Source organism: Ranitomeya variabilis, chromosome 2 (genome assembly GCF_051348905.1).
Source record: "Ranitomeya variabilis isolate aRanVar5 chromosome 2, aRanVar5.hap1, whole genome shotgun sequence".
In the NCBI taxonomy this organism is placed as follows: Eukaryota; Metazoa; Chordata; class Amphibia; order Anura; family Dendrobatidae; genus Ranitomeya; species Ranitomeya variabilis.
Window position 1 is genome coordinate 357,336,047 of NC_135233.1, and position 128,889 is coordinate 357,464,935.

At 44.5% G+C, this 128,889-nt stretch overlaps 2 protein-coding genes across 2 annotated transcripts; both read right to left on the reverse strand.

The window, feature by feature from the left end:
* Nucleotides 1-13,781: 13,781 nt before the first annotated feature.
* LOC143805895 (cytochrome P450 2A4-like) lies at nt 13,782-71,379 on the reverse strand. The gene is made up of 9 exons (XM_077285645.1): nt 71,068-71,379; nt 60,102-60,264; nt 58,625-58,774; nt 51,920-52,080; nt 36,388-36,564; nt 36,092-36,233; nt 18,461-18,648; nt 14,557-14,698; nt 13,782-14,439 (listed from the first exon to the last, which is right to left on the reverse strand). The coding sequence occupies exons 1-9, from the start codon at nt 71,245-71,247 to the stop codon at nt 14,258-14,260; spliced, it is 1,485 nt and encodes a 494-aa protein (XP_077141760.1). The 5' UTR covers nt 71,248-71,379; the 3' UTR covers nt 13,782-14,257.
* Nucleotides 71,380-96,312: 24,933 nt separating this feature from the next.
* Nucleotides 96,313-127,175, reverse strand: LOC143805896 (cytochrome P450 2G1-like). Its single transcript, XM_077285646.1, has 9 exons — nt 126,567-127,175; nt 117,177-117,339; nt 116,656-116,805; nt 114,476-114,636; nt 112,360-112,536; nt 104,555-104,696; nt 103,624-103,811; nt 97,437-97,578; nt 96,313-97,318 (listed from the first exon to the last, which is right to left on the reverse strand). Exons 1-9 carry the CDS (start codon nt 126,744-126,746, stop codon nt 97,137-97,139), a joined length of 1,485 nt encoding a protein of 494 aa, XP_077141761.1. The 5' UTR covers nt 126,747-127,175; the 3' UTR covers nt 96,313-97,136.
* Between the last annotated feature and the right edge of the window lie 1,714 nt (nt 127,176-128,889).

Genomic DNA, 128,889 nt, shown 5'->3' on the forward strand with positions numbered 1-128,889 from the left:
GGTTACATGTAACGTTTTTTACACCCGACGGTCCGCCACAACACGGTGCAACCTTCGCACGACGGTTGCGACGTGTGGCAAAGCGTCGCAATGCGACGCTAATGCAAGTCAATGGTGAAAAAACGCATCCTGCAAGCACTTTTGCAGGATGCGTTTTTTCAACCAAACGACGCATAGCGACGTGCAGTGCACGACGCTAGTGTGAAAGAGGCCTAACTGTGTGTCAGGACTCTGAACATTTTTTATTACCTTTTTGTGCATTACTGCCCTTTTCCAAGATGGCGTCTTTGGTCTCATGTGCACTGTGTCTTCCTGCTATAAAACTCCACCCCAGCCTTCAGTCTGTGCTAGAGTATTCTGCCTTTCATCCAGCTCCTGACCTCTGGTAACTCCCTGGCTATATACATGCTCCTGTGAACCTGTGGGGTTATCCTGCTACTCTGCTCTGAGTTCCTGCTGCATACACCAGTTCCAGTAATCCTCCTTCATCTGCTGCTCGTGTTTGCTTCCATCTGCATTTGCTGGACATGTAAGCTGTTGCTGCTCTCCAAGAACCTGAGACTATTACCCAGACCTCCCTGGTTGAGCTAAGATATTATTTGAACTGCCTTATAAGCATATCTATCTGTGTTTTGGACTAAGCAAGGACTTATTCGTGTCAAGTATCCTCAAGAATAATTGTGCTTCATAGACTTTCTGCATGATTGCATTTTCCTCTGAAGTTTCCTATAGACTGCTGAGATGCATTTGATATTTGCACCAAGTGTTGTGGACTTGAGTTTCTATCTGCACCTGTTTGATTCACCATGTGATAATATAGACTTTACCACTTACAAAACTGTGTTCTGTAGTTGTCTTATTCCACGCAAAGAGTCTCCTGAGTTATCCCCTATAATTATTACACTGTGCTGTGATCACCTATATGTTCTGTAGGGCTGGTATTTACCACTAACCATATGGGGGTAATATCCATGTTGGTCTTTGTATAGAGATTATCTTCAGTAACAGCGTGGTCATCTGCTGAGGTTCTCCTCCACTATTAGGGCGCATCACCCAGCTGTAATCAAGATACCTTGTTAAGGGCCCACTCAGAAGCTTCAGCCCCCCTGAACCAAAACCCTAGCTACGTCTCTGGTGCTGAGGGTGAAGCAAAAGGTATGCTGCAGGGGGCCAGGGCATGGGTAACCAGTTAACCTCAGCCACTACTACGGCTCTGCCCGGCCTCTTACACAGTGTCATACAAATTGTGCTCCACTGAGAACCGCTGATCTGTGATGGCCTTGGTACTGACCACCACTGTACAGGGTAGGATAATCCACTAGATAACTGTAGGGAATTAAAGGGAGGTCTGCACGGCAATGTAAAATGATGTTGACCAGCTCTCTTATGCTTCATCAGTGTAAGAAATAGTGCCAGGGCAAGTTCAAATCTCAAAATGATTTCGTGTGAAACCGCAGGTTTCAGGAAACTCGACTCAAACTCGTTCCTCCACAAATCATTCTACTCCTTAGGAGGCAATAGAGATGGCATCTTTATATTTATACTCATCTCTATATGCCTTGTCTGAGAAAATTAAAAGAGTTTTTATCTTCTAGGATATTGATAACCTATCCTTAAACTAGGTCATCATGATCAGATCAGTGGGGGTCCGACACAGGTCATATACACAGGTGAGTTGTTACTAGCTCTGGCAGTGACAAGATGTAAATAGCGCATTGAACCCACCAATATGATATTGAAAATAAAGCTGTTTTTTAACCTAATCACTGTTTTGGAGTGAAAGGTTATTGTGTGCCAATATTCTAACCCAGAGGATGATGATCCCAAGAGCTAATTGACCCCCAGGTTGCCTGCAATTAATAGATCTATTGCAAAAGCAGAAACTACGGGAGCAAAAACTAGACATCAAAAGGGAAGTAGAGGATTAGAAGATGTGTGTAAGAAGTGACAATGTGTAAAAGGGAAATTCCAACTATGTATTATTGCTTTTGTATAACTTTTGTATAAGCTTGTGTATTTAGGCCAAACGTTCAACACTTGTCAAATACTATCTATCTATAGAAACAATGGTAGTTATAGGAATATAATACATTATGCGAGATTGGCAACAAATCACTATATTCGATTGTATACTTACTGCCTGAAAATAAAATTACTCAATGGATTTATGTATTTGTCTGCATTTGTCAACAACAGTCATGGTAATATTCATCTACACTCATATTCGTCAGTTGACTTTCGGGGGTAAGTTTATTTTTGACCATTATTGACATGTTCATTGGTTGACTTTTTACTGGTATAATCGTTGGTTTACCTCTGTGATTGTGTTTGAGTTGACTATCATGGGAGTATTCATAGGTTTATTGCCATAGACATGTTCTTTAGTTGAATATCGTAGGGATCTTAACCATGAATAAATAAAGTACTGTCGGAAGAATGACCATGATTTGGAAAGCGTTAGAAATGCTCCAAGCTAAAATAATTTCTATTTTTCTATTTGTCATTTTGTATTAGTTTAGGGGTAAGGGCATCATGATGCATCAGTTACTCCAGAAGCAGGATAGAGATTTAATTAGCTCTACCATTACCTATTTCTTGATCCAACCCTGTCTATAGAGATTAGATTAATATTAACATAATTTTGACAATAAAATACTTAGACAACATGACTTGTGCCGTCTTCTCACCACTCAGCAAGTTCTATTAAAATCAAAGAGGAAAGAACCTGATTATTTTTGGTTTTGTGTTTTGCATTGCAAATTTGAGACATAATCTACATCCTGCATGTTGATGTTTAAGCACACTCTTTAAGGTTAAGATTCATGGCACAAAAAAAACGAAAAGAAATCACAAAGATCTATACAAGCCAACATTGCACACTAAAGGACGATCCACATTAAATAATTATCCAACTTACCACCACATTCCAAGTCAAAGTTACTTTACTAATCAATGCACAGTCAATTCCAAATCTCCCTTGTGGATGACTTTTCCGCAATTCGCACCATAAGGTTAGCTATGGAATGCTCCACATGGAAATTAACCTGAGATTCAATGGCATTCTATGGTTTCATCATCAATGTTGACATAATAAAATTTAGATTTACCTGAATCACTGTTCTCTTGGAAGAAAATTGTCTATAGAGTAGCACTGCAAATATTCCATTATCGCAAATAAGTTAAAAATATGAATGTAAAACACAATCAGCATGATGGAATATTGGACTTCTCCATGATCAAACTGTTGCTCCCACAGAAAATAAGCTACTTTCCAATCGGTATTCAAACAAACATACATGCAGAGTCAAATTGAGTGTGCATGTTTGCACATTCTGAATGTCAGGAAAAAGTGACCAATATCTCGTAAATGCTTTAGCCTGGGCTTCCCAAATACCATCGCAAGAAGGAAACCTTATTTGGTTGTCACGTAAGGAAGTGAACAAGAGAGAGGAAAAGTACAGTTGAAGTTGATGTCTAGTGGGAACCTATATTCCTAGAGGAGGAGATTAAAAATGACACCAGCTCAGGTGACACCTGTGTCACACTGACTAATTATAAAAGGCCAGGCCGGAAGGAAGGAGTTGGTGCCAGAACTTGGACCAGGGAGGCCGTGTGGCTGCAGAGTGTGGCTTACAGCCACAATCCCTACAGATGGGTCAGAGAGCGGTCAGATGTCGGAGAAGGCCTGAGCTGAGTAAAAGATCCATGAGCAGTGCCAGAAGCAGCACCAGTAGAAGATCTGTGTGTAGCGCCAGTAAAAGATCCATGAGCAGCACCGGTTAAATACAGTGACCAGACCAAGACCAGCCGCACGAGATGATCCGATAGTATCAGAGGACTGGTCCTGTGGGCTGTTACTTCCAACACAGACATGTGGTACAGGGTGTGGGTTGTAGCTGTGCTTCAGGGAACGATATGCACACTGTATACTAAGAGACTACTAAGGGGACGGGTCTAGTGCTGAGATGCACGTAAATTTGAGAAAAACACATTAACAGCAAAAATGGGCAAACCCGAACATTAAAGTTTGGGGTCCATACCAAACACCTACTGTTCATGCACATGAGAGCATGGCAAATATTGGGTGTTTGGGCTATGAATGGGGTCCGAGTTCTGGTTTCGGTAGTGTTTTGAAACCCAAATCGAGCTTTTTTTAACTGTTCGACTGGACCCGAACATCCAGGGGTTCGCCCATCACTAATTAGTGATAGTTTATCTGCTAGATAACAAGAACAGTGTATGTAATAGAACGTTGCATGATATTGTACTGTATTTAGTCGCATGCTGTGTCATAATATATGGTATTGACCCTGTTACTGTAATTCACCACATAGTGCTTACTTGTTTTATATATGCTTATAGATGTTAGGAGTCGAGTTCCCGCCGCTGCACAGGGTGAATCTCAAACCATGTCCGCTGCGGTCACCCATTCTCCTCCAGCTACAGTGGAGCATGCTCAGCAGAGACATTGGTCCCAGCATCTGGCTCAGCCTGATACTGTGCGCTTGGTTACTGCTGCCTTTCCAGGCTCTGCCTTTGTAGCCAGTACTGATCAGCAGCGAGCAGGCGTTTCAGGGACTAAGTCCTGCTTTTTCCATACTGAGCATGCCCACAGGACGACCTCCCATTGGAGGTTGGGGGTCACATGCTGAGGTCCTGTAGCAGCTCCTATTGGACCATTAGGAAGGTCCTTGAGAGCTACAGCTATAAAAGGTTTGCATGGCTGCACAGCCATGCGCTAGTATAAACTTGATAACGTGTGTGTGTAGATGAATGTCTGTTGATGGATGAAAGCTCCTTCTTAATCATTCCCATTCCTTGTGTTGATGACTGCTCGCGAATAGTGGAAGCTACCTAGCACCTGACAGTGCTACCTGCACACTTAGCACACGTTTCTGAGTCTATTCGCAGTGCCCGCCTGTACAGCACCATGCGCAATCAGTGCACTTTCCTGACAGCCTGTCAGTGTAGGGTGGGAATTCCCGCTTGGACTCAGCATCTGACTCAGGGCATCCTCAAGCGCAAGCTCAAAAGCCACCGAGGGTCAGAGCGAGTCCAATCACCAGTTTAGTGGGGGTGATTTATAGGGCTCCCACTAGTAACTTTCAGCTGCACCCTGTGACTTCTAACAGGGTGCAGTGTATTTATGGCGACTCTGTGAAGCAACAGAGTTTGTTTCCATTCACACTGGGTGAGGTGTAACCCACGTGTGAGGAAGCATCCATCCGCCATTACTGAGCTGCAGGTGTCATCTCTGCACGGTGGACCCCGGACTGCGAACGCACCTCATGTTCTATAATATTATTATTATTATTGGGAGCGTTCCGCCAGTCCTTACAATAGATACATTTTCCTTTTGTGTTAGTGAAATAGTGTTGGTTAAGTACCACTGTCTCCTCATTGTCTGCGCTGTTGCATCAAAACACCCTGTTTACAGTCATAAAATGTCAGTCACTTGCTCATAAAATATTTAGAAGTTATGGTTGACCACTCATACTTCTGCATCAACTTAAACGGGTTGTCCATCTTATTTTTTCTGTTTTTACTCTGACTTTTTCCTGTACTTAAAAATAACAAAGCCAGCAGTACTCAACCCTTCTTCCCATTGCTAGCTACGATCTATGCCGATATGGTGACAGCGGTGACGTCATATCAAAAACATGATTCCTACAGCCAAACACTGAGCTCAGCGACCTTGTGCCTTCTACATCAGCATCATCCCTCTGACCAATGATTGTTTGCAGCTGTCACATGTTGTCGAAGGGACGTTATCAAAGACAGGGTGATGGAGAAAATACTTTTCACCAAAGAGTTCAGTGTAAAGGCACTCCTAGAAGTGAATAGAGCGAAGTTGCAGTAATACACATGACCGGTGAACAGGTTGTGGCAGAGACATGGTTTTTTTTATTTTGGACAACTCATTAAACAAGAAATTTTTTTGTGACCGATCCTTACAAAAACTTACTCATCCTGGTTTTGCCAGTGTTGATTTTTAATTCTGCAAAATTCATGTCCTTCACATAAAATCCTTACTTAATGGACCTTTGTCTTTTTCAACCTTTGTCAATATGTAATGTAGAAATATCACTGTGTGAACACATACTGTACTATAAATAGTACACATTTTTCACGTTGTAGCAAAGTCTAGTCTCTAGCTATAAATTACCTGTCCAGATTGTGGGTTGGGTGGAATTATGGTTAGAGCCAAAGGATCTCCAGCTTCAGTCCTCCCATTGCACTGGGGCCTAAACTATGCAGGAGGGTACGAGATAATCCATTGTGTTTTGCAGAAAAGGGGCAAGAGATTCCTGTGTGTTCTGTGCAGGCAAGAATTTAGAGCAACTTACGAGTTGCAAGTGAAGAAAGCGAGGCAGTAACTTCACAAAATTAGGTCACACACTTTAAATACCATATTGTACGTAATAAAAATCGACAAGAGCAGCCATTAGACATAAGGAACTAATATTGTGCACTGTAATAAATTAAGATTCACATAATGATCCTCAGTGGATTCCACAGAGTGTTACACTATTAAGGCATTAGGAACAAGGTGCTGTTTGAGATCGCGGCACCACCTGTTGTGCTCAAAATGCATAGTAATTGTATATAAAGCTGCACATACATGAGACAACCTTTGGCTGAGTTCTCATTTAGCAAACATCAATGTCTTCTGAGTCGACTCCTCCATACACATGAGCACTTAGTTCTGACCGCCATTCATTTTTTGTTTTACTTGGGTAGAGAAGAGAAAGCCGTTGACAGAGGTGTCAGCTGTGAAAACCTAGAACATAATTTTCTAATTTTCTACTCCTTCAGCAGATTTGGTTTCCAGTCCAATACCATCAACTGTATATTCTGATGACACCCAATTATACACATTCACTGAGCGAAGAAAGGATTGGCACTCACCATCCCATCAAATGTCCTATGTTAGGATTCACATGCAAACAGAGGCAGGAGAGCTTTTGGTGGAGACGCACTGGTCCCGTAGAAGCGCAAACCGGCGTGAAACAGCCATTGTCCAGTGCGTCTCCACCAGAAGCTCTCCTGTCTCTGTTTGAATGTGAACCCTAATAAAGGACATTTGATGGGATGATGGGTGCCAATCCTTTCTTCGCTCAGTGGATTTGGAAATGTACTTACTTCTTCGTGTGATGTGGCACCTGTGTCTCTTGAGTTGGTACTGTGTTAAAATCCTGGAATATTGCAGCTGCGCCGGTCACCTGAGTTCTCACCCAGCAATTATACACATTGTCTCCTGACATCACCCCAAACTTAGTACTAAATACCAGGGATTTTCTGTCCTTTGTCTCTAACATTATACCTGAATTTGAATCTCTCCAAAACTGAACTTCTTGTGTTTCCCCCCTCTACCAACTTACGTATACCCTATATAGCAGTTCACTGAGGTTCATCCATAACTCTCAAGCAACACACCCGCTGTCTTGGGGTGATTTTTGGCACAAAACTTTCCTTTATTCTCTATATACAATCACTCAATCTGTCATGTTATCTGCACCTTAGAAATGTCTCCAGAATCTGACCTTTTCTCACATTTGAAACTGCAATATCTCTTACTGTCACTCTTATTTATTCTTGACTGGACTACTGCAATGTTCTACTGATCAGTCAAGGACTTATTTCCAACTGCTACACCGATGCCTCTACTCAGTGCCAGTCATTGAACTGGTTACACCTCAGCTACAGAGTTCAATAGAAACTTATCTCTTTCATCCACAAAGCTCTCCACAGTTCTGCACCACCATATATCTCCTCCCTCATCTCTGTCCATCACCCTACACATACTTTCCATTCTGTAGCTGATCTAAGACTAAAGGTACCTTCACACTAAGCGACGCTGCAGCGATACAGACAACGATGCCGATCGCTGCAGCGTCGCTGTTTGGTCGCTGGAGAGCTGTCACACAGACAGCTCTCCAGCGACCAACGATGCCGAGGTCCCCGGGTAACCAGGGTAAACATCGGGTTGCTAAGCGCAGGGCCGCGCTTAGTAACCCGATGTTTACCCTGGTTACCAGTGTAAAATGTAAAAAAACAAACAGTACATACTCACCTTCGCGTCCCCCGGCGTCCGCTTCCTGCACTGACTGAGTGCCGGCCCTAACAGCAGAGCGGTGACATCACCGCTGTGCTGTGCTTTCACTTTACGGCCGGCGCTCAGTCAGTGCAGGAAGCGGACGGCGGGGGACGCGAAGGTGAGTATGTACTGTTTGTTTTTTTACATTTTACACTGGTAACCAGGGTAAACATCGGGTTACTAAGCGCGGCCCTGCGCTTAGTAACCCGATATTTACCCTGGTTCCCATTGTAAAACATCGCTGGTATCGTTGCTTTTGCTGTCAAACACAACGATACACGGCGATCTGACGACCAAATAAAGTTCTGAACTTTAATCAACGACCAGCGATATCACAGCAGGATCCTGATCGCTGCTGCCTGTCAAACTCAACGATATCGCTAGCCAGGACGCTGCAACGTCACGGATCGCTAGCGATATCGTTTAGTGTGAAGGTACCTTAACTTCCTCCATAACTCAAACCTCCCATTTCTGTCTGCAAGACTTCTCTCGTGCTGCACCAGTATTTTGGAATGCACTACCCCAGAAAATCCGATTAATAACTAGCCCCCACATTTTTAAGAATTCTCTAAAAACACATCTCTTTAGACAGGCCTAACACCTCACATCAGTAATCTAATTCTACCCTGTTCCGCTTTTGTAAATTTTCTTTAGAATCAGTCCTTCTTATTCATCTGTCTCCAAATCTTCCATGCACCCAATAGCACTTGGTGACTGTACTTAGACAGATACTGGTTGGTGACTGAATCATTATTATAATGATTGCTGGACCATATATGACAAGCATTTTTTACCTATTGTGTTCCTGCAGCGCCCCAGAGTCCTGGTCGTTGCAGTACTGTGGCTCCGCCACTATGGGGAGCTATGGTGCGTCTGATGGCACTGAAGGAGTTCATCGGATCAGGTATCACAGACACCAATACATTTCACAGCTGGGCCTCCGGGGGGAGCTAAGGGTGCTATTCATTAGGCCACTCCCCACCATAGTGGGTAAACTGGGGGTCAGGCAGGAAGTTAGATCAGAAAGCTGACTGGGTTGGAACCAGGCAACACCTTGTGGCAGAGGGTGTTGTAGGGGAAGATACAGTAGGGTCTCTGTCAGGGGTGGGATCCTGACAGAGGCTTGGCAACGAGAACGAACGTAATGGGACCGTGCCTGCTCCGGGTAGCGGCGGTGCCCAAGAAAGGATTAGAAGAGAGATAGATTGTGCTGAGTGAGAAACGAGATCACGCAAAGGAGAAATACCAGTAGGAGTCGTGCTATAAGACCGAAGCAACATCCTACTGAGGCGCACTACCGGTGGCCGGAACGCCGAGGGAGTAGAATAACATTCAGCTTCAAGCAATACTCCAAACAGCGGCAGGACAGTCAGTCTAAGGCGGGCTGTCTAACACATATCACCTATGCAGTCTTGGGGGGCAACTTGTGGAGAGGGGCGACTCTAGGGTCCCGGAAGAGCTCCGAGCCTACCCGTCAAACGGGTGCCGTCCCAACCAGAACACCAGGGAGGGACGGAGGATTAGCAGATCATCTAATCGAGTTGTGAGGGAACTTAAGAAACAGACACAACAGTTGTGGGGGACTTTCCGTAAGCACAGCAGGGAAGGACCACAACACATAGCGCTAGTAGGAAGGCACCGATTTCCACCTGTGAAGAGAGCTCTGGAGGTGCCATTGGACCGGCCGGACTTGCGCAGCCTGGTGAACCGTGTTCCAGACTGAGGACCCAGAGATCTTCAGTAAAGAGGTAAAGAGACTGCAACTTGGTGTCCCGGTTATTTACTGCACCGCACCACCACAGCATCACCACCATCATCCAGACCTGTTATTCACTGAGCGCCCCACGGCAGGGTCACGGACCGGGGCCAAGCCGCCGTGACAACCCCAGAGCAGAGACTCAGAGGCCCGGTACCGGGTACCCCTCGGCCCTGCGGCGGTGGGGGCGCTACAACTTGGCGTCACGAACAGGATCTACTTAAGCCTGAAGAATCAGGTCATGTGTGCCTTGGAACTGTGATTTACTGTACTTTATTGAGAGACTGTGTTGCGCCATTTACCGCCAAAAATCCGCCGCCATTATAGCGCTGAGGAGAGCGCAGGAGGAGAGGAGGGGCGTGAAGTGGGCGTAGGCAAGCTGGAGAGCGCGAACAGCAATGGCCGCCCAGTCTAAATATTTCTGTGTCCTGAGGACGTGTCTGTCAACAGCTGAGGTCCGCCTCCTGATCCTATTTGGAGGGTGGAGACCATGGAGACGGGGCCGCCCACGAAAGAGACCGCGGGAAGAAGACATTGGAGAGGAGATAAAGATGGTGACGCCGGAAGCACCGCACGGGAATGGTCGAACTCGGAGAGAGGCTGGACAGCCCGAGGTGGCCCAGTGTACGCCGTCACTGCGAGAGCTGACCCTTACAGAGCCAACGATGGGCCGACCTCCCCGGCCGCCGTCGGAAGAGTGTATGGCCGCGGCCGAAGCCCGGCGGATCGCTGCCCGCCTGGAGGCCGATGCCTGCGTGATCGCTCGGCTGGGCCAGCCCACGGAGGTCTGCTTGTCTCCAGTGTCCCCTGCTCCTCCCAACCCGGTCGCGGCTGAAAGTGCGCTGCAGATACAGGGCCTGAAGCTCATGCCTGAGGCCGAACACCTGCGGCGCTTGATGGCTGCATGGCGAGCCCGACCACAACCGGCAACCCAGGTTGATCTAACCACCGTTGCGGAGCCCCCCTTGTCCCACTGGGGTGTAGTGGTCTCCTTCAACCCTCAATATGGACGCGGGGTTATACAGGAGATTGGAGAGCCGCTACAAGTCCATGTGGACCGGGAGGAGGTGGAGCCCTGCGAGGGAAGATTCCCTCGCGACCTGGAGCCAGGTGACGCGGTAACTTATACCAGATGGAGGAGAGCCACGGGAGAGGCTGGCTGGATGGCGCGGGGCGTCCAGCGGTGCGTCGCACTACAAGCCACTGCCGGAGCACCGGAGGATAAATCTCCTACTGAAAAAGCCGCTGAATTTGGCCCTGAAGAACAGCGGAGCACCGGGACTCACCATGTACCTTGGGGGCGTGGCGGAGCTTCGGTGAAAAGAACATCCCGGCGAGGGATCCTGTCGTTGTTGGGGCGGGACCCGATCCTTGAACCAGCCGGACGACCCGTTGGTCTGGTGAGGCCCGGGAGGAAACCACCTTCTTCCCCGAGGAACGAGTAAGCATAATGCTTTAAATATGTACATAGTTCTTAACTGTTTGTTTCCTGATTTTTGCTGCTGAACCCGTCCAGGGTTAACTCTTAAGGGGATCCTTCTGTGGACCTGGGATCCCTATTGTTTTGCTTTTGTTTGATTTTTCCAAAGTTTTTGCACAAGTTTCTAGTTGAAAAGAACTGCTGAAATGATGAACAGTGCATAATCCGAACTTCTTGTACATAGTTTGCACCTTATTAAAGGCGCTCCCTACTGGTTTTACTTAAAGAAGGACTCTTTGTGAAGATACCACACTGGAACCTTTGCTGAGTATGGACTGGTAGCTTGAGAAGGCGTGCTACCTCATAGAGACTTGGTCCCCTCTTAAAGGGGATGTTCATTTGTTGCACTTAAACCGTGATATTGCTTTAAGACTGGAAGCAATAATGTCTTGACCAAAGAAAGTGATGATAATGTTTACGTGAGAAAGTTATATGTATTTAATTAGTTAATTGTGAAGAAATACTGATGATGTTCTCTGAGAAGAAAAAGGTGAAAGATAGAAAAAGGATGCAGTGGGCCCGTAGGGATAGACGTAGTGTCCAGCATGCATGATAGAAAGAAAGATAATGAGAAGGCTTAATGTTCAATAGAAAATGTTTTGATAATGTTGATAGATAGTTAGGATAGAAGGTAAACCCTGAGTCCTCATAGGAGTCATGTAGAGATGGCTCAGTGCTCTTAAACTGAAAGTAATGTTATGTTCTATACTGTGTATAGTAGTTGAAAAGGCAGTAGGCCCTGGCTGAACGGGGCGGTCCTGTAACTGAAAGGAGAGGCAGTAGGTCTGGTGCCGATAGGACAGGCGGTCCTGCAGATTTAAAGAAGGAGAATGAAAAAGTTAAATTACCTTATAATGTGATTATAGGAAGGTCTTTAGTGGATTCAGAGTGTATGTCCTTAAAGGCAATGTTAAATTATTGTTCAACAATTTTGCACTTAGTAGAATACCCGGTTGGGTAACAGGAGTTATTTATAGCCTGTAATTTATAATGTTAACCATGTTTGTAACGTTCAAGTGTTCTTACCTCCCATAAAGGGAAGCCTGTTCAAGTATACTTATTGTTATTGCACTCAACAAAACTGTATGTCTTTTTGCTAACTTGTATTGTTGTTTTCTTCCCAGTCCCGGAGTACTGTGTTTAACCAGGGGGGAGTGCAGCGCCCCAGAGTCCTGGTCATTGCACTACTGTGGCTCCGCCACTATGGGGAGCTATGGTGCGTCTGATGGCACTGAAGGAGTTCATCGGATCAGGTATCACAGACACCAATACATTTCACAGCTGGGCCTCCGGGGGGAGCTAAGGGTGCTATTCATTAGGCCACTCCCCACCATAGTGGGTAAACTGGGGGTCAGGCAGGAAGTTAGATCAGAAAGCTGACTGGGTTGGAACCAGGCAACACCTTGTGGCAGAGGGTGTTGTAGGGGAAGATACAGTAGGGTCTCTGTCAGGGGTGGGATCCTGACAGAGGCTTGGCAACGAGAACGAACGTAACGGGACCGTGCCCCGGGTAGCGGCGGTGCCCAAGAAAGGATTAGAAGAGAGATAGATTGTGCTGAGTGAGAAACGAGATCACGCAAAGGAGAAATACCAGTAGGAGTCGTGCTGTAAGACCGAAGCAACATCCTACTGAGGCGCACTACCGGTGGCCGGAACGCCGAGGGAGTAGAATAACATTCAGCTTCAAGCAATACTCCAAACAGCGGCAGGACAGTCAGTCTAAGGCAGGCTGTCTAACACATATCACCTATGCAGTCTTGGGGGGCAACTTGTGGAGAGGGGCGACTCTAGGGTCCCGGAAGAGCTCCGAGCCTACCCGTCAAACGGGTGCCGTCCCAACCAGAACACCAGGGAGGGACGGAGGATTAGCAGAACATCATCTAATCGAGTTGTGAGGGAACTTAAGAAACAGACACAACAGTTGTGGGGGACTTTCCGTAAGCACAGCAGGGAAGGACCACAACACATAGCGCTAGTAGGAAGGCACCGATTTCCACCTGTGAAGAGAGCTCTGGAGGTGCCATTGGACCGGCCGGACTTGCGCAGCCTGGTGAACCGTGTTCCGGACTGAGGACCCAGAGATCTTCAGTAAAGAGGTAAAGAGACTGCAACTTGGTGTCCTCGTTATTTACTGCACCGCACCACCACAGCATCACCACCATCATCCACACCTGTTATTCACTGAGCGCCCCACGGCAGGGTCACGGACCGGGGCCAAGCCGCCATGACAACCCCAGAGCAGAGACTCAGAGGCCCGGTACCGGGTACCCCTCGGCCCTGCGGCGGTGGGGGCGCTACATTCCCCCTTTTCCTTATAGATTGTAAGCTTGTGACTGTCGAACTATCTGTTACACGGTCATGTATTTATTGTCTGTTTGTGTTCCTGCTTAATTGTAAAGTGCTACAGAATATGTTGGCGACATGTAAATAAAATCATTATCAATATTATGCATTGTTATTTAATGTTGTGTTATATTAGATTCAGGAGGCAAATAAAAAGTATATTGAAATATATTTTTTATTTTAGTATTGACTTCCACTACAGATGGTGACACCCAGACACGATCTTGGTCTTTCTGCTGAGGCCTGACATTGTGTTGATTTGTGTGATGACAACATTTGATAATAAAAAGTATTGATAGCACTGATCCCTTCTTTTTGATTGAAGTCTTTGAAGGGTAGAGTTGATAAGAAGTGCTGGCAGAACATGCCGCTATTTTCCTTTCCCAGCTGTGTGTTAGATGCATGAAGAATATTTCTGAAATGGAACTCATTGTGAGTTAATTTCTTTCTGTGAAAACTGGGTGAACATGGTGATTACCCTTTTCTTCTTGTAAATTCTGAGTAGATCACCAATTCTTATTTTCTGCAATGTATAAAAATGAAGGTTTTGGATCAAGCTATCAAGCTAGAGAAGATCTCCTCAACGAGGAACTGTGTACATCTCATATGATCGGGGTCTTGAGCCATTGGTCTTGGGTTCAGGAGTGATTTCCAAGTCTTTTCTATCCACTGTGGGCTTTAATGTAAATTTTTGCAATGTAGTAGTTAAGAACAGGAAGAGCTCCATACGAGCCAGGCCTTCTCCCACACAAGCGCGTTTTCCTAAGGAGACACGATTGTACAAATTGCACTATCACTATACATGATACTAGACTTAGACTCTATGAAAATTTACATACTTAGTTTTCATGTATGAAGTGTAATTTAATGTTATTTTACCTGTGGAAAATGGTAAGAATGCATCACGTTTCTTAAAGGCACCGTTTTCATCCAAAAAATGCCCTGGGTCAAACTTATCTGGGTTCTCAAATTGTTTGGGGTCTTTTAGGACAGAGGTCAGCATTGTAAGCAGCAAAGTTCCCTGAAAATAAATGTGCAAAAGATGTAGACTATTAAAGCCAAAAAGGAAAATAATAAAAGTCAGTTTTAGGAAGTTTTGTGTTTCAGGGCGAAAAAAATATGTAAATTACCTCTCCAGAGAGGAAGAGGACTTAAACTATAAGTCTCCTCACCTTGGCATGTCAGGTATGTCAAGGAGAAATGGTACCCCTTAGACGCCAGTCCAAGGCCTCTCATATAGCCAAATCAGATCTCAAGTTTTGCACTGAAGAGGGGCAACACCCTGAAACATGTGTCTGGAAATTGTGATTTTGGTTTGTCTTTTATTCTAAGTCATGTGCAAGTCTTGTTAAAGGGTAAATATTGACTTTAAAGAGTATCTGTCAGCAGGTTTTTGCTATGCAAGCTGAAGACAGCATGCTGTCAGATTTCAGCACTGCCTCTCTTTATCAATTTCAGTTTTTCTTGCTTACAATGATTGTTTTAGCACTTTTAGTGCTTATCATCCTGGTCTGACATGCCCACTTCTGTGACAGTCACCTCAATGTCTATGGACTATATACATGGAGAGCCTGGTGTGGGCAGATGAAGCTTTCTCAGCCCTGCTTCATACTTAATCTATAAAAACTGTTGGAGGAAAATAGGGCAATAGGGTTTTATCTGAGATTAATCAGTCAATGCAAGGTAAAAGCACTCACCAGACGTAGCTTAAGACAAGCATTGGAGAGATTCGCTGCTGCAGGTCCACGAGGGACCGGCCATTAAGAATACAAAGTAGGAGAACGTGGTCAAATTGTGCGCTGCTGAATCATGTAGACCAAAGATATTATTAAAAGTGTTCTTTATTCAACGCATTTCTGAGTTTCAAAGAACTCCTTCATCAGGAAATACCACATAAGAACCTTATGTGGTATTTCTTGATGAATGAGTTCTTTAAAACTCAGAAACGCGTTGAATAAAGACCACTTTTATTAATACCTTTGCCCTACATGATTCAGCAGCACAGAATTTGACCACTTTCTCCTACTTTGTATTCTCATACTAAATCTAAACATTCTTTTTAGATCTACAATGCAAAGTCGCAATAAGGCCTTACTTAAATATTACAGAGAAAACAAAGGGGTAGGGGGTGCTCACCTTAATGGGTTGTGTGAGACAACACCTAGAAATGCATAAATCACAGCTGCGGCAGCATCCAAAATAAATATATACAATGTGCCAAGGACTTCCATCGCTCATGGCACATTGTATAAAAACTCTGTGTGAGAACATCTGCACCCAGTAATCTAAGTGGTACATCATTGTATTCAGCTTCCTTTTTTCCTACATCATCATTTCCTTTGCTCTCAGATGAGATAGCAAAAGCCTGCTGACGGATTCCCTTTAAGACTGATACTTCTAAGGCCGGCCTCACACTAGCGAGTTTTACGGACGTAAGAGCTCAGAAATTACGTCCGTAAAACTCTCAAAATAAACGGCACAATTATTCTCAATGGGGCTGCTCCTATTAGCCGTATATTACGGTTCAGTATTATACGGCTTTCTACGGCCGTACAAAATCGCAGCATGCTGCGTTGGTCAGCGCATTGTGCAAAAAAAATCGCCAATGAAAGTCTATGGGGGCGCGAAAAATACGGATTCCACACGGACCAGCAGTGTGACTTGCGAGAAATACGCAGCGGTGTTAGTGAAAAGTCGGTAATTCAATTGCCGGCTTTTCATTTCTCCTTCACAAACCCGACAGGATATGAGACATGGTTTACATACAGTAAACCATCTCATATCCCCCCTGGTGAACCGTCTTGTCCCACGAAGTAATCCATCTGAAGGGGTTAACTAATATTACAGGCACGAGCTGCGATAAACCACTCGCTCGTGCCTGTAATCCCCGGGTGCTGAAAGGAAAGCAGGATCTGTACTTACATTGAGTCGCGGTGAGGCGCCCTCTGGTGGATGTTCTCATGAACTGCAGCCTGGGAACTTTTTCCCACGCTCCAGGTCATATGAGGACATCCACCAGGGGGCGCATCACCGCGACTGAAGGAAATGTAGGTCAATGACCTACATTTCATTCATTCGCCGGGGAATTACAAGCACTGCTGCATTTAGCAGGGCTCCTGCCTGTAATATTAGTTAACCCCTTCAGATGGATTACTTCGTGGGACGAGACGGTTCACCAGAAGGTATGTATCTTGTGCGTTTATTATTTTTCCAAGCGAGGGTGTTCCTGATGGATTGAGAGAACAATAAATTATTACAACAACCGCTGTGTTTATTTCATTAAACTACTTTTAAATCATGTGTGTGTGTGTTTTTTAACCCTTTCCAACAATTGGATTAATAATGGATAGGTGTCATAATTGACGCCTCTCCATTATTAATCTGGCTTAATGTCACCTTCCAATAGCAAGGTGGCATTAACCCTTCATTACCCCATATCCCACCGCTACAGGGAGTGGGAAGAGAGTGGCCAAGTGCCAGAATAGGCGCATCTTCCAGATGTGCCTTTTCTGGGGTGGCTGGGGGCAGATGTTTTTAGCCACGGGGGGGCCAATAACCATGGACCCTCTCCTGGCTATTAATATCTGCCCTCAGTCACTGGCTTTACCATTCTGGCGGAGAAAATTGCGCGGGAGCCCACGCCAATTTTTTCCGCCATTTAACCCTTTATTTCAGCAGCTACAGCGCTGAAATTTTGCACATACACACTACTAACATTAGTAGTGTGGAATATGCAAAAAAAAAGGGGATATGAGATGGTTTACTGTATGTAAACCATGTCTCATATCCTGTCGGGTTTGTGCAGGAGAAATGAAAAGCCGGCAATTGAATTACCGGTTGTTCACAGATATCGCGCTGAATGAAATCTAAATACAGAATATATATATATATATATGTGTCTCAATGATAGATATATATATATATATATATATATATATATATATATATATATATATATATATATATATATATATATATATATATCTATCCATCATTGAGACACATATATATATATATATATATATATATATATATATATATATATATATATATATATATATATATATATATACATACTGTATATATGTTTTCCCGAACATTTGAGCACACAAAAATACCTTAGATGTCAGTTTTGCAAGCCTGCGCGAAAATCTCGCAGTACGGATGCCATACGGATTACATACGGAGGATGCCATGCGCAAAATACGCTGACACACCCTGACTACGGATCAATATTTTGGGAACATTTCTCCGTATTACGGCCGTAGTACGGACGTATAATACGTGGCGTATTGTCTTACGCCAAGTGTGAGGCCGGCCTAATAGGTAGCGCTAGAGTTCAATTCCTTTTCCTCTCTGAAGAGACAATATGCATATTTAATTTCCCAAATCACTGTTGCATGGCCTAAAAGTCTCCTTACCCTGGCATGTCAAGCATGTCACTCTCCACAAGAAGAAACATTACCCCTTAAGCTTCAGGGAGAAAAAAAAACCAAGAACTTACAAATTGAATGACGCCAGTAATCCATCGAGCCAGTGAAGAAAATTTTTACAGATGAACAATGAAGAATCACCTTATAAAAATGCCCAATGGGAAACCAATAAAGCAAAATGGTGGACTGAGACACCAGTAAGGTGCTGGATTGTAGTTCTTTATGACGATCCTTCATTGCTCATCTGTACAGGTTGACATACTGTACAAGACAAAACCCATAAAAAATGTAATCAGAGAGAAGCGAGACATAACAATAATCCAATCCATATGTTATGAAGTTCAGAATACCTTTGGAATATTGTAGCCCCTGAATATTGTGTCTTTGCTTGCGGCATGAGCCAGACCTGAAGGAATAATATCCGCAAATCTTTGGATTTCATGGATCACGGCTTCTGTATAAGGCATTTTACTCCTGTCTTCCATTGACGGACAACGATCTTTGCCTATCATACTATCAATCTCCTTATGTATCCTGTCTGAAGTACGCAAAAGAAAATTTCATAGAGAATGTGACTAAATAAGGACTAGCTTCATTCTGGGATAGATTTAAGTTCAGTGCCTCCCAATAAAGACTATACAGCTCTGGCAAAAATTAAGACCACCACATCAAAACCCTGTCATGCGCAGCCCAATCTCCAGACCTGAACCCCATTGAAAACTTCTGGAATGTAATCAAGAGGATAATGGATAGTCACAAGCCATCAAACAAGAAGAACTGCTTACATTTGTGTGTCAGAAGCAGTGCGAAAGACTGGTGGAAAGCATGCCAAGACGCATGAAAGCTGTGATTAAAAATCATGGTTATTCCACAAAATATTGATTTCTGAACTATTCCTGAGTTAAAACATTAGTATTGTTGTTTCTAAATAATTATGAATTTGTTTTCTTTGCATTACTTGAGGTCTGAAAGCACTGTTTTTTTTTTCTTTAATTTTGACCATTTCTCCTTTTCAGGAAAAAAAAAAATACAAAATTTATTGCTTGGAAATTCGGAGATATGTTGTCAGACGTTTATAGAATAAACTACAGGTCCTTCTCAAAAAATTAGCATATAGTGTTAAATTTCATTATTTACCATAATGTAATGATTACAATTAAACTTTCATATATTATAGATTCATTATCCACCAACTGAAATTTGTCAGGTCTTTTATTGTTTTAATACTGATGATTTTGGCATACAACTCCTGATAACCCAAAAAACCTGTCTCAATAAATTAGCATATCAAGAAAAGGTTCTCTAAATGACCTATTACCCTAATCTTCTGAATCAACTAATTAACTCTAAACACATGCAAAAGATAACTGAGGCTTTTAAAAACTCCCTGCCTGGTTCATTACTCAAAACCCCCATCATGGGTAAAGGCCCCGTCTCACATAGCGAGATCGCTAGCGAGATCGCTGCTGAGTCACAAGTTTTGTGACGCAACAGCGACCTCCATAGCGATCTCGCTATGTGTGACACGTACCAGCGATCAGGCCCCTGCTGCGAGATCGCTGGTCGTGTCGGAATGGCCTGGACCTTTTTTTGGTCGTTGAGGCCCCGCTGACATCGCTGAATCGGTGTGTGTGACACCGATCCAGCGATGTCTTCACTGGTAACCAGGGTAAACATCGGGTTACTAAGCGCAGGGCCGCGCTTAGTAACCCGATGTTTACCCTGGTTACCAGCGTAAATGTAAAAAAAAACAAACAGTACATACTCGCCTTCTGATGTCCGTCAGGTCCCTCGCCGTCTGCTTCCTGCTCTCACTGACTCCCGGCCGTACAGTGAGAAGTGAGAGCACAGCAGTGACGTCACCGCTGCGCTCTGCTCTCGCTGTACGGCGGCTCAGTCAGAGAGCAGGAAGCAGACGGCAAGGGACCTGGACACCGAAAGGCGAGTATGTACTGTTTGTTTTTTTTGGTAACCAGGGTAAACATCGGGTTACTAAGCGCGGCCCTGCGCTTAGTAACCCGATGTTTACCCTGGTTACCGGGTGCTGCAGGGGGACTTCGGCATCGTTGAAGACAGTTTCAACGATGCCGAAGTCGTTCCCCTGATCGTTGGTCGCTGGGGAGAGCTGTCTGTGTGACAGCTCCCCAGCGACCACACAGCGACTTACCAACGATCACGGCCAGGTCATATCGCTGGTCGTGATCGTTGGTAAATCGCTATGTGAGACGGGGCCTTAAGACTAGCGACCTGACAGATGTCAAGAAGGCCATCATTGACACCCTCAAGCAAGAGGGTAAGACCCAGAAAGAAATTTCTCAACAAATAGGCTGTTCCCAGAGTGCTGTATCAAGGCACCTCAATGGTAAGTCTGTTGGAAGGAAACAATGTGGCAGAAAACGCTGTACAACGAGAAGAGGTGACCGGACCCTGAGGAAAATTGTGGAGAAGGACCGATTCCAGACCTTGGGGAACCTGAGGAAGCAGTGGACTGAGTCTGGTGTGGAAACATCCAGAGCCACCGTGCACAGGCGTGTGCAGGAAATGGGCTACAGGTGCCGCATTCCCCAGGTAAAGCCACTTTTGAACCATAAACAGCGGCAGAAGCGCCTGACCTGGGCTACAGAGAAGCAGCACTGGACTGTTGCTAAGTGGTCCCAAGTACTTTTTTCTGATGAAAGCAAATTTTGCATGTCATTCGGAAATCAAGGTGCCAGAGTCTGGAGGAAGACTGGGGAGAAGGAAATGCCAAAATGCCTGAAGTCCAGTGTCAAGTACCCACAGTCAGTGATGGTGTGGGGTGCCATGTCAGCTGCTGGTGTTGGTCCACTGTGTTTCATCAAGGGCAGGGTCAATGCAGCTAGCTATCAGGAGATTTTGGAGCACTTCATGCTTCCATCGGCTGAAATGCTTTATGGAGATGAAGATTTCATTTTTCAGCATGACCTGGCACCTGCTCACAGTGCCAAAACCACTGGTAAATGGTTTACTGACCATGGTATTACTGTGCTCAATTGGCCTGCCAACTCTCCTGACCTGAACCCCATAGAGAATCTGTGGGATATTGTGAAGAGAAAGTTGAGAGACGCAAGACCCAACACTCTGGATGAGCTTAAGGCCGCTATTGAAGCATCCTGGGCCTCCATAACATCTCAGCAGTGTCACAGGCTGATTGCCTCCATGCCACGCCGCATTGAAGCAGTCATTTCTGCCAAAGGATTCCCGACTAAGTATTGAGTGCATAACTGAACATTATTATTTGATGGTTTTTTTGTTTGTTATTAAAAAACACTTATTTGATTGGACGGGTGAAATATGCTAATTTATTGAGACAGGTTTTTTGGGTTATCAGGAGTTGTATGCCAAAATCATCAGTATTAAAACAATAAAAGACCTGACAAATTTCAGTTGGTGGATAATGAATCTATAATATATGAAAGTTTAATTGTAATCATTACATTATGGTAAATAATGAAATTTAACACTATATGCTAATTTTTTGAGAAGGACCTGTAGATGGTGGCCCGATTCTAACGCATCAGGTATTCTAGAATATGCATGTCCATGTAGTATATTGCACAGACCACGTAGTATATTGCCCAACCACATAGTATATTGCCCAGCCACGTAGTATATTGCCCAGCCACGTAGTATATTGCCCAGCCACGTAGTATATTGCCCAGCCACATAGTATATTGCCCAGCCACATAGTATATTGCCCAGCCACATAGTATATTGCCCAGCCACATAGTATATTGCCCAGCCACATAGTATATTGCCCAGCCACATAGTATATTGCCCAGCCACATAGTATATTGCCCAGCCACATAGTATATTGCCCAGCCACATAGTATATTGCCCAGCCACATAGTATATTGCCCAGCCACATAGTATATTGCCCAGCCACATAGTATATTGCCCAGCCACATAGTATATTGCCCAGCCACATAGTATATTGCCCAGCCACATAGTATATTGCCCAGCCACATAGTATATTGCCCAGCCACATAGTATATTGCCCAGCCACATAGTATATTGCCCAGCCACATAGTATATTGCCCAGCCACATAGTATATTGCCCAGCCACATAGTATATTGCCCAGCCACATAGTATATTGCCCAGTCACGTAGTATACTGCCCAGTCACGTAGTATACTGCCCAGTCATGTAGTATACAGCACAGAGCCACGTAGTATACAGCACAGACACGTCGAATACTGCCCAGTCACATAGTATATTGGCCAGTCCCGTGGTATATTGTCCAGGCATGTAGTATATTGCCCAGCCACATAGTATATAGCCCAGCCACATAGTATATTGCACAGCCCGCATAGTATATTGCACAGCTTGTGCACGCAGTGTATAGCACAGGCCACGTAGTGTATAACACAAGCCACGCAGTGTATAACACAGGCCACGCTGTATATTGCACAGCCCGCGCAGTATATTGCACAGCCCGCGTAGCATATTGCACAGCCCGCGTAGTATATTGCACAGCCCGCGTAGTACATTGCACAGCCCGCGTAGTACATTGCACAGCCCGCGTAGTACATTGCACAGCCACATTGGCGCGTGATTTAAATAATGCTTTGCTGATTGGTCGCTGCCGGCGTGCCATGACCAATCAGAAACAGGCGCAGTCCGGCCTGAAGCATAGTTCTAATCCCGCGCCTATTCGCGGCCGGACTATGCCTGTAGCTGATCAGCGAAAGGCACAGTCCAGCCGTGAAATGACGTGGGATTTAAATCCCGCTTCGTTGATTTGTCGCACCCAGCTGGCTGTATTCAGCAAAGCGGGATTTAAATCTCACGCCAATGTCACTGATTGGTCGCGCGCGCCGGCTGGGCGTGACCAATCAGTGAAGCGGGATTCAAATCCCGCACCAATGTCGCTGATTTGTTGCGCTGGCGGGGCGCGAGCAATCAGCGAAGCGGGATTTAAATCCTGCGCACCGGCTGGGCACGACCAATCAGCGAAGCGGGATTTAAATCCCGCGCCAATGTCGCTTATTCGCTGCGCCGGCTGGGCGCGAGCAATCAGCGAAGCGGGATTTTAATCCCGCGCCAATCTTGCTGATTGGTCGTGCTGTGCATTGAGGTCTCGCGAGATGATGACGTAGTGATCTCGTGAGACCGCAATGCATGGACCGGTCACTGGAGCGTCGCGAGGAGCAGGAAAGGCCTGGGCTGCCTCCGGAAGGTGAGTATATAATGATTTTTTATTTTTTTTATTACTTTTAACATTAGATCTTTTTACTATTGATGCCGCATAGGCACCATCAATAGTAAAAAGTTGGCCACACAGGGTTAATAGCAGCTTTAACGGAGTGCGCTACAACGCGGCATAACGCGGTGTAACGCAGCCATTAACCCTGTGTGAGTGCTGACTGGAGAAGAGCATGGAGCGGGCACTGACTGCGGAGATGAAGGAGCGGCCATGTTGGCGCCGGACTGTGCCCGTCTCTGATTGGTCGTGGCTAGTGTTGAGAGATACCTCCAGATTTCGGAAAGTATCGGTATCGGAAAGTATCGGCCGATACCGTCAAAGTATCGGATCTAATCCGATACCGATACCCGATCCCAATGTAAGTCAATGGGACGAAAATATCGGAATTAAAATAAACCCTTTCTTTCCTTGTAGGTTAATTCTACATGAAGGAAAACAACTAAGAATAATGTAGGATGTATTGGGGGACGTGGCGGAGACATTAAAGGCACAGAGGTTTAGCCCAATCAAATAGAATAGCAGGATTTTTATTTTTTTTTATGACGTTCGGCGTTAGAAAGATTTTGACTATGTTAATTTTTTTTTTATTTTGTCAGATATTGATGTTTCACTACTTCCACGCCCTTCACCTTCTTTTTTACTTCTCCCACACTTTCTTCTTCATTATCCTCATCATCAGCTTCTTTGACATCAACTAACCTTATTCATCTTCTTCTTCATCTTCTACCTATTTTTTTTGTTACATTGTTCATATTCTTTTTATTTAACTATTATCTTCTTCATATTCTACTTCATCATATTCTTATTTGTGACAGGCATTCCCGTAGTTGTTATCTATAAAAGTTTGAAGATTACACCTTCCGTTCTGCCTGTCACAAAAGAGTTACATTTGTCCGCGTTCAGTTTGGCCTGCAGCATCAGGCTTTATCCAGGGGCACCACGAGGAGGAACGGACTTCACCCCCATACACTGCTTAGTCTTCTTCTGCTTATAATTTAGATAATATCTTTTGCTCTGATATTTAGTGTTATGCTTAATGTTCTTCTGCTCTTTGTTCTGCAGCCTCTTGTTCTTCTGCTTCTCGGTCTTCCAGGTCATCGTCGTCTCCAGGGTCGTCGTCTCCGGGGTCGTCGTCATCGGGGTGGTCTTCAGGGTCATCGTCTCCAGGGTCGTTGTCATCACGGTGGTTGTCGTCTCTGGTGTCGTCGTCATCTTAGGGGTGGTCTTCTGGGTCATCGTGTTTAGTCTCTTGAACTTGGAAATGTAGCAGAAGGTACAAGAAGGCTGAGAAAATGCCGAGAAACAGCTGATGGAACTGGAACTCGGATGGCTACCCGAAGGTCCAAGAGCCAATGGAACTACCGAGGACCAGCTGTCGTTACTGGAACCCGGTTACTAAGCAGGAGGTACCCGTGCCTGAAAGCACTACCAAGGACCACCTGACGTTGGTGGAACTCGGATACCCAGAGGGAGGCACCTAAGCCAAAGGCTCTGCCCGGAACCAGCTGACGGTGCTGGAACCAGGATGGGGAGCAGAAGGCACAAGAGCAAAAGACACTGCCGAGAACCAGCTGACGGTACTGGAACCCGGATGGGTAGCCGAAGGTCCAAGAGCCAATGGAACTACCGAGGACCAGCTGACGTTACTGGAACCCGGTTACTAAGCAGGAGGTACCCGTGCCCGAAAGCACTACCAAGGACCACCTGACGTTGGTGGAACTCGGATACCCAGAGGGAGGCACCTAAGCCAAAGGCTCTGCCCGGAACCAGCTGACGGTGCTGGAACCAGGATGGGGACCTATTCAAGCTTGTCTTCCTAGAGCCCCAACTAGCAGTGTTGGAGCAAAGGGTCAGCAGGAGGAGGAGAGGGAGCAGAGTGTAGGCCGAAGCCTGCACTGGCGGCAGCTTTGGGTGTGTTGTGTCTGCGTGGCAGTTGCAGGACACGTTGCCGGCTGCACAGCAGGGGAACAGCTGGCGGTGCTGAACCCCACTGACACATTGGCTGGTGTTTTTCTCTGTGCAGCTAGCACATCTGGACCCCAACTGGCGGTGTTAGAGCCCAGGGTCAGCAGGAGGAGGAGAGAGAGCGGAGTGTAGGCCGAAGCCTAATTGAACCAATTTCAAAGGTAACCTTAAACCCCCCCTCAGGTGTTCCAAACTAGAAGAGCCACAGCTTATGCAGCAGTAGTGCTGCACAAGTCAAAGGTTGCGCTTTTAATTTTTCTCCTTGCACACGCTGAATGAAACACGTATAACATTTAGCCCTTTATACAGTCAAACTGTGTTGGAGGCGCAAGTTCCCTTCGTAATGAGACGCAGCACAGATGTCAAGAATCCCACCTTGGTACTGGGTGCAGCCTCCTGAGCGTTGTTATTTGCTGTACAGGAGTCTGCGCTGTCGTGTTATCCCTTGGCCTAGCGCTGTTAGCGCTGCCCATCTTCTGACATCATTTAATGTCGGCCGGTGCGGTTCGTGATGACCATGAATCCCAGCCCCGCAGTGTCTTAACATTGTTAAAACACTGCGGGGCTGGGATTCATGGCCTGGCACAGTACATATGTTCGCCTCTCACACTCGGGTCCTTACACCCGCTTCAGACTGTGCGGCGTCAGCTGATCCCTTATCGCATGCCACGGCCATGAAGCCGCACAGTCTGAAGAAGGCGGAAGGAGATGAGGGACAGGCAAACTTATGCACTACTCATGCCCATCAATCACACCCTCGCAGTCCAAATAAATAAGACACCGAGGGGCGTTGTGTCGGGCAGGGCGGCCGCAGAGGCGCAGCCAGCCAAACAATGATGTCAGAAGAAGGGCTGTGCTACCAAGGGGGTCGTTGCGTGTCATTACAAAGGAAAGTCACACCTCAGGGACGTTTTAATGGTCTCAGGGGACACATTGTAGACGTGTTCTGTTCCACGGGTGCAAGGAGAATAAGTTTCTGAGCCACCTTGCACACATGCAGCATTACTGCTGTACAAGGTGGCTGTAAAACATACAAACACCTGGGGGTGGGGCGACAGGATCCCTTCAATTTCAGTTCTTGTGTCTGCATGGCTTTTGCAGGACACGATGCCGGCTACACAGCAGGGGAACAGCTGGCGGTGCTGAACCCCACTGACACATTGGCTGGTGTTTTTCTCTGTGCAGCTAGCAGTACCGGGCACCAACTGGCGGTGATAGAGCCCAGGGTCAGCAGGAGGAGGAGAGGGAGCAGAGTGTAGGCCGAAGCCTGCTCTGGCGGCAGCTTTGTGTCTGCGTGGCTGTTGCAGGACACGTTGCCGGCTACACAGCAGGGGAACAGCTGGCGGTGCTGAACCCCACTGACACATTGGTGAGGTGTTTTTCTCTGTGCAGCCAGCACTTTCGGACAGCAACTAGCGGTGTTGGAGCCCGGGCTCTGCAGGTGGAGCAGAGTGTAGGCCGCAGCCTGCACTGGAGCAAGTTGAAAGGGAACCTTTAACCCCCCCCCCCAGGCGTTTGTAGCTGAAAGAACCATCTTGTACAGCACTAATGCTGGAAAAGGTAAACTTAGCTCTTTTAATTATTGTCCTTGCACATGCTGAACCTAACACTTTTGAAATGTGTCCCCTCACACGGTTAAACCGTCCGGTCGGTGGAACTTTCCTTTGTCATGTGACGCAGCACAGCCGTCATTCTTACCCCCTTGGCGCCGTGCGCCTCCTCCTCAGCGTTGTTTGAATCTGTCCCGGAGTCTGCGCTGTTATGTTATCCCTTGGCCAGGCACACTTAGCGCTGCCCGTCTTCTGACATCATTTGGTGTCAGGATGGCTGCGCCTGTGCGGCCGCGCTGGACGAGATCCCGCCTCGCTGTGTCATCTAATGTAATCACTCTGCGGACCTGTGATCCATGGGCATGAGCAGTGCATATTCTTGCCTCTCACTCCACTCCCTACGGCTTCTTCAGACTGTGCAGCGTCACGGCCGTGGCATGCTATTAGGGATCAGCTGACAGCGCACAGTCTGAAGAAGGCGTAGGGAGATGAGTGAGAGGCGGAGGTTCAGATATGCACTGCTAATGTCCATGGATCACAGGTCCGCAGTGGGATTAAATCAGAAGACACTACGAGGCGGGATCTCGTCCAGCGCGGCCGCACAGGCGCAGCCATCCTGACACCAAATGATGTCAGAAGACGGGCAGCGCTAAGTGTGCCTGGCCAAGGGATAACATAACAGCGCAGACTCCTGGACAGATTCAAACAACGCTGAGGAGAAGGCGCACGGCGCCAAGGGGGTAGGAATGACGGCTGTGCTGCGTCACATGACAAAGGAAAGTTCCACCGACCGGACGGTTTAACCGTATACACAGCAGGGGAACAGCAGGCATTACTGAACCCCAATAACAGAGGAGGGACTGTTGGGACTGTGCGGACACCACTTCTGGACGGCAACTAGCGGTGTTGGAGCCCAGGGAGAGGAGGAGGAGGAGGTGGAGGAGATAGGAGGGATTGCAACACACACAGCTGGGGAACAGCTGACGTTACTGAACCCCAATAACAGAGGAGGGACTGTTGGGACTGTGCGGACAGCACTACCAGGCAACAACTAGCGGTGTTGGAGCCCAGGGACAGGAGGAGGAGGAGGTGGAGGAGGAGATAGGAGGGATTGCCACACACACAGCTGGGGAACAGCTGACGTTACTGAACCCCAATAACAGAGGAGGGACTGTTGGGACTGTGCGTACAGCACTACCAGGCAACAACTAGCGGTGTTGGAGCCCAGGGAGAGGAGGAGGAGGAGGAGGAGGAGGTGGAGGAGATAGGAGGGATTGCCACACACACAGCTGGGGAACAGCTGACATTACTGAACCCCAATAACCGAGGAGGGACTGTTGGGACTGTGCGGACAGCACTTCTGGACGGCAACTAGCGGTGTTGGAGCCCAGGGACAGTAGGAGGAGGAGGTGGAGGAGATAGGAGGGATTGCCACACACACAGCTGGGGAACAGCTGACGTTACTGAACCCCAATAACAGCGGAGAGACTGTTGGGACTGTGCGGACAGCACCTCTGGACGGCAACCAGCGGTGTTGGAGCCCAGGGACAGGAGGAGGAGGAGGTGGAGGAGATAGAAGGGATTGCCACACACACAGCTGGGGAACAGCTGACGTTACTGAACCCCAATAACAGAGGAGGGACTGTTGGGACTGTGCGTACAGCACTACCAGGCAACAACTAGCGGTGTTGGAGCCCAGGGAGAGGAGGAGGAGGAGGAGGTGGAGGAGATAGGAGGGATTGCCACACACACAGCTGGGGAACAGCTGACGTTACTGAACCCCAATAACCGAGGAGGGGCTGTTGGGACTGCGGACAGCACTTCTGGACGGCATCTAGCGGTGTTGGAGCCCAGGGACAGGAGGAGGAGGAGGTGGAGGAGATAGGAGGGATTGCCACACACACAGCTGGGGAACAGCTGACGTTACTGAACCCCAATAACAGCGGAGAGACTGTTGGGACTGTGCGGACAGCACTTCTGGATGGCAACTAGCGGTGTTGGAGCCCAGGGACAGGAGGAGGAGGAGGTGGAGGAGATAGGAGGGATTGCCACACACACAGCTGGGGAACAGCTGACGTTACTGAACCCCAATAACAGAGGAGGGACTGTTGGGACTGTGCGGACAGCACTACCAGGCAACAACTAGCGGTGTTGGAGCCCAGGGAGAGGAGGAGGAGGAGGAGGAGGAGGAGGAGGAGGTGGAGGAGATAGGAGGGATTGCCACACACACAGCTGGGGAACAGCTGACGTTACTGAACCCCAATAACAGAGGAGGGACTGTTGGGACTGTGCGTACAGCACTACCAGGCAACAACTAGCGGTGTTGGAGCCCAGGGAGAGGAGGAGGAGGAGGAGGTGGAGGAGATAGAAGGGATTGCCACACACACAGCTGGGGAACAGCTGACGTTACTGAACCCCAATAACCGAGGAGGGACTGTTGGGACTGTGCGTACAGCACTACCAGGCAACAACTAGCGGTGTTGGAGCCCAGGGAGAGGAGGAGGAGGAGGAGGTGGAGGAGATAGGAGGGATTGCCACACACACAGCTGGGGAACAGCTGATGTTACTGAACCCCAATAACCGAGGAGGGACTGTTGGGACTGTGCGGACAGCACTTCTGGACAGCAACTAGCGGTGTTGGAGCCCAGGGACAGGAGGAGGAGGAGGTGGAGGAGATAGGAGGGATTGCCACACACACAGCTGGGGAACAGCTGACGTTACTGAACCCCAATAACAGCGGAGAGACTGTTGGGACTGTGCGGACAGCACTTCTGGATGGCAACTAGCGGTGTTGGAGCCCAGGGAGGAGGAGGAGGAGGAGGAGGAGGAGGAGGAGGAGGAGGAGGAGGAGGAGGAGGAGGAGGAGGAGATAGGAGGGATTGCCACACACACAGCTGGGGAACAGCTGACGTTACTGAACCCCAATAACAGAGGAGGGACTGTTGGGACTGTGCGTACAGCACTACCAGGCAACAACTAGCGGTTTTGGAGCCCAGGGAGAGGAGGAGGAGGTGGAGGAGATAGGAGGGATTGCCACACACACAGCTGGGGAACAGCTGATGTTACTGAACCCCAATAACAGAGGAGGGACTGTTGGGACTGTGCGTACAGCACTATCAGGCAACAACTAACGGTGTTGGAGCCCAGGGACAGGAGGAGAAGCAGAGGAACACAATGTAGGCCGAAGCCTGATTGGAGAAAGTCGAAAGGGAACCTTTAACCCCCCCCCCCCAAGGCGTTTGTAGCTGAAAGAGCCAGCTTGTGCAGCACAAAAGATGCAAAAGGAAAAGGTGGCTCTTTTCATGATGCTCCTTGCAAACACAGAACTTAACACTTATAAAATGTGTCCCCTGAAACCGTGAGACCGTCCCGGAGGTGGGACTTTCCTTCGTAATATGACGCAGCACAGCCGTCATTCTTACCCCCCCGGCACCGTGCCACGGCTCCTCAGCGTTGTTTGATTCCGTCCCGGAGCCTGCGCACACTTAGCGCTGCCCGTCTTCTGACATCATTTGGTGTCAGGCTGGCTGCGCCTGTGCGGCCGCGCTGGCCGAGAGCCCGCCTCGCAGTGTCGTCTAATGTAATCCCACCGCGGGCCTGGGATCCGTGGCCATGCGCAGTGCATATCCTCACCTCTCACTCCCCTCCCTACGGCTTCTTAAGACTGTGCGGTGTCACGGCCGTGGCATGCTATTAGGGACCAGCTGACACCGCACAGTCTGAAGAAGCCGTAGGGAGATGAGTGAGAGGTGGAGGTTCAGATATGAACTGCACATGTCCATGGATCTCAGGCCCCCAGTGGGATTAAATCAGAAGACACTGCGAGGCGGGCTCTCGGCCAGCGCGGCCGCACAGGCGCAGCCATCCTGACACCAAATGATGTCAGAAGACGGGCAGCGCTAAGTGTGCCTGGCCAAGGGATAACATAACAGCGCAGGCTCCGGGACGGAATCAAACAACGCTGAGGAGCCGGGGCACGGCGCCAAGGGGGTAGGAATGACGGCTGTGCTGCGTCATATTACGAAGGAAAGTCCCACCTCCGGGACGGTTTTACGGTATCAGTGGACACATTTTATAAGTGTTAAGTTCTGCGTGTGCAAGGAGCTAAACAAAAATATGCTGCACAAGGTGGCTCTTTCAGTAACAAACGCCTTGGGGGGGGGGGGGACAGGTTCCCTTACATTTCAGTTGTTGTGTCAGCGTGGCGGTCGCAGGACACATTGCCGGCTACACAGCTGGGGATCAGCTGACGTTACTGAAACCCAATAACACTGGGTCGTATGTTTTGACTGTGCAGACGGCACTTCTGAGCCTCAACTGGCGGTGTTGGAGCCCAGGAATTACAGTTCAGGTGGTAGAAAGATGAACACAACAGGAGACCTGGATAACATAGACAGTGACCTAATTATTTAATCAGGAAGAGGAGTGGCAAATTCCTGCGAGATCCAGGCCTTGTTCATTTTCAGGAAAGTAAGCCGGTCAACGTTATCGGAGGATAGTCGCATGCGACGGTCAGTTAGTACACCACCTGCAGCACTAAAGACACGTTCCGATAATACACTAGCCGCAGGGCAAGCCAGCACCTCCAATGCATACTGGCTTAGCTCTGGCCATGTATCCAGCTTTGAGACCCAAAACTTGAAAGGGAAAGAGCCGTCTGGGAGTACAGCAAGAGGGCAAGACATGTAGTCTGTCACCATCTGACGGAACCGTTGCCTCCTGCTGACTGGAGCCGTCTGTGATGGTGTAGACTTTTGTGGCGGGCACAGAAAACTGTGCCACAGTTGGGCCATACTGGTCTTGCCTTGGGCAGAGGCACTGCTTCTGCTCCCTCTTTGTGCAGAGCCTCCACCACTGCCTGGACGCACTGAGCTGCTTTGTAATGCACTAGCAGCACTTCTCTCAGTTGGAATGGAGAAGATGATGGAATTCACCAGTGTGTCTTGGTACTCCCGCATTTTTCGCTCCCAGTTCAACGGTGTGATGAGGCTTTCTACGTTGTCCCGGTAGCGAGGATCGAGGAGGGTGAACACCCAATAATCAGACATGTTGAGAATGTGGGCGATGCGGCGGTCGTTTCTCAGGCACTGCAGCATGTAATCCACCATGTGCTGCAGACTGCCAACTGCCCAAGAAACGCTGTCCCCTGCTGGAGGCGTGATCTCTGCCCGCTCGTCATCACCCCACCCTCGCTGTACACACTGAGTACTGGACAATTGTGTAACTCCCTCCTCTGGACGGATGTCTTCCTCCTCCATTGACTCCTCCTCATCCTCCTCACAAACTGTCCCCTGCCTACGCGTTTGTGAGGAACCACGTGGCGCTGACTGTCCAGAAGATGATGGAAATGGTGAATCCTCATCCTCCACCTCTTCCACAACATCATCCCTTAGCGCTTGCAGTGATTTTTCAAGCAGGCAGATAAGGGGGACAGTCATGCTGACTAGTGCATCATCTGCACTCGCCATCCGTGTGGAATAATCGAAGGGACGCAAAACCTGGCAGACGTCCTTCATAGTGGCCCACTCTGTGGTTGTGAAGTCTGAACGGCGCGGAGTGCGACTTCTTTGCGCCTGATGCAGCTGGTACTCCATTACAGCTTGCTGCTGCTCACACAACCGCTCCAACATATGTAACGTGGAATTCCACCTGGTAGGTAGGTCACATATGATGCGATGTTCCGGCAGGTGGTGTCGGCGCTGCAGAGCCGCAATGCGCGCTTTTGCCGTGCTGGAACGCCGCAAGTGAGCACACTCTAGGCGGACCTTGTGCAGCAGTGCATCAAGATCCGGATAGTCCCTCAAAAAACTCTGCATGACCAAATTGAGCATATGTGCCAGACATGGGATGTGAGTGAGGTTGCCGAGGCCCAGAGCTGCCACCAGATATCGGCCATTATCACACACTACCATGCCTGGCTGGAGATTCGCTGGCACAAACCACACATCGCTCTCCTGCTTGATGGCATTCCAGAGCTCCTGCGCTGTGTGGCTTCGATTCCCCAAAGAAATTAATTTCAAGACGGCCTGTTGATGTTTGGCCACGGCTGTGCTCATGTCGGTCGTAACAGGTAAACGTTCATCACGGGTCCATGTGGAGGTGGACTGTGACGGCTCCTGCAGCGATGATTCTGAGGAACTGGTGTAAGAGGAGGAGTCAATGCGTACAGAATGGATTCCTGCAATCCTTGGAGTGGGCAGGACACGTCCTGCGCCACTCGCACGATCTGTACCCGGCTCAACGTCATTAACCCAATGGGCAGTGAGGGAAAGGTATCGCCCCTGTCCATGTTGACTGGTCCACGCATCGGTGGTGAGGTGGACCTTGCTACTGATGGCATTCAGTAGCGCGTGTTTTATGTGTCCCTCCACATGCTTGTGCAGGGCAGGGACGGCTTGCCTGCTGAAGTAAAAGCAGCTGGGCACATTGTACTGTGGGACTGCCAATGACATCAAGTCACGGAAGCTGTCAGTCTCCACCAGCCTGAATGACAGCATTTCCAGTGACAGAAGTTTGGCAATGCCTGCAGTCAGAGCCTGTGCTCGTGGGTGGTTTGACGAGAAAGGCCGCCTTTTCTCCCATGCCTGTACTACCGATGGCTGTAGACTGGGCTGGGAGTGTGTGGATGACTGGGAAAGTGGTGCTGCGGGTGGAATTACAGCGGGTCTCTGGACAACAGGGCCAGAGGTTCTTCCACGGCGATCCTGGGAGGAAGCCGAACCAGCTGCGTGTGAGCTGGAGGAAGAGGCAACACGAGCTGAAGTGGTGGTAGCTGCCGCTGTTGGTTGGCCTAGCTCTTCAGTGTGTTTTTCTAACTCCGCCGCGTGCCTGGTGCGCACATGTTTCCACATGTTGGAGGTATTGAGGTTGCGGACATTTTGACCTCTTTTGACTTTGTGATGACACACCTTGCATTTGACATAGCAAATGTCATCTGCAACTGTGTCAAAAAAGGACCAGGCACTGCAAGTCTTGGGAGCGCCCTTTTTGGCTTTTGGAAGAGACATGCTCCTAACGGGTGCCAAAGCGGAGGCTGCAGGATCCGCAGTCTTCCCCCTCCCTCTCCCTCTTTGGGCCGTACGGGGAATCTCTTCCTCAGAGCTGCTCCCACCACCTTCCTGTCCCTCACGCCAAGATGGGTCAAGGACCTCATCATCTACACTACCCTCTGCCCCCAACTGCTCCTCCTGGGTAGTCTCAGCAGCAGAGCACGCACCAGTAAGTGGCACCTGAGTGTCATCATCAGCTGATGTGGCCTGCGATGTGGTGACCAGAGCCACTGGCCCACCCGCTTCTTCAGAGGAAGAGAGAAAAAGCTGTTGGGCATCACTGCACCCTGCCTCTTCTTCCATTTCTCCAATGCTGCTTGGCTGGCCCCCTGTTTCCAAGCCAAGAGATTCAGAGAACAGAAGTAGAGACGGCTCCTGTCCTGGGCTCTCTGTCTGCCTGGGCAATTTGGCAGGTGGTGAAGAGACAGATGGCTGCTCTCCAGTGCTCTGTGTCTGAGAGGATGTGGCACTAATTGAAGTTGATGCATTAGCTGCCATCCATCCGACAACGGCTTCAATTTGTTCTTCACGCAGCAGCGGTGTACGGCGCTCTGCGACAAAGCTGCGCATGAATGACTGTTCCCTGGTGAAAGTGAGTGCTGATGAGTCACCGGTGCCCGCAGCAAGCACAGAATCCCCACGTCCCCTCCCTGCTCTGCGCCCACGCCCACGTGCCTTACTCACTGCCTTCTTCATCTTGGTTGACTGATAAAGATAAGCAGAAAAGTACTAACGGCTTTGTGTGCTTATTCCTGAACAACTCCTAACAGGTATAAGAAACACTAATTTTCTAAAGTGTGGACTAGACTTTAATATGAGCTAATGTGGCCTACACAAATGTAAAGTGGTGTCACTGGTGTGTTTGGTGAACTTTATTATTTATTTATTTTTTTGGGGCTGAACTGACAACAGAGAGAGCTGCAGTCACACGGAGACCGTGCAGACAGCCGTAAACGGCGCTGCAAGGCCCAAAAACTCTCCTCTACGTTATCCTATGTAGTGTTTTTCCACAAGTTAGCTGGAGACGGGTGGAAAGACACTAATAGGAATTTTTTGAAAAAATGTGCAGCAGCCTGCACTACTTAAAACAAAAGGAAAATTGATTTTGCGGTATGACGCAGTGAAGAACCCTGAGCTGGAGACAACCAGGCTATGGCTGCTCACAGACTACAGGGCGAGCTGCAGTCACACGGAGACCGTGCAGACAGCCGTAAACGGCGCTGCAAGGCCCAAAAACCCTCCTCTACATTATCCTATGTAGTGTTTTTCCACAAATTAGCTGGAGACGGGTGGAAAGACACTAATAGAATTTTTTTGAAAAAAATTAGCAGCAGACTACACTACTTGGAAAAAAAAAAAAAAAAGAACAGTATGAGGCAATGAACCACCCTCCCTGAACTGAATACAACCAGAGAGTGGACTGCACTCACACACACACACACACACACACACACACACAGACCTTGCAGATCGCTGTGAAAACAGCGCTACAAGGCAAAAGCAAGGTGATTAGTAGGTGAACACAGCGGTTGCTAAATTAGCCTTGGAAAAGCACAAAGTAGCAAATCGCTATCTCTAAACTGGCCCTCAGTCAGCAAACAGCGTCCTGTCACTAACTGAATTCACAGCAGAGTGAGCGCAAAATGGCGCCAGCGACTTTTAAACTGCATCATGACATCATTTCAGCAGCCAATCACAGCCTTGCCAGTAGTTTCAGGCCCTCCATGCTGAACAGGATGTGCCCACACTTGGAATCAGTCTCATTGGCTGATTTCGTACAAAGTTGTGCAGTTTGAATCCTGGGAACTTCCGATTCCGGTATCCGATACGCGGCAAGTATCGGATCTCTGTATCGGAATTCCGATACTGCTAAGTATCGGCCGATACCCGATACTTGCGGTATCGGAATGCTCAACACTAGTCGTGGCTGTTTTTCCACGACCAATCAGCGAGTTGGATTTCCGTGACAGAGGCCACCACGACCAATGAATATCCGTGACAGACAGAAAGACAGAAAGATGGAAGTACCCCTTAGACAATTATATAGTAGATGAACAATTTACATTTTACTCAAAAATATACATATAGAGAGAAAAATCAGGCAAACTGAACATTTTGCAGTGGTCCCTTATTTTTTGCCAGAGCTGTATATGGCTTGTCACATATTTTGACCATATGGTGATATTATATTACCTTGTATTTCTGGATATTTCATCAGAATGAGAAAACCATATCTGAGTGTCACCGTTGTCGTTTCTGTTCCAGCAATGAACAAGTCTGAAATTGTTCCCTGTAGGTTCTTCTCATGAAATTCTGAGTTTGGATTCTTTTTCTCCTAAAAAGATACTTTACCGGTGAAAATTTTGAATACAGTGAAAAACTTTGACCATCAGAAGAAGCAACAAGGGTCAAGCATAGATCGAAGGCAAAAACAGAGGATGCTACTCAACTTTCAAAAAAAGTTTAACTACTAGTATAAATTGATCTACCTCTTTCATCCTCATAAGGAAGCAATCTATTAGATCCCGAGGACAATTCTCATCCAATGTGTCCTGGTGAGCTTTCATCTCCTTAGTTATAAACTCTTTTAGCTTTTCAAAACTTCGGAAGATTTTCTGGTGAGGTCCTGGAGCATGGGTCATCATGTTTGGGAAAAGGTTAAGAAACTAAATTAAAAATAACATTATAAGATTAAAATGTGTATAAAATATTTACTGATTACATTTTAAAATGTGCAAAAAATGTTTTCGAAAGGGTCAATTTTTTGAAAGATCCAGCATCAAATTGTATTTGTATTGTAACTGTATGTGTTAAACGTTCTGCCATGTCTGGTTTATTCTGAAAGCAGATGCCCTTTGACTTTTTTTATTTTTGTCTTTCTATTTTTCTTGATTACAACTAAAAACTCTTTTCCTGAGACATCCTACTTGCTCAATCTAAGGGCTCGGATACACGACCGATTAAATCGGACAAGTCCGTGGTTTTTACGGATAACACTCATATCCATGTTACTCTATCGTGATGTACACACGTTTGATTTTTATATGAGTATCGATCAAAATCGGCAATGCAAGTCAACAGGTCTCCACCTCTGAGAAAAACAAATCCAACTTTGACTAATCTCTGATCAGAGTCTGGTGAACATTATTGGACACTTTTTCTCTGATGTAGAGAAATCGGTCTTGGGACCTTAGCCACCGTAGTTGGCTCCATCAACTCCACTAATAAATGACAGGATTCTCTGCAGGACCTCCTTCTAAAAAGTAACTATGTTGTAAGCAAACAACTTGAAGATTTAGGTGAATCATCAGGAAAAGAGTGTAGATTTAAAAATAAGCCACAAGGTGATGAAACCTAAGTGGTGGTGAAACCTGGAAAAAAAATGAGAAGCAAACCTTATTATTTCATCTTTCTTTATTCCACACTACGAATGTCACTGATCTTGGAAGTAGGGTCTTCTAATATCCAGACTCTAGATAGTTAGATAATATATTATCTAACTATAAATAATTAATTATCTAACTAGATCATATATTATCTACCGTAACTATCCAGAGCCTGAACATTGGGAGACCCTACTTCCACGATCCACGAAGAAGGAAATAAAAACCTGGGCTTCTCATTTTATTTCCAGTTTTCACCACTTACTTTTCGCCACCTTGTGATTTTTTTTATATATTTATATTAGGGCTTATTCAGACGTTCATGGATTTTGGTTCAATCTTAGACAGCAATACACATACTGGCAGTGACTCTTCTGACCAATGTGTGACAGACTCATAGAAATATATGAAGCGGTCATGCTCAAGTCAGGAGAGCTGCGGCCAGTCTGTGTATTAGCAGTAGGGTTGAGCGACTTTCATTTTTTTAAGATCGAGTAGGGTTTTGGGAAACCCGATTTTGTCCAGAGTCGAGTCGAGTGCAGTCGGCCGATTATCGCTAAAAGTCGGGGATCGACCGAAACACGAAACCCAATGCAAGTCAATGGGGAAGCATAGTCGGCAGTGAGTGGAGGCCAGGAAAACACCTACAGTGCCCATTTTAATGCCAAAAACATCCATTCTTGTTTCTGAAGCTTGCCAATCTTAATTAACTGTATAATAATAGTTGGGCATAGGGAATTGGGGGAAAGTTGTGGGGGGAGTAGGGCTGGCTCAAGTTTTTCGTGGGCCCAGGAAATGCGGACTACGTCACGGCGGTGTTGCAGGGAAAGGTAAGTATTTAAAAGTTGCAAGTGCTGTGATCCTGAGCAAGCAGGGGGGGCCCACTCGTTCGCATTGCCACTGGCACAGGGCCCCTCAAAGTACGGCGGTGTGTTTGCATGGCGGGGGCGCCTCCCACCAGCAGCGACACTTTTGCGTACTCTGAGGGGCCCTGTGCCAGTGACGTCGCCAACGAGTATGCCCCCCCACCTGATGAAGGAACCTGCACTTTCATCTGCACCTTCCTCTTTGTCCCTGTGTAAGGTGGTATAACATGCGGGAAGGGGAACCTTACTTTCAGCAGGGACAGATTCTGGCTGTGTAGAGTACAAGGGGAATGTAGTGGTCTAGGTCAATGTACCAGCAGACTCATTTAGCAGTGGCTGGGCAATGGGCAGGATGAGGAGGAAACAGATATAGGGCCAAAGAATAAAGTAGGCTACATGCAGTTCAAAATTGGTAACAGGACTAAACAGGCGGCATTGCTTTGTTCAGTGGAGTAGCAAACCCAAGAGCAGCAGACACTGTTTCAAGGGCCTAACCACACTAGTAGGCCAAATGCAGTTTAATATCTGATAGTATAGGGCGAAAGCCAGAATGTGGAAGCTCAGCTTTGTTCAGTTGAGGACAACACCAGGGAGGGGCAGACACCTTTAGTAGGCCGGAAAAGCCTATTGCATTTTTTAAAATGGTAATTTGGAGCAGAAGGTTGAAGCTCAGCTTTATTTACTTGAGGGCAACACCAGGGAGGGGCAGAAGCCGTTAGTAGGCCCTAACCACCATTTTTTTTTTTTAAACCACATAATGAGAGCCGGAAGGTTGAAGCTCAGCTTTATTTAGTTGAGGACAACACCAGGGAGGGGCACACAGACAGACACCTTTAGTAGGCCTGAAAAGCCTATTGCATTTTTCAAAATGGTAATTTGGAGCAGAAGGTTGAAGCTCAGCTTTATTTAGTTGAGGGCAACACCAGGGAGGGGCAGAAGCCGTTAGTAGGCCCTAACCACCATTTTTTTTTTAAAACCACATAATGAGAGCCGGAAGGTTGAAGCTCAGCTTTGTTCAGTTGAGGACAACACCAGGGAGGGGCAGACACCTTTAGTAGGCCGGAAAAGCCTATTGCATTTTTTAAAATGGTAATTTGGAGCAGAAGGTTGAAGCTCAGCTTTATTTAGTTGAGGGCAACACCAGGGAGGGGCAGAAGCCGTTAGTAGGCCCTAACCACCATTTTTTTTTTTTAAACCACATAATGAGAGCCGGAAGGTTGAAGCTCAGCTTTATTTAGTTGAGGACAACACCAGGGAGGGGCACACAGACAGACACCTTTAGTAGGCCTGAAAAGCCTATTGCATTTTTTAAAATGGTAATTTGGAGCAGAAGGTTGAAGCTCAGCTTTATTTAGTTGAGGGCAACACCAGGGAGGGGCAGAAGCCGTTAGTAGGCCCTAACCACCATTTTTTTTTTTAAAACCACATAATGAGAGCCGGAAGGTTGAAGCTCAGCTTTATTTAGTTGAGGACAACACCAGGGAGGGGCACACAGACAGACACCTTTAGTAGGCCTGAAAAGCCTATTGCATTTTTTAAAATGGTAATTTGGAGCAGAAGGTTGAAGCTCAGCTTTATTTACTTGAGGGCAACACCAGGGAGGGGCAGAAGCCGTTAGTAGGCCCTAACCACCATTTTTTTTTTTTAAACCACATAATGAGAGCCGGAAGGTTGAAGCTCAGCTTTATTTAGTTGAGGACAACACCAGGGAGGGGCACACAGACAGACACCTTTAGTAGGCCTGAAAAGCCTATTGCATTTTTCAAAATGGTAATTTGGAGCAGAAGGTTGAAGCTCAGCTTTATTTAGTTGAGGGCAACACCAGGGAGGGGCAGAAGCCGTTAGTAGGCCCTAACCACCATTTTTTTTTTAAAACCACATAATGAGAGCCGGAAGGTTGAAGCTCAGCTTTATTTAGTTGAGGACAACACCAGGGAGGGGCAGAAGCCGTTAGTAGGCCCTAACCACCATTTTTTTTTTTAAAACCACATAATGAGAGCCGGAAGGTTGAAGCTCAGCTTTATTTAGTTGAGGACAACACCAGGGAGGGGCACACAGACAGACACCTTTAGTAGGCCTGAAAAGCCTATTGCATTTTTCAAAATGGTAATTTGGAGCAGAAGGTTGAAGCTCAGCTTTATTTAGTTGAGGGCAACACCAGGGAGGGGCAGAAGCCGTTAGTAGGCCCTAACCACCATTTTTTTTTTAAAACCACATAATGAGAGCCGGAAGGTTGAAGCTCAGCTTTATTTAGTTGAGGACAACACCAGGGAGGGGCAGAAGCCGTTAGTAGGCCCTAACCACCATTTTTTTTTTAAAACCACATAATGAGAGCCGGAAGGTTGAAGCTCAGCTTTATTTAGTTGAGGACAACACCAGGGAGGGGCAGAAGCCGTTAGTAGGCCCTAACCACCATTTTTTTTTTTAAAACCACATAATGAGAGCCGGAAGGTTGAAGCTCAGCTTTATTTAGTTGAGGACAACACCAGGGAGGGGCACACAGACAGACACCTTTTGTAGGCCTGAAAAGCCTATTGCATTTTTCAAAATGGTAATTTGGAGCAGAAGGTTGAAGCTCAGCTTTATTTAGTTGAGGGCAACACCAGGGAGGGGCAGAAGCCGTTAGTAGGCCCTAACCACCATTTTTTTTTTAAAACCACATAATGAGAGCCGGAAGGTTGAAGCTCAGCTTTATTTAGTTGAGGACAACACCAGGGAGGGGCAGAAGCCGTTAGTAGGCCCTAACCACCATTTTTTTTTTTAAAACCACATAATGAGAGCCGGAAGGTTGAAGCTCAGCTTTATTTAGTTGAGGACAACACCAGGGAGGGGCAGAAGCCGTTAGTAGGCCCTAACCACCATTTTTTTTTTTAAAACCACATAATGAGAGCCGGAAGGTTGAAGCTCAGCTTTATTTAGTTGAGGACAACACCAGGGAGGGGCACACAGACAGACACCTTTAGTAGGCCTGAAAAGCCTATTGCATTTTTCAAAATGGTAATTTGGAGCAGAAGGTTGAAGCTCAGCTTTATTTAGTTGAGGGCAACACCAGGGAGGGGCAGAAGCCGTTAGTAGGCCCTAACCACCATTTTTTTTTTAAAACCACATAATGAGAGCCGGAAGGTTGAAGCTCAGCTTTATTTAGTTGAGGACAACACCAGGGAGGGGCAGAAGCCGTTAGTAGGCCCTAACCACCATTTTTTTTTTAAAACCACATAATGAGAGCCGGAAGGTTGAAGCTCAGCTTTATTTAGTTGAGGACAACACCAGGGAGGGGCAGAAGCCGTTAGTAGGCCCTAACCACCATTTTTTTTTTTAAAACCACATAATGAGAGCCGGAAGGTTGAAGCTCAGCTTTATTTAGTTGAGGACAACACCAGGGAGGGGCACACAGACAGACACCTTTTGTAGGCCTGAAAAGCCTATTGCATTTTTCAAAATGGTAATTTGGAGCAGAAGGTTGAAGCTCAGCTTTATTTAGTTGAGGGCAACACCAGGGAGGGGCAGAAGCCGTTAGTAGGCCCTAACCAAAGTTGAAGGCCAAATGCAGTTTAATTTCTGATACTATAGGCCGAAAGCCAGAAGGTGGAAGTTCCGATTTAGACAGTGGAGGACAATTTGAATTAGGGACTGCAGACAGACTTAGTAGGCTGTCCCCTGTGGACCATGCATCCACCACATTAACCCATTGCGCCGTAATGGACACGTAATCTTCCGTGGCCATGCCTACAGGTCCATGCGTCTGTTGTCAGGTGCACCTTTGTACTCACAGATTGCCAGAGTGCATGGACAATGCGGTCTTCTACATGCTGGTGGAGGGTTGGGATGGCTTTTCTCGCAAAAGAAGTGTCGACTGGTTAGCTTGTAGCGTGGTACAGCGTAGTCCATCATGGCCTTATTAATAGTAAATAAAATATATAACTAGGCTCTATGAACTTTTAAATAGGTTCCAGGGGTACACGGGCAGCATTGGTGTGGTCAGTGGAGGAGTATTGCAAGTAGGGGCTGCAGACAGGCTATCAAAGGCCTAAAATAACAAACAGTAGGCAGTCATGGCAGTTTTACATCGGTTACATGGATACACAGGCAGGCACTCCAGGCAGCATTGTGGTCAGTGGAGGAGTATTGCAAGTAGGGGCCGCAGACAGGCTATCAAAGGCCTAAAATAACAAACAATAGGCTCATGGCAGTTTTACAGCGGTTACATGGATACACGGGCAGGCAGCTTGGTGGTCAGTGGAGGAGTATTTAAAGTAGGGACCGCAGACAGGCTTCAAAGGCCTAACATAAGAAAATGGGCTGGCTGTAGGCACTTTATAATTGGTTCCAGGGGTACACGGGCAGCAGTGGTCTGGTCAGTGGAGGAGTATTTAAAGTAGGGACCGCAGACAGGCTATCAAAGGCCTAACATAACAAACAATAGGCTCATGGCAGTTTCACAGCGGTTACATGGATACACGGGCAGGCAGCTTGGTGGTCAGTGGAGGAGTATTGCAAGTAGGGGCTGCAGACAGGCTATCAAAGGCCTAAAATAACAAACAGTAGGCAGTCATGGCAGTTTTACATCGGTTACATGGATACACAGGCAGGCACTCCAGGCAGCATTGTGGTCAGTGGAGGAGTATTGCAAGTAGGGGCCGCAGACAGGCTATCAAAGGCCTAAAATAACAAACAATAGGCTCATGGCAGTTTTACAGCGGTTACATGGATACACGGGCAGGCAGCTTGGTGGTCAGTGGAGGAGTATTTAAAGTAGGGACCGCAGACAGGCTTCAAAGGCCTAACATAAGAAAATGGGCTGGCTGTAGGCACTTTATAATTGGTTCCAGGGGTACACGGGCAGCAGTGGTCTGGTCAGTGGAGGAGTATTTAAAGTAGGGACCGCAGACAGGCTATCAAAGGCCTAACATAACAAACAATAGGCTCATGGCAGTTTCACAGCGGTTACATGGATACACGGGCAGGCAGCTTGGTGGTCAGTGGAGGAGTATTGCAAGTAGGGGCCGCAGACAGGCTATCAAAGGCCTAAAATAACAAACAATAGGCTCATGGCAGTTTTACAGCGGTTACATGGATACACAGGCAGCTTGGTGGTGAGTGGAGGAGTAGTGCAAGGAGTGTCTGTCCCAGTACTCCCAAAATATAAATAGATGTTAATGTCTCGCAAAACAACCAAAACAAAAAAAAAAGGTGGCATACTTAGGTACAGGGGTGGGCTCATCTACTGAGTTTCTGACATAGTAATTTGGCAGTAACTATTTAATGGTGCCAATATAGGACACAGACACAGACTACTTTAAGTTGCATCATAGATGTCTACAAATTTGTATTGTCAGTGCCAGACATTGAATGATGTCAGCGAATAGACTAAAGATTGGTGGAGCTGTGCGACATAATTTTGCACGTGGTAGAGCACATTTTGAGCTGGGGTAGGGGGGAACTCTCTTGAGGCCGGCGGGACCGCCCCAGGGCCCCTCATGTTACAACGGTGTGTCTGACGTTGGGTGCGCACCACCACCGCCAGAGACACTACATTGTACTATGAGGGACCCAGTAGCAATGCCGTCAACCAAAAGCGAGCACACCCACCTCTTCAGACAAACAGCAGTCTCACGGGTGCTTGCGCCAAGTCGCGATACCACGGCCCCGTGTGGGGAGTTTTGCCATTTAGGGAGGTGTAAACATGTCGTATGCTGTACAATCAGCTGCAGCAAATTAGACATTAGAAAAGTAATTCACAGGCAAGAGCTTTTCATAGGAAAGCTAGGTGTCGGCCGGGCAAGGTGGGGCAAAAGATTTCGAAATCCAGTTGTGGTTCATTTTAATGAATGTTAGATCGTCAACATTTTGGGTAGCCAGACGAGTCCTTTTTTCGGTTAATATTGAACCTGCAGCACTGAATACTCTTTCTGATAGGACACTTGCTGCCGGGCAAGCAAGCTCCTGCAATGCATATTCTGCCAATTCTGGCCAGGTGTCTAATTTGGAGGCCCAGTAATCAAATGGGAATGACGGTTGAGGGAGAACATCGATAAGGGATGAAAAATAGTTAGTAACCATACTGGACAAATGTTGTCTCCTGTCACTTTCAATTGATGCAGCAGTACCTGTCCTGTCTGCGGTCATAGCAAAATCACTCCACAACCTGGTCAGAAAACCCCTCTGTCCAATGCCACTTCTGATGTGTGCACCCCTAACACTCCTAGTCTGCTGCCCCCTGGAGCTCGTGTGAGAACGATCACGTGCGCTGTGTGCTGGGAATGCCTGAAGCAAACGGTCAACAAGAGTTGATTGTTTGGTTGCTAATATTAGTTCCAAGTTCTCATGTGGCATAATATTTTGCAATTTGCCTTTATAGCGTGGATCAAGGAGGCAGGCCAACCAGTAATCGTCATCGTTCATCATTTTCGTAATGCGTGTGTCCCTTTTTAGGATACGTAAGGCATAATCCGCCATGTGGGCCAAAGTTCCAGTTGTCAAATCTCCGGTTGTGATTGGTTGAGGGGCAGTTGCAGGCAAATCTACGTCACTTGTGTCCCTCAAAAAACCAGAACCCGGCCGTGACACGCAACCAAATTCCTGTGCCCCCGGGAAAGGTTCGGCATTAAAAATATACTCATCCCCATCATCCTCCTCGTCCTCCACCTCCTCTTCGCCCGCTACCTCGTCCTGTACACTGCCCTGACCAGACAATGGCTGACTGTCATCAAGGCTTTCCTCTTCCTCTGGTGCAGACGCCTGCTCCTTTATGTGCGTCAAACTTTGCATCAGCAGACGCATTAGGGGGATGCTCATGCTTATTACGGCGTTGTCTGCACTAACCAGCCGTGTGCATTCCTCAAAGCACTGAAGGACTTGACACATGTCTTGTATCTTAGACCACTGCACACCTGACAACTCCATGTCTGCCATCCTACTGCCTGCCCGTGTATCCTCCCACAAATAAATAACAGCACGCCTCTGTTCGCACAGTCTCTGAAGCATGTGCAGTGTTGAGTTCCACCTTGTTGCAACGTCTATGATTAGGCGATGCTGGGGAAGGTTCAAAGACCGCTGATAGGTCTGCATACGGCTGGCGTGTACAGGCGAACGTCGGATATGTGAGCAAAGTGCACGCACTTTGAGGAGCAGGTCGGAGAACCCAGGATAAGTTTTCAATAAGCACTGCACCACCAGGTTTAAGGTGTGAGCCAGGCAAGGAATGTGTTTCAGTTGGGAAAGGGAGATGGCAGCCATGAAATTCCTTCCGTTATCACTCACTACCTTGCCTGCCTCAAGATCTACTGTGCCCAGCCACGACTGCGTTTCTTGTTGCAAGAACTCGGACAGAACTTCCGCGGTGTGTCTATTGTCGCCCAAGCACTTCATAGCCAATACAGCCTGCTGACGCTTGGCAGTAGCTGGCCCATAATGGGACAACTGGTGTGCAACAGTGTCATCTGCCGATGGAGTGGTTGGCAGACTGCGTTCTGTGGAAGAGCTGTAGCTTCTGCAGGAGGACGAGGAGGAGGAGGAGGAGGGGGTGCGAACGCCTACAGCCAACTGTTTCCTAGACCGTGGGCTAGGCACAACTGTCCCTAAATTGATGTCGCCTGTGGACCCTGCATCCACCACATTCACCCAGTGTGCCGTGATGGACACATAACGTCCCTGGCCATGCCTACTGGTCCATGCATCTGTAGTCAGGTGCACCTTTGTACTCACAGATTGCCTGAGTGCATGGACGATGCGCTGTTTAACATGCTGGTGCAGGGCTGGGATGGCTTTTCTGGAAAAAAAGTGTCGACTGGGTAGCTCGTATCGTGGTTCAGCGTACTCCATCAGGGCTTTGAAAGCTTCGCTTTCAACTAACCGGTAGGGCATCATCTCTAACGAGATTAGTCTAGCTATGTGGGCGTTAAAACCCTGTGTACGCGGATGCGAGGATAAGTACTTCCTTTTTCTAACCAGAGTCTCATGTAGGGTGAGCTGGACTGGAGAGCTGGAGATCGTGGAACTTTCGGGTGTGCCGGTGTACATGGCAGACTGAGAGACGGTTGGAGACGGTATTGTTTCCGCCGGTGCCCTAGATGCAATATTTCCTCCTACAAAACTGGTGATTCCCTGACCCTGACTGCTTTTGGCTGGCAAAGAAACCTGCACAGATACTGCCTGTGGTGCGGAAAATGGTGGCCTTACAGTGACGGAAGGGATGTTGCGTTGCTGACTAGCTTCATTGGCCGAGGGTGCTACAACCTTGAGGGACGTTTGGTAGTTAGTCCAGGCTTGAAAATGCATGGTGGTTAAGTGTCTATGCATGCAACTAGTATTTAGACTTTTCAGATTCTGACCTCTGCTTAAGCTAGTTGAACATTTTTGACAGATGACTTTGCGCTGATCAGTTGGATGTTGTTTAAAAAAATGCCAGACTGCACTCTTCCTAGACTCGGATCCCTTTTCAGGGATTGCAGACTGAGCTTTAACCGGATGGCAACGCTGTGCTCCAACAGGTTTTGGCTTTGACACGCGTTTTGGGCCAGATACGGGCCCGGCAGATGTAACCTGTTGCGATGTTGATGCCTGCTGCGGCCCCTCCTCCACCTCCGCTTCTGAACTACTGCCGCCTGCACCCTGTTCCCCCAATGGCTGCCAATCGGGGTCAATAACTGGGTCATCTATTACCTCCTCTTCGAGCTCGTGTGCAACTTCGTCTGTGTCACTGTGTCGGTCGGTGGTATAGCGTTCGTGGCGGGGCAACATAGTCTCATCAGGGTCTGATTGTGGATCTGTACCCTGAGAGGGCAATGTGGTGGTCTGAGTCAAAGGAGCAGCATAGTACTCTGGCTGTGGCTGTGCATCAGTGCACTCCATGTCAGAATATACTTGTAATGGGCATGGCCTGTTAAATGTTTCACTTTCTAAGCCAGGGACGGTATGTGTAAAGAGCTCCATGGAGTGACCCGTTGTGTCGCCTGCTGCATCCTTCTCTCTTGTTGTAGTTTTTGCTGAGGAGGACAAGGAAGCGACTTGTCCCTGACCGTGAACATCCACAAGCGACGCGCTGCTTTTACATTTACCAGTTTCGGAAGAGGAGGCAAAAGAGCTAGAGGCTGAGTCTGCAATGTAAGCCAAAACTTGCTGTTGCTGCTCCGCCTTTAAAAGCGGTTTTCCTACTCCCAGAAAAGAGAGCGTTCGAGGCCTTGTGTAGCCTGACGACGAAACTGGCTCCACAGCTCCAGACTTAGGTGGAATATTTTTATCCCCACGACCACCTGATGCTCCTCTACCACTACCATCATTACCAGCTGACAATGAACGCCCACGACGACCTCTTGCACCAGACTTCCTCATTGTTTTAAAATCTTAACCAAAGTAACTTTATTTGTTGCTGTCAAACAACTTACACGGTGAGCTATAACTTCAGTATGATTTCAATATCCCTTAACAGGTTGGTGAGACCACAAGGAAAATCAGGCACAATGTTACACACTCTGTTTTCTGTGGCACAAAATCACAGAGATGACACACACGCAGGACTGTCACTCAAGCACTAATGTCAATATTAATCTCCCACCTAATTTATTTTTTTTTTTTTCTCAGGGAGACTTTAGAAACCAAATAATATTAAAAAAAAAAAAAAAAAAGGCTTTCTATGGCCCACAATTAGAGAGAGAGAGGTGGCACACCCAGGAGTCAAGACTGGCACACAAGCTGAGAGGGCAATATTACTCTCCCACTGTTTTTTTATGTATTTTTTGTTTTTTCAGGGAGACTTTAGAAACCCAATAATATTTTAAAAAAAAAATAAATAGGCTTTCTATGGCCCACTGAATGAGAGGGAGAGAGGTGGCACACCCAGGAGTCAAGACTGGCACACAAGCTGAAAGGGCAATATTACTCTCCCACTGTTTTTTTATGTATTTTTTGTTTTTTCAGGGAGACTTTAGAAACCCAATAATATTTTTTAAAAAAAATAAATAGGCTTTCTATGGCCCGCTGAATGAGAGGGAGAGAGGTGGCACACCCAGGAGTCAAGACTGGCACACAAGCTGAAAGGGCAATATTATTCTCCCACTGTTTTTTTAGGTTTTTTTTTTTTTTTCAGGGAGAATTAGAAACCAAATAATATTAAAAAAAAAAAATAAATAGGCTTTCTATGGCCCACTGAATGAGAGGGAGAGAGGTGGCACACCCAGGAGTCAAGACTGGCACACAAGCTGAAAGGGCAATATTACTCTCCCACTGTTTTTTTATGTATTTTTTGTTTTTTCAGGGAGACTTTAGAAACCCAATAATATTTAAAAAAAAAAATAAATAGGCTTTCTATGGCCCACTGAATGAGAGGGAGAGAGGTGGCACACCCAGGAGTCAAGACTGGCACACAAGCTGAAAGGGCAATATTACTCTCCCACTGTTTTTTTAGGTTTTTTTTTTTTTTTCAGGGAGACTTTAGAAACCAAATAATATAAAAAAAAAAAAAAAAAATAGGCTTGCTATAGCCCACTGAATGAGAGATAGCACACACAGCAGTGGCACACAAGCCCTGACTGAGGCCAATATTTTTCTCCCACTGATTGATGTAGTGTTTTTGTGTTGAGGTAGAATTTAGAACACAAATCACGGAAAAAATAAATAGGCTTTCTATGGCCCACTGAATGAAAGGGAGAGAGGTGGCACACCCAGGAGTCAAGACTGGCACACAAGCTGAAAGGGCAATATTACTCTCCCACTGTTTTTTTATGTATTTTTTGTTTTTTCAGGGAGACTTTAGAAACCCAATAATATTTAAAAAAAAAAATAAATAGGCTTTCTATGGCCCACTGAATGAGAGGGAGAGAGGTGGCACACCCAGGAGTCAAGACTGGCACACAAGCTGAAAGGGCAATATTACTCTCCCACTGTTTTTTTAGGTTTTTTTTTTTTTTTCAGGGAGACTTTAGAAACCAAATAATATAAAAAAAAAAAAAAAAAAATAGGCTTGCTATAGCCCACTGAATGAGAGATAGCACACACAGCAGTGGCACACAAGCCCTGACTGAGGCCAATATTTTTCTCCCACTGATTGATGTAGTGTTTTTGTGTTGAGGTAGAATTTAGAACACAAATCACGGAAAAAATAAATAGGCTTTCTATGGCCCACTGAATGAAAGGGAGAGAGGTGGCACACCCAGGAGTCAAGACTGGCACACAAGCTGAAAGGGCAATATTACTCTCCCACTGTTTTTTTATGTATTTTTTGTTTTTTCAGGGAGACTTTAGAAACCCAATAATATTTAAAAAAAAAAATAAATAGGCTTTCTATGGCCCACTGAATGAGAGGGAGAGAGGTGGCACACCCAGGAGTCAAGACTGGCACACAAGCTGAAAGGGCAATATTACTCTCCCACTGTTTTTTTAGGTTTTTTTTTTTTTTTTCAGGGAGACTTTAGAAACCCAATAATATTTAAAAAAAAAAATAAATAGGCTTTCTATGGCCCACTGAATGAGAGGGAGAGAGGTGGCACACCCAGGAGTCAAGACTGGCACACAAGCTGAAAGGGCAATATTACTCTCCCACTGTTTTTTTAGGTTTTTTTTTTTTTTTCAGGGAGACTTTAGAAACCCAATAATATTTAAAAAAAAAAATAAATAGGCTTTCTATGGCCCACTGAATGAAAGGGAGAGAGGTGGCACACCCAGGAGTCAAGACTGGCACACAAGCTGAAAGGGCAATATTACTCTCCCACTGTTTTTTTATGTATTTTTTGTTTTTTCAGGGAGACTTTAGAAACCCAATAATATTTTTAAAAAAAAATAAATAGGCTTTCTATGGCCCGCTGAATGAGAGGGAGAGAGGTGGCACACCCAGGAGTCAAGACTGGCACACAAGCTGAAAGGGCAATATTATTCTCCCACTGTTTTTTTAGGTTTTTTTTTTTTTTTCAGGGAGAATTAGAAACCAAATAATATTAAAAAAAAAAAATAAATAGGCTTTCTATGGCCCACTGAATGAGAGGGAGAGAGGTGGCACACCCAGGAGTCAAGACTGGCACACAAGCTGAAAGGGCAATATTACTCTCCCACTGTTTTTTTAGGTTTTTTTTTTTTTTTCAGGGAGACTTTAGAAACCAAATAATATTAAAAAAAAAAAAAAAAAAAAAAAAAATAGGCTTGCTATAGCCCACTGAATGAGAGATAGCACACACAGCAGTGGCACACAAGCCCTGACTGAGGCCAATATTTTTCTCCCACTGATTGATGTAGTGTTTTTGTGTTGAGGTAGAATTTAGAACACAAATCACGGAAAAAATAAATAGGCTTTCTATGGCCCACTGAATGAAAGGGAGAGAGGTGGCACACCCAGGAGTCAAGACTGGCACACAAGCTGAAAGGGCAATATTACTCTCCCACTGTTTTTTTATGTATTTTTTGTTTTTTCAGGGAGACTTTAGAAACCCAATAATATTTTTTAAAAAAAATAAATAGGCTTTCTATGGCCCACTGAATGAGAGGGAGAGAGGTGGCACACCCAGGAGTCAAGACTGGCACACAAGCTGAAAGGGCAATATTACTCTCCCACTGTTTTTTTAGGTTTTTTTTTTTTTTCAGGGAGACTTTAGAAACCAAATAATATTAAAAAAAAAAAAAAAAAAATAGGCTTGCTATAGCCCACTGAATGAGAGATAGCACACACAGCAGTGGCACACAAGCCCTGACTGAGGCCAATATTTTTCTCCCACTGATTGATGTAGTGTTTTTGTGTTGAGGTAGATTTTAGAACACAAATCACGGAAAAAATAAATAGGCTTTCTATGGCCCACTCAGTGAGAGATGGCACACACAGGGATGGCACTGTAGCAGAAATGCCAATCTTAATCTCCCACAAAAAAAAAAAAAAAAAAAAAAAAAAACTGTCCTACAATTACTATCTCCCTGCAGTAATGTAAGCCAGGTATGGCAGGCAGCAATAGGAGTGGACTGATGCACAAATTAAATAAAAAGTGTGGACAAACAAAAAAGATAGCTGTGCAGAAAGGAAGGAACAAGAGGATATGTGCTTTGAAAAAAGCAGTTGGTTTCCACAGTGGCGTACACACAGCAATACAGCTATCACGGAGCCTTCTAGGGCAGCCCAATGAGCTACAGCGCTGAGGGGAAAAAAAAAAAAAAATAGCTTCCACAGTCCCTGCACACCGAAGGTGGTGTTGGACAGTGGAAATCGCTGCAGCACAAGCGGTTTGGTGGTTAGTGGACCCTGCCTAACGCTCTCCCTGCTTCTGACGAAGCGGCAGCAACCTCTCCCTAAGCTCAGATCAGCAGCAGTAAGATGGCGGTCGGCGGGAACGCCCCTTTATAGCCCCTGTGACGCCGCAGACAGCAAGCCAATCACTGCAATGCCCTTCTCTAAGATGGTGGGGACCAGGATCTATGTCATCACGCTGCCCACACTCTGCGTTCACCTTCATTGGCTGAGAAATGGCGCTTTTCGCGTCATTGAAACGCGACTTTGGCGCGAAAGTCGCGTACCGCATGGCCGACAAGCACAGGGGTCGGATCGGGTTTCATGAGACGCCGACTTAGCCAAAAGTCGGCGACTTTTGAAAATGATCGACCCGTTTCGCTCAACCCTAATTAGCAGTACGTGCTCAAACCGACTGGCATGAACACCTGAATGAGCCCTTACACTAAAATAAAAAAAACAACATTTTTTTTTTAGAAATAAGGCAAAACTATTAATGTAAGTAATCACAAAATATTAGTCCTGAATTTTGATAGTTTTTTTTATACCCTTCAAATATTCTTCCATCACTCACCAGCCCCAAAAAACTGGTGAACGCCTTGGTAAATTCTCGAATATGTGACAGCAGCGACATGAACTTTTCATCTTCATAGTCAAATCTCTCACCAAATACGACGGAGCAAATGACATTGGAAATGGCAAGATGCAGTAGATCCGTTGGATCAACTGGAGTGTCTATAAAAAATTACATAAAAATATTTAATTATTGTACATATATTGAATATTAACAGCTTTATTTTCTTATTCAAATGAATGGAAAACAATTGATTGGCTTCCAACTAATTGCACAATGTAGTGTTGTAGTGTGCTGGGCTCTAACATTACAACATAGATGTCCAAATCCCCAGCACCCCATGCGCAGACAATGTCACTGATGGTGTGCACTGCCTTTGAATAGATACCAGAAAATTCAAAGTTCTTTAGACTTTTTGCTCATATGAGTATGAGTTGTAATACCAGACAAAAGCCTGTGGATTGGTTTGGTGTTTCTTGAAAAATTGTAAACATTTTTATTTTGATCCAGAACCTCCTCCTTTTGTTAGGCGCCATTATTGATTGTGATTACGATGGGGAACCTCAGTTTCATATACTTTTCTACTTCTATGAAGCGGTCCAGAATATCTGATAATCAGAATCTATCAGATCCCTTTTATGCAGGGTTAAAAAAAAAAATAATAACTTTTACTGTCTATTATTTTCTTTTTTGGGGAGGGTGGTTTTGGAGCAATTTTTCTTTTCTTGAAGCAATTGTTCAAGTGATTTTTGCCCCTAAAGTGCTTTTTCTACAGCCTCTTCATGTGACATGGCCTAGTTTTGAGAAGATTCTTCCAGGATCTTCTTCAAATTAGTGAAATTCACGGTATATTTCTCAAGGACTGAAGTGTAAAAAAGCAAAAACAAAAAGCTAAAAATAAAACCCTCATATAGGCACCAATAGTATTAATATTAGAATGAGTAAGGATTTTTTTTTCAATGGGATTTTGGGAAAAATTTTTGTTGCTATTCTTGGAGCAGATCCTCACCACGTAAAGCCTCAAAAACTAGGTCTGCACATAGCCTAAGGGTATGTTCACACTGAGTATTTTTAGAAAATAAATTATCCAAAAACCACCGTGCTCAAAAAGTTCAGAGTGTTGAGTTGAAGAGTTTCTCTTCTGAAAACAAAGCTACAAGCAAACTCAATGTGAACACATCCTAAGAAAAGATCTGTCAAAGCACAAGCTTCATATATTCATTACTGTATCTCGTGTTGCAATGTAAGAATAGTTAAAAAATATATTTTTTATCCATTAACAAAAATGCAAAGTGAATGAACAAAAGAGAAATCTAAACAAAATATTTGGTGTGACCGCACTTTACCACGATGGCATCAATTCTTCTAAGTACTTGTACACAGTTTTTAGGAATATGGTGTTTGTTCCAAACATCTTGGATATCTACCCGATAATGTTTTGAAGACAAAGTGCAATCACCTTTTGTTCATTAATAAAAATAAATGAATCATATTTTTATTTTTTAAAGCATCCAGATTTAGTGTCCAAGAGCTCATGAGTCCAAGTATATTCAGTCTCCGCACCCTCATCCTGACTGACGGCTCCAGATTACACGGCAGCGTGGAGCATGATTACTGGGGACCTGGAATTCTAGAATATAATCCCAGGTTGTTTTGTCATTTTAACTTTGCTTATTTGAATTACTGGTTGTGCTACAAAAACCTGTCTTAGGCTGGGATCACACATACACGAGATACGGTCGAGTCTCGCAGGTGAAAACCATCCTCTGGCGCCCGCACTTGGGAGCGGAGCGTGCAGCTCCATGTATTGCTGTGCGGCTGCATGCTCCGCTCCGGAGTGCCGGCGCCAGAGGAGGATTTTCACCTGTGAGACTCGGCCGTATCTCGCGTATGTGTGATCCCGGCCTCATTTGTGTAATTTGCACAGGAAGATGCTTATCAAGGCTCTGTAAAGGATCAATACTGACTTGTAGGAATGTTGCTTCAAACAGGTGGTGCTATAAAGTTTAAGGGTATGTGCACACGTAGATGGGACCTTTGCAGATTTTTCCGCACCTGTGTTGAGAAATCTGCAGGTAAAAAGCACTGCTTTTTACCTGCGGATTTACCGCGGATTTTATGCGGTTTTTGTGTGGAGTAAACCGCTGCGGAATCCGCACAAAGAATAGCATGGGCACAGCGGATTTTGTTTTCCATAGGTTTACATGGTACTGTAAACTCATGGAAAACAGCTGCCAATCCGCTGCGGATCCACAGCAAAACCCGCAACGTATGCACATACCCTAAGTCCTCTTTCTCTCTGAAGTGGTTATTTGCATATCAAGGCTCATTAATCAGAAACGTCTTTCTTTAAAATTGCCTTTGTTTCCTCCAGTCACCAATGGAAACAACCAATCAGCTCAGTTTTCATTTTCACCAGAGCAGTGTAAGAAATTAATGAGCCAACAGAGGGGTATTCCTTATGGAAGGCAAAACACAGGATTCATGGCTGATACCAAAAATACAACCAATCGCGTATTCGGAAACACCTGACACCCATTGATGTAGCAGACATCCAGGAGAGGATTATGAGAAGCCCAAGGAAATGAGCCCAGAAATAATCCTAACAGGCACATGTCAGCAGAGGTGACCTGAAAAAATGGCCAAAAGAAAACTGTCCACAGGAAAAAAGTCCACAAGAAAAAGCCCACAGCTATAAATGTTTATTGGAAATTTGCCCACATGGACAAAATAAGAACTTTTATCACCGCCCTCCTCCCGTCCCATTGCCTTTGTACATTGTGAGCCCAGCTCTACCGATATAACGCTATTATCACCTACCCGACGACCTGTAATATATGTTATCGCTCCAGAGCCTGTATATAGTGTGACCCCAGCTGTACAGGCATGTGCCCAATTTTCTGTGCATGAATACAGCCTTAGCCCTCTTTAACTTCTTCATGCTGTGGCCAATTTCCATTTATCCGCTTCTATTTTTTCCTCTCCTTCTTCCTAAAGCCATAACTCTTTTATTTTGTTGTCCACATAGCCGTATGAGGGCTTGTTTTTGCAGGATGAGTTGTACTTTTCTAAGACATCATTTTACCATATAGTGTACCGGAATATGGGAAAAAACTTCCAAGTGCCATGAAATTGTGAAAAAAAATGCAATTTTTTTTTTTTTTGGGGGGGGAATAGTTTTATGGTGTACAGTTTGTGGTAAAAATGTCCATACAATAATATTCTCCTCATCAATACAATTATGGCAATACCCAACATGTCCAGTTTTTTGATAAAAAAAATATCTGAAGTTTTCCCCTAAATAGGTTTTGGTTTAGGCCACTATTTTCCAAGGCCCATAACATTTTTTATTTTTTGTCCGATGGAGCTGTATGATAGCTTATTTTTTGTGGGATGAAACAACGTTGTTAGGCCGGGGACACACACAACGTATAAAAAAACGGTCCGTTTTTCACGGACGAGAATTGCACAAATGTTTCCAAAACAGTGATCCGTGTGCAGTGCGAGGATGAGATTTCCTTGCATCAAATGATCCTTTTGACATCCGTGTGACATCCGTATGCCGAGATTTTCTCGCAGGCTTGCAAAACCGACATCTAATGGATTTATGTGCTCAAATGTTCTTAAAATAAATATATATATATATATATATATATATATATATATATATATATATATATATATATATATATATATATATATATATATATATATATATATTTTGTCATTGAGACACATATATATATATTCTGTATTTATATTTAATTCAGCGCGATATATGTGAATAGTCGGTAATTCAATTGCCGGCTTTTCATTTCTCCTTCACAAACCCGACAGGATATGAGACATGGTTTACATACAGTAACCCTACATCTCCTCCCTGGTCTCAGTCTACCACCCTACCTGTGCCCTCCGCTCCGCTAATGACCTCAGGTTAGCATCCTCAATAATCAGAACCTCCCATTCCCGTCTCCAAGACTTTACATGTGCTGCGCCGATTCTTTGGAATGCACTACCTAGGTTAATACGATTAATCCCGAATCCCCACAGTTTTAAGCGTGCCCTAAAAACGCATTTGTTCAGACTGGCCTACCGCCTCAATGCATTAACCTAACTATCCCTGTGTGGCCTATTTAAAAATAGAAAAAAAACAAAACACATAATCAGGTTCCTCGCATCGTGTTCTCATACACTTTATGCAGTTAATAGCCTCTGTGTCTGTACTGCTACATACTTAAGCAGTTAACTGGTTCATGCAGCTTTACATGAACACCCGAGCCTTACACTATGGCTGGTCCAAATAACTAAAGCAATTGTTACCATCCACCTCTCGTGTCTCCCCTTTTCCTCATAGGTTGTAAGCTTGCGAGCAGGGCCCTCATTCCTCCTGGTATCTATTTTGAACTGTGATTTCTGTTATGCTGTAATGTCTATTGTCTGTACAAGTCCCCTCTATAAGTTGTAAAGCGCTGCGGAATATGCTGGCGCTATATAAATAAAAATTATTATTATTATTATTATTATTATTATCCCCTTTTTTTTGGCATATTCCACACTACTAATGTTAGTAGTGTGTATGTGCAAAATGTGGGCGCTGTAGCATGTAAAATAAAGGGTTAACTGGCGGAAAAAATTGGCGTGGGCTCCCGTGCAATTTTCTCCGCCAGAGTGGTAAAGCCAGTGACTGAGGGCAGATATTAATAGCCTAGAGAGGGTCCATGGTTATTGCCCCCCCCTGGCTACAAACATCTGCCCCCAGCCACCCCAGAAAAGGCACATCTGGAAGATGCGCCTATTCTGGCACTTGGCCACTCTCTTCCCACTCCCGTGTAGCGGTGGGATATGGGGTAATGAAGGGTTAATGTCACCTTACTATTGTAAGGTGACATTAAGCCAGATTAATAATGGAGAGGCGTCAATTATGACACCTATCCATTATTAATCCAATTGTATGAAAGGGTTAAAAAACACACACACACACACACACACACACATTATTAAAAATTATTTTAATGAAATAAACACACAGGTTGTTTTAGTATTTTTTTGCTCTCTCAATCCACCTGAAGACCCTCGCTTGGCAAAATAATAAACCAACAATATACATACCTTCTGATGAACTGTCAGGTCCCACGAAGTAAATCCATCTGAAGGGGTTAAATCATTTTACAGGCAGGAGCTGCGCTAAAGCAGTCGCTCGTGCCTGTAAACCCCGGGTGCTGAAAGGAAAGCTGGGTGATCTGTACTTACATTGAGTGGCGGCGAGGCGCCCTCTGGTGGATGGTTTACTGTATGTAAACCATGTCTCATATCCTGTCGGGTTTGGGAAGGAGAAATGAAAAGCCGGCAATTGAATTGCCGGCTTTTCTCTAACACTGCTGCGTATTTCTCGCAATGCACACGCATGGTCCGTGTGTTATCCGATTTTTTCTCGCACCCATAGACTTGCATTGGCGAATCTCAGCTGAGATACGCTGACAATCGCAGCATGCTGCGATTTCACTCGGATCCTGAATACGGTGGAGAAAAAAAAAAATAAAAATCGGATGATGGGAGCTGCACCATAGATTAACATTGGGCCGAGTGCTATGCGATTTTTTATCGCATAGCACTCGTCCGTATTACAGTCTAGTGTGACCCCGGCCTTATTAGTACTATTTTGGGGTAGATGTTTTGATCACTTGTTACAATTTTTTTGTGGAATTGCAGCAACCAAAACTTTTGTAATTTTGGCATTCTTGAATTCTGTTTACAGTGTTAACCGATCGGGTTAATTGTTTTTATATTCTGATAGATGAGACTTTTCTGAACTCAGCGATACCACATACGAGTATGTGTATTTTTTTCTAACCTTTAATTTCAATGGGGGTAAAGGGGAGTGATTTGAACTTTTATGTTTTTTTTTTTTTTTTAAACATTTTTCTTTTACTTTTAACTGTTATTGTTAGCCCCCTTAGGGGACTTGAAGATAAGATAGTCTGATCATTTGTGTAATATACTGCTTGCAACAGATTTTCTGCATATAGCAAAAATCGCAGTTTCCTTTGAAACCTGGCCACAGTCAGAGTTTCAAAGGAGCTCCATAATGACAAGAATGGGGGGGTCATCAGCTAACCATTGGCTGTCATGACAACCCATTAGCGACCCATGATAACATGGAGGATGGGCGGAAAAAGTGATACACGCGCATGTCGGCTGTTAAATGCTGCTATCAGAGATTGACAATGGCATTTATGAAGTTAATCATGGGGGGAGCGCTGCTTCACCCATGATTGTTACCGGCAGATCCTGGCTGTAATACAAAGCCATCACCTGACGGGTATGCGGAGAGCTCCCTGCAGGAGCCCGCTCCATACACCCGCTTCTGACATGCACAGTACATGTACGGCTGATGTCATTAAGAGGTTAAAAAACTTGTTATTTTGTCTATGTGGGCAATTTTCTGTATGGGCAATTTTCCTTGTGAGCAGTTTTCCATGTGTGCAACTTTCCTGTGGGTATTCACGGGTTTGGAAATTTTTACTTTGGCCATTTTTCAGCAGAACTATTGCAAAACTACTCCAATCAGCATTCCCCAACATTACTTGTGGCCGAATGTTAAAATGTTCTATATGGCATTGTTCTCCAAACTTTTGCTTTCCAGGTTTTGAAAAACTACAATTCCAAGTATAATATTTTCCTTCATAATTTCTAATCATCACTGACCTTTCATTTTCAGAAACCTCTCAGTAAGACATCGGGCCTCTTCTTGGATTCTCTCTTCAATGCTCCTTTTTCCCATTCCAAAATTTCTCAAAGTCATAAGAGCAAAACGACGAAGAGTCTTCCATCGTTCTCCATTGCTCATGACGACCCCTAAAAAGGTGAATTTTAGTAAATATTAATATTATATTCATATAAACCATTATAGTCAGCCATTAAAATGATAATGCCATTGGTATTATTGATGATGTCCCAGTAAAAATTAAAGATATTAACAGCCTATATGTAATAACCAAGGCATATTTTGAAGCTTTTACACACATATGTTCTATATAACATGAGAGTTTGTGGCAGATATACTTTCTGGGCCTGCTGCTGCTAATGCTACAATTTCAACCCTTATAGCTTGTGATCAATACTTGTGGACACTGGAAGTCTTCTACGATAGCCACACAAAACAGAATATGTGAGTGGAACTTTATCATGTACCCGGTACCCCGGTAGCTAATAGTTGGGTCAATGTCATCTAAATACACTCCATATACCTAAGAGTCTGTTGTAATGGCTGATTTGGGCTCTTTTTGATTAACCTTGTTTGCGAATTTTATTCAAACCATTGCAATGAATTTGTGGACTTCTCTTTGCCAAATATACGACTTGCCGTATTGGAAATATTTTTACTCCATTTGGATAAAAAAAGAAGATCTTCTTACAGCAGCTTACCTGCTGGAGAACAAATGAATCACCAACAGAAATTCAGCAGGCAGGATTCTTCTCTTGCTTGACATCATGTGTCAGGGGAGAGTTGGGGGGACATCATACTTATCGAAATGTCATTATACCCATCTGATATCAATGAGATTGGCTATCTTTAGTCTAATGTGTATTGGGCCTTATGTCTGGCATGTTGATAATGCGATCATGTGCACAAACGATCTGTCAGATGAATGGTCAGCTAGATTCCAGATGACCAAAAACTTATATTAATGGCCAGCTAAAGTCTTAAGTTTAGCAATCCCCATATAGACTTGAGAACAGATTCCCTAGAAATAAATATCTACTTTATTAAAGTAATTATAATCAGAAAGGAATTCTACTCTATATGCCAAATGGACTCCATAGAGGTGGGAGCTCTCGTCTGGAACCCTTCTCTATGCCAGAATGAAGAATTTCTTCTTAAGAAGCTGGTGGGGCATGTGACCATTGCTCCTGGATATCAGATCAATACTTACATACTTTTTCTTTTACCTAAATATTAACATGCTAACCACTTGCGGAAGGAAGATGGAACATATGCCAGATGAAGAGAGTTTTCGATTGACAGTAAGAGCTTCATAAGTATAGACATTTCAGGAGTATTTAGCCAGTAGCCTTTGTTAAGATTAGGGTTGGGAAATCTAGCTACAACTATATAATGGTACGAAAAATAATAAAGGCTTAATATAAACTTACCATTTATGTTATACAGTAGATGTCTTACCATAATCCTTAAAAAACAGTCGTGTTAATTCGACTTCTCCTCTGTCACTGAACACATCACTGTGGTCAATCAACGCTTCCTTTACAGCATCATAGCCAATTAGTACTACGAACCTTTGGCTGGCAAAGTAGATGGTATACACGGATCCATACGTCTCACTCAGCTACATTAGGATATAAAAAAATACCATGTAGTATGGAATCATATTTAAGATATATATAAGATGTATATGGATGCTTATTAAGGAGAATTAGTCTATGTCTGATGAAGAGACCTGTGTAGTCTCGAAAGCTTGCAATTTGTTACCATCTTTTCAGTTAGCCATTAAAAAGTATCAACCACTGAAGACTCAATTCTAAATATTTTTCTATTAAGGAGAATTTTTCTATCATATGAAAAGGGAAGTTAAAATCATGAGCTCAACAAAAGGTAGATAGAATACACAGCTGAGTACCGAGACATTGGAGAGCAAAAGGTATATATTTCAGAAGTAAAATCAATGGGCCTCAATTCATCAAGAATGGCATTTTTGCACGCAAAGTCTTGAGGGACTGTTCGTTAGAATAATATTCACCAAATTCATAAAGAGTTGTGCTCCTCTTAATGAATTTGGTTCATCTTTCAACTGCTTTGCACAACAGCCAAAATGTCTAGTCCAGTCAAGGACTAGAGTATAATTCTGTTGTGATTTAAAAACTATTTTACAACCTAAATTATGATGAATTTGTTAGGGGCACTTGGTCATGCCACATTTTGCCCAACTTCCTATCACTTTTCTAAAAATTTGCAGAGCTGGCCAAGAATAAGAAAAAAATGTCAAGTCACAACATTTTTGAACAAATTTGTGTTGGGCAAAAAGAGTCAACATTTCAAGCAGCTTTACATGAAAACTGGCAAAAACAACTTGACAAATCAGGCCAATGACTTAACTTTTTTGTATGCAGTGTTCTTCTGTATGTTGACTTGCTAATACCAATAAACTAACTTACTATAGATTTAAGATGTTAGACCCCCTCCAACATCAAATCATAGAATTTTAAGTAAAAATCCCTGATGCCTAATGGCCTATAGTAAAAAAAAATCCGTGGCAGTCAGTGGCCTATGAACGGGAAATTGAGTTAGCAGCAGTTAACAGGCTACGACAGGGAAAATCAATTTTTCAGGTGCCCACACTGGGGGAAATCAGCAACAGTCAGGGACTTCACTAACGTAAGTTAGTGACAGTCTGAAAGATCTAAAACAGAAGGTACAGAAATTAAAACTGTAAGCTAATTGCTCAGACAATTTTATAACATAGTGATTATAACAAGTGGGGTGGAAACTTTGGAGTATAAGCTCTAGAATAGACTAACTATTCTTGTTCAAAACAGTATTGAGTCACTAAAACACTTATTTTAGTATGAAAAGGTTATTATGGACTAATCTATTAGATATTTTAAAAAAATGTCAGTCTATGCCTAGACTGATGTAGATAGGCCAAGGATTGGGTTGCAAAAACCTTGTTTCCATGGAGTAAATGGATGACAGAAAATGAAGCCTAAAGTTTACACATTGAATAAATACCTCAGTCTGTGAGTGTACTCACACATGAGGCATGCACTTCTGTGCACTGTTTGGGGGTCTATTGAACGATCAGGGTGGTCTTAGTATTTAGACCCTATTTGATCTGGTTAATCAAAGTGCTTGCCAAGAACGAAAAAATGCTGTGAAAGTTTGGTTACTCTTTAAATGTTTATTTCTATCTTGATTGACTTGTTCCATACTAGTGTAAAAGTCAATGTTATTGGCAGTCCGTCAAGCCATGTAAATCAGGGATGTGCTGCTGGCAACATGATGCTGTATGAGGACAGAAGGATCATTCAGTTCACATTAGTCCTCACCGGTTGTTTAAACGGACCAACAAACAAGTGCTGAACGGCTTTTATATAAAGCTCATAACGGGAGAAGCCCGTATGAATGCACTTCTACTAAATCATTTATGCATTCTAAAGCCCCTTCTGGTGAACTGTTTTCTGTACCCGTTTGTAAGGGATCATGTGTGTAAGTATAATGATGGTAGTAATTTACTCATGCGTCACCATACCAGCATCACGTCACCGTATCTGTAACCTGTTATCTCATTGTGATGAGTGGAGACCACTTTCTCAATGTAAGTTAATGAGACTCAGAATCAAGGTGTATAGTTTCATTCTGAGTCTTATAGACTTGTTCTGAGAAATTTAAAAAAGTGACCTAAGCTCCACACAGCAACCATTGTGGGATTCTTTTGGTCACAAAACCATTTATGTGATGCCAGATCGCAGCTGAAAACAGCTGAAGATGATGACCGGTGATTGGTGAACATACTACTACCATAATTATACGTACACACATGATCCCTAACAAACAAGCAAAAATATTAATTGGAGTGAAGCTTTAAGATGTTTTGGACTGTGACCGACCTTTATCTTGGAGCAGATGTAGACACTTCCACAGAAACTGCATTGGTTACACTGAGAAGCTTTTTCTATTGTCCAATATAAAGAGATAGGAGATATCAACAATATAACAAACTATTGGAAACTAGCTATAATTTTTTTGAGCTTTCATCAAAAATGTCTTCATTTTCCATGTATCATAGTTTCCCGTTTTAATACTCTTTGGCAAAACTAATAGAATACAATTTGAAGAGCAAATAAAAGAATTGGTCTATCAGGTTGTGGAGATGAGAATAGCCTGGAAAGTTGCCAGTTGGCAGGCTCGGACTGGCCCACCGGGAAAATCGGTAGATCCCCCGGTGGGCCCCTGACTGACAGTGTCTGGCTTCTCAGCATGGCTGCATGCATGATTTAAGCCATGCCCATCCCCGCTCAACAGAAGAGGAGAGAAAAAGCTGAGCCCATGTATTGCCGTGTATAATGTAGGGTGGGAATCAGAGGCTCAGATACAGCATAGGAGTGTGCGGGTTGGATCTCTTCCCTCTCTGGAGTTTCTGGCTAGGATGTAGGGGGGAGGCTCAGCACAGCCATTCCCCATCTGTTCCTAGAGCTTCACAGCATTAAGCCCCACCCACCAGCGCGGACTGGGTTGGGCTGATGGAGCATGCGTGCAATAACTGCTCCTGAAGAAAGTGCTAATGGAAGTGAATGATGGCCTCTCTGCGGCACTGCTGTCAGCCAAGCTCTAAGCTCTGTCGTCGGCACTGTCAGGAGGGGGAGAGGAGGCTCAGGAGGAACACAGGCCTGGAGTGAGTACTGGAGCTTCCTGTTTATGTCACTATTCTGACTCTCTCCTGTCCTCCATCCCAACAAAAGCTGCTTTTTCCTGTTTGCCCCACACAGCTGTGCTCTCCCTGCCCCATCTACCCTGGCTTGTAGTTGATGATATCACAATACCTTCCTCCACTGCTATTCTGTGATGATGACTAGGGGTCCCATCTTCTTCATGGCGCTTGCTGCCAGAGATCCATCTTACTTCTGTGTGTAGAAGGGTATGTTTCCACCCTCAATATTGGCAGCACTTTTGTATGCACGGTGATTCCGCATGTGTTCATTGAACCGTGTGGAATCACCGCATCTCCACAAGATAAATAGACATGCTGCGGTCTGGAAGGACGCGCCGCATGTCCGTTTACGCAGGGAAGCCGGAGGCGTCCCTGCATGCATAGTGGAGATGGGATTTCATAAAATCCCATCCACTATGCTGTAACATCCGGAGGCTTCGGATGTACGCAGCCTCCAACCAGCAGCGTTTCCTGACCATGGAAACATACCCTAAGGTGTACAAATCGCAAATATACAATATAAAACTAAGTACAGTGTGTATGTCTGCAATGCATTTATGTGAATAAGTGAATGTGAATACTTGTGACATTTCTAGTGATAGTCAGACATTAAAAAGCATACATGGTTTATTTAAAAGTGCCACAAAAAATGTACCTTTAAAAAAAAAAATATCTGGCATTTTTATATGCAGAATGAATAATTAATATATCTATAATGTTATGTATAGCAAAAATATAATCGTAAAAAAAAAAAAATTGCCACCTCCCATGCCCCAAGAAGTTAATAAAAGTAGATTATTAAAAGGGTCGTCCCATTTCAAAAATTACTCCATAAGCTCAGGGGTATAAAAAAAAAAAAGAAAAAAAAACAACCCACAGACAACTGAGGCTATGTGCACACGCTGTGGATTTTGCTGCGGATATGCAGCTGTTTTCCATGAGTTTACAGTACCATGTAAACCTATGGAAAAAACAAAATCAGCAGTGCACATGCTGCGAAAAAAAAAAACACGCAGAAATGCAGCGGGTTACATTCCGCAGCATGTCACTTCTTTGTGCGGATTCCGCAGCGGTTTACACCTGCTCCTCAATAGGAATCCGCAGGTGTAAAACCGCAGGTGAAATCTGCACAAAAACCGCAGAAAATCCGCACACCATTCCGCATGTACACATAGCCTAAATATCAGGGTATGTGCACACGCTGCGGAAAGGTGTGCGGATTTTTCCGCACTGATTTTGGTAAATCCGCAGGTAAACTGCACTGCGGAATTAGAGTGGATTTTCTGCGGTTTTTGTGTGGATTCCACCTGCGGTTTTACACCTGCGGATTCCTATTGAGGAGCAGGTGTAAAATGCTGCAGAATCCACACAAGGAATTGACATGCTGCGGAAAATAAACAGCTGCATTTCCGCTCGTTTTTTTCCGCATGTGCACTGCGGATTTTGTTTTCTATTAGGTTTACATGGTACTGTAAACTCATGGAAAACTGCTGCAGATCCGCAGCAAAATTCGCAGCATGTGCACATACCTTTACTCTTAGCTCTGTTGATTGGCTGCACCTCTGAAATTGTCTGCAGCGCTGCAGACAATCACTGAACCCAGTGTCTGATGTACCCGTTACAATCCACTGAGTTCGGAGATAGATTACAGCACGGTAGACATTTTGTCTCTGCTGCAGCCAATCAGCAGAGGAAAGAGGCCCTACTGGATCCCTATAGAGTGACTAAGATTATGTACATACAGTGTCTTTTTCAGGAGTAGTTTGCTTGGAAAACGGAGGAAAAAAACCCAAAAAAACTAAATGATCTGCAATGTAAAAGTGACTTGTACATAAGTTCACTCATTTTTAGCTTCTCCTAACCGCTTTAGGTTTTCAAAGATGTAAAATGGTCGAAAGAAGTCAGCAACAAGCAAAGACGCTTCAGGAAAAACATCTCTGTTGTGTTCCTGAAAACTCTTCCTATACCAAAAACAATGTGGGCAGGCTGGCTTCTAAAAGACTGCGCACACCCTAGGAGCTCAGTTTTTGTTTTGTGTCCCTGAACCTACAGAGTAGTAATCTTTTATACAGGACAACCCATTTAAATGATATGCATCTTCTGTTGACGGCATTGTCAAAATCAAGCCCTTATATAAACTTAAAAATAAAAAAGATTGGTCTCTGGGAAACTAAAAAAAAAATACTGAACCTTGACGGCCTAAAAGTGAACAGGTGTAGCTAGGATCACATCAGTATGCAGGGTTTTTTTAAATAATAGTAGAAAAATTAAGCCAAGGCCACGTTCACACGTTCAGTATTTTACCTCAGCATTTGTAAGCCAAAATCGTGAAAGGATCAATCAGAGGAGAAGTATAATAGAAACACGTCACCACTTCTGTGTTTATCAGTCACTGCTGGTTTCGGCTGCCAAATGCTGATGTAAAATACTGACAAAACACTGAACGTGTGAACGTGGCCTTAAAGAAATGGATCTGTCACATAACAGACAAAAATGGCGACAGACAGAACCAATAAAATACAGTACTCAGGTCTTTGTTGTTTCTTTTACAGTGTCCATCTTTTTAGAGGACAAAATGTGCTTGTTGGACCTGTTTTTGTATTGAATATAAATGAAACTTACTACTGAGCCTCCTAATAAATACTACAACATAAGGCCGGCGTCACACTGACGAGTTTTACGGACGTATGAGCGCAAAAAATACACTGTAAAATACGCATAACACACGGCCCAATGATTCCCTATGTCCCAGCTCCTATCAGCCGTATTTTACTGATCCGTATTGTACAGTCTTCTACGGCTGTACAAAATTGCAGCATGCTGCGTTTGTCACCGTACTGCGCACAAAAAAACAAAAAAACAAAAAAAAAAAAAAAAAAAAAAAAAAATCGCCAATGAAAGTCTATGGGGGCGAGAAAAAATACAGATTACACACGGACCAGCAGTGTGACCTGCGAGAAATACGCACCGGTGTTAGAGAGAAAAGCCGGTAATTCAATTGCCGGCTTTTCATTTCTCCTTCCCAAACCCGACAGGATATGAGACATGGTTTACATACAGTAAACCATCTCATATCCCTTTTTTTTTGCATATTCCACACTATTAATGTTAGCAGTGTGTATGTGCAAAATTGTGGCGCTGTAGCTAAAATAAAGGGTTAAATGCGGAAAAAAATTGGCGTGGGCTCCCGCGCAATTTTCTCCACCAGAGTGGTAAAGCCAGTGACTGAGGGCAGATATTAATAGCCTAGAGAGGGTCCATGGTTATTGGCCCCCCTGGCTACAAACATCTGCTCCCAGCCACCCCAGAAAAGGCACATCTGGAAGATGCACCTATTCTGGCACTTGGCCTCTCTCTTCCCACTCCCGTGTAGCGGTGGGATATGGGGTAATGAAGGGTTAATGTCACCTTGCTATTGTAAGGTGACATTAAGACAGATTAATAATGGAGAGGCGTCAATTCTGACACCTATCCATTATTAATCCAATAGTATGAAATGGTTAATAAAACACACACACATTATTACAAAGTCCTTTAATGAAATAAAGACACAGGTTGTAATATTTTATTAGTCTCTTAATCCAGCTGAAGACCCTCATTCTGTGAAAAAGTAAAAATAACAAATCAACAATATCTCATACCTTCCGATGATCAGTCACATCCCACGAAGTAAATCCATCTGAAGGGGTTAAATCATTTTACAGCCAGGAGCTGTGCTAAAGCACTCGCTCCTGCCTGTAAAGCCCCGGGTACTGAATGGAAAGCAGGGTGATCTGTAGTTACCTTGAGTTGCGGTGATGCGCCCTCTGCTGGATGTCCTCATGAACTGGAGCCTTGGAAAAGTTCCCACGCTCGAGTTCATATGAGGACATCCAGCAGAGGGAGCATCACCGCGACTCAAGGTAACTACAGATCAAACTGCTTTCCATTCAGTACCCGGGGTTTTACAGGCAGGAGCGAGTGCTTTAGCACAGCTCCTGGCTGTAAAATGATTTAACCCCTTCAGATGGATTTACATCGTGGGACATAACTACGGAAGGTATGGAATATTGTTGTTTGTTTTTTTAACTTTGTTTCAGGACGATGGTCTTCAGGTGGATTAAGAGTCTAATAAAATATTACAACAACATGTGTCTTTATTTCATTAAAATAGTTGAAAATAATGTGTGTGTGTTTTATTAACCATTTCGTACTATTGGATTAATAATGGATAGGTGTCATAAATGATGCCTCTCCATTATTAATCTGGCTTAATGTCACCTTACAATTGCAAGGTGACATTAACCCTTCATTACCCCATATCCCACCGCTACACGGGAGTGGGAAGAGAGTGGCCAAGTGCTAGAATAGGCGCATCTTCCAGATGTGCCTTTTCTGGGGTGGCTGGGGGGCAGATGTTTGTAGCCAGGGGGGGCCAATAACCATGGACCCTCTCTAGGCTATTAATATCTGCCCTCAGTCACTGGCTTTACCACTCTGGCGGAGAAAATTGCGCGGGAGCCCACGCCAATTTTTCTGCCATTTAACCCTTTATTTTACAAGCTACAGTGCCCAAATTTTGCACATACACACTACTAACATTAGTAGTGTGAAATATGCAAAAAAAAAAAAAAAAAAAGGGATAGGAGATGGTTTACTGTATGTAAACCATGTCTCATATCATGTCGGGTTTGGGAAGGAGAAATGAAAAGCCGGCAATTGAATTACCGGCTTTTCACATATATCGCGCTGAATTAAATATAAATACAGAATATATATATATATATATATATATATATATATATATATATATATATATATATATATATATATATATACTGTATATATGTTTTAACGAACATTTGAGCACATGAATCCATTAGATGTCGGTTTTGCAAGCCTGCGAGAAAATATCGCAGTACGGATGCCATATGGATTACATACGGAGGATGCCATGAGCAAAATACGCTGACACACCCTGCCTACGGATGACATACGGATCACTATTTTGGGGACTTTTCTGCATATTACGCCGTAAAAAACGGACCATATTTACATACGCTGAGTGTGAGGCTGGCCTAAGTGTTCAGTCACGTTCACACGTTCAGTATTTAGTCATTATTTTACCTCAGTATTTATAAGCCAAAATCAGGAGTGGAACAATCAGAGGGAAAGTGTTCTAGAAACACGTCACCACTTTTGTATTTAATCAACCACTCCTGGTTTTGTCTTACAAATTCTGAGGTGAAAAACTCGCCAAATACTGAATGTGTAAACGTGGCCTTCTTGTGTATGGAGGAGTCAGGAGACATGACTGCTGGCTGAACCATTGTTTGTCCAACATATAAATAAAGTGTATGGGGGACATTACAGCCAATATGTCATGAGTCCATATGCCAGCATTTAGAGCAATGGGCTAAACATTTTCTTGCTTGAGAGTAACTTTCGAACATAAATGCTGCAATTTTTGAAAATTGGTTTTTTTGTTGTGCACAAAAATTTGCTATATTTACACTCTAGCAAGACAAATTTGGGTTCATGAAAACTCATGTCCAATGTGCATTTAAAGATGCCATAGAATTGTGCAGTTTTTGGTGTGTCCTTTCCATATAGGCTCAGTATAGTAAAATTTAGTACCATTCAGAGCTGTCACCAGCTGGGGAACCACATAGAAGTACTATAACTTCATAGGTTGGGGAACACTGATTTAAATCACAGAAAAAACCCTATATTAAAAACTTACTACTTTATTAATCATTATTCTAAAACCTGGTGCACACAAAGCCATCACCAAAGGAAAAAAACAATCATAAAAATGTTATAGAAAAGGCCTTAGGAGGTGCCTGACCCTATGGTCTAATACTCACTGGCATCCTACCCAACAGCGGAGATTGGCACCTTACAACCTATGCCGTGGCGCCCCCATTCACCGTCGGCTGTCCCTTCTAATCTTAGAGACCGTATGGGACAGTGGGTATGAAAAGAAAAAGATAGAGTACCAATATGATATGAATAAATTAATTAATAGGGATTATTTTGGGCCCAGATAAATACTGGCCCTATATTCCGGCCCTACCTCACAGCGGGGGTTGGCAATAACGACATGTGGCACCCCCACTCCTCGACGGCTGTCCCTAGGGCTTACCCTTATAGAGGAACATAAAGTGCTAAAGTGCAGGGAAACCAAAACCTACATGGGCAACATAAACTGGGCTTCAAATAACCGATTATTTTCACTATAGCCATAAGATACAGTATTGGCATAAATTCCAAAGGGCCCGTTTTATGGGTGCTGATTAATAAACCATGTAAGGACCCTTCCACCTCCAATCAATAAATAAGACTGAGGGCTTGTGCACATGCTGCGGATTCCATTGTGGAATTTTCCGCAGCGGATTTGATAAATCCGCAGTGCAAAACCGCTGCGGTTTTTAATGCGGATCTATCGCGGTTTCCGCTGCGGGTTTACACCTGCAGTTTTTTATAGGAGCAGGTGGAAACCCGCAGCGGAATCCGCACAAAGAATTGACATGCTGCGGAATATAAACCTCTGCGTTTCCACGCGTTTTTTTCTGCAGCATGTGTGCACTATGGATTTAGTTTCCCATAGGTTTACATTGTACTGTAAACTTATGGGAAACCGCTGAGGACCCGCAGCTGCGGAAACGCTGCGGTTCCGCAGCATGTGCACATACCCTGCGGGTTTCCACCTGCTCCAATAGAAAACTGTATGTGTAAACCCGCAGCGGAAACCGCACTAGAAACCGCGATAAATCCGCATTAAAAACCGCAGCGGTTTTGTACTGCGGATTTATCGAATCCGCTGCGGAAAATTCCGCAATGGAATCTGCACAAGCCCTCAGTCTCATTTTTTGATTGGAGGTGGAAGGCTCCTTACTTTTTTTCTGCAGCATGTGCACTGCGGATTTCGTTTCCCATAGGTTTACATTGTACTGGAAACTTATGGGAAACCGCTGCGGACCCGCAGCTGTGGAAACGCTGCGGTTCCGCAGCATGTGCACATACCCTGAGGGTTTTCTAAAGACAATGCTTAACATCCATTAGCAGCCTCTTACTGGATGTACCCAACCTCTCATAAAATATCCTGCCCAACCTTATGTATATAGACAAAAGCTCATAGTCATAGCCTATATGTGTATATGAAGATCACAATAGGGTTTCTAAGATTAGAAGGGACAGCCGACGGTGAGTGGGGGCGCCACGGTGTAGGTTGTAGGGTGCCAACCTCCGCTGTTAGGTAGGATGCCAGTGAGTATTAGACCATAGGGTCAGGCACCTCCTAAGGCCTTTTCTATAAAATCTTTATGATGGTTTTGTGTGCACCAGGTTTTAGAATAATGATTAATAAAGAAGTAAGTTTTTAATATAGGGTTTTTTTTCTGTGATTTGGTTCAGCTTGTTTTGTACTCCTAATAAATCTAGATTTACTGTGGAACACGGATTTCCTGCAAACAAAGCAGACTGTATCATTTACTCTCAGACCGATATACATTTCATTAATTTTAATTTAAAAACCATAGAAATCCTATTTTGTTGTAAAATATCTAGTTCCCGGAGGACTGAATTTGCATTAGACTTTTGTCTAGTTGATATTAACAACACGCAATGTACACATTCACTTATATAGTAATACAGTCATTTTCACAGATTTTCATACTCTATCCGAATATTTATGAGAGCAGAGCAGTATTACGGCTTACGCACCTTAAGTAAAGAGCTTGGTAGTTCGGTAGTTCCAATCTGGGCCAGGTTCCCCAGGAATGGTAGAGGTGTAGGTCCTGGAGGCAGATTCTTCTCTTTTATCTTATTCCACCATTTAATAAGATAAATGAAGACAGTAACTGCAGTAGTTAGGAGAAGGGTGATTACAATATTCAGTGCCATGCTGCCACAAAGAAAAGAGCAGACAGAATCCCTGTACTAAATCCCTCTTGGTTTTGTTCTGTTTAGAAAAAAACTGACTCTCCCAGCTGCATTCCACATCACATGTGATCAGTGAGGAGGGACTGGAAGAGCGAGTCTGAAGTGCAGAGGTACAATTACGTAGATTATGGAATGACTGTAAGTCTATGTGAAAAGTAAAACAGCACTCATAACTAAGAAAAAGGATACTACAAAAAGCAAAAAAAAAAAAAAAAAAAATGACCAACACATCTAAACAGAATAAAGCAGGTGTGACCAGGTCAGGAGAAGCTGCCGTGACTGCATAAGACACAAACAACAGAGAATAAGGCTACGTGCACACGTTCAGGAATGTCTGCAGAATTTTCTTGAACAAAACTGGACTTTTTCTGCAGGAAACCCGCATGTGGTTTTTTTTTTCGCTTTTTTTCTCGCTTTTTTCGCGTTTGTTTGCAGATTTTTCGAATTTTTTTATGGAGCTTCCCAATGCAATAATATAGCGGCAAAAAACGCGAAAAATCCGCAAAATTAATGAACATGCTGCGTTTTGTTTTTTTTTTGCAGAAAAAAATGCAGCATGTGCACAAAAAGTGCGGAATGCATTGAAATGATGGGATGCTGATGTAAGCATTTTTCGAATAAAACTCGAAAAATCATGAATGTGTGCACATAGCCTAAAACAGCAGCCACTGCACAAAGATGTGTGCAAACACTGAATATATGAAATTTAAAATGAAGGTACTTAGTTCACAAATAGGCCAATTCATGAAAGCCCATCAACCATGACAAGGTGACCTTTCTTTAATGGGAACCTAATCTAATATTTATCACACCAGCCTTTCCCAGACGAAAAGCTTATACATTTATGGGACAAGTAGGTTTTAGCACTAGTTAAAATCATCCTTGCACTGGACAGAAGAGTTTTTAGCCAAATATGGAGGCAGTCACTACCTCCAAAAGTATACTACAAATAGAAAAAAACATTACCTACCCTTCCAAACAGGGTGAAGCGAGTATGAACAGGTGCAAGCTGCTATGATTGCATAATATAAAGAAACAAAAACATACAGCAGCCTCTGTAAGCTCTAAAAACGTGTAATCAGTGAATATTTGAAATCTAAGCTCAATTACTGCCGTATAGAACATGGTTATAAAATGAAGATGCTCCTCTTATCAGTCCAATGCTTTTTTTTTTTTAATTAATGCTAGATGTTACCTGCCCTTTATGTTTTTAGGCTTTTAGCCTGGGAGAAACTTGTTTGATAAATATTAGATTTAGGGTCATATCAGAGAGAGGTTGTCATGTTGTGGCTGGTGGGCTCTCATGAATTGGATTATTTCAGCGCGAATACCTTCATTTTATAGGTATATTATATTTAGCAGTAATGCATTAAAATTTCATATATTCAATATTTATACACCTTAACAGTGTTGCAGTATTATTTTGTATGTAAGAAAAAGGATTGAAACGGCATAATACAATAATGAGGATAAGGATTGGTAGGATGAGTGTCACAGTGTAACAACGGTATGGATTTGAGGAATCTTCTTGTACTCCTTGGAGAGGTTGAGTGAAAGGCAGATATTCTGTAAAGGGTTATTCCCTTTTTCCAAATAATGTATAGATGTACAGTGTTGGCATACACAAGCAACTTATCAATTTAATGTTTATTAAAATCATCTATTTCCTTAATATTTTAACTTTTATTTTCATTGCGGTTTACTTTTTCACTAAGACATCTTTTCTATTGAGCTTGTAAGCACTGCATTGATATTTTTCAGAACCGATTGAATGCACAATTAGTTTCCCCCTGGGAAAGGGACTTATGGAGGCTCTAACTTCCGTCCAGATGATTTTTTTCAAGTTAGTGGCAAACCTAGGGGTTTCATCTCCTATTGTCTGCTCTATACAAGAGTGGCAAAGTCTTTTCTAGTAAGAGTCATTGCAATAGAGTCCTGAAAAGCACGCCCTCCTTGTGCTGTACACTTCTTTCCCCAGCAAAAAATTGGGAGAAAAGAAGGGGAACATTATGTTACCAAGTGAACTTTCACAAAGATTACTTACTGGTGTGAGGCAATCGAATGGTACTGGATTACTATTATCATTATTGTTATTATTATTATCCTCCCTTCTTTCGAGGTTCACTCTGTCCGTATCTACTCTCCCCCTAATCTCCAAATGGCTGTCATATACTGACCACTGGGCTCAGCCACTGCCTTCATTGACCAATTCTCCACCTGGCTTCTTCACTTTCTCTCTGCTGACATCCCCACCATCTTAATGGGTGACTTTAATATCCCTACTGACATCCGCCAGCCAGCAGCCTCCAAGCTCCTGGCCCTTACTTCTTCCTTTGGACTTACACAGTGGTCCTCCACAGCCACCCACACAGGCAGATATACACTAGACCTCATCTTCACCCGCCTCTGTTCCATATCTAATCTCACAACCTCTCTCTTCCCCCTATATGACCACCATCTACTCACCATCTCATCCTTGTCCTCCTCACCTGCTCCCTATGTCCAGCCACTACCACATCCTCGCAGAAACCTTGCACAACTAGACATACACAGACTCTCAGACTCTCTTCTACCCCTGTCCTCCATATCTTCACTCCAGGACACGGACAGCGCCACCACTTTCTATAACTCCACCCTCACATCAACCATATACACAGATTCCCCTCTGATGCATGGCAAAGTGCGACAAATCAAAAGGCAACCCTGGCATAACAACCTCAACAAAAAACTCCGACAAGCATCCAGGGTCGCAGAGCGGCGTTGGAAAAAAACATGCCTGCTAGATGACTTCACTGCTTTTAAACAAGCTACACTTGCCTTTAAACTAGCCTTCACTTCTGGTAAACAGACCTATTTCTCTAACCTTGTATCTTCACTATCCTACAACCCAAAACAACTGTTCAGCACATTTAACTCTCTCCTCCACCCACACTGCCACCTCCAACTCCCCTCATCTCTTCTGAGTAGAGTTTTTACTTTTACTTTTTTAGGATCGAGTCGGGTTTCGTGAAACCCGACTTTCTCAAAAGTCGGGTAGGGTGAAATCGTCCGATTATTGCGAAAAGTCGTGGGGCCGACCAAAACACGAAACCCAATGCAAGTCAATGGGGAATCAAAGTCGGCAGTGAGTGGAGGACAGGAAAACACCTACAGTGCCCATTTTAATGCCAAAAACATAAATTCTTATTACTTAAGCTTGTCAATCTTAATTTACTTTATAATAATAGTTAGGCATTGAAAATCAGGGGTCATTTGCATAAAGTTGTGGGGGGATAGGGCTGGTTCAAGTTTTTCGTGGGCCCAGGAAACGCAGACTACATCACGGCGGTGGTGCAGGGAGAGGTAAGTATTTCAACTTTGCAAGTGCTGTGATCCTGAGCAAGCAGGGGGGCCCACTCGTTCGCATTGGCAATGGCACAGGGCCCCTCAAAGTACGGCGGTGTGTTTGATGGCGGGGGCACCTCCCACCAGCGGAGACACTTTTGCATACTATGAGGGGCCCTGTGCCAGTGACATTGCCAACGAGTATGCCCCCCCACCTGATGAAGGAAACTGCACTTTCATCTGCACCTTCCTCTTTGTCCCCGTGTAAGGTGGTATAGTATGCGGGAAGGGGAACCTGACTATCAGCAGGGTCAGATTCTGGCTGTGTAGAGTGCAAGGGGAATTTAGTGGTCTGGGTCAATGTACCAGCAGACTCATCTAGCAGTGGCTGGGCAATGAGCAGGATGAGGAGGAAACACAGATATAGGCCCAAATAATAAAGTGGGCTAAATGCAGTTCAAAATTGGTAACAGGAGTAAACAGGCGGCACTGCTTTGTTCAGTGGAGGACAACTGTAATGAGTGGCAGACATAGTTAGTAGGCCCAACCAAACAAGTAGGCCGAATGCAGTTTAATATGTGATATAGGCTGAAAATTGAAGCCCAGCTTTGTTCAGTGGAGGAGAACAACAAGCAGCGGCAGACACCGTTAGTAGGCCCAGCCAAACAAGTAGGCCGAATGCAGTTTAATATGTGATATAGGCTGAAAAATGGAAGCTCAGCTTTGTTCAGTGGAGGAGAACAACAAGCAGCGGCAGACACCATTAGTAGGCCCAACCAAACAAGTAGGCCAAATGCAGTTTAATATTAGATATAGGCTGAAAATTGAAGCTCAGCTTTGTTCAGTGGAGGAGAACAACAAGCAGGGGCAGACACCATTAGTAGGCCCAACCAAACAAGTAGGCCAAATGCAGCTTACGTCATGGCGGTGGAGGCGGGAGAGGTAAGTATTAAAACTTTGCAAGTGCTATGATCCCGAGCAAGCAGGGGGGGCCCACTCGTTCGCATTGGCACTGGCACAGGGCCCCTCAAAGTACGGCGGTGTGTTTGACGGCGGGGGTGCCTCCCACCGGCAGAGACACTTTTGCATACTATGAGGGGCCCTGAGCAAGCAGGGGGGCCCAATCGTTTGCATTGGCAATGGCACAGGGCCCCTCAAAGTACGGCGGTGTGTTTGATGGCGGGGGCGCCTCCCACCGGCGGAGACACTTTTGCATACTATGAGGGGCCCTGTGCCAGTGACGTCGGCAACGAGTATGCCCCCCACCTGATGAAGGAACCTGCACTGTCATCTGCACCTTCCTCTTTGTCCCCGTGTAAGGTGGTATAGCATGCGGGAAGGGGAACCAGACTTTCAGCAGGGTCAGATTCTGGCTGTGTAGAGTGCACGGGGAATGTAGTGGTCTGGGTCAATGTACCAGTAGACTCATCTAGCAGTGGCTGGGCAATGGGCAGGATGAGGAGGAAACACAGATATAGGCCCAAAGAATAAAGTATGCTAAATGCAGTTCAAAATTGGTAACAGGACTAAACAGGCGGCATTGCTTTGTTCAGTGGAGGAAAACTGTAATGAGTGGCAGACACAGTTAGTAGGCCCAAGTAATAAAGTGGGCCAAATGAAGTTCAAAATTGGTAAAAGGAGTAAACAGGCGGCACTGCTTTGTTCAGTGGAGGAGAACAACAAGCCGCGGCAGACACCGTTAGTAGGCCCAACCAAACAAGTAGGCCAAATGCAGTTTAATATTCGAAACAGGAGTAAACCAGCGGCATAGCTTTGTTCAATGGAGGACAGCTGTAATGAGTGGCACAGATACAGGTTGGAGGCCCACATTTAAAAAGTAGGCTCCAAGCAGTTCAAAATGGTAACAGGAGTAAACAGGCGGCATAGCTTTGTTCAATGGAGGACAGCTGTATTGAGTGGCGCAGACAGACACCGGTAGTAGGAATGTAGTAGGCCTAAAATTAAAAAGTAGGCTCAATGCAGTTTAAAATTGGTTAGATGGATACACAGGCGGCATAGCGTTCTTCAGCAGGGGACAATTGTAAGGAGTGGCACGGACAGACACAGGTAGTAGGCCTAAAATAAAAAGTAGGCTCAATGCAGTTCCAAACGGGTTACAGGAGTGAACTGGCGGCATAGCGTTGTTCAGCGGAGGACAATTGTAAGGAGTGGCTGACACAGTTAGTAGGTCAAAATAATAAAGTGAGTGAAATGTCTGCCAAAATTTTTTTCCAAAATAAACAGGTGGCATAGCTACGTACAGGGGTGGGCTCCTCTGCTGAGTAGCAGACACTGGTAGTTGGCACAAAGTATTAATTGGTCTAAATGGAGGCCAGGGCCCCTGTATATTTTAACTATCATCTATCATTTCAACAAATTTGTATTGGCAGTGCCATTGAAGGATTTATCAGCACAGACGACACTGTGGTGGAGCAGGGAGAGGTAAGTATTGCAAGTGGTAGAGCACTGTTCGACCAGGGGGGGGCACTCTCTCGTGGGCGGCGGTACTGGCACAGGGCCCCTCATATTACGACGGTGTGTCTGACGTTGGTTGTGCACCACCACCGTCAGAGACACTTCATTGTAGTATGAGGGACCCTGTGCCAGTGCTTGCGCCAAGTGATGACTGACCATGGCCCCATGGGTGGAGTCGGCCCATTTAGGGTGGTTTAAAAATGTCGTATGCTGGACATACAGCAGCTGCAAATAGAGAAATTGGAACAGTCAGTAAGACCAGTCCAAAAGCTAGACCTTTTTACAGGAAAGCTAGGTGTCAGCCAGGAAAGGTGGGGTAAAATAATTAGAAATCCATGATTGATTCATTTTAATGAAGGTTAGATCATCAACATTTTGGGTAGCCAGACGAGTCCTTTTTTTGGTCAGTTTTGAACCAGCAGCACTGAAGACTCTTTCTGATAGCACTGTAGCAGCTGGGCAAGCGAGCTCCTGTAATGCATATTCTGCCAATTCAGGCCAGGTGTCTATTTTAGATGCCCAGTAGTGTTGAGCATTCCGATACTGCAAGTATCGGGTATCGGCCGATACTTGCTGTATCGGAATTCCGATACCGAGATCCGATATTTTTGTGATATCGGGTATCGGTATCGAAACAACATTAATGTAAAAATGTGTAAAAGAGAGAATTAAAATAAAAAATATTGCTATACTCACCTCTCCGACGCAGCCTGCACCTTACCGAGGGAAGCGGCAGCGTTCTTTGTTTAAAATTCGCGCTTTTCTTTCCTTTACGTGAGTCCCGGCTTGTGATTGGTTGCGTGCCGCCCATGTGACCAGGACGCAACCAATCACAGCAAGCCGTGACGTAATTTCAGGTCCTTCAGGATTTTAAAATTACGTTCCGGCGTTGTGATTGGTTGCGTCGCAGTCACATGGGCAACGCAACCAATCACAGCAAGCCGTGACGTAATTTCAGGTCCTTAAGGATTTTAAAATTACGTCCCGGCTTTGTGATTGGTTGTGTCGCAGTCACATGGGAGACGCAACCAATCACAAGCCGTGACGTCACGGGAGGCTGGACACGCGCGCATTTTAAAATGGGCGCGTGTCCAGCCTCCCGTGACGTCCCGGCTTGTGATTGGTTGCGCCGCGATCAACCAATCACAAGCCGGGAGGCTGGACACGCGCGCATTTTAAAATTTTAAAATGCGCGCGTGTCCAGCCTCCCGGCTTGTGATTGGTTGACCGCGGCGCAACCAATCACAAGCCGGGACGTCACGGGAGGCTGGACACGCGCCCATTTTAAAATTTTAAAATGCGCGCGTGTCCAGCCTCCCGGCTTGTGATTGGTTGACCGCGGCGCACAAAATGAGTGAGGATGAACTAAACCAAACAAGGGGAAACTGCCAATGTTGTCAAAACATCAATTGTTGCATAATAAGTTTGGTCGAATTTGCAGGATGTGTCTCACATTCCCATGTATCACCTCTCAGCTGATGTATTATACAAGCCTCCCGGCTTGTGATTGGTTGACCGCGGCGCAACCAATCACAAGCCGGGACGTCACGGGAGGCTGGACACGCGCCCATTTTAAAAAGCGCGCGTGTCCAGCCTCCCGTGACGTCACGGCTTGTGATTGGTTAATGGCGGCCATGTTGCCGGGACGCGGACCAATCACAGCAAGCCGTGACGTAATTTCGTCACGGCTTGCTGTGATTGGTCCGCGTCCCGGCAACATGGCCGCCCTGACCAATCACAAGCCGGGACTTCACGTAACCAAGTAAAAGCGCGAATTTTAAACAAACAACGCTGCCGGTTCCCTCGCTGAGGTCCAGGCTGCGTCGGACAGGTGAGTATAGCGATATTTTTTATTTTAATTCTTTCTTTTACACATTTATATGGATCCCAGGGCCTGAAGGAGAGTTTCCTCTCCTTCAGACCCTGGGAATCATCAGGAATACCGTCCGATACTTGAGTCCCATTGACTTGTATTGGTATCGGGTATCGGTATCGGATTGGATCCGATACTTTGACGGTATCGGCCGATACTTTCCGATACCGATACTTTCAAGTATCGGACGGTATCGCTCAACACTAATGCCCAGTAATCAAAGGGGAATGACGTGTGAGGGAGAACATCGATAAGGGAGGAAAAATAGGTCGGAACCACACAGGACAAATGTTGTCTCCTGTCACTTTGAATTGATGCTGCAGTACCTGTCATGTCTGCGGTCATTGCGAAATCACTCCACAACCTGGTCATAAAACCCCTCTGTCCAAGGCCACTTCTGATTTGTGCACCTCTAACACCTCTGCCATGTTGCCCCCTGCAACTCGTGTGAGAACCATCACCGCCGCTATGTGCTGGGAATGCCTGAACCAAACGGTCTACAAGAGTTGCTTGTTTAGTAGCCAATATTTGCTCAAGGTTCTCATGTGACATGATATTTTGTAATTTCTCTTTATAGCGTGGATCCAGGAGGCAGGCCAACCAGTAATTGTCATCTCTCATCTGTCATCATTTTTATAATGTGGGGGTCCCTTTTTAGGATACGCATGGCATAATCAGCCATGTGGGCCAATGTTCCAGGTGTCAATTCACTGCTTGTGCTGGGTTGAGGAGCACTTTCTTGCAAATCAACATCACTTGTCTCCCGCAAAAACCCTGTACCTGACCTTGCAACGCCACCAGTTTCTATTGCCCCCTAAGAAGCATCCTCCTCTCATAAATATTCATCCCCATCATCCTCCTCCTCCTCTTCGTCCGCTACCTCGTCCAGGAGAGTTCCCTGAGCAGACAATGGCTGACTGTCATCAAGGCTTCCCTCATCCTCGGCTGCAGACGCCTGCTCCTTAATGTGCGCAAAACTTTGCATCAGCAGACGCATTAGTGGGATGCTCATGCTTATGATGGCGTCTTCTGCACTTACCAGCCGTGTGCATTCCTCAAAACACTGAAGGACTTGACAGAGGTCTTGTAGCTTCGACCACTGCACACCTGACAACTCGATGTCTGCCATCCAACTGCCTGCCCGTGTATGTGTATCCTCCCACAAATACATTACAGCGCGCCTCTGTTCGCACAGCCTCTGAAGCATGTGCAGTGTGGAGTTCCACCTTGTTGCAACGTCGATCATTAGGCAGTGCTGGGGAAGATTCAGCGATCGCTGATGGTTCTGCATACGGCTGGAGTGTACGGGCGACCAGCGGATGTGCGAGCAAAGTCTTCGCACCTTCAGGAGCAGGGCTGGTAACCCTGGATAACTTTTCAGGAAGCACTGCACCACCAGGTTCAAGGTGTGAGCCAGGCAAGGTATGTGTTTCAGTTCTGAAAGGGCTATGGCAGCCATAAAATTCCTTCCGTTATCACTGAATACCTTCCCTGCCTCAAGATGTACACTTCCCAGCCATGAATGAGTTTCTTGCGCAAGAACTCGGCCAGAACTTCCGCGGTGTGTCTGTTGTCGCCCAAACACTTCATTTGTAAGACTGCCTGCTGACGCTTACCACTAGCTGTTCCATAATGGGTCACCTCGTGTGCAACACTGGCAGCTGCGGATGGAGTGGTTGTGCGACAGCGGTCTGTGGACGAGCTTTTGCTTCTGGAGGAGGAGGAGGAGGAGGAGGGGTGGCGAACGCCTACAGCCACCTGTTTCCTAGACTGTGGGCTAGGCAGAACTGTCCCACTATGGCTCTCCCCTGTGGACCCTGCATCCACCACATTAACCCAGTGCGCCGTGATGGACACGTAATGTCCCTGGCCATGCCTACTGGTCCATGCATCTGTTGTGAGGTGCACCTTTCTACTGACTGACTGCCTCAGTGCATGGAGAATGCAGTCTTTGACATGCTGGTGGAGGGCTGGGATGGCTTTTCTCGGTAAGAAGTGTCGACTGGGTAGGTCATAGCTTGGTACTGCGTAGGCCATCAGGTCTTTGAAAGCTTTGCTTTCAACCAACCGGTAGGGCATCATCTCTAACGAGATTAGTCTAGCAATGTGGGCGTTAAAACCCTGTGTACGCGGATGAGAGGGTGAGTACTTTCTTTTCCTAACCAGAGTCTCTTGTAGGGTGAGCTGGACTGGAGAGGTGCATATGGTGGAACTAGCGATGGTGGTGGTGGTGGACATGGCGGATTGAGAGAGGGTTGGTGATGGTATTCTCGATGTTGACCTACATACAGTGTTTCCTACCAAAAACCTAGTGATTTCCTGACTGCTTTGGCCTTGCGACGATACCTCCAAATTTGCTGCTGGTGGTGCCCTAAACGGTGGGCTTACAGTTAGGGAAGCAATGTAGCGTTGCTGACTACCTTCATTCTGAGCAGGTGCACCAACGGTATGGGACGTTTGGTAGTTAGTCCAGGCTTGCAAGTGCATGCTGGTTAAATGTCTACTCATGCACGTTGTATTTAAATTTGGGGGATTCTTCCCTCTGCTAAAGGTCTTTGAGCATTTGTTACAGATAACTTTGCACTGATCATTCGGATCTTGGTTAAAAAATTGCCACACTCCACTATTCCTACTATGGAATACCTTTTCAGGCATTGCACACTGTGCTACTTTCACCAGATGGCCACGCTGTCTTAAAACTGTTTTTTTGGCTGACTAACGTTTTTGGCCTGAGACGGGCCTGCCAGATGAAAGCTGTTGTGATGTAGATGGCTGCTGCGGATCATCCTCCTCTGCTTCTGAGCTACAGTCAGCGGCACCCTCTTCCCTCAATGGCTGCCAATCTGGGTCATCTATCACCTCCTCTTCAATGTCATGTGCACCTTCCTCTGTGTCACAGTGTAAGGTGCTATAGCGTTCGGGACGGGGCACCATAGTCTCATCAGGGTCAGATTCTGGCTCAGTACACTGCGAGGGCAATGTAGTGATCTGAATCAATGGAACAGCATAATAATCTTGCTGTGGCTGTGCATCAGTGCACTCCATGTCCGTTCATCTAGTAATGGGCTGTTAACAATTTCCCTTTCTAACCCAGGCACAGTATGTGTAAAGAGCTCCATGGAGTAACCTGTTGTGTCACCTGATGCATCCTTCACTGTTGGTTTGGGTGAAGGACACAAGGAAGCGACCTGTACCTGCCCGGGAGCACCCACTGACGTCTCGCTGCTTTTAAATTTGGAACTTTCAGAAGAGGAGGCGAAAGAGCTAGAGGCTGAGTCAGCAAGGAAAGCCAAAACTTGTTCCTTTTGCTCCGGCTTTAAAAGTGGTTTTCCTACTCCCAGATAAGGGAGCCTTCGAGGCCTTGTGTAGCCAGATGATGTCGCTGGCTCAACATCTCCAGCCTTAGCTGCTATTTTGCTTTTCCCACTACCCCCAGATGCTCCACCACCACCACCACCACCATCATTACCAGCTGGCAACGACCGCCCACGGCCTCTTCCACCACACTTCCTTATTTGTGGGAAAGTGTAACCAAAATAACAACCGTTATATGCTACTGTAAAACAAGGTAGAAGTTGTATCTAAACTTGTTGGCAATTTAAATCTCCCTTTTTTGGGGGGGAGACTGCAGCGAAAAACAGGCCCTTTTTATTACACTATACAATGTAAGTGGCAGAACGTGGCTGGCAGATATACGACAAACAGAACTGACATAGATCCACTTAGTGGCAATTTAAATCTCCTTTTTTGGGGGGAGACTGCAGCGAAAAACAGGCCCTGTGTATTACACTATACAATGTATGTGGCAGAACGTGGCTGGCAGATATACGACAAACAGAACTGACGTAGATCCACTTAGTGGCAATTTAAATCTCCCTTTTTTTTGGGGGGGAGACTGCAACGAGAAACAGGCTCTGTGTATTACACTATACAATGTAAGTGGCAGAATGTGGCTGGACGATATATATATATAAAAAAGGGACTGTACTACAATAACAATCTCCCTACAATGATCTCAGGACAAGTATGGCAGCCAGCAATAAAAAGGACTGCTGCACACAAAAGTGTGGACAAATAAACAATAGAACTGTGCAGAAAGCAGCAACAGGATTTTTGCTTTTAAAAAAGCAGTTGGTTTGCACAGCGGTGTACAAACAGCAATGCAGCTATCAGGGAGCCTTATAAGGCAGCCTCTCTCCTGCACCTGAAATCCGCTGCATCGTTGTAACACTCGACTCTGCCCTGTCCTTCAAGCCGCACGTCCAAACTCTTGCCACCTCCTGTCACCTCCAACTCAAAAATATTGCCAGAATCTGTCCCTTCCTCATCCCACAATCTACTAAGACTCTTGTGCATGCCCTCATCATCTCCCGCCTCGATTACTGCAACACCCTCCTCTGTGACCTCCCCGCTAACTCTCTTGCACCGCTCCAGTCTGTCCTCAACTCTGCTGCCCGGCTAATCCACCTCTCTCCTCGCTACTCCCTTGCTTCTCCCCTCTGCAAATTCCTCCACTGGCTCCCAATTCCACAAAGAATCCAGTTCAAACTACTAACACTGATCTACAAAGCCATCCAAAACCTGCCCCCTCCCTATATCTCTGAACTAATCTTCCAATATCTTCCCTCATGTAATCTTTGATCCAAGACCTCCTACTCGCCTCCACACTTATTCGTTCCTGACACAACCGCCTCTAAGATTTCTCCCGAATATCTCCATCCTCTGGAACTCCACACATCCGATTATCCACCACCCTCTGATCTTTCAGATGGAACCTGAAAATCCATCTCTTCAGGAAAGCCTATAGCCTGCAAAAACCATTCTGCCGTGTCACCAACTGCCAAAGCTGCCGCGTCACCATCCGCCAGAGCTGCCGCGTCACCATCCGCCAGAGCTGCCGAGTCTCGAACCACCAGAGCTGCCGCGTCACAAACCACCAGAGCTGCTGCCTCACCACCGCCAGAGCTGCTGCTCCCCCGATCTTCTGTCTCCTCCCCATTATCCTGTAGAATGTAAGTCCACAAGGACAGGGTCCTTTCCCCTCTGCCCCAGTCTGTCATTGTAAATGTGTTTACTGTAAACATTATATATAACCCTGTACGTAACCCCTTTTCTCATGTACAGCACCATGGAATTAATGGTGCTATATAAATAAATAATAATAATAATTATGAGGGGAACATGTCTCAGCCCGAAAGACCATCTCGGGAGGCTGAAGAATCATCTACTCTACTGGATCTGTCACTGCCTGCAGAATTCTGTCTATCACCCACACAATTGTCGTTAGTGCTGCTACCAGGTCGATGCTGTTCTGTTTGCTGTTGTGACCTCCCAATGAGATGTTGCTGCATCCCACGTACATGTGGCATGCCCTGCACGTCCTCTCCAGTGCATCATCAACAACAGCTGCATCTTACACCACGCCCCTGCTGCGTTATCAGGGTATGCTCTAAAAATGTTGCCGGCGTCTGAGGCACTCCCATGTCCTGTTTTTCGGCGCATCCAGTGCCATGCCAGAGACAGCTATCTCATTCAGGATATCGCTCACCTGGGCCCACACACAACCGTGAAAGTCTCCCTAGACACACTGTGAAGCTTATACAGATATAGACGTCAGTTCATTAAATACACATGGCGACTCAATTAACAGATAGCTAATATTGGAGAGACAAGAGTCAGAAAATAGCCATACAAGTAACCTTAGAATATATTTATTGAAAACTTCAATTTCCACCTAAAAAGATTTATCACATATAGTACAAAATCATATTATAAATAGTGACAAGTGACTATATCCAACAGTGCACCTAGTGCTACAGGTTCACAGAACGGGACAGTAATAAATAATGTGTTGCAGTCGTGAATGTTACCAGTCTCTGCATTTGTGCAATGGAGATTGATGCATATCAGCTAGAGTACGTGTACTCACCGCTGACGACGCCCCCTGAGGAAACGGTGAATACACGAACGCGAAACGCGCGTTGGGGTAGCAATCCAGGTTCCAGACGGGTCATCACAGATGGGTAATTAACCCTTTTATTTCTGTATTTGTCCTTTACGTGTTGCGGGGTGTTTACTTATGATGCGCTATATGGTTAGTGCGATTGCATTATCGCAATATGTACTGTAGCTGATATGCATCAATCTCCATTGCACATATGTAGAGACTGGTAACATTCACGACCGCAACACATTATTTATTACTGTCCCGATCTGTGAACCTGTAGCACTAGGTGCACTGTTGGATATAGTCACTTGTCACTATTTATAATATGATTTTGTACTATATGTGATAAATCTTTTTAGGTGGAAATTGAAGTTTTCAATAAATATATTCTAAGGTTACTTGTATGGCTATTTTCTGACTCTTGTCTCTCCAATATTAGCACACTGTGAAGCTTCTAGGGACCCCGCACGAGCTGAGGCAGGAAACTATCATCCATCTTCAGGTATGCCTGCCAGAGGTTCACCCATCAAGGACAAGAAATCAACTGATGGATTGCAGATGTGCCATCCATTAAGGTCTGTAGGTTTCCTGTCCTTGTAGGGTGGATCCCCTCTCTCGTGGTGCTGTCATGGGTGATCGATAAAATTTGCAAGCTTAGGGACCAAATTGTTACAATAAAAGCATGGGTAAGAGAAGCTCAATAATGGCAGGTCTTGCAAAGTGTTTTCTGAGCAGTGGTTGATACATACCAAAGAGATCCATAGACAGACAACCAAGAACTATTAATTGCTTCATATTCACCTAACTCATGGAGATCGAAGGCTTACCCACTTGATGCAGTCCCACAGAAGAGCTGCTTTAGCACAAAGTGTTCAAAAAGTTAATACTGGCTATGATAGAAAGGCGATGACGCACTCCAAGCATCACAGCTTGATGTATAGAGGGCTGCAGGCTAGTTAAAGTGTCTTTCTTGACCCCTTCTCATAATCAAAAACACCTACGAAGAGCACATAATCATGAAAACAATCCATAGAACAAGGGAAGAAGGTGGCCAGGTCTTATGAATCACATTTCATTTAGCAATATGTGTACAGGCAAATGGGATGGCACCCAGATGCACTATGGCAAGATGGCAACCTGGCAGAGGCAGTGTTATAGGATGGGGCAAAGGTCTGCTAAGAAATGTTAGAAATGGATTTGACACTTACTGTACCATATATTTAAACATTATTGAAGACCGTGCCAATTCTTTTTTCCATTTCTTTCAGCTGAATAATGTTAGCCCCCCCCCCCCCCCGCGTAAACACGAGGAAGAATACAGCGGGGGTCTCATGGCCTCATAAACCCTATTTTAGTTATATGGCTTTCTTTACTGAAAGGTCACCTAAGGGTCAGGTCAGTCAGGTGTGGAGGTTAGAAACTGGTTTTGTCCAGTTTTTTCTAGTCTGCCTGGCACCTATTTTAGCTGTTTTTTATTGGCTGTTGGGGTGTTTGGCGCCCAGATTTTTGAATATATAAACCCTGGTTTCTGGGGTTGTGGTCATTCTGCCGGAGAGAGAAGAAAAGAAGAAGAACCTTGAGGATGGAGAATCTCCTTCAACAGCTCCTGACCAGAGCTGGCGCAGAGGGTGGAGTGGACTGGCTTCAGCGCTGCCTTGCTATAGAACCTCCTTCGGCGGCAGCTGATGCGATCCCTCCTCCTCCAGAAGCTTCCCTCCAGCCACCGTGTCAAGCCTCCCTGGTCCCGCCGGCATCCCCTGCTTCAGTGCGGCGTAGGAGACAGAGGATCCCTTATTCCCCGCCAGCGTCGCCGCCTGCCTCCAGCCGCACCAGACAGGAAGTGAGGGGAAAGTCGCGGCGACGCCCTCCTCGGAAGTCTCGCAGCCCAGCGCGAGACTTCCGCAGCCAGCACCAGGACAGCGCTCCGTCCCCATCAGCTGTTCCGGACGGGAGGCCCACACCTCACCGCGGCCGTAAAAGCGCTGCGGTGTCAGCAGCTCCCGCAGCGGCAGCGGCTTCCACATCTGCGGTCCACGCCAGCATCCGGGAAGAACCTGCGACATCGCAGTCAGAAGAGGATGAGGAGTCACCGCTCGCAGCAGCTTCCCACATGAGCTTGCCCAACACGGAGGGTTTGAGCTCCAGCTGCTGCAGAGATCCCAGGACCGTCCATCATTCATCAAGGGGTGAGACTACTAATGTACCTATGTCTGTCCCTCACTCTCAGCTCACAAATATCATTAGGAAGGTGTTAGCTGATACACTGAAGGAGGTTATTCCTTCTACTGCACGCACATCAGATGTGCATAACGCTACAGTTTCTGACACTTTACCTGCTAACACTATTCCTACTAACACATTTAAAGAAGCTCTGACATGCGAGTTATCTCCTTTGGGATTCCACTTAAGCTCTTCTGTTAAAGAGCTTATTTGGAATAATCATTATGTTGATATTTTCTCTCTACTACCTAGAAAAGATCAGCTTGTTAAATCAGACAAGAAGGATGATAAAGCTGATTCAGACGAATTTAAACGCACCAATTCTAAATCCTTCAACAATTGGGTGCAAGCATTTTCCATTTTTGCTGCAGTCCTGGGTGAAAAATCCCCCCATCTCTGCAGCAAATTATTTCAACACTTAGATATCATACTGGAAGCTTATCGGAATTTCGGCGGGTTCACTTGGCTGAATTACGATGAAGCTTTCAGGCACAAATTATCAGTTCATCCTGAGCTCCATTGGGGAGTGAAGTATATTGGTTTGTGGATTAACCTTATGCTTCCACAGAGGCATAGTAATCCTAAGCAGACTCCCTCTAGCACTTTAAAACGTGGCGTTTGTTTCGCTTTCAATGATTCCTTTTGCAAGTGGAACAACAATTGCAGATTCCGCCACGAATGTTCATTCTGTGGGAACTCACACCCAATGGCTAAATGCTTCAAGAAACAGGCAGCTCAGCAGTCCTCTGCTAAGGAGCACATTACAAAAAGCACAGACACCAGTGATTCTGGCAAACATGTCTCCATGGTTAAACAAATTTCCAGATCGGGAGATCAGTGAACTGTTGTTTTATGGATTTTCTGAAGGATTTTTTGTGCCACAATTTAAAGGGGAGGGCTGTTTAGTTGTTTCCAATTTACCCTCTTTGAAGGCCAACCCGGAGGTCGCTAGGAATAAAATTATTAATGAAATTCAGCTAGGCAGAGTTGCAGGCCCTTTTGAAACACCTCCGTTTCTTAACTTTCGTATATCTCCTTTGGGTATAGTACCAAAAAAAGATGAGGGCTCATTTCGATTAATTCATCATTTATCCCACCCATTGGGTTCATCCCTGAATGATGAAGTGGACAAGTCCTTAGTTTCAGTATCTTACTCTTCATTTGATTCTGCATTAGAGATCCTTAAGAAATTCAGCTGCAATGCCTTGATGTCCAAGTCGGACATTAAGTCTGCTTTTAGACTCCTTCCCGTCCACCCGTCTGGTTTCAATTCGCTAGGCTTTTATTTTGATGACTGTTTCTTTTATGATAAATGCTTACCCATGGGTATTTCTTTGTCTTGCTTTTATTTTGAAAGTCTTTCCTCTTTTCTTCATTGGGTTTTACAAACTAATTGTAAAGACGCAGGTATCCTGCATTATTTAGACGATTTTTTGTTTATTGGTCCTTTTGGCTCCTCCACATGTGAAGATGCCCTTAATAAATTTATTCTTATGTGTGATTATTTCGGTGTCCCTATCGCTCATGAAAAGACAGTTGGTCCTTCTAGATCCATTGAGATTTTGGGAATCACTCTGGATTCCCAAAAAATGGAATCTAGACTTCCGGTGGAAAAAATTTTGAAACTTCGCACTGCTTTATCTAATTTTTTTGTCAAAAGATAAGGTTACTCTCAAAGAACTGCAATCCTTATTAGGATTATTGAATTTTGCAGTTTGGGTTATTCCGATTGGTCGAGCTTTTTGTAGAAGTTTATATGATGCCACCAAAGGTGTATCTTCCCCTCATTCTCATATTAGGATTTGTTCTGATCTGAAAGAGGATGCTAGAATATGGCTCTCCTTTTTATCAGAGCATAACGGCAGATCCTTGTGGCAGTCATCTTTTGTGTCAGCCGATTCTTTTCCGTTTATTTTTTCTTTTGATAAGCATCTCGGCAGTAGCATCTTTTTTATTTCCCATTGGACTTCTTTCCAATGGCCAACGAATTGGGTGTCCGAGCGGGTAGTTTTTAATTTGACAGTCCTAGAAATTTTTTCTATTTTTGCTGGAATTTATACCAGGGGGTCACTAATGCAGAATTCTAGAATTTTATTTCTTTCATCTAAGGGCCGGGCTTTCTGAGTCTGGAATAAAAGAATTGGGTAGATGGAACTCCAAGAGGTTCAAATTGTATATCAGACATGATCTTTATGATTATTGATTATTGGTTTTCTTTTAGGTCCGTTAGTTATCTGGATAGTCGGACATTCTTTTGTCTTCTGGGCCCAGAAGAGGGCTAGTCAGCGAATTTACACAGAAAACTTATCTTTTAATCCTTCTGATATTCAGGTTTGGTGGCTTGGAGTTCGAGGTTTGAAATGGTTTTGCCTGGTTGCTCAAGTTAAGAAATGGCTAGTTAAATACCCTTCTCCCGATTTAATTATTTTTCATGTCTCTGGTAATGATCTCGGAAAAATCAGGACTCTTGACTTGTTATCAGCTATGAGATCGGATATCATCGGTATTAGGCAAATTTTGCCTTATTCTTCTTTTGTTTTTTCCGAGATTATCCCCAGACTCTTATGGCATAACAATCGTTTTTCTTTCCTAGAGAAAATACGGAAAAGAGTGAACAAATCTATGGAGAAATTTTTCCCTTTGATTTCAGGGTTCTCTTTTAGGCATTTTGAATTGGAAGGTTTTTTTACCAGGCCTTTATAGGCCTGATCTAGTCCATTTATCGGATATTGGTTTGGACATTTTTAACCTTGACTTACAGTCGATTATTGAAAAATGGCTGTGTGGTTTTTGGGGGGCCATGTCTCGTTGAGCCTTGGCCTGGTGGGAGAATCACCCATGTATGGGTGGATTGGTTTACTGGAGAAGTATGGAACTTTGGTTTTAATTGATGAGTTTATTTATTGGAATTTATTTAATTTATGCAACCTTAAATAAACTACACGGCCATTTTTATCCACATTAAAAGTGTTTTATGTCTTCATTGTATGAATGGGTTTTGTGAGGCCATGTTAGCCCCCCCGCGTAAACATGAGGAAGAATACAGCGGGGGGTCTCATGGCCTCATAAACCCTATTTTAGTTATATGGCTTTCTTTACTGAAAGGTCACCTAAGGGTCAGGTCAGTCAGGTGTGGAGGTTAGAAACTGGTTTTGTCCAGTTTTTTCTAGTCTGCCTGGCGCCTATTTTAGCTGTTTTTTATTGGCTGTTGGGGTGTTTGGCGCCCAGATTTTTGAATATATAAACCCTGGTTTCTGGGGTTTTGGTCATTCTGCCGGAGAGAGAAGAAAAGAAGAAGCCCACCCTCCCTCCCCCTTTGTTAAAGCTTGTAATTCATTGTCGTGTAGTTTAATTGTGGGAAAATCACCCATGTATGGGTGGATTGGTTTACTGGAGAAGTATGGAACTTTGGTTTTAATTGATGAGTTTATTTATTGGAATTTATTTAATTTATGTAACCCTAAATAAACTACACGGCCATTTTTATCCACATTAAAAGTGTTTTATGTCTTCATTGTATGAATGGGTTTTGTGAGGCCATGTTAGCCCCCCCGCGTAAACACGAGGAAGAATACAGCGGGGGTCTCATGGCCTCATAAACCCTATTTTAGTTATATGGCTTTCTTTACAGAAAGGTCACCTAAGGGTCAGGTCAGTCAGGTGTGGAGGTTAGAAACTGGTTTTGTCCAGTTTTTTCTAGTCTTCCTATCGCCTATTTTAGCTGTTTTTTATTGGCTGTTGGGGTGTTTGGCGCCCAGATTTTTGAATATATAAACCCTGGTTTCTGGGGTTTTGGTCATTCTGCCAGAGAGAGAAGAAAAGAAGCCCACCCTCCTTCCCCCTTTGTTAAAGCTTGTAATTCATTGTGGTGTAGTTTAATTGTGGGAAAATCACCCATGTATGGGTGGATTGGTTTACTGGAGAAGTATGGAACTTTGGTGTTAATTGATGAGTTTATTTATTGGAATTTATTTAATTTATGTAACCCTAAATAAACTACACGGCCATTTTTATCCACATTAAAAGTGTTTTATGTCTTCATTGTATGAATGGGTTTTGTGAGGCCATGTGCCATGCTATATTGCACAAATTATTAGGAACCATGAAAAAAATTCAAAGGTTTGGAATTGGCTTCTAAATTTCAAACGATTAATTAATACAGCAGAAAATGGGCAGCAATGCTTACCTGCCCATGTGTCCAAACAAATACACTCTCAGGGTGTAGCAAACTCACGTAGTAAAGTTCGCGGCAACACAGGTGCAAAATACTGATAAGACAACCACTCATAGCCTACCAATTCATGGAGAGGGTGATTTCTAAGTATATGATTGCACAAAAGCAGCTTGTATAGAGCGCTGCTCACACATTTATATGTATTTTCTGCACTTTATTATTCAGGGTGCAGCCAAGCTCAGTGTTTTTGGACTTGAAAACTGGTGTGTCTGTTCACATTGGATGTGTTTAGATGGTGCTGGGCAGCGTGCCTGATCTAATAGTATGGGCATCACTAAAAGGCTGTAAACTAGATACCTGTATGTGAGCAGCGCCCTATACAAGCCTCTTTTGTGCAATTATATACTAAGCAATCACCCCCTCCATGAATTGGTAGGCTGTAAGTGGTTGCCTCATCAGTATTTTGCACCTCTTCTGCCGCCATCTTTACTACATGGGTTTGCAGCATTATGAGAGTGCACTTGTTCGGAGACCTGGGCAGGAAAGCATTGCTGCACCTTTTCTTCTGTATTAATTCTTGAATTTTTGGAGGATTTTCAGTCCTCTTTTTGTGCCTTTTCTATTAAATATCAAACAATCAGAATTAAATCTTTGGATTTTAATCGGGTTGAGAACCCATGGAATGTGGCCGAGAACAAGTCCAACCCATGGAGTCCGCATCTTGCAACTTAGAGGACTCAATGAGGTCTTCAGGAGTCCATGTCTTGTTGAATCAGAGCTGCTTCTGAAATATTACAAGGACCTATACAACATTACTGTACGCCAATGTATGTATGTAATTTATGTATGTTATGGATGATCGTTGGCGATGCAGGTCTTTACAAACAGCTTAAAAACTGCTTAAATCCTGTATGAACTAACAGGTTTTAAATTTTACTATCACAGTTCACGGCTCATAGATAGGACATCAGAAAATAGACTTTATTACAATGAGCTTTATTCCAATGTGTCTTTTTGTCAAACAGTACAAAATAAAAAAAAACAAACGGAAAAACACTTTCTCACAAGCTTGTCTTATCTGTAAGGGTACCGTCACACAGTCACATTTTGATCGCTACGACCGTACGATCCGTGACGTTCCAGCGATATCCATACGATATCGCTGTGTCTGAGGGTATGTGCACACGTTGCGGATTTCTTGCAGAAATTTCCTGAAGAAAACCGGAAATTTTCTGCAAGAAATCCGCATTTTTTTTTTTGCGTTTTTTTTGCGTTTTTTTCGCGTTTTTTTAGCATTCTGCAAGCGTAATTAGCTTGCAGAATGCTAAAGTTTTCCAAGCGATCTGTAGCATCGCTTGGAAAACTGACTGACAGGTTGGTCACACTTGTCAAACATACTGTTTGACAAGTGTGACCAACTTTTTACTATAGATGCAGCCTATGCAGCATCTATAGTAAAAGATAGAATGTTTAAAAATAATAAAAAAAATAAAAAAAATGCTTATACTCACCCAGACATCTCCTCAGCGGCGTCCGTTCCTCTTCCTATAGCTGGTCTGTGCTCACATGACCGCTCACGACCAATCACAGGACAGTGACGTCATCGGCAAGGTCCTTCGCCGCACATCAGCTACAGGAACCGAAGCGACAGCATGCAGTGGAGGCGGGAAGACATCGAGGGTGAGTATAGGACTATTTTTTATTTTAATTCTTATTTTTTGACCACTTATATGGTGCCCAGTGCGTGGAGGAGAGTCTCCTCTCCTCCACCCTGGGTACCAACCGCACATAATCTGCTTACTTCCCGCATCGTGGGCACAGCCCCGTGCGGGAAGTAAGCAGATCAATGGACCCCTAGGTGTGCGGAATCCCCTGCAATTCCGCATTTTAATGAACATGTTGCTTTTTTTTCCGCGATGCGATTTTTTCGCGGAAAAAAAGGCTACATTTGCACAAAAAATGCGGAATACACTTAAAATAATGGGAGGCATATGTAAGCGTTTTTTTCGCGTTTTTATCACGTTTTTATAGCGAAAAAACGCGAAAAAACCGCGAAAAATACTTAACGTGTGCACATGGCCTGACACGCAGCAGCGATCAGGGATCCTGCTGAGAATCGTACGTCGTAGCAGATCGTATGGAACTTTCTTTCGTCGCTTGATCACCCGCTGACATCGCTGGATCGTTGTGTGTGACAGCGATCCAGCGATGTGTTCGCTTGTAACCAGGGTAAACATCGGGTAACTAAGCGCAGGGCCGCTGTTGTGATTCGGTTCGTGGGCTCCCCCGGTGGTCTCTTGTGGTACTGGTGTCCTGCAAGCTTTGCCTTCTCAGTTCACCTGTTCCTATTAGGATGTGGGAGTATCCTATTTAACCTTGCTCCTCAGTCATTCTAATGCTGGCCATCAATGTATCCAGAGTGATTCTGTTGCATGTTCCTGCTCCCAGTTTTCTGCTCAGCTAAGTTGGACACTTTAGTCCTTAAGTCTATTTTTGTATGTTTTGTCCAGTTTGCACTTATGTGAATCTCTGCAGCTGGAAGCTCTTGTTGGGCTGAAATTACCACTCCGGTGTCATGAGTTGTCACATGAGTTAAGGTAATTTCAGGATGGTGTTTTGAAGGGTTTTGCAGCTGACCGCGAAGTCCTCTGTTGTATCTTTCTGCTATTTAGTTAGCGGGCCTCTCTGTGCTAAATCTGCTTTCATACTACGTGTGTCTTTTCATCTGCTCTCACCGTTATTATATGTGGGGGGCTGCTATCTCCTGTGGGGACATTCTCTGGAGGCAAGCCAGGACTGTGTTTTCTTCTACCAGGGGTAGTTAGTTCTCCGGCTGGCGCGCGGCATCTAGAGACAACGCAGGAATGCCCCCTGGCTACTTCTAGTGTGGTGTGTAGGTTTAGCATCGCGGTCAGCTCTAGTTTCCATCACCCGAGAGCTTGTCCGTTTATTCTATGCTTCTGATGTTTCCTTGCCATTGGAAACCATAACAGTATGGCCAGCCCAAATGTTTAATCTATAGGCTGAAGCAGGAGAGAAAAGGAACTGTGTGAAACCTTTTTTTTTTTTTTTTCTTCCTCTGAAGTTGCACTCCAGCTCTAATTGCAGTCTCCTGTTTTCCTCTCCTCTTAACCCCTGAATGGCTCAGACTTTATCTGTTGAAATATGGATCCCCAGAGTCTGGCTACCAATTTGAATAATCTTGCCTCTAAGGTTCAGAATATACAAGATTTTTTGTTACATGCTCCTCGGTCTGAACCTAAAATTCCTATACCGGAGTTTTTTTCTGGAGATCGATCTTGTTTTCTAAATTTTAAATACAATTGTAAATTGTTTCTTTCGCTGAGATCTCATTCTGCTGGAGATCCTGCCCAGCAAGTAAAAATTGTTATTTCTTTACTGCGGGGTGACCCCCAAAATTGGGCATTTTCATTGGCACCAGGGGATCCTGCGTTGCTCAATGTGGATGCGTTTTTTCTGGCTTTGGGGTTGCTTTATGAGGAACCAAATTTGGAGATTCAGGCTGAGAAAGCCCTAATAGCCCTCTTTCAGGGGCAAGATGAAGCCGAAATATATTGCCAAAAATTTCGAAAATGGTCTGTGCTTACTCAGTGGAATGACTGAGGAGCAAGGTTAAATAGGATACTCCCACATCCTGATAGGAACAGGTGAACTGAGAAGACAAAGCTTGCAGGACACCAGTACCACAAAAGACCACCGGGGGAGCCCACGAACCGAATCACAACAGGCCGCGCTTAGTAACCCGATGTTTACCGTGGTTACCAGCGTAAACGTAAAAAAAACAAACAGTACATACTCACATTCCGGTGTCTGTCCCCGGCGTCTCAGCTTCTCTGCACTGTGAGCGCCGGCCAGCCGGAAAGCGAGGACAGCGGTGACGTCAGACGTCACCGCTGTGCTTTCCGGCCGCTGTGCTTACACAGTGCAGAGAAGCTGAGACGCCGGAGGACAGACACCGGAATGTGAGTATGTACTGTTTGTTTTTTTTACGTTTACGCTGGTAACCACGGTAAACATCGGGTTACTAAGCGCGGCCCTGCGCTTAGTAACCCGATGTTTACCCTGGTTACCCGGGGACTTCGGCATCGCTCCAGCGCCGTGATTGCACCGTGTGACCGCAGTCTACGACGCTGGAGCGATAATCATACGATCGCTGCGACGTCACGGATCGTGCCGTCGTAGCGATCAAAATGGCACTGTGTGACGGTACCCTAAGTCAACTAGCTGCAGAAAGTACCCTCCTCTATAGCTTGCGTTGCCAGGAAAATGGAGCACCACCCCAAACATGTAATTTGAACCACCTGGCCAACAATGCAGTTGAGATAACATGTTTAGAGAAATTCTCATAACAAATCTAATTGCACATTCATTGTGATAGAATAAAGGGATAACTGCAGCATGATTTTAAGGCCTCATCGCTGAGAAACAATGTTGTGATTTGACTTTAAAAAAAAAATCTATTCATTAGATTTTCTATTAACTTTAGTGATTAATAATATGCACATCCATGAAGACTCAAACATAGAGGATCTTCTGCGTGCTCGAATACTACTAGCGCATGAGGGTGCTGGTATAACACCTTATCTGATCACACTCGCTTATCAATAGTTCGTATCACCAATTCCTCTGTGACCTTATTACCCATTGGAGACAATCAATCAAGACTGGCATTTTGTACTCCAGTTTTGATGCAAAGGCCTCTGGAGTAAGATGTGTCAAACTCATTGTGAGGTATGAACCTCTTAGGGGATTTGGCCCATCTTTCAGCTCTTCGTGCTACAGAGATAGAAATTTACTCAATCCTGGACTGGAATACATTTCTGCCATAATGCATGCCACTTTTGTGTTACAGTTTTTGCTTGTGAGCAAAAGTAAAGGAATTACCGTACAAATACTACATTACAAAACAAGAACAGCATTATAAATATATGCTCTTCAGTTTGGAGTTGAAAGCTAGGTCTGGTCCATACATATAAATCACAAAGGTATATTAGCTCTTAGATAAGGACTTCATTTATTAAGGAGTGTTGTTAAATTGGTTTCATGGTGTTTAGTAGACTAATATTTTTTCTCTTTGCTTCCAAAAGGTAAATGTTGACCTTAGTCCAAGGCAAGATGCTACATGTACGGTAGAACTCAGTATAGAAAGAAAATCAACAGAGAATGATAATGATTGACAGTTCTCTGACAGCCAATATATTCTGTGTGTTGGGGCTTGTTCACATGTTCGATTTTCACGAATGCTATCCAATTGTTTTCATGGATAGTGCTTATACTTATGATATTGTATGAAGCTGTAAACAAGTACAATATTTTCCTTGGAGCAAATGTTCCTCGCAATCGGAGGCATGTCCAATTCTGATCGGATTTTCATGGACTGCCGTAAAGGAGAAGGTGGGAAAACTTTTTATCTTTTATTCTCTCCATGTACGAGAAAAACTGATGACATTCTGACCAGAATAATCGGTTCTTTTTTCTCATGCATGAACAATACTAACATCTGAAAGAGCCCTTACAGTCGAAATTTTCATCAACATGATAATGTATAGTCCTCTTTATGACCAGAAGGCATCAGCCTAATATATATATTAAGTTCTTATCACCAAAAGTTCCTGAGTAGATCTTCAATTCTTAACTTCAACATTGAGGACACAGTGAAGATTCATACGAAGACACTTTATGGCCAATATGTGCATTAAATCAGAGGTATGTTGGGGCCATATCGTTAACAATATCCTAAATCATACAATACAATTCAATTTTGATTATTAAATATGATGGTATTAGATCAAGCTACAAAAGTAGAGAGGGGCTCCTCAGCGAGGGACAACAAACATCTCATAGGATCTGGGAATTGAGCCATTGGTTTTAGGTTCAGGTGTAAGGTCCAACTGTAGTCTATCCACTGTGGGCTTCAATGTAAATTTTTGCAGTACAGTAGTGAAAAAGAGGAAGAGCTCCATGCGAGCCAGGCCTTCTCCCATACAAATGCGTTTTCCTAAGGACACAGAATGATTATACATAATATGTGGTCATTACACAAATTAATAGATTTAGGCTCTTTTACATAATTAGTTTTCTGGTATGAGATACAGTGTAATGGACAGTTATTTTACCTGCAGAAAAAGGCATGAATGCATCATGTTTCTTAAAGCCACTATTTTCATCCAAAAAACGTCCAGGATCAAACTTTTCTGGATTCTTGAATTGTTTGGGGTCTTTGAGTACAGAGGTCAAGACTGGAAACACCGTAGTTCCCTGTAAATAAAAGTATTAAAAAGTAATAAAAAAAACCACAATACAAGTCAGCTTTAAATAATTAGTGCATAGAGGTTGTCCATTTTTCTTAAAAAGAGTCTTATGAGTTACAAAAAAAGAGCACTACTGTTGTCCTACTCTTGTAGAAAAAAGAAAATCTCTCAAAATGCTGTTGGCAAATTTGATTACAGTAATTGCAAATTAATCCCATCTAGATTGAAATTGCCTTGACTAAAGTAATTTAAAAAAAAATAAAATATATATATATATATATATATATATATATATATATATATATATATATATATATATATATATATATACACTCACTGGCCACTTTATTAGGTACACCTGTCCAACTTCTTGTTAACACTTAATTTCTAATCAGCCAATCACATGGCGGCAACTCAGTGCATTTAGGCATGTAGACATGGTCAAGACAATCTCCTGCAGTTCAAACCGAGCATCAGTATGGGGAAGAAAGGTGATTTGAGTGCCTTTGAACGTGGCATGGTTGTTGGTGCCAGAAGGGCTGGTCTGAGTATTTCAGAAACTGCTGATCTACTGGGATTTTCACGCACAACCATCTCTAGGGTTTACAGAGAATGGTCCGAAAAAGAAAAAAAATCCAGTGAGCGGCAGTTCTGTGGGCGGAAATGCCTTGTTGATGCCAGAGGTCAGAGGAGAATGGGCAGACTGGTTCGAGCTGATAGAAAGGCAACAGTGACTCTAATCGCCACCCGTTACAACCAAGGTAGGCCTAAGAGCATCTCTGAACGCACAGTGCGTCGAACTTTGAGGCAGATGGGCTACAGCAGCAGAAGACCACACCGGGTACCACTCCTTTCAGCTAAGAACAGGAAACTGAGGCTACAATTTGCACAAGCTCATCGAAATTGGACAGTAGAAGATTGGAAAAACGTTGCTTGGTCTGATGAGTCTCGATTTCTGCTGCGACATTCGGATGGTAGGGTCAGAATTTGGCGTAAACAACATGAAAGCATGGATCCATCCTGCCTTGTATGGAGCATCTTTGGGATGTGCAGCCGACAAATCTGCGGCAACTGTGTGATGCCATCATGTCAATATGGACCAAAATCTCTGAGGAATGCTTCCAGCACCTTGTTGAATCTATGCCACGAAGAATTGAGGCAGTTCTGAAGGCAAAAGGGGTCCAACCCGTTACTAGCATGGTGTACCTAATAAAGTGGCCGGTGAGTGTATATATATATATATATATATATATATATATATATATATATATGTATACACACACACACACACAGACTGCAGACTGATCCAACTTTAGTGGAAATGCCTCAAGACAAGGAAATGATGCTCAGCAGTGTGTGTGGCCTCCACCTACCTGTATGACCTCCCTACAACACCTGGGCATGCTCCTGATAAGGCGGCGGATGGTCTCCTGAGGGATCTCCTCCCAGACCTGGACTAAAGCATCGCCAACTCCTGGACAGTCTGTGCTGCAACGTTACATTGGTGGATGGAGCGAGACATGATGTCCCAGATGTTGTTGTGATGTCCCAGATGTGTTCAATCGGATTCAAGTCTGGGGAATCGGCGGGCCAGTCCATAGCTTCAATGCCTTTATCTTGCAGTAACTGCTTACACACTCCAGCATTGTCCTGCATTAAGAGGAACACAGGGCCAACCGTACCAGCATATGGTCTCACAAGGGGTCTCAGAATCTCATCTTGGTACCTACTGACAGTCAGGCTACATCTGGTGAGCACATGGAGGGCTGTGCGGCCCTCCAAAGAAATGCCACCCCACACCATTTCTGACCCACTGCCAAACCGGTCATGCTGAAGGATGTTACAGGCAGCAGATAATTCTCCATGGCGTCTCCAGACTCTGTCAAGTCTGTCACATGTGCTCAGTGTGAACCTGCTTTCATCTGTGAAGAGCATAGGGCACCAGTGGCGAATTTGCCAATCCTGGTGTTCTGTGGCAAAAGTCTAGTGTCCTGCACGGTGTTGAGCTGTGAGCACAACCCTCATCTGTGGACGTCGAGCACTCAGACCATCCTCATGGAGTCGGTTTCTAACCATTTGTGCAGACACACATTTGTGTCTGCACATTTGTGTCCTGCTGGAGGTCATTTTTCAGGACTCTGGCAATGCTCCTCCTTGCACAAAGGCTGAGGTAGTGGTCCTGCTGCTGAGTTGTTGCCCTCCTACGGCCCCCTCCACATCTCCTTGTGTATTGGCTTGTCTTCTGGTAGCGCCTCTAGCCTCTTGACAATACGCTGACAGACACAGCAAACCTTCTTATCACAGCTCACATTGATGTGCCATCCTGGATGAGCTGCACTACCTGAGCCACTTGTGTGAGTTCTAGAGTCCGTCTCATGCTACCACGAGTGTGAAAGCACAACCAACATTCAAAAGTGACCAAAACATCAGCCAGAAAGCATTGGTACTGAGATGTGGTCTGTGGTCCCCACCTGCAGAACCACTCCTTTATTGAGTGTGTCTTGATAATTGCCAATAATTTACATCTGTTGTCTATTCATTTGGACAACAGAATGTGAAATTGATTGTCAAACAGTGTTGCATCCTAAGTGGACAGTTTGATTTCACAGAATTTTTATTTACTTGGAGTCATATTCTGTTGTTTAAGTGCTCCCTTTATTTTTTTTAGCAATATATATATATTATTTTTCTGAGCAGTATATATATACACACACACACACTTTTTTCCTTGCTTACCCCCCCCCTTTACTTCTTCCTCTACTGCCATCATTGCAGCACCTCAATAGTTAACATCAGATTCCTCTTCTTCTGTCACTCCATTCAAGAACTGAGGCAAATCTTAGGCTTGGGATTGGCCTCACCTGGTTACGGGGGAGGAGGAGGTCAACACTTATGTTGACATATATTGCCTTGCCCCATGTGACAGTCCTCAGGCAGAAATGGAGTTCCAGAAAAGCAGAAGAACATCAACTAGGACAGAGAAGCTGAGGCGGCATAAAAATGTAAAAAAAAAAAAAGCAGGTGAGGAATAGAGATGAGTAAATCGCTTCGCGCAACCTCAATCCAGGTGAATGCTCTCTGGCCGTGGAAGGAAGCTGCATTAATTTCTGGAGCTTCTGGGTTCCCCAGCGTGACGTCATCTGTACAAAGTGGCTATTTCTCGCAAGCCCAGCTAATAATGAGCCTGGAAGAAGAGGAAATTTGCGCAGCTCCTGTCCACGTCCAAAAAGTACTTGCCAGAGATGTGGCTGCACAAAGTGATCTGCTGATCTCTAGTAAGGAAAGATGAGCATAATATTTAACCATTTCCGGCCCTGGTGAATCCAAGTTTTCCAGGTAATTCAGTTAGATTTGTCATGATCCTGTTCGCTCATCTCTATCTATGAGCTTAGTCTGGAAGTGTAGCCCTACTAAATGAAATGAATGAGGCCGGAATTGCATTACCATATAAAAAAAAATACTCAAAAGAGGGAAATTTAATCCATTAAACTGGAGTGCACACCATTTTGTGATTGAGCTTAGACAAAGAGGAACTGACCTACAGAAATCAAATGATCCTAAACTTGAGTGGAAAAATTTGTACAATAAAAAATTCCAAGAATCTGAAATGGGACAATCTAAACAATGAAGCAAATGGTGGGCACTGACTTATTGATGAGCCCTATTTATCTATACATTTTGCAATACCAGACAAAGCCCAAAAGTAAAACTGGTGCGGTTTTTATAGAAATAAAATTTTTTCTAATTTAAGTGAAGAAAGCCATATAAATAGTGTTGAGCGATACCTTCGGATATTCAAAAGCATCGGTATCGGATTGGATCGGCCGATATCCAAAAAATATCGGATATCGCCAATACCGATACCCGATACCAAAACAAGTAAATGGGACACAAATATCGGAACGTAAATAAGCCCTTTCTGTCCTGCCACATGCTATTCCGGAGGGGGGAAGAGTGTGGGCGGTGCGTGGGCGGACACTGAGTGTCTGTGTGTATGGGCGGGGTCTGTTCGTGCTTGCCGGGGCTCTGTATGTGGGCTGGCCGGGCTCTATGTGGCGTGGGGGGTCTCTGTGCAGAGTGGGGGGTGGTCTCTGTGCGGCGTGGGGGGTCTCTGTGTGGCATGGGGGGGGTCTCTGTGCGGCATGGGGGGGTCTGTGCGGCGTGCTGGGGCTCTGTGCGGTGTGCAGGCATCATCCGATGGGACTACAAGTCCCATCGTGCTCTGTCTGCTACACTGACAGTGATTGACACATTAGCCAATGATGGGACAGTAGTAGTCCCATCATCCGGCTAATGTGTTGAATGTAAAAAAAAAAAAAACTACTACATACATGCTACATACATACATACTGTATACATGCTACATACTACATACATACTACATACATACATACTACATACATTACATACAATACATACATATAGACATACAGTACATTAAACGTAGATTACATACTCACCATTACTTGTCACTTTGTTCCCCGAAGCCAGTGTCAACCTGTAAAAAATATGAAAAAAAACAAACAACCAATATACTCCCTGTCCGCAGAAATCCACGAGTGTCCCACGACGATCTCCCGTGGAGAACGGCAGCAACATCTGTTGCAACCGCTCTCTAGGGGCCCCAGGAACACAATGACGGGAGGAAGGTATTCCTCCGCCGCTGTAAAAAAAAGTCCCTAGTCTCACTTTATGGCATTGCTGTATGAGAAATTTTCCCACGCAGCTTTTTGCCATAAAGTAAGATTTGTCCTAAGGTAACCTCAGTGATGCACTGCAGGAGCCATTGTCTCCTGTCAGTGTGTCACTGAGGGTCCTATAGAGCAGTGACATCACCCGATGTCACTGTTCTATAGGGGAGATAGTCGTTGGACACTCCTTGTTGGACTACGGCAGACAGGTAGTATGCGGTTTCTTATTTTACGTTTTTTGCAGGCACTGAAGTATGGTAAGTATGGTGAAATGAAGAAGGACCCTCAGTGACACACTGACAGGAGACAATGGCTCCTGCAGTGCATCACTGAGAGGTTACCTTAGGACAAAGTCTTACTTTATGGCAAAAAGCTGCGTGGGAAAATTTCTCATACAGCAATGCCATAAAGTGAGACTAGGGACTTTTTTTTTACAGAGGCGGAGGAATACAGTGGCGGAAGGATACCTTCCTCCCGTCATTGTGTTCCTGGGGCCCCTAGAGAGCGGTTGCAACAGATGTTGCTGCCGTTCTCCACGGGAGATCGTCGTGGGACACTCGTGGATTTCTGCGGACAGGGAGTATATTGGTTGTTTGTTTTTTTTCATATTTTTTACAGGTTGACACTGGCTTCGGGGAACAAAGTGACAAATAATGGTGAGTCTGTAATCTATGTATGAATGTACTGTATGTAGCATGTATGTATGTAGCATGTATGCATGTAGCATGTATGTATGTATTTATGTATTTATGTATGTATGTATGTATGTATGTATGTATGTATGTATGTAGTATTTTTTTTTTTTTCATTCAACACATTAGCCGGATGATGGGACTACTACTGTCCCATCATTGGCTAATGTGTCAATCACTGTCATTGTAGCAGGCAGAGCCCGATGGGACTTGTAGTCCCATCGGACGACACCTGCACAGACACAAAGACCCCCGGCAGGCCGCACAGACCCCGGAGAGGCTGCACAGACCCCCCCAGCAGGCCATACAGACCCCCGGCAGGCCGTACAGATCCCCGGCAAGCCCCACAGACCCCGGAGAGGCTGTACAGACCCCGGAGAGGCCGCACAAACCCCCCGGCAGGCACGCACAGACCACCCACGGTCCCGCACAGACCCCGCCTGCACAGAGACACGCAGTCTCCGCCCACGCACCGCCCACGCACCGCCCACACTCCATTATATAGCATTTTTGCACTGTGGGAACTTCCGATTCCGATTTCGCAAAAATATCGGAACTCGGTATCGGAATTTCGATACAGCGAATATCGGCCGATACCCGATATTTGCAGTATTGGAATGCTCAACACTACATATGAACCATCTCAAGATGTGAAGATGATGCGCCTACCTTTGGAATGTTGTAGCCCCTGAAGGTTGTGTCTTTGCTTGCAGCATGAGCGAGTCCTGCAGGAATAATATCAGCAAATCTTTGGACCTCGTGGATCACGGCTTCTGTGTATGGCATTTTTGCTTTGTCTTCTATTGCTGGACAGCGATCTTTTCCTATCACATTGTCAATCTCCTTATGAATCTTGTCTGAAATGCATAAGACGACATTTTGTAGAGTTGCAATACAGGGCTGGTCTTAGTATACTTTCTATTGATGCTATCCAATATTCATCACATGGAGCGCAAAATACAATCATACCAAGCCCAAATAGCAACACCCAATCAATGAACTAAAGTAAGATAGAGAAACTGTGGCCACATGTAGTATGGGATCAGCAGTGCTAGTTCTGCATACCAAGGCCAGTGGCTCTATACTGGTTGTAAAACATGACGTTCCCTCTACAATGCCATACACTTCACACCCCTTCCACTCCGCTAAGTCTTACCCTGTGCCAGTTGTTGCACTGGTTACCCATCTGCTACAGAGATCAATATAAACTTATCTCTCTCACCCACAAAGCGCTCCAAGCTGCAGCACCACCTTACATCTCCATCGTCTCAGTCTATCATCCTACCCATGCCCTCCATAATGCTAATGACCTAAGATTAACATCCTAAATAATCCGAACCTTCCACTCCAAGACTTCTCATGTGCTGCACCAATTCTTTGGAATCCACTACCTAGGACAATTCGATTAATTGCCAATACCCACAGTTTTTCACTGCTCTTGGTATCTGTGGATTTATGTAATTATTGTTATTCTGTAATGTCTTTTATTGTCTGTGCAAGTCCCCTCTAAAATGTAAAGTGCTGCAGAATAAGTTGGCGCTATATAAATAAAGCTATTATTATTACCACGGTTGATTAATAAATCTGTACTCTGTATTACCTTGTATTTCTGGATATTTCATCAGTACAAGAAAGCCATATCTAACTGTTAAACTTGTAGTCTCTGTTCCAGCAAAGAATAAGTCAATTATAGTCCCCAGTAGATTATCCTCATGAAATTCCGTGTTTGGATTATTTTTCTCCTAAAAAGACATACTTTTTAATAAATTTATCATGAAAAATATCTACACCCATCAGTAGGGTCAAGCTAAGCAGAGACAAAACCTAAAACACCGAGCCTGGATGAAAACATTATGCCAGAATTCACACTTTCCATGTTCTCCTTATAAGGCCGGCGTCACACTAGAGAGTTTTAGCGACGTATGAGAGGCACAAAAACTACGCATTGCACATGGACCAATGATTCTCTATGGGGCAGCTCCTATCTGCCGTATATTTCTCAGCTGTATTTTACGGGTGTAGAAAATCGCAGCATGCTGCGTTTGTCAGCGTAATGCGCAAAAAATCCACCAATGAAAGTCTATGAGGGCGAGAAAAATACAGATTACACACGGACCATCAGTGTGACTTGCGAGATATACCCGCAGGTGTTCTAGAGAAAAGCCGGCAATTCAGTGCGGTGTACAGTAAAATCACACTGACAGAATAGAATAGAATAGATAAAATAAATGTCTACACATAGAATAGGTAGATATATATATATATATATATATATGTAGATATAGATATAGAGAGATATATACACTGTATATATGTTTTTACGAATATTTGAGCCCATGGATCCATTCTATGTCCATTTTGCAAGCCGGCGAGAAAATCTCACCGTACGGATGCCATACGGATTACATACAGAGGTTTACATGCGCAAAATACGCAGCCACACCCTGCTTACGGATGACATACGGATCACTATTTTGGGAACATTTCTGCGTATTGCGCATGTAAAATACGGACCGTATTTCCCTACGCTGAGTGTGACACCGGCCTAACACTGGTATCTTGTTATATGGCAAAAATGTCTTCGAGTTCCCTTAAGCACTTGGGCCCAGCTTTAACTGGTATCTCTATACCACCTACAGCTGCACTTTTGGAGTAATGTATAACACTGAAGCAAATACAATAATGACAGCCACAAAAAATGTTTAGTTACAGAGTAAACTTTTTTTTAAATTTAATTATCCTTAGGCATTGTGAAATTATGATTTTTTTGTAATATGCTCAATTACCTTATTTTGCTTGACTGTTTATAGTCTCATCTTTGCTGAAAAGCAGTTAAAAGGAGCTTATAAAGTAACATAAGCTAGCCATTGAAAATGCACTGCAGCACAGTGTTTGAGAGAGAAGAATGTAAAGCATGGCAATCAAGTATAATATAAAGATGTTTATATTTTATGTTATTTGTTGTGAATTCCGTTCTCGGACTCCCTCCTGTGGTCATGAATGGTACTTTGGTTAGTTCTGCTCTTGGGCTCCCTCTGGTGGCTTCGAGCGGAACTGCTGCTCACTGAGGTGGGCTTTATCAGCTGCTCTCGTTATGTTGCTATGCTGGCTTCCCTATTTAACTCCACTCAGATCGTTACCTCATGCCAGCTGTCAATGTATCAGAATTGGTTCAGATCTCTCTTGGACTTCTCTGAGGACCTGTCTACTCCAGCAGAAGCTAAGTTCCTGCTAGTTCATTTGTTGTTACTGCTGCCTGAATATATTTCTTAGTACTGCTTAACCCCTTCACCCCCAAGGGTGGTTTGCACGTTAATGACCGGGCCAATTTTTACAATTCTGACCACTGTCCCTTTATGAGGTTATAACTCTGGAACGCTTCAACGGATCTTGGCAATTCTGACATTGTTTTCTCGTGACATATTGTACTTCATGATAGTGGTAAAATTTATTTGATATTACCTGCGTTTATTTGCAGAAAAAATGGAAATTTGGCGAAAATTTTGAAAATTTTGCAATTTTCCAACTTTTAATTTTTATGCCCTTAAATCACAGAGATATGTCATGCAAAATACTTAATAAGTAACATTTCCCACATGTCTACTTTACATCAGCACAATTTTGGAACCAAAATTTTTTTTTGTTAGGGAGTTATAAGGGTTAAAAGTTGACCAGCAATTTCTCATTTTTACAACACCATTTTTTTTTAGGGACCACATCTCATTTGAAGTCATTTTGAGGGGTCTATATGATAGAAAATACCCATGTGTGACACCATTCTAAAAACTGCACCCCTCAAGGTGCTCAAAACCATATTCAAGAAGTTTATTAACCCTTCTGGTGCTTCACAGGAATTTTTGGAATGTTTAAATAAAAATGAACATTTAACTTTTTTTCACAAAAAGTTTACTTCAGCTCCAATTTGTTTTATTTTACCAAGGGTAACAGGAGAAAATGGACCCCAAAATTTGTTGTACAATTTGTCCTGAGTACGCCGATACCCCATATGTGGGGGTAAACCACTGTTTGGGCGCATGACAGAGCTCGGAAGCGAAGGAGCGCCATTTGACTTTTCAATGCAAAATTGACTGGAATTGAGATGGGACGCCATGTTGCGTTTGGGGAGCCCCTGATGTGCCTAAACATTGAAACCCCCCACAAGTGATACCATTTTGGAAAGTAGACCCCATAAGGAACTTATCTAGAGGTGTGGTGAGCACTTTGACCCACCAAGTACTTCACAGAAGTTTATAATGCAGAACCGTAAAAATAAAAAATCATATTTTTCACAAAAATTATTTTTCGCCCCCAATTTTTTTATTTTCCCAAGGGTAAGAGAAGAAATTGGACCCCAAAAGTTGTTGTACAATTTGTCCTGAGTACGCTGATACCCCATATGTGGCGATAAACCACTGTTTGGGCGCATGGGAGAGCTCGGAAGGGAAGTAGCACCGTTTGACTTTTCAATGCAAAATTGACTGGAATTGAGATGGGACGCCATGTTGCGTTTGGGGAGCCCCTGATGTGCCTAAACATTGAAACCCCCCACAAGTGACACCATTTTGGAAAGTAGACCCCCTAAGGAACTTATCTAGAGGTGTGGTGAGCACTTTGACCCACCAAGTACTTCACAGAAGTTTATAATGCAGAACCGTAAAAATAAAAAATCATATTTTTTCACAAAAATTATTTTTCGCCCCCAATTTTTTATTTTCCCAAGGGTAAGAGAAGAAATTGGACCCCAACAGTTGTTGCACAATTTGTCCTGAGTACGCTGATACCCCATATGTGGCGATAAACCACTGTTTGGGCGCATGGGAGAGCTCGGAAGGGAAGTAGCACCGTTTGACTTTTCAATGCAAAATTGACAGGAATTGAGATGGGACGCCATGTTGCGTTTGGAGAGCCACTGATGTGCCTAAACATTGAAACCCCCCACAAGTGACACCATTTTGGAAAGTAGACCCCCTAAGGAACTTATCTAGATGTGTTTTGAGCGCTTTGACCCACCAAGGGCTTCACAGAAGTTAATAATGCAGAGCCGTAAAAATAAAACAAAAATTTTTTCCCACAAAAATTATTTTTTTAGCCCCCAGTTTTGTATTTTCCCGAGGGTAGCAGGAGAAATTGGACCGCAAAATCTGTTGTCCAAGTTGTCCTGAATGCGATGATATACCATATGTGGGGAGAACCACTGTTTGGGCGCATGGGAGGGCTCGGAAAGGAAGGAGCGCCATTTGGAATGCAGACTTAGATGGAATGGTCTGCAGGCGTCACATTGCGTTTGCAGAGCCCCTAATGTACCTAAACAGTAGAAACCCCCCACAAGTGACACCATGTTGGAAAGTAGACCCCCTAAGGAACTTATCTAGATGTGTGATGAGCGCTTTGACCCACCAAGGGCTTCACAGAAGTTTATAATGCAGAGCCGTAAAAATAAAACAAAAATTTTTTCCCACAAAAATTATTTTTCAGCCCCCAGTTTTGTATTTTCCCGAGGGTAACAGGAGAAATTGGACCCCAAAAGTTGTTGTCCAATTTGTCCTGAGTGCGCTGATACCCCATATGTGGGGGGAAACCACCGTTTGGACGCATGGAAGGGCTCGGAAGTGAAGGAGCACCATTTGGAATGCAGACTTAGATGGAATGGTCTGCAGGCGTCACATTGCGTTTGCAGAGCCCCTAATGTACCTAAACAGTAGAAACCCCCCACAAGTGACACCATGTTGGAAAGTAGACCCCCTAAGGAACTTATCTAGATGTGTGATGAGCGCTTTGACCCACCAAGGGCTTCACAGAAGTTTATAATGCAGAGCCGTAAAAATAAAACAAAAATTTTTTCCCACAAAAATTATTTTTCAGCCCCCAGTTTTGTATTTTCCCGAGGGTAACAGGAGAAATTGGACCCCAAAAGTTGTTGTCCAATTTGTCCTGAGTGCGCTGATACCCCATATGTGGGGGGAAACCACCGTTTGGACGCATGGAAGGGCTCGGAAGTGAAGGAGCACCATTTGGAATGCAGACTTAGATGGAATGGTCTGCAGGCGTCACATTGCGTTTGCAGAGCCCCTAATGTACCTAAACAGTAGAAACCCCCCACAAGTGACACCATGTTGGAAAGTAGACCCCCTAAGGAACTTATCTAGATGTGTGATGAGCGCTTTGACCCACCAAGGGCTTCACAGAAGTTTATAATGCAGAGCCGTAAAAATAAAACAAAAATTTTTTCCCACAAAAATTATTTTTCAGCCCCCAGTTTTGTATTTTCCCGAGGGTAACAGGAGAAATTGGACCCCAAAAGTTGTTGTCCAATTTGTCCTGAGTGCGCTGATACCCCATATGTGGGGGGAACCACCGTTTGGATGCATGGGAGGGCTCGGAAGGGAAGGAGCGCCATTTGGAATGCAGACTTAGATGGAATGGTCTGCAGGCGTCACATTGCGTTTGCAGAGCCCCTAATGTACCTAAACAGTAGAAGCCCCGCACAAGTGACCCCATTTTGGAAACTAGACCCCCCAAGGAACTTATCTAGATGTGTTGTAAGAACTTTGAACCCCCAAGTGTTTCACTACAGTTTATAACGCAGAGCCGTGAAAATAAAAAATCCTTTTTTTTCCCACAAAAATTATTTTTTAGCCCCCAGTTTTGTATTTTCCTAGGGGTAACAGGAGAAATTGGACCCCAAAGGTTGTTGTTCTATTTGTCCTGAGTACGCTGATACCCCATATGTTGGGGTAAACCCCTGTTTGGGCACACGGGAGAGCTCGGAAGGGAAGGAGCACTGTTTTACTTTTTCAACGCAGAATTGGCTGGAATTGAGATCGGACGCCATGTCGCGTTTGGAGAGCCCCTGATGTGCCGAAACAGTGGAAACCCCCCAATTACAACTGAAACCCTAATCCAAACACACCCCTAACCCTAATCCCAACAGTAACCCTAACCACACCCCTGACCCTGACACACCCCTAACCCTAATCCCAACCCTATTCCCAACCGTAAATGTAATCTAAACCCTAACCGTAACTTTAGCCCCAGCCCTAACCCTAACTTTAGCCCCAACCCTAACTGTAGCCTTAACCCTAGCCCCAACCCTAGCCCTAACCCTAGCCCTAATGGGAAAATGGAAATAAATACTTTTTTTTATTTTTCCCTAACTAAGGGGGTGATGAAGGGGGGTTTGATTTACTTTTATAGCGGGTTTTTTAGCGGATTTTTATGATTGGCAGCCGTCACACACTGAAAGACGCTTTTTATTGCAAAAAATATTTTTTGCGTTACCACATTTTGAGAGCTATAAATTTTCCATATTTTGGTCCACAGAGTCATGTGAGGTCTTGTTTTTTGCGGGACGAGTTGACGTTTTTATTGGTAACATTTTTGGGCACGTCACATTTTTTCATCGCTTTTTATTCCGATTTTTGTGAGGCAGAATGACCAAAAACCAGCTATTCATGAATTTCTTTTGGGGGAGGCGTTTATACCGTTCCGCGTTTGGTAAAATTGATAAAGCAGTTTTATTCTTCGGGTCAGTACGATTACAGCGATATCTCATTTATATTATTTTTTTTATGTTTTGGCGCTTTTATACGATAAAAACTATTTTATGGAAAAAATAATTATTTTTGCATCGCTTTATTCTCAGGACTATAACTTTTTTATTTTTCTGCTGATGATGCTGTATGGTGGCTCGTTATTTGCGGGACAAGATGACGCTTTCAGCAGTACCATGGTTATTTATATCTGTCTTTTTGATCGCGTGTTATTCCACTTTTTGTTCGGCGGTATGATAATAAAGCGTTGTTTTTTGCCTCGTTTTTTTTTTTTTTTCTTACGGTGTTTACTGAAGGGGTTAACGAGTGGGCCAGTTTTATAGGTCGGGTCGTTACGGACGCGGCGATACTAAATATGTGTACTTTTATTGTTTTGTTTTTTTTATATTTAGGTAAAGAAATGTATTTATGGGAATAATATTTTTTTTTTTTTCATTATTTTGGAATATTTTTTTTTATTTTTTTTTACACATTTGGAAATTTTTTTTTTAACTTTTTTACTTTGCCCCAGGGGGGGACAATACAGATCGGTGATCTGCCAGTTTGCATAGCACTCTGACAGCTCACCGATCTGATTGAAGTGCAGGCTGCTTCACAGTGCCTGCTCTGAGCAGGCTTCTGTGAAGCCACCTCCCTCCCTGCAGGACCCGGATCCGCGGCCATCTTGGATCCGGGTCTGGAGCAGGCAGGGAGGGAGGTAAGACCCTCGCAGCAACGCGATCACATCGCGTTGCTGCGGGGGGCTCAGGGAAGCCCGCAGGGAGCCCCCTCCCTGCGCGATGCTTCCCTGCACCGCCGGCACATCGCGATCATGTTTGATCGCGGTGTGCCGGGGGTTAATATGCCGGGGGCGGTCCGTGACCGCTCCTGGCACATAGTGCCGGATGTCAGCTGCGATATGCAGCTGACACCCGGCCGCGATCGGCCGCGCTCCCCCCGTGAGCGCGGCCGATCGGCTATGACGTACTATCCCGTCAAGGGTCACATAGGCCCAGGTCACCTCGACGGGATAGTACGTCAAAGGTCACAGAGGGGTTAATTCTAGTCCAGCTTGCTATCATGATATTTCCTTGCTAGCTGGTAGCTCTGGGGTGCAGTGTTGCACCTCCCACACCGTGAGTCGGTGCGGGGGTCTTTTTGCATACTCTGCGTGGTTTTGTAGTTTTTTTGTGCTGACCGCATAGTATTCTTTTCTATCCTCTGACTATTTAGTGAAGTCTGGCCTCCTTTGCTGAAACCTGTTTCATTCCTGTGTTTGTGACTTTCCTCTTAACTCACAGTCAATATATGTGGGGGGCTGCCTTTACCTTTGGGGAATTTCTCTGAGGCAATGTTAGGCTTCTATTTCTATCTTTAGGGGTAGTTAGCTCTTAGGCTGTGAAGAGGCGTCTAGGGAGAGTTAGGTATGCTCCACGGCTATTTTTAGTGTGTGCGATAGGAGTAGAGTTTGCGGTCAGCAGAGTTCCCACTTCCCCAGAGCTAGTTCCGTTTTCTGAGTTTACTCATCAGGTCATTCCAGGTGCTCCTATCCACCAGGTCCATAACAGTTATTACACAATACGATGACATTCCAAAAATTTCATAGTGTGATCTGTTTTGCGCAGCAGGTAAACAAACTGTTTAAAATAGCTACAGTGTTGTTTCAATGTCCAATTTATGTTACTTTAGAAGCTCCTTTTAACCGCTGCTCAGCAAAGATCACACTTTAATCAAACAGTCACAAATAGTACTGTAATCAAGTTTGTTACAAAAAAAAAACAAATTTCACAATGCCTGGAGTATAGATAGACAAACAAATTAAAATTTTATTAAAATGACTAGAAAATAAGTCTAAAATTATTGTTCACAAACATACCTCAATCATCTTTATGAGAAAGCAATCCAAAAAATCCCTGGGACAATTCTCATCAAGAGTATCTTGGTGGGCTCTTGCCATACCCATCACAAATTCTTTTAACTTTTCAAAACTTTTGAAGATGCTCTGGTGAGGACCTGGGATACGGGCCATGAAGTTTGGGAAAAGGTTTAGAAGCTAAAATAAATATAAAATTTCAATATAAAAATATTTTAAACAGGTACATTTAAAAATGTGTAAAAGTCTAGTGTAAATTTTAACTTTCTGCCACACACCTTAAATATAATGCAGATGACCATCTATTGTATATTTTTAACTCCTTATTTTTTCGTGGCTACAAACATTTAATAAAACATTTTTCACCCCCTTTTCTGTCAAACTGGTTCAGGAATTTGAATATATAAACTATTTTTCGAGTTTGAAATTTTGCATCAACTTGATATCCATTCAACTGAGTAAATGGCAAAGGCATATCTACCATAGAAGGTTATTGAAGAGAGATGGCTCAGCCTTCGTTAGGACAATTTCTTTAACGTAAGGGTGCACCATATTTTAAAATGTATTTTCTCCTATAAATGTATTGGTTAGACTTATTCCCGTCCCATATAGCTCCTCTGTTTTTCATTGTGGACCTGTGGCTCATGGGTTGTAAACAGTCGGTGATCTGCTATCTGTCGCAACGGCATCAACCATAGCAGTTTTTTCAGCTATCATTTTGTAGTAGAAGGAGGTGCTGAATGTCAGTTTGGGGAGACAGCCTTGTAGGGACAATCTGGAAAGAGTACTGCGCTGGAGTGAGAAGTGACCATTTATAGTTCCTAAGTGGCCTACTGAGTGGACACTTGGTAAGTAGGCCTACATTTAGCCATCATAAAAAATATCTGTGGGCTGCAAGCAAAGGCAGAAACAAGTAGAGAGCATGAGTGTTACTGCACAATAAAGGCCAGGAAGAATTGCCATGAGATGTGTTGAAGCCAAAAAATGAAAAACTTGGGTGGTGCACAGTAAGGCTTGACTCCAGTTGCATAAAGCAAGCTGGCGAGTGGGGTAAAGACAGAGTTTGTGGGAGTCATTGCTGTATTTATGTCATATCTGGAGGTACTGGCCTAGAGTTTCAGTGACCAGAGGTTGGCGAGAGAGTGGCTGCCCTGTGGGTTGGTTGGTAGACTGTTAATAAAAGTTATGATTGAGTGAACTGGTGGGCAAAGACCAATGGTTATGTTCCAAGTTAGTCATTGCATGTTAAGTTCAAGTAGTAATGAGTCTGCCCCCTTTACCTATAATCAGAGAGGATTAATGAGGTTGTCTGGTGAAAACAAATTATCACCTATCCACAAGAAAACTTTTTGATTGGTGGGAGTCCAAGAACCAATCAACAAATTGGATAACTTTTATTCTCACTACAAGATGACAAGGCAGGATGGATGCCCAACTGCTGCTCATTCATAAATGCCCCATTCTGATGATCGGTGCTGGTCCCAGCAATTGGAGACCCACCAATCAATCCCAGGGATGTATGATAATCGTTCTAAAGAGGACCACTCCTCTGAAGTTATGCACTATTTTAGAGTTCGCCTGTGCTGAATTTAGAAACTGTATTGCAGTTACAGCTGTTGGAGAAGTAAGGAGAAGCTTTCAACTAGCTGACTAAATCAAAGCCACATGGGGCATGTAAGCAAAAAAAGGCCATGGCAGGAAGTAGCCTCCTAGACAACTGTAGAGGCAAGTGGTGTAAGCAAAAGCCAAAAGTCACTTTGGATCAACTCGACTGGTGGAACAGTTGTACTATCTTACAATGACCGTCCGTGATGTCCAACTGTAAATGGCACCCAAATTGGGCCCAAGAGTTATGGAAAAGAAGTAGAAGCAGAAACAAACAATGGTTTTCCAGTCTTGGTTGGCAAAACCTGATGTCATAATGAATACCCCTCTCCTGGCTGAAAGAGTGGTTATGCGCTAGTCTTAAAAATAATATATGCCACGATGATTGAGCCAATTAATAATTTCCGTACAAATTATACATATAATTAGTTGGGAAGAAGAACATTGGTGTAAGTGATCACAAAATACCAGACCTTAATATATTATACCCAACAAAGCTTGTAGTATCACTTACCTGTCCCCAAAAAGTTTTGAACACTCGGACAAAATCTCGAATATGAGAGAGGAGAGACATAAACTTTTCATCTTCGTAGTCAAATCTTTCACCAAACACGACGGAGCAAATGACATTAGAAACAGAAAGCCGCAATAGATATGTTGGATCGAATGGAGAGTCTGTAGTTAACGATATAGAACTAGTCAGCGACTATACAAAGCCAAGGTTACTTTTAATACTGTACTTTGCTCATTTTCTTACATTTTCTTATAATAATGGATGAATAATTACTGTATATAAAATCTTTGATATTCCAATCTATTCTGTTAGTAGTCTGACCTCCAATTCTGCCTTTTTGCAGCTCAAAATCTTTAACCTAAGGCCCCAAAAATTGGTAATCCCGGTTTAGAGAAAAATTCTTCTAACTCTGAGTTTTCACAAAAACACCTTTACATCTATTTATGGACTGTAATGAGTATTGCAGCTCAGCCTTATCAATTCAAGCTTTATTGACACCATTGTGCACACACAACAAAAGAACGTTTCGTCCACACAGGGCATTTATCAAGCCAAGCCAGAGATGTACACAATTAATCTTTCAATGGTGCCCTCTACTGTCATTGTTCACCTATTCTAAATATTTTTCTTTAAAAGTCCAATGTTCCGGAACATCTGAATCTGTAACCTAGTAGATTCCATTGATGGAGGATTAAAGATTTATTTACAGTGAATCAGTCTTTAGGGAAGCGACCACTTTGCTATTACATTTCTTATTGGTTCCTTCTCTTCCGAACTCCAATAGTCCATACTTTTCCTGGGTTACAGCCCTTAATCCACTGCTGTTGGATAGTAGTGTCAACCCTTATGGTAACCCTGCCTTGTAACGGCATGGTGACTCAGGACGAATACATTGCAGTCCTAATTTGAAATGGGAACAGTAGACATCTGCATAAAGACTCAACCTCAGGTTTCCAATAGGTTGTGCATTTATCTCCTATCCTACTAAAAAGACACATAACAATATCCTATGTATGTGCATAAGCAGAGTCAAATCAGGAGGTTTAAGGTCCATATAACATATGGCCTTGGCTTGTACATGTAAAACAATTATACAAAGCAACCAGCTTATGCTTTTACTGGATAAGATTTCAGAAAATGTTTTTTTCCTACACGATTATCTTACCGATGTATATATGCTTTTCTATGGCAATGACAAAAGAGTAAATTCTAGTCTAACGATGTAAACCTTTGATCTTGCAATTAAGTTATCCAACAGGTTTTACATTCCTAGGGATGCCTGTAGTTAATGGTTGCTTTGTTTACTAAAACTTTCCTTATAGAAAGAGTCTCTAACTTGCAAACCCAACTCAGCTCATGTCCTGGTACCTTCACACTAAACAACTTTCCAACGAGAACGACAACGATCCGTGACGTTGCAGCGTCCTGGATAGCGATCTCGTTGTGTTTGACATGCAGCAGCGATCTGGAACCCGCTGTGATATCGCTGGTCGGAGCTAGAAGTCCAGAACTTTATTTGGTCGTCAGATCGGCGTGTATCGTCGTGTTTGACAGCAAAAGCAACGATGCCTGCAATGTTTCTTCATGGAGCGAACTACCAGCGAGAACGATAAGTATGTCACTGGATCGCTCCTGCATCGTTCTGCTGTTGCCGGTGTCTGACGTATCCTAGCGACCTAAACAGCGACGCTGCAGCGATCGGCTCGTTGTCTATATCGCTGCAGCGTCGCTTAATGTGACGGTACCTTTACTCTTAGGGCCCATTTAGACATCCTGATAACCCAGTTAGTTACACTTGTTTCTCAAGTATCAGCCTATATAAACAGGCCAGCAATTACCCGACAAATGAACAAAATGATCATTCATCAGGTGAGATGATTTTGAATCAAGCTTCAAAATTATCATTCACAGTAGGACATGGTCTTATGTGAAATGGACATGTGCTGCTGAGAACACCCTGTCTAATGGGCACAGAAAAATTATATTACCGACCGATCTTTGGGCATGAAAGTACCGTTGGCCTGTTTGAAAAAGGCCATTAAATGACCACCAATCACTGAATGTATAACTACCATGGTTGACCTATTTATGTGGGCCCTAACCAAATTTGTACATCTCCAGCTGTTAGAAGACTACAACTCCAAGCATACCAGTTTATATTATTTCTCATCATCACCGACCTTTATTTTTCATAAATCTTTCCGTCAGACATCGAGCCTCTTCTTGGATTCTCTCTTCGATGCTCCTTTTTCCCATTCCAAAATTTCTCAAAGTCATAAGAGAAAATCGACGAAGAGTCTTCCATCTTTCTCCGTTGCTCATAAGGACCCCTAAAATTCACAGAATAGATAATATTTAGTTCGTAAAAAGCTATCCACGTCACTGTGGTTCATAGTCACAGTCAATTCCTGGGGCACACACTGCAGTAGAAGTAACCAAAGCCAGACCCACATATTGTCATAATGGGTTCTCTATAATTAGGTTTTTATAATATTTTCTAATATCTTTTCATGGGTTCTTCCATTGTTAGTCAGCTTTACGGGTTGAGCTTATGGGCCTGCTGATCAAATGTCACATGTAAAATCCTTTCCAAACTGTTATTTACTTTGCTAAAATCATATTTTGGTAAAAAAAAAAAATAAATAAATAAAATTACAATCTACGTAAAAATGTCTCACATATGTATGTAAGGGTGTCTTACCATAATCCTTAAAAAACAGATCCATGACTTTGACTTCGGCTCTATCACTGAACTCATCACTGTGGTCAACCAGCGCCTCCTTTACAGCATCATAGCCGACTAGTATGACGGCACGTTGGCTGGCGAGGTAGATGGTATACACAGGTCCATACTTCTCACTCAACTACAGTGGAATATAAAAATATTATTTAGCAAACAATCTTATTTCAGGGGAGTTTTGGTTGTATCTGAGTTATTGTAGAGTACAATTGCGTAGAATATTCCAAGGAAGAAGATTGCTAAGACTATGAGCCATCTTCTCTCTTTAAGCTTTCTAACCAGTCAGTGTAGTTTTGTATAACGCCTTGTCACAATTTTGCATTGAGAGAGACAAACATTATTACCTCTCCAAATATAGGGGTTAGCTTCCTTATCACTGGTGGTCCACCTGCTGAAACAACTCGGGGCTCGGTATCTTAAAAACTGGGCTCAGAACATTCACATCTTGAAAGATGCATATCCTCGACCTCCTCTCCATTCATTGGCTCTGGACTGCCAGATATAGCGCCGTGCTGTACTCCTTTTTCTGTGGCAGTCAAGTAGAAATTGAATGGAGTGATGATCAAGCATAAGCACCACTGCTTCTTTCAAGACAGAGCTCAGTTATCAAGATTTAAAATTGCTGGGTGTCTCAGCAATCAATAAATTATCACCTGTCTTATGGATAAGGGTTAATTTTCAATTATGGGATCACCCATTTAAAGCTCCATGATGTACACTTAGATCAGGTCAATCGGCTACCTTTAGCCTTGCAAACCACATCCCCAGCTCCTCTATTAGCCAGCTTGGCGCAATGCCATCAGTGTGACACAAGTGTGACAAAGAACTCTGGATGCCGGAAAACAGGAGGTTGTTCACGCGACATCCCTCCATCAACCACATATTACTGACATGGCCACTGGACTGGGTCCTGCAAATTGATTCGTACCATCTTTAGTTACAGTACCATTGAAGCCGATGGCTTGATTTTAGTCCAAAGCAAAACAGACCTTAAATGGACAAATAAGAACACTAGTAAATAATGGGGACAAGAGCAAGAGAGGGCTATTAAAGGGACTCTTTCAGCACAAATTAACTCTTCAAACTACAGTATTTTGCAGATTATAAAAGACGCACCCCAAATTTTGAGGAGAAAATGGTGGTGCTACTTATAAACCATGCGTCATTGCTTACCGGGGGTGGTGGCTGCGGTGAAGCCGGGTCCCAGGGTCACTGCTGGGGGAGGCAAGAGTGGAGCATTGCTGCAGGCTGCAGGCTGGGATGAGGGGGTGTTCGGATGTGCACTGCTTCGGGTGTTCGGTGGTGCGGGGGCTCTACCAACATTTTGTGAATGTCCAGAACCCCCACACTTACATGGTTTACTATGCGGTGGACTCCTGGAAAATGGCTGCCGGGGGCGGCTCATGCGCAGATGGAGATCTCGGCACCGATATCTCGAGAGTCGGGAGATGAGATCTCATCTCTCGAGATGTTGGTGCCGAGATCTCCATCTGTGCATGCGCCGCCCCCGGCAGCCATTTTTCCAGATTCGATCGCATAGTAAACCATGCAAGTGCAAAGGCTCTGGGTTTTCACAAAATGTCGTCAGAGCCCCCGCACCACCGAGCACCCACAGCGGCACACATCCGAACACCCCCTCATCCCAGCCTGCAGCAACGCTGTCATGATCTCTGCAGACAGAGATCATAGCAAGCCTATAGAGGGACAAGCTCTCGGAAGATGGAACTATACTGACCATGAACTAAGCCTGCCGCGCAACTAGAAATAGCCAGGTAGCATTTCCTATTTATCGCTAGATGCCCAGCTCTGGCCTAAGACCTAAATAGCTAGCAGAGGGAAATATAAGACCTGGCTCACCTCTAGAGAAATACTCCAAAGAAGACAGTAGCCCCCCACAAATAATGACGGTGAGTTCAGATGAAACAACAAACGCAGCAGGAAAATAGTCTTAGCAAATTTGAGGTCCGCTTACTAGATAGCAGAAGACAGATAGTATACTTTCATGGTCAGCAGAAAAACACTAACAAAACACCATCCAGAGATTACCTTAAACTCTGGCATTAACTCATAACGCCAGAGTAGCAATCCCTGATCAACGAGAGCTTTCCAGACACAGTAACAAAACTTCAGCTGTGAACTGGAACAAATAGGCAAAACAAAACATGGACAAAAGTCCAACTTATCTAGAAGTTGTCTAGAAGCAGGAACAAGCACTGAGAGGCATCAGATAACATTGTTGACCGGCAAGAAACCACCAGAGAAATGAGCTTAAATAGCGACACCCACTACTGATGGAACCAGGTGAAACAGGAAAGAGGATGACAAGTCCAATTCCACAAGCGGCCACCGGGGGAGCCCAGAATCCAAATTCACAACAGTACCCCCCCCTCAAGGAGGGGGCACCGAACCCTCACCAGATCCACCAGGGCGACCAGGATGAGCCCTATGGAAGGCACGAACAAGATCAGAAGCATGAACATCAGATGCATTGACCCAAGAATTATCCTCCTGGCCGTAACCCTTCCAGTTAACCAGATACTGGAGTCTCCGTCTGGAAACACGAGAGTCCAAAATTTTCTCCACAACGTACTCCAACTCACCCTCAACCAACACCGGAGCAGGAGGCTCAACTGAAGGTACAACAGGTACCTCATACCTGCGCAATAACGACCGATGAAAAACGTTATGAATGGAAAAGGACGCAGGGAGGTCCAAACGGAAAGAAACAGGATTAAGAATCTCCAATATTCTATAAGGGCCGATGAACCGAGGTTTAAACTTAGGAGAAGAGACCCTCATAGGGACAAAACGAGAAGACAACCACACCAAATCTCCAACACAAAGCCGAGAACCAACACGACGATGACGGTTGGCAAAACGCTGAGTCTTCTCCTGGGACAACTTCAAATTGTCCATAACCTGCCCCCAGATGTGATGCAATCTCTCCACCACCGCATCCACTCCAGGACAATCCGAGGATTCCACCTGACCGGAGGAAAATCGAGGGTGAAACCCCGAATTACAGAAAAACGGGGACACCAAGGTGGAAGAACTGGCCCGATTATTGAGGGCGAACTCTGCCAATGGCAAAAAAGCAACCCAATCATCCTGGTCAGCAGAGACAAAACACCTCAGATATGTCTCCAGGGTCTGATTAGTCCGCTCGGTCTGGCCATTAGTCTGAGGGTGAAAAGCAGATGAAAAAGACAAATCTATGCCCATCCTAGCACAGAATGCCCGCCAAAATCTAGACACAAATTGGGTACCTCTGTCGGAAACAATATTCTCAGGAATACCGTGCAATCGGACAACATTCTGAAAAAACAGAGGAACCAACTCAGAAGAAGAAGGCAACTTGGGCAGAGGAACCAAATGGACCATTTTAGAGAAACGGTCACAGACCACCCAGATGACAGACATCTTCTGGGAAACAGGCAGATCTGAAATAAAATCCATCGAGATGTGTGTCCAAGGCCTCTTAGGAATAGACAAGGGCAACAGCAGTCCGCTAGCCCGAGAACTACAAGACTTGGCCCGAGCACAAACGTCACATGACTGCACAAAGACTCGCACATCTCGTGACAGGGAAGGCCACCAGAAGGATCTTGCCACCAAATCCCTGGTACCAAAAATTCCGGGATGACCTGCCAATGCAGAAGAATGTACCTCAGAGATGACTCTGCTGGTCCAATCATCCGGAACAAACAGTCTATCAGGCGGACAACGATCCGGTCTATCCGCCTGAAACTCTTGCAAGGACCGCCGCAGATCAGGAGAAACGGCCGACAAAATTACTCCCTCCCTAAGGATACCTGTGGGTTCAGAATTACCAGGAGAGTCCGGGTCAAAACTCCTAGAAAGGGCATCTGCCTTAACATTCTTAGAACCCGGTAGATATGACACCACAAAATTAAAGCGAGAAAAAAATAAAGACCAGCGCGCCTGTCTAGGATTCAGGCGTCTGGCAGTCTCAAGATAAATCAAATTTTTGTGGTCAGTCAATACCACCACCTGATGCCTAGCCCCCTCGAGCCAATGGCGCCACTCCTCAAACGCCCACTTCATGGCCAAAAGCTCCCGATTCCCAACATCATAATTCCGCTCTGCGGGCGAAAATTTGCGAGAAAAGAAGGCACAAGGCCTAATGACGGAGCAGTCGGAACCTTTCTGCGACAACACTGCCCCAGCTCCGATCTCCGAAGCGTCAACCTCAACCTGAAAAGGCAGATTCACATCAGGCTGACGCAACACAGGGGCAGAGGCAAAACGGCGCTTAAGCTCCTGAAAGGCCTCTACAGCATGAGGGGACCAATTAGCAACATCGGCGCCTTGTCTGGTCAAATCAGTCAGTGGTTTAACGACATCCGAAAAACCAGCAATAAATCGGCGGTAAAAGTTGGCAAAGCCCAAAAATCTCTGAAGACCCTTAAGAGAGGAGGGCTGAGTCCAGTCACAAATAGCTTGCACCTTGACGGGATCCATCTCAATGGAAGAGGGAGAAAAAATATACCCCAAAAAGGAAATTTTCTGGACCCCAAAAACGCACTTAGACCCCTTCACACATAAAGAATTAGACCGCAGAACCTGAAAAACTCTCCTGACCTGCTGGACATGAGAGTCCCAGTCATCAGAAAAAATCAGAATATCATCCAGATATATTATCATAAATTTATCCAGAAAATCGCGGAAAATATCATGCATAAAAGACTGGAAAACTGAAGGGGCATTAGAAAGACCAAAAGGCATGACCAAATACTCAAAGTGGCCCTCGGGCGTATTAAATGCGGTCTTCCACTCATCCCCCTGCCTGATCCGCACCAAATTATACGCCCCACGAAGATCAATTTTAGAGAACCACTTAGCACCCTCTATACGAGCAAACAAATCAGTAAGCAATGGCAATGGGTATTGATACTTAACAGTGATCTTATTCAGAAGCCGATAATCAATACATGGTCTCAAAGAGCCGTCTTTTTTTGAGACAAAGAAAAACCCAGCTCCCAAGGGAGAAGAAGATGGACGAATATGTCCCTTTTCCAGAGACTCCTTTATATATTCCCGCATAGCAGCATGTTCCGGCACAGACAGATTAAACAAACGACCCTTTGGATATTTACAACCCGGTATCAAATCTATGGCACAATCGCACTCACGGTGCGGAGGTAACGACCCAAGCTTGGGTTCGTCAAAGACGTCTTGATAATCAGAGAGGAACTCAGGGACTTCAGAGGGAATGGACGACGAAATAGAAACCAAAGGTACGTCCCCATGAATACCCTTACATCCCCAGCTCAACACAGACATTGCTCTCCAGTCCAAGACTGGGTTGTGAGACTGCAACCATGGCAATCCCAGTACCAAATCGTCATGTAAATTATACAGCACCAGGAAACGAATAATCTCCTGGTGATCCGGATTGATACGCATGGTTACTTGTGTCCAGTATTGTGGTTTATTATTAGCCAATGGGGTGGAGTCAATCCCCTTCAGAGGAATAAGAGTCTCCAAAGGCTCTAAATCAAAACCACAACGATTGGCAAAGGACCAATCCATAAGACTCAGAGCGGCGCCAGAGTCAACATAGGCGTCCGTGGCAATGGATGACAAAGAGCAAATCAGGGTTACAGACAAAATAAACTTAGACTGAATGGTGCCAATGGAAACAGACTTATCAAGCTTCTTTGTACGCCTAGAGCATGCTGATATAACATGAGTAGAATCCCCACAATAGAAACACAATCCATTCTTCCGTCTAAAATTCTGTCGCTCGCTCCTGGACAGAATTCTATCACACTGCATACTTTCTGGCGTCTTTTCCATAGACACCGCCAGATGGTGCACAGGTTTGCGCTCCCGCAGACGCCTATCAATCTGAATAGCCATTGTCATGGACTCATTCAGACCTGCAGGCACAGGGAACCCCACCATAACATCCTTAACGGCATCAGAGAGACCCTCTCTGAAAGTTGCCGCCAAGGCGCACTCATTCCACTGAGTAAGCACAGACCATTTACGGAATTTTTGGCAGAAAACTTCAGCTTCGTCTTGCCCCTGAGATAGTGCCATCAAAGTTTTTTCTGCCTGAAGTTCCAAATGAGGTTCCTCATAAAGCAAGCCCAAGGCCAGAAAAAACGCATCCACATCGCGTAACGCAGGATCCCCTGCTGGCAATGAGAAGGCCCAATCTTGAGGGTCACCCCTGAGCAAGGAAATCACAATCCTAACCTGCTGAGCAGGGTCTCCAGCTGAACGAGACTTCAGGGACAAATAAAGCTTACAATTATTTCGGAAATTCTGGAAGCTAGCTCTATTCCCTGTAAAGAACTCCGGCAAAGGAATTCTCGGCTCAGATACCGGAGCATGTACCACAAAATCTTGTAAATTTTGTACTTTCGTGATGAGATTATTCAAACCCACAGTTACACTCTGGAGATCCATTATTGTCAGGTGCACACAGAGCCATACAGAGATTAGGAGGAGAGAGAGAAAAAAGACTGCAGCAAGGCAGACTGGAGGGAAAAAAAAAAAAAAAAAAATTCCAGCAGACTTCTTATAACTCTCCTTTCTCAACCTGGGTCTTTAACACTTTATTGGCCGGTCAAACTGTCATGATCTCTGCAGACAGAGATCATAGCAAGCCTATAGAGGGACAAGCTCTCGGAAGATGGAACTATACTGACCATGAACTAAGCCTGCCGCGCAACTAGAAATAGCCAGGTAGCATTTCCTATTTATCGCTAGATGCCCAGCTCTGGCCTAAGACCTAAATAGCTAGCAGAGGGAAATATAAGACCTGGCTCACCTCTAGAGAAATACTCCAAAGAAGACAGTAGCCCCCCACAAATAATGACGGTGAGTTCAGATGAAACAACAAACGCAGCAGGAAAATAGTCTTAGCAAATTTGAGGTCCGCTTACTAGATAGCAGAAGACAGATAGTATACTTTCATGGTCAGCAGAAAAACACTAACAAAACACCATCCAGAGATTACCTTAAACTCTGGCATTAACTCATAACGCCAGAGTAGCAATCCCTGATCAACGAGAGCTTTCCAGACACAGTAACAAAACTTCAGCTGTGAACTGGAACAAATAGGCAAAACAAAACATGGACAAAAGTCCAACTTATCTAGAAGTTGTCTAGAAGCAGGAACAAGCACTGAGAGGCATCAGATAACATTGTTGACCGGCAAGAAACCACCAGAGAAATGAGCTTAAATAGCGACACCCACTACTGATGGAACCAGGTGAAACAGGAAAGAGGATGACAAGTCCAATTCCACAAGCGGCCACCGGGGGAGCCCAGAATCCAAATTCACAACACAACGCTCCACTCTTGCCTCCTCCAGCAGCGACCTTGGGACCCTGCTCCACCATGGCCAGAAAGGTATATTCGCATTATAAGATGCACCCCCTTTTATCCCCCAAATGTGGGGGGAAAAAGTTCGTCTTATAATCCAAAATACATGGTAAGTTACGACACTCAGTGCTTCATATTGGGGCCAATAATTTAAATGCATCTTTACACCTACTTGTTTTCTCTCAATTTCCAGCCCCTCTTCTTTTACTGACAGATCTGGGTTCATAGAGGCAGAGAATGCTGGATATTAAATGGAAACCAAACAGGTAGAAAGGTAAATTTAAATGATTGTCCCTACCATGGAGCACCGAGCACCTGTAGTTGGTTTGAACCATCATTCTGTGCTGACAGTGTCCCTTGAAATTATTGGTTTTCTATCCAACAACCAATATCGTGACCGATGGTGGTGGCATTCTGGAAGTATAGCCTTGAACATCATCATGGCTTGTCCCCACCTGAATAAGACACCAAAAAGCTCTTTAAACCAAGAATGTGATGAATTGTTAAAAGAATAACTCCCACTACATTTTTAATTTAGTATGCGTATGTATATGTGCATGTTGTGTAAGTGTATTAATATAATCACTTACCGCCGCTCTGTCCAGAGCTGTTCTGCTCAGCTTCTCAGTGACATCACTGCTCTACAGACTCTCCGGGTCATGCTGAGCTCTGCATAACCAACAAATGGATTTTGCTAAATTATTTTTTGAATCATCAGAGCAAAGCTCCATAGACTTATACTGTAAAAGAGACTTCTGGCTCACGCATTGACATAGAACATAGAGTGAACCAGCTAGTCTCAGTTGTGGTGATCATCACTCAGAAGCAGAGAAGAACGGAGCTGGATTCCGGAGACAGATGGCGGTAAGTGAGTACTGTATAGAGATTGTCTACTACTTTACCATTGATGACCTATTCGCAGGAAAGGTCATCAATGTCTGATCAGTCGGGGTCCGACACCCAGCACTTCCACTGATCAGCTGTTATTGATGTCGGTCACCGCCGGAAGTACTCACTTGCCTAGCTGGCTGTCTTCTGAGAGTAGCTGAGGCAGGGTACTGCACATTCGCCTCTTATTCAAATAAATTGGTGGCGGATGTGCAGTACTCTGTGGCGTCCACTATTTAAAGGAGACTAGCTTCGAAAGTGAATACTTCCGGCATGAAGAACAGCTTATCGGTGAGGGTGCCAGGTGTTGAACCCCAACTGATCAGACATTGATAACCTATCCTAAGGAAAGGTCATAAATGCTGAAGTAGTGGATAACCTCTTTAAGGCCGGGGTTACACTTGCGAGTGCAATGTGAGTCTCTCGCATCAATACCCGGCACTGCCGCTGGCACTTGGGACCGGAGCGTGCAGCTACATGTATTTCTATGCAGCTGATCACTCCAGTCCTGAGTGTCGGTGGCAGTGCCGGGTATTGATGCGCGAGTTGTGTGACCCTGGCCTAATACTCTCACATGCACATTTAATGAATTAAAAAAAAATACTTGGAGTGAATCTTTAAGATCAAAGAAAAATGAAAATTATGGAGAGAGGTTTTGCACGAAGGTGGAACTGTGCTGGAGAATGCTTTGTACGTCAATAGCACCATTTTAAATTGTATCTGCTGAGTCATTTTCAATCAATCAATGGAGAAACTGATAAGAGTTGACACAATGGACAATAAACATGTCACAAACTAGTATTTTCAGAATGAAGATCTCTTTAAAATATTTACTTTAAAAAATATTTATATTAAAAAAAAATTCTTAAACATTTTTAGGAAAGATTCCATATTTCTTATATCATGCTGCTCAATATTGTAAACATCTAGTACCAGTACACTTGCTTTAACATTTATTTAGTGGAAATAGTTGACACGTAATTTACCTATTGCACCTTTAACTATTTCACTGCTAAACCGTCACCCTAATAATGTGACTTTCAGCATGTCATGTGCGATTCTAATATTTCTGAATGCAAAGACGCAATATTAAGGCGTACTTACCTTAAGTAAGGACTGAGGTAGTTCGGAAGTGCCGATTTGTAAAACGTTACCCAGGACAGGTACAGGTGTCGGTCCCGGAGGCAGGTTTTTCAGTTTTATCGTATTCCACCATTTAAGGAGATAAATTATCAGAATGACTCCAGTAGCTAAAAGAATGGTACCTGCAATATTCACCGCCATGACACATCAAAATACAAAGCGGCTTCACACAATGTCTCTCCAGACAGTATCTATGTCTGATTAGAAAAAGGCTGAGACGCCAGACTGCATTCCAAGTGGCATGTGATCCCTGAGGAGTGGTCGGGCGAGTTTCAAGTGCAAAGTTACAGCCGTACAGAACAATAGTTTACACAGGCTATGACTAGTAAAAGTCAGCTCTCGACTTACTCCCTTTCAGCATCGCTTTGATGGAAGTTCCTGACTGTGGAACACAAACTTCCTCTCTGTGGAACACGCGATACTTCCTCTATGTGGAACACAAACTTCCTCTATGTGGAACACACAATACTTCCTCTATGTGGAACACAAACTTCCTGTGTTTGGAACACATTGTGCTCCCTTTATTTGGAATATATGGTACTCTCGTGGTTTCAAAATTCAGTCCAAATCGAATCTGCCCTGAAAACCTATTGTTATACTTTTAGCTACCATCCCCCAAAATGGTAATAAATTGGACAGGGAAACTAATAAAACATTGTACACACCTGTCCTGCCACCACATTTCCCTGCAATTCCTCATTACGAATGTCAACAATTCTTTAACCCCTTCTCGACCAAGCAAGCAATTTTCCATTTTTACACTTTCATTTTTTTCCTCCCTTTCTTCCAAGAGCCATTACTTTTTTATGTTTCCGTTCAAATTCCATGTATGATGAAGTGCAAAAAAAAGCAAAATTCTGCAATAGGTTTTTTTTTTTTTAATTTACAGCATTCATTTTACATTCAAAATCAAATCTATATATATAATCGTCTAAGGTTCACTTCCGTCTGTTTGTCTGTCAAGGAAATCCTGCGTCACTGATTGGTCACGGCCAGCTGGGCACGACCAATCAGGGACAGGCACAGTCCGGCCTCCAATTGGCCTCTCCCTACTGACCTCCAGTCAGCGCCCACATAGCGTTTTAGCAGTCCGTTAAACGGACTGCGTTAAAATGTGGCATAACACGGTGTAACGCAGTTTGTTAATGCTGACATTAATCCTGTTACCGGGCGCATCACCAATGCATGCCATACTGGGCATGCGCTAGCGATGGGCCATCATTCTGTGACGGACCCGGAAACGCTGCCTGCAGCATTTCCGGGACCGTCACCACTTTTGACAACTGTGACCAACATTTTACTATTGATGCTGCTTATGCAGCATCAATAGTAAAAACATATAATGTTAAAAATAATTAAAAATAAAAAAAATCGTGATATTCTCACCTTCCATCGTCCCCGGCAGCTTTTCCCGCTCCTCGCGATGCTCCAGTCCCAGTAATGCTTTGCGGTAATGACCCCAGATGACAGCGACTGTTATGATCCTTAGTGGTTGAGGATCACTAATTACTCCAGCTAAGTAACAAACATAGGACAAGCTCTAGGGAGGTGGCAAACTGGACTGACCGCAAATCTGAACCGATCCAAACACACTAGAAGTAGCCGGTGAACGTGCCTAAAAATCCTAGACGTCTCGAGCCAGCCTGAGGAACTAACTACCCCTAGAGAGAAAGAAAGACCTCTCTTGCCTCCAGAGAAATAATCCCCAAAGATATAGAAGCCCCCAACAAATAATAACGGTGAGGTAAGAGGAAGGCACATACACAGGGGTGAAAACAGATTCAGCAAATGAGGCCCACTAATACTAGATAGCAGAAAATAGTAAAGGGGTCTGTGCGGTCAGTAAAAAACCCTTACAAAATATCCACACTGAGATTTCAAGAACCCCCGCACCAACTAACGGTGTGGGGGGAGAAACTCAGTCCCCTAGAGCAACCAGCAAGCGAGGAGATCACATCTTAGCAAGCTGGACAAGAAACATGATGAATGTTGATAATCAAAAAATGAACGGACAAAAACTTAGCTTGTCTTGGAGAGGCTGGGAGCAAGGTAATCACAAGGAATCTGAAGAGCACTGAATACATTGATAGCAGGCAAGGAACTGAGTATCCAGGTGAGCTAAATAGGAAGCCAACCAAGGATAACGAACCAGCTGATGCAGCCAACCTGCAGAAAGACAACACTACACAGTACCGCTTGTGACCACTAGAGGGAGCCTAAAAATAGAGTTCACAACAGCGACAGGCGCAGTCATGCCCAGCCGGCCGCAACCAATCAGCGACAT

Bases quoted from the DNA above. Each gene is read 5' to 3' on its own strand.
- LOC143805895 (XM_077285645.1), bottom strand. From the start codon at position 71,247: ATGGCACTGAATATTGTAATCACCCTTCTCCTAACTACTGCAGTTACT. The intron at 58,775-60,101 runs GTAAGACATCTA...TCACCTTTTTAG, and splicing joins ACTGTTTTTTAAGGATTATG to GGGTCGTCATGAGCAATGGA. The intron at 18,649-36,091 runs GTAATATAATAT...TGCGTACTTCAG, and splicing joins GAAATATCCAGAAATACAAG to ACAGGATACATAAGGAGATT.
- LOC143805896 (XM_077285646.1), bottom strand. From the start codon at position 126,746: ATGGCGGTGAATATTGCAGGTACCATTCTTTTAGCTACTGGAGTCATT. The intron at 104,697-112,359 runs GTATGTTTGTGA...ATGTCTTTTTAG, and splicing joins TTCTCATAAAGATGATTGAG to GAGAAAAATAATCCAAACAC. The intron at 97,319-97,436 runs GTAAAATAACTG...CTGTGTCCTTAG, and splicing joins ATTCATGCCTTTTTCTGCAG to GAAAACGCATTTGTATGGGA.